The 103,677-nt window shown below is 42.1% G+C and overlaps 1 protein-coding gene and 1 pseudogene across 16 annotated transcripts; one reads left to right on the forward strand and one right to left on the reverse strand.

The window, feature by feature from the left end:
* The first annotated feature begins 218 nt into the window (after nt 1-218).
* Nucleotides 219-86,067, forward strand: LARP4 (La ribonucleoprotein 4). 15 transcript variants are annotated; one of them, XM_050748665.1, is made up of 17 exons: nt 220-398; nt 12,310-12,358; nt 29,530-29,677; nt 30,834-30,989; nt 32,660-32,735; nt 37,951-38,087; nt 40,816-40,919; nt 44,152-44,262; nt 44,998-45,051; nt 56,923-57,135; nt 57,775-57,878; nt 65,307-65,519; nt 66,758-66,806; nt 71,778-71,939; nt 78,856-78,977; nt 79,395-79,563; nt 81,274-86,067. In XM_050748665.1, exons 4-17 carry the CDS (start codon nt 30,878-30,880, stop codon nt 81,610-81,612), a joined length of 1,965 nt encoding a protein of 654 aa, XP_050604622.1. In that variant the 5' UTR covers nt 220-398; nt 12,310-12,358; nt 29,530-29,677; nt 30,834-30,877; the 3' UTR covers nt 81,613-86,067. The 15 variants fall into 15 exon arrangements, with proteins under 15 accessions (XP_050604619.1, XP_050604630.1, XP_050604621.1 ...); XM_050748670.1 differs by lacking the exon at nt 220-398 and adding an exon at nt 424-667; XM_050748668.1 differs by lacking the exon at nt 220-398 and adding an exon at nt 747-844.
* A 10,771-nt stretch (nt 86,068-96,838) lies between these two features.
* Nucleotides 96,839-99,873, reverse strand: LOC126931020 (heterogeneous nuclear ribonucleoprotein A1-like; annotated as a pseudogene). Its single transcript, XR_007717766.1, has one exon. The product of XR_007717766.1 is annotated as a heterogeneous nuclear ribonucleoprotein A1-like (transcript).
* Between the last annotated feature and the right edge of the window lie 3,804 nt (nt 99,874-103,677).

The following is a 103,677-nucleotide window of genomic DNA, read 5'->3' on the forward strand; positions in this document are numbered from 1 at the left end:
TGACAAGTGATAAAATGTGTCATTAAGATTTTCACACATCCCCGTGCCCCAGAATGGCATCTCCTGCTAATCGTCCCCCCCGCGACAGATGATAGTACATCCCACACTGTTGCTAGAAAAGATGGTGCAAAAGTTGAGCGCGTCGACGACTCTTTTCTGCCGGAAACAATTTTTCCCTAGACCCGGAAGCAGTTGTTGTTTCAAGGGAGGTGGGACTGGGCGGGTCAGGCCGCAGCCGCTGACGGCGGGGGAGGAGCCGGGTCCACTGCCGGGTGGAGGGGCAAGGCGAGTGTGTGTCCTTATCCTAGCAATTGGGGCGCGGGCCTGTGAGCCAGTTGGAGTTGCGGCGGCGGGAACGATTGGGCCGAGCAGAGGACGATATGTTGCTTTTCGTGGAGGTGAGTGGATTTGCTAGTCTCGTCCTGCTCTTAGGAGAGCAGGAGTGTAGAGGCGCCGGCCGGTCCCACCGCCATGTGACTTTCCGGGCCGTACACGCCGCGGAACCGGCAGATAGGCTGACACAGCACCTGGGCCGAGCAGGCCTGCAGCTTCCCTCTGCGCGCTCACAACACTCTAGGAAGCTATGGGAGGTGATGCCCGTAATGGAGAAGAATTGAAGGAGAAGAACGGAGGGCTGGTCTGGTGTGGCGTGAGGTTCAGAGGAGGGGTAAAGTGTCCCATATGGACCTCCTAAAGGAGACGGCATTGGGGGGTTGGGGGGCGGAGTCTGAGAGGATAGGGTAATCAGGTGGGCGCGTTCCGGGGGCCGAGCGCGGCCTCGCGGGGCCCTCTGGGAGGGAGGCGAGCAACATGTGGGGCCACGGATGGAGGAAGGTGAAATGCGGTAAGTGTTTTGAAAAGAAAATTGAAAAAGTTCTTTGAGCAACCTCCACCAAATTCTGCCCGGGCCCCGTCCCTAGGTCTCTGGAACGTTCTGTGGGTGAAAGCGAGTTACTTTGAATCGAGGAGAAGCCAGTAGGGTTTGGAAGCCTTGAAAGGCACCGCTTTGACCTTTTGTAAAAGTTACTTAAGCAGCAACTGCGTGATGAAGGGTTGGTTCTATGAACCGATTAAAAGCCCTTTACAAGGAAAATTCCAAGAAGGAGAGAAACTTATTCCGGGAAAAGCCGGTGTTTGTAATGTTATTTGAACAATGAGATACTTTTATTACTTAAACTAGAACATCTGCTGTTGGCCTATTTAGTTTTCAAGATAGAGTTGGAGACCTGCCTTACAGAAATACGAAATTTAATTTCCCTTCATTCTGTCCTCTTGTGTGCAGTAAGCGTCAGCTGACTGCCTGGCTAATGCTTTGAGTAGATTCCAGATCATATTGTTCTTACATTGTGAAAACGTCAAACCAGCAAAGCTGCAACTTCGCAACTTGGCGTTTGTTAACTATGCCCATAAAAATAATCTTTTCAATGAGGGAAGGAATTTACAGGTTGTATAATGGGTCTAGGAGCCGGGGCCAGCCTATGGCAGATTTTTTTTTTTTCCGGGTTGTGGGAAAATTTTTATTATTTTATTTTTTAATTTTTCGACTTTTTTAAAAAAATTATACTTTAAGTTCTAGGGTACATGTGCACAACGTGCAGGTTTGTTACATACGTATACACATGCCATGTTGGTGTGCTGCACCCATTAACTCGTCATTTACATTAGGTATATCTCCTAATGCTATCCCTCCCCCCTCCCCCCGTGGGAAAATCTTAATCCGTAATGTTCCAGCATAAAGTAAATAAATGATTTTAGGGTTTTTTTTCTGTTTAACTGACATTGTGTCGCCGATAAGCTTGACATCTTTAGTGTTTTAAAAGACTGCTACATTAGAGTATATCTAACATTAATAATAATCATTCATTGGAACATCCGGGGAAATCATGAAAAGATTTAAAATTACTGAACTCATTCTGTTTACTGTTTTCTATCCTCATTGTTGTTTTCCTTAGGCAGAATAAGAAATCAGATAGGATTTTAAGACATTGCCGGCCACTTTGTTTTAGGAATGTTATGCTATGTAAATACCACAGGTTTTAAGTGTGTGTTTTGCTGAGCGGAAGAAAGATTGTGGAGTTTATATTGACGGGAGCTCCACAATATACTTTTGACTTCCAAATTGATTCCTTTGGCTTTATTAAAATGTAAGTTTTAATAACAGCCCCATTTATTGTTTAAATTAGGTCCTCTCCTGTCTCTAAAGCAATACTTAAAATATTCTACAGATGACAAAACCGAGCCCCAGAAGTTAAAGTAACTTTACTTAGTAAAAGTAAAGTAGTGTAATTGGGATTTAGATCCAAGTGTTGCTGATGTCAAATCATGGACGGGATGTTAGCAGTTCAGGCCTGTCCAACTCCCCAGGTTAGACAAATTCTACCATATCTCTGCCAAACTATTATTTAAAAGTTGTATCTCCATTAATCATTTTCTTTGTGAATCACTATGTCGTTCTTCGTTTTCTCATATGAGTTTTATTGAAAATTAGCTGTCTTTAAATATTTGGGGCTGAATATGTGGTTTTAAAATCAGTGAAAAACAACATATTGGTCATTTGACGTTTTGTTAACTAGTATTTGATCCCAGTAACCTCATGATAGAGGAATTATTCTCAGTGAGAGAACCAAAGCTCAGAAGTTAGATATCTAAGGTCATTCAAGTGTAAATAATGTGGGGGTTAAAGTCTGAAGTCTGGCTTCTAGAACATAAATTTCTGGCTCCAAAATTATTTTTGCACTTTCCCATAAGTCAAAGGTTCTGAATCTAGGTTTTTGGATAGAATTGAGGAAGTAAGTACCTGAGCTTGGTTGGGGAAAAAAAAATTGTTTATTTTCACTAGTTTCTAACTGAAATCTAAATGGAAAAGAAGTGAAAATTCTTTAAATGTTAATGGCAGCAACAGTGTCTGTGACCTTGTCACCAAGACAAATCACTTTTTAACATATATTACAGTTTTTGCAGATATCTTGAAATATTTATGCTCATTACTTGCTATATGTCAAAAATATTGTTATTTAACGTATTGCTATATTAGACATTTTAAAATATTTTGACAACTGCGTTTCAATATAATTAGTTTACTTTGTGATCCTATATATTTTAGAAATTTAAAAAAACTCTGAGAAGGGATCCATAGATTAATTGGACTACTGAAGAGGTCTTTGTCACAAAAGAGGTTAAGAACTGCTTTACTAACCAAGTTGCTTGTGGATCATCTTTGGCAGGATTAATCTGGGATCCCTGGGTCCTCTGCAATTGTGTTCAATACCTTTTACTAATGTGTATTTTTCTGGAGAGATTCCAGCTTAACTATCCCACTAGAATCAGTAGAATAGATAATAGCAATATAACAATAATAACAGTAGTAGTACATACTTGTATTGTACTTTGTGTCAGGAACGTTTGATGTTTTTGTATATATAGATATCTGTACATCTTAAGTCTCAATATCTCTATGAGGTGTTAGTATCCCCATTTTAGTGATAAGGAAACTAAGGCAGCCAGGCACAGTGGCTCATGCCTGTAATCCCAGCACTTTGGAAGACTGAGGTGGGCGGCGGATCACCTGAGGTCAGGAGTTTGAGACCAGCCTGGCCAACATGGTGAAACCCCATCTCTACTAAAAATACAAAAATTAGCCAGATGTGGTGGCACACACCTGTAATCCCAGCTACATGGGAGGCTAAGGTAGGAGAATCGCTTGAACCTGGGAGGCAGAGGTTGCAGTGAGCTGAGATGGTGCCACTGTATTCCAGCCTGGACAACAGAGTGAGACTGTCTCAAAAAAAAGAAACTAAGGCACAGAGAATTTAAACTTGCCTAAGTTTTTACACAGTTAGTGAACGTGGAAGCTTGAACTCATCAACCACCTACTTATATTGGAGTAGAATATATTGCAGACAAGGAATCCTATGTAAATAATACTTAGATGCAAGTTTTTAAAACCTGGCCTTGGGCCCAATGTGGTGGCACGCGCCTGTAGTCCCAGCTACTCGGGAGGCTGAGGCAGGAGTTTCGGTTGAGTATGGGAGGTGAAAGCTGGAATGAGTTGTGACTCTGCCATGGCATTCCAGGCCAGGTGACAGAGCAAGACCCGCTCTACTGACTTCAGTAGATTATTGGTTGGTTTTATTTTTTTTCCGCTTGAGACTGAGTCTCTCTCTGTCACCCAGGCTAGAGAGTGGCGCAATCTCAGAAACCTCTGTGTCCTGGGATCAAGCAGGTCCTTTTTTTTTTTTTTTTTTTTTTTTTTTTTTTTTTGAGACTGAGTCTTTCTTTGTTGCCAGGCTGGAGTGCAGTGGCGCGATCTGGGCTCACTGCAACTTCCACCTCCTGGGTTCAAGCGATCCTCCTGCTTTAGCCTCCCGAGTAGCTGGTACTACAGGCGCGTGCCACCATGCCCAACTAATTTTTGTATTTTTGGTAGAGATAGGGTTTCACCATGTTGGCCAGGATGGTCTCTCTTGACCCCATGATTTGCCTACCTCGGCCTCCCCAAGTGCTGGGATTACAGGCGTGAGCGACCGTGCCCGGCGGGTTCAAGCAGTTCTTCTGCCTCAGCCTCCCTAGTAGCTGGGTCTTCAGGCATGCGCTACCATGCCTGGCTAATTTTTTATTTTTTATTTTTAGTAGACATGGGTTTTGCCATGTTGGCAGGGCTGGTCTCGAACAGCTGACCTCAAGTGATCCGCCCTCCTCGGCCTCCTAGAGTGCTGGGATTACAGGCGTGAGCTACAGCACCCAGCCGATTATTGTTTTTTCGTTGTTTGTTTTTTGTTCTTTTTTTTTAATCATCTCTGTTCTGAAGGAGAAACAAACAATGTCCCTCTCTGGAAAGAGGTAGAAGTTTGGATGATTCACAGTCATCAGACATGACCCTTCTTAAATTCTTTTACAACAAATTTTTTGTAAGTTTGAAACTGCATTGTACTACGTTCATCTGAATGCTATCAAGTTACTTAAAACTTTTGAGCCCTAAGGAGGCAGATTGTAATTAAAATTTTTTTTTCATTTCTCTTTTAAAGTTTTTTTTAATTTTTAATTTTTTCTTTTTTGAGACAGAGTCTCGTTTGCTGCAGCCTCCGCCTCTCTGGCTTAAGTGATCCTCCCACCTCAGCCTCCAAAGTAGCTGGGACCATAGGCATGTACCACCATGCCTGGCTAATTTTTTTCTTTTTTGGTATTTTTTTGTAGAGACATGGTTGTGTTTTTTTGCTCAGGCTGAAATTTTTGTTTAAATTAAAAAAATTAAAACTAGAGGCTGGGAAGGGTGGGTATGCAGTGACTACTAAAATTGTGTTTCTGTCTCTGTTTGAGTTTTTCCCTGAAAATGAAGACAGTTGTCCCTCGGTATCTGTGGGAAATTGGTTCCAGGACCCTCTTTAGATGCCAAAAACCTTGGATGCTCAAGTCTTACATAAAAAGGCGTAGTATTTGCATATAACCTATGCACATCTTCCTGTATATGTTAAATCATCTCAATTATTTATAATATCTGTTACAATGTAAATGCTTTGTAAATAGTTGCTATATTGTATTATTTATAGAGTGATAAGAAAAAAGTCTCTACATGGTCAGTACAAATGCAACGATTTTTTTTTTCTGAGTATTTTTGATCTGTGATTGATTTCTCCACTGATGTATATGGAACTCATGGATATGGAGGGCCAACTATACTTATAATTACTTACTTAGGTAGCAGTTAAGTTTCATATGCCTTTGGATGCTTTAATAACTTTTAAATAAAAGTTTTTTAGGTTGGATAACATGGCTCATGCCTGTAATCTCAACACTTTGGGAGGCTGAGGTGGGAGGATAGCTTGAGCCCAGTAGTTCAAAACCAGCCTGGGCAACAAAGTGAGACCCCCCCACCCCCAACCTCTACAAACAAATTTAAAAAATTAGCCAGGCCTGGTGGCATGTGTTGTGGTCCTAGCTACACTTGAGATGGGAGGATCACTTGAGCCAGGAGATCGAGGCCACAGTGAGCCATGTTCGTGCCACTGCACTCCAACCTGGGTGACAGAGGGAGACGCTGTCTCAAAAATTTTTTTAAATTATTATTTTATTTTATTTTTTTAGAGACAGGGTCTCACTGTGTTGTCCAGGCTGGAGTACAGTGGCTATTCACAGGTATAGTCATGGCATACCATAGCCTCAAATTCCTGGGCTCAAGCAATCTGGTTTCAGCCTCCTGAGTAGCTGGGACTACAGGCTCATGCCACCAGTTAAAAGTATTTTTAATTGTGAAATACATATAACATAAAAAGTATCATTTAACAGGTTTTTGGGTTTTTTTTGTTTGTTTTTGTTTTTTTGAGAGGGAGTCTTGCTGTGTTGCCCCAGGCTGGAGTGCAGTTGCACGATTTTGACTCACTGCAATGTCTGCCTCCTGGGTTCAAATGATTCTCTCACCTCAGCCTCCCCAGTAGCTGGGACTATGGACGTGCGCCACCATACCGGCTAATTTTTGTATTTTTAGTAGAGACAAGGTTTTGCCATGTTGGCCAGGCTGGTCTCAAACTCCTAGTTGATCCACCCGTGTCAGCCTCCCAAAGTGCTGGGATTACAGGCTTGAGCCACCGCGCCTGGCCCATCTTAACAGTTTTTTTGTTTGTTTTTTGAGACAGAGTCTTGCTGTGTTGCCCAGGCTGGAGTGCAGTGGCATGATCTCGGCTCATTGCAACCTCCGCCTCCTTGATTCAAGTGATTCTTCTGCCTCAGCCTCCGGAGTAGCTGAGACTACAGGAGCATACCACCATGCCCAGCTATTTTTTGTATTTTTAGTAGAGAAGGAGTTCCACTATATTGGCCAGGCTGGTCTCGAACTCCTGACCTTGTGATGTACCCTCCTTGGCCTCCCAAAGTACTGGAATTGCAGGCGTGAGCCACTGCGTCTGGCCAAAGCTTTGTTTTCTTTAATGTTTAATATTTGAGGTATAGGTTTCCAATTTTTAAAACATTGTAAATGTTCTGTATTATAAACCGTGATTTTCTGTAATGGTTTTAGAATCTTGAGTTCAAATGTATGACCTGAGGCAGGTGACATAGCTTCTCTGAACCTCAAGTTCTTATGTATAATTTGAGAATACTGGTGTCTTCTGATAGTTAGGTTGTGTTAACTTCTGATAGTTACGTTGTGTTAAATCATACTATGATTTAATCCTCAAAACCAACTATATTGTGATATAAATTATTGGTGGCTTCCAAACACCTCTAAAATTTGTGCTTTATATAGTAAATATTTTTGGAGAGCTTATTGAACGACATGATAGTAGCACTGATGATTGCAAAAATTACTGTGAGATAGCACTAATTTAAGAGAAGTATAACTTCTAAGTTTTTGTCTCAGCCTTGTTACTAACTTACTCTGATTTAGGGCAAGCCAAACAATTTAATTATTTAAAGTTTTTTTTATAGTTGGAGAGTATACTTTTGGTTGGGCAAATACAAGTTTTAAAAGAGGAATGAAGATGGCAGTATGTTAAAATACACATTTACATGCAGGATTTAAAGGAATACAGCTGGGTGGGCTGGCTCGCACCTGTAATCCCAGAACTTTGGGAGGCCAACGCAAGTGGATCACTTGAGGCCAGGAGTTTGAGGCCAACATGGCGAAACCCTATGTCTACTAAAAGTACAAAAATTATCTGGGCATGTGTCTATAGTCCTAGGTACTCAGGAGGCTGAGGCACACCCTGAAGCAGAGGTTATAGTGAGCCGAGATCATGTCACTGCACTCCAGCCTGGGTGACAGTGAGACTGTCTCAAAAAAATGAAAATTAAAGGAATACAAATGTTAAAATGCAAATAGGTGCTTTACATTTACTCTTTTGAAAAAAATTCTAATGTAAAAGTGTAAGTAAATGTAAGAATAAGAAACATCTAAATATGTACTCATCTTTCCTGTCTTACCTGTGTCCTTGTCCCACCACTTGAACCAATCTTTGGTTCACAGAATATGTCTACGGTTTTTAAATGACGGGCTCTAAACCAAAGAAAGAAGAGTACTTTAGATGAATATTATTAGGGGTAGGATGTGAACTGCATTCATAAATGCCAGACTCCAGGGGTGAGTTAAGTTCTATTGGGTTTGTATGTTATTGAGAGAAGAGAAAAGGATTTTCTGCCTTTTTTTTTTTTTTTTTTTTTTAGATGGAGTTTCTCTCTTGTTGCCCAGGCTGGAGTGCAATAGCTCACCACAAACTCTGCCTCCCGGGTTCAAGTGATTCTCCTGCCTCAGCCTTCCTGAGCTTTCCTGAGTAGATGGGCATTACAGACATGTGCCACCATGCCTGGCTAATTTTGTATTTTTAGTGGAGATGGGGATTCTCCATGTTGGTCAGGCTGGTCTTGAAGTCCCGACCTCAGGTGATCCGCCCTCCTCAACGGCCTTCCAAAGTGCTGGGATTACAGGCGTGAGCCACCGCACCTGGTGAGAAAAGGATTTTCTTGTCAGGGTAGAAAAGTCTGCAGTAATGCAGGGTTTGTGTAACAAATAGTTAGATAGTGTTTCATACTACTAACTAGCAGGTAAGATGATCTTACTGGCCATTTTGCCCTGGAAGGTCACAGCATATGCCTATTTTCTGGGACGGATGTTTTACCTTTTTTCCTTCTCAAAAGTATTCTGGTTTGTATAATGACTTGTGTATTTTCAGAAGAGATTAGAGGTTTACTGTGTGCTCATTGGCAAGATTTTCCTTCTATACTAATAAAGTAATATAACGCACGTAAGTGGGTACTGAAATATTTGTTATATTGGGTATGGCAGCCTGGGCGGGGTGGCTTATACCTGTAATCCCAGCACTTTGGGAGGCTGAGGTGGAAGGATAGCTTGAGTCCAGGAGTTCAAGACCAGTCTGGGCAACATAGTGACATCCCATGTCTTAAAAATTTTTTTAAAATATATATTGGCTGTGGGAAATGTAAATTTATAGGGCAGAAAGTTGCAGTTGAGCATGATAATGAAAATAGGATTATTTTTGCCTTTTGAGTTGGAGGAAGAAAAAAAATAGTAGGGCAGTGACTGAGTAAAATTAAGATACATTTATATACAAGATTGCATAAAAGATTTTTTTTATTTTTCTTTGACCAGCAGGCAAGAAGAAAACAATGTCTAGAAACATGGACTCTGGGACCAGCCTGCCTGGGTCTAAATCTCTGCTGAGACTGAGCCACTTTTTGTTTACCTTCCTTCCTTCTGTTTCCTTGAGAATGGCCAGGAGGTGGAGGTTGCAGTGAGCCGACATTGTGCGCTGCACTCCCGCCTGGACGACATAGCAAGACTCTGTCTCAAAAAAGAAAAAAAAAACAAAGAAAAAATAATAATTATTATTATTTTTTGAGATGGCGTTTCGCTCTTGTTGCCCAGGCTGGAGTGCAATGGCGTGATCTCGGCTCACCACAACCTCTGCCTCCCGGGTTCAAGCGATTCTCTTGCCTCAGCCTCCCGAGTAGCTGGGATTACAGACATGCACCACCACACCTGGCTAATTTTGTATTTTTAGTAGAGATGGGGTTTCTCCGCGTTGGTCAGGCTGGTCTCGAATTCCCGACCTCAGGTCATCTGCCTACCTCAGCCTCCCAAACTGCTGGGATTATAGGTGTAAGCCACCATGCCCAGCAAATAAAAAAAAAAAGAACTATTTTGATATTTAATATTGATGTTTGAGGTTGAGGTATATTTAAGTTCGTTTGTGTAGTTAGCCATTAGCTTTATCAGCTGACTAATTGAAGTTATGGCTCAGTATTTTCAGGATTAAATAGTAAATGTTAGGTACCTTTTTGTTGTGTTTTGTTTTTTGTTTTTTTTGAGATGGAGTCTCGCTGTGTCACCCATGCTGGAGTGCAGTGGCGTGATCTCCGCTCACTGCAAGCTCCGCCGCCTCCCGGGTTAACGCCATTCTCCTGCCTCAGCCTCCCTAGAAGCTGGGACTACAGGCGCCCGCTACCACGCCCGGGTAATTTTTTTGTATTTTCAGTAGAGATGGGGTTTCACTGTGCTCTCCAGGATGGTCTCAATCTCCTGACCTTGTGATCCGCCCGCCTCGGCCTCCCAAAGTGCTGGGATTACAGGCGTGAACCACCGCGCCCGGCCGGTACCTTTTTTAAATGGAGACAGGGTCTTGCTATGATGGTTAGGCTGGTTTCAAACTCCTGGCCTCAAACGATCCTCCCATTTTGGCCTCCCAAAGTGCTGGGATTACAGGTGTGAGCCACAACACCCAGTCTGTTAGACATCTATTAATAGATAATTCTTTATCTTTTTTTTTTTTTTTTGAGACAGTCTCACTCTGTCGCCCAGGCTGGAGTGCAGTGGTGCAATCTCGGCTCACTGCATCCTCCCCCTCCTGGGTTCACGCCATTCTCCTGCCTCAGCCTCCCAAGTAGCTGGGATTACAGGCGCCCACCACCACACCTGGTTATTTTTTGTAATTTTAGTAGAGACGGGGGTTTCACTGTGTTAGCCAGGATGGTCTTGATCTCCTGACCTTGTGATCCACCCGCCTCAGCCTCCCAGAGTGCTGGGATTACAGGGGTGAGCCACCGTACCTGTCCTAGAATTCTTAATCTTTAATGAAAGGATTCATGAATCTCATGCTGAATTTTCTAGGGAGAAATTTTTAACTTTGATTATATTTCAGAGCAATTTGTGACCCCCAAAAGTTTAAGTGTCACTAACCTATGGTGGCATCAGCTGCTTTTGATGAATGACAGATGCCGTCTGATTGAGATAGTGGGAATTTTAGGATATAAATCCTGTCTTTTCCGCTGGTACTAGAGTACCAGTAATAATACTGATGATAATATTGATGAATAAACTTCAGATTTTCTTTCACAATAGAGGGCAAGTGAATTCTGATTTTTGACAACTTGGAGAGGTTGGTGGAAACAACTTAGGGTGGTCCAGTTTCCTTGCTGTTCAAAGTATTATCTGTAGATAGCAGCAAGCTCCTTTAACCCAGGGGTTTGTTAGAGTAAGAACTCTGGTTTGTTACAGTAGAAACTCTACCCCTGAATTACTGAATCAGTCTGCATTTTATCAGAATCCCTAGTTGATTCTTTTTTTTTTTTTTTTTGAAGATAGTGACTTGTTCTGTCCTTCAGGCTGAAGTGCAGTGGCATGATCTTGGCTCACTGCAACCTCTGCCTCCCGGGTTCAAGTGATTCTCCTCTGCCTCCTGAGTAGCTGGGATTACAGGCACCCACCTCCACACCTGGCTAATTTTTGTATTTTTAAAATTTTTTATTTATTTTTTGAGATGGATTTTTGCTCTGTTGCCTAGGCTGGAGTGCAGTGGCACAATCTCAGCTCACTGCAACTCCTGCTTCCCGGGTTCAAGTGATTTTCGTGCCTCCTGAGTAGCTGTGATTACAGACGTGCACCACCAACCCCATCTAGTAGAGATGGGGTTTCACCATGTTGGCCTGGCTGGTCTTGAACTCCTAAACTCGGGTGATTCGCCTGCCTCAGCCTCCCAGAGTGCTGGGATTACAGACGTAAACCACTGAGCCCAGCCTGGGGACCCTAGTTGTCATCCGGTGGCTGTTTTCTATATTCATTTCTTTCTTTTCTTTTTAATTTTTGAAACGGAGTCTCACTCTGTTGCCCAAGCTGGAGTGCAGTGGCGTGATCTTGGCTCACTGCAGCCTCTGCTCCCCAGGTTCAAGTGATTCTCCTGCCTCAGTGTCCCAAGTAGCTGGGGCTACAGGCGCATGCCACCATGCCCACCTAATTATTATATTTTTAGTAGAAACGGGGTTTCACCATGTTGGCCAGACTGGTCTTGAACTCCTGACCTCAGGTGATCCACCCACCTTGGCCTCCCAAAGTGCTGGGATTACAGGCGTGAGCTACCCTGCCCAGCCCCTAGACTCCTTAGGATTAAATCCTGGTTTTTTCTTAATAGCTCTGTAACTTTGGGCAGATTACTTTACCTTGAAGTAAAGTAACTTTTTCCTTATCTGTAAAATGTGGATGATAATAGGCCTTAACTGAAATTGTTATGAAGATGAATTAAATGTTCCATAAATGTTATTACTATTCTCTGAATGAGTGAAGAATTCCCACTTTAATTTTCATTTTTACTTTTTGTAGAATAGCCCTAAGCATTTTCTGGTAGGATTCTGAAGTTACTTTGGAAGAAATGACAGTTGTTTTTTTTTGTTTTGTTTTTCCCCCTAAGTGCTTGTAACTTAGTAGTAGCCCTCTCAGTATTGGAGATATAAAAATTGAACCTGGATGATTGATCTGTCATGGGGCAAAATACATTTAATCAATTTATACATTTTATTTCTGTTTTACAGCATTTATGGGGTTAAGTGGCATGGGATTTCTGTTTCTGATAGTAAATAGGTAAGTAAAACAAAAGGTTATGTATGTCCAAAGGGATGGTTTTACCGTATTTATGGTGATTTTCTTCCTAACTCTTGGTTCTGTTACCTTAGTCTATAATTTCTTAGGACAGGAAGATATCATTTTCACAAGAAGTTGATGGTTCTCTTTTTTCCTTTCATTTTTCTCTCTCTGAAGGTAGAATTTAGCATTAAATGGGACAATAATCAGGACTGCCTTTGGCTTATTTGGGGATGACATATTGCTTAGAAATGAGGGTGGTGATTGAACCAGCAGTTTTACAGATAGTTTATTTTTATTTATTTATTTATTTATTTTGTTTTTGAGACAGAGTTTTGTTCTTGTTGCCCAGGCTGGAGTGCAATCTTGGCTCACTGCAACTTCTGCCTCCCTGGTTCAAGTGATTCTCCTGCCTCAGCCTCCCGAGTAACTGGGATTATAGGCATGTGCCACCACACCCAGCTAATTTTGTATTATTAGTAGAGACGGGGTTTCTCCTTGTTGGTTAGGCTGGTCTCGAACTCCTGACCTCAGTTGATCTGCCTGCCTCAGCCTCCCAAAGTGCTGGGATTACAGGCGTGAGCCACCACGCCCAGCCTACAGGTAGTTTAGATCTTTTTCTTGAATATCTATGTGCTGGCATATTATGTATGTGTTGTCAGATAGTTTAGCATGCATTTGGACAATTTACATCATTTAGTAGATATTTATACAACTGTGTAATCTCAAGGGCTTCTAATCCTGTGGAAGTGAGCAAGATTTTGATGGCAGTCTAAACTGTGGTGAGAAGATGAATAAAACTTGGCTATTGGCTGGACGTGGTGGCTCACGCCTGTAATCCCAGCACTTTGGAGGCCAAGGCAGGTGGATCACAATGTCAGGAGTTTGAGACCAGCGTGACCAACATGGTGAAACCGCGTCTCTACTGAAAATACAAAAATTAGCCGGACATGGTGGTGGGCGCCTGTGATCCCAGCTACTCAGGAGGCTGAGGCGGAGACTCGCTTGACCCCACGAGGCAGAGGTTGCAATGAGCTGAGATCATGCCACTGCACTCCAGCCTGGGCGACAAAGTGAGACTCCGTCTCAAAAAAAAAAAAAAAAAATTTTATTGGCTATCTAGAATCTAAATGAAAAGATAGATTTTATTCTAGCTAAACTGACTTAGGGGCTGCCGGCCATCAGTGAACGTATTAGCATGCAAAAAGACATCACTTTGGAGATTGTAAGAATTTTAGTTGTATATGGATGCTATCATACACAATTAAAATACACTGTAAAGTATTTATTTTACAGTATCACAGATAGTGAACATTTCCCATACTTTCTAAAAATTTTTCTCCATTTTTCAAAACTTTTTAGAGATAATTCAGTCTTGCCTTGTTCAGGGATATGTCTTGAGGGATGTGTCATGGATTTCATTATGTGAACATCAGAAAATATTTACACAAATCTAGATGGTATAGCCTACTACGCACCTAGGCTATATGGTATGGCCATTATAATCTTGTGGGACCACTGTTGTACATGCAGTTTGTGCTTGATCAAAATGTCATTAATGTAGCACATCACTGTAATTATAGATTCATGAAGTTGCAAAACAGGGTACAATGTGGTCCTGTGAAGTCGTTGCTCAGTTTCTCATTGTGGTAGCACCTTCCATAACTATACTATGGTATAATGAGCAGCAAATTAACATTGATACAGTCCACAGAACTTACTCAGATTTTAACAGTTTTCCGTACAATCTGGTTTTAAGGATCTGGTATATTCTATTTTATGGATGAACTACAGTTCACCTCTATGGTTGGATGTGTGTAAAATTAGTGTGGTAAGCATCCTTGCACTTAACATGTTTTTATATATCTCAGTTTCTTGCGAGTAAATCTGACAAGTACAATTTTTGGATCAAAATTGTGTATTTAAGGGTTTTAATAAACATTGCCGGCCGGGCGCGGTGGCTCAAGCCTGTAATCCCAGCACTTTGGGAGGCCGAGACGGGCGGATCACGAGGTCAGGAGATCGAGACCATCCTGGCTAACATGGTGAAACCCCGTCTCTACTAAAAAATACAAAAAACTAGCCGGGCGAGGTGGCGGGCGCCTATAGTCCCAGCTACTCGGGAGGCTGAGGCAGGAGAATGGCGTAAACCCGGGAGGCGGAGCTTGCAGTGAGCTGAGATCTGGCCACTGCACCCCAGCCTGGGCGACAAAGCGAGTCTCTGTCTCAACAACAAAAAAATAAAAATAAAAAAAAAATAAACATTGCCAATTCTTCAGAAGAGTTATACAAATTATAGCAATGAACTGATTTTTCCTTTTCATGCTTATCAAAATAGTATTGAATCTGGGCTATTGAATAGGGTAAAAATGATATTTTATGATAATCTATTCCAGTCTGTCCTTTGCACATTTTCCCTGTTCGGCAAACAATCTTGGTAATTTGTAATTCTGTTGTTTTAACAGTATTGTAACCTTTCAGGTCTTTTCTGTTTTTATTGTTGTTGCTGTTGTTGTGTTGTTCTGTTGAGACAGGGTCTTGCTCTGTCATTCAGGCTGGAGGGCAGTGGCATGATCTTGGCTTATTGCAACCTCCTCCCATTCTCAAGCCATCCTCTTGTCTCAGCCTTCTGGGTACCTGGAACTAGAGGTGTATGTTGCCATGCCTGGCTAATTCTTGTGATTTTGTAAAGACAGGGTTTCACTGTGTTGCCCAGGCTGATCTTGAATTCCTGGGGTTAGGCGATCCCTCAGCCTTAGCCTCCAGAAGTGCTGGGATTACAGACATGCACCACTGTGCCTAGCCTATACCTGTATATTTATCTCTACAGTGATTTTGTTTGTTAATACAAATGGTAATATAAAGTGCTTATTGTTTTGCAGCTTTACTTTTTTCACTGAACAATATGCATTGGAACAATTTCCATGTTGGTGAATGTGTCCTATTTTGGTTTTCTTAAACTTTTATGGCATTCCACATTAAGAGATAGACCATATTTAACTATTCACCTGTAGGTGGACGTTTAGGTGGTGTTCAGTTTTTCACTTGTGGGTTCAATACTGCACTATACAACCTTTAATATGTCTTCTTGTGTGCATCAGTGGCTTTTAAAATATATAGTGTTGGCCGGGTGCAATGGCTCACGCCTGTAATCCCAGCACTTTGGGAGGCTGAAGCAGGCAGATCACGGGGTCAGGAGTTCAAGACCAGTCTGACCAATGTTGTGAAACCCTGTGTCTACTAAAAGTAAAATATTAGCCGAGCGTGGTGGCGCACACCTGTAATCCGAGCTACTCAGGAGGCTGAGGCAGGAGAATTGTTGAGGCTGAGGCGGAGGTTGCAGTGAGCCAAGATCGCGCCATTGCACACCAACCTGGGCAACAGAGTGAGAGATCTGTCTCAAAAAAATAAATAAATGAATAAAATAAAATGTGTAGTCTTAACTAGGCTGGTGAAAGATATAAATATGCCCGGAGAAGTACGGCTTGTCTTTATGCCGTAGACCTTACACTTTGAGTATTCTTGGCACCATTCATTATCAGGGAGACATCAGATTTTGAGGTAGCGTACTGCTGAATGGAATATATTTATTAATTATTTTGATCAGTTATTAAATATTTAATGAAATAGTGTACCCCATCAGGAGAAAATGTTTTTGAGCATAGTCCTCCAATATTTGGATATTTGTAAATTAATTATATATGGCATACTTTGTGTGTTAAATATTAGCCTTAGTCTCTTATTGTGAATATTTGTCACGTCAGAAGCCTTCCAATTTTTTTTTTTTTTTTTTTTTTTTGAGACGGAGTCTCACTCTGTCCCCCTTGCTGGAGTGCAGTGGCCGGATCTCAGCTCACTGCAAGCTCCGCCTCCCGGGTTCAGGCCATTCTCCTGCCTCAGCCTCCCGAGTAGCTGGGACTACAGGCGCCCGCCACCTCGCCCGGCTATTTTTTGGATTTCTTAGTAGAGACGGGGTTTCACTGTGTTAGCCAGGATGGTCTCGATCTCCTGACCTCGTGATCCACCCGTCTCGGCCTCCCAAAGTGCTGGGATTACAGGCTTGAGCCACCGCGCCCGGCCAGCCTTCCAATTTTTGGTTGTATGTCTACATTTGCAGAATTGCCCATGTTATGGGTCAGGCCTCCTCAGTATGTGTACTAGTGAAAACTTCAATTCCCAGCTTCTCCCTTTTTTTTTTTTTTTTTTTTTTTTTGAGACGGGCTCAGTTTGTCACCCCGGCTGGAGTGCAGTGTCACCATCTTGGCTCACTGTAACCTCCACCTCCCAGGTGCAAGTGATCCTCCTGTCTCAGCTCTCCAACTGGCTGGGACTACAGGTGTGTGCCACCATGCCCAGCTAATTCTTGTGGGTTTTTTTGTAGTAATGGGGTTTTGCCATATGGCCCATGGTGGTCTCAAACTAAGCTCAAGTGATCCACTTGCCTTGGACTCCCAAAGTGTTAGGATTATAGGCGTGAGCCACCGCCCCCACCCTCCATGTTTTCTTGGATGCAGGTATGTGATCTGCAGACACACTCGGATGACTTCTCTTTGAAAGTACACAATGTAAGGAAGTGAAGGTTCTATTTATAACTTCCATTTTGCAGTTAGGAATGGCAGCAGGGTTGGTCAGCTTTAAGTGGAGGTAATAGTTGCAGATTGAGTTCTTAATAGAGATGTGGCTTTGGTGCTGGCAGTAGTAAAGGTTATAATGGATTTGAATCTTGTTATTTAATGCCTGGTGGTGACAGGGATAGTGGTTTTCTCACCAGATCTTGTGCAACATTATTTTGGGTGATATTATCTTTGCATCTGTTTTTTCACCCCTCCTAGTGACAATTGGAGTACTGACACTCTCCTTTAAAAAGGAGAGTGTCCTTTAATAAGGACAGTGTCCACTGCACCTTTCAGATGACCTGGTGCAGTGGCTCAACACCTGTAATCCCAGCACTTTGGTTTGGAGGCTAAGGTGGGTAAATCACTTAAGCTTGTGAGATTGAGACCAGCCTGGGCAACATGGTGAAATCCCATCTCTACTAAAAAAAAAAAAAAAAACACCAAAGAAATTAGCTGGGCATGGTGTCACGTGCCTGTGGTCCTAGCTACTCAATAGGCTGAGGTTGGAGGATCCCTAGAACCTGGGAGGCAGAGGCTGCAGTGGGCCAAGATCACACCACTGCACTCCAGCCTAGGCCCTAGAGTGAGACCCCATCTCAAAAAATAACTACCTTTCAGTCTGGGCATGGTGGTGCATGCCTGTAATCCCAGCACTTTGGGAGGCCAAGGCTGGCTGAGAGATTGAAATCAGGAATTCAAGGCCAGCCTGTACAACATGATGAAATCCTGTCTACAAAAAGTACAAAAATTTACCAGATGTGGTGGCATGTGGCTGTAGCTTAGGAGGCTGAGGTGGGAGTATTGGTTGATCCTGGGAGGTTAAAGCTGCAGTGAGCTGAAGTGCCACTGTACTCCAGCCTGGGCAAAAGAGTGAGACCCTGTTTCAAAAATAAAACAAAACCGGCCAGGCGCGGTGGCTCAAGCCTGTAATCCCAGCACTTTGGGAGGCCGAGATGGGCGGATCACGAGGTCAGGAGATCGAGACCATCCTGGCTAACACGGTGAAACCCCGTCTCTACTAAGAAATCCAAAAAATATCTGGGCGAGGTGGCAGCGCCTGTAGTCCCAGCTACTCGGGAGGCTGAGGTCGGAGAATGGCGTGAACCCGGGAGGCGGAGCTTGCAGTGAGCTGAGATCCGGCCACTGCACTCCAGCCTGGGCTACAGAGCGAGACTTCGTCTCAAAAAAAAAAAAAAAAAAATAATAAAACAAAACCCTCTGCTTAATTTAGCCAGAGTGGATTTGAATAATGATTGATTGTTTAAAAACTTTGATGAGATACTTTTGGTACAGCAAGCACTTTTTGCATGTATTTATAGTGGCAAATATGAAAGTGTCTTGCTTTTGAAAATTGCTAGTTATGCCGGGTGTGGTGGCTCACGCCTATAATCCCAGCACTTTGGGAGGCCGAGGTGGGTGGATCACGAGGTCAGGAGTTCAAAATCAGCCTGGCCAAGATGGTGAAACTCCATCTCTACTAAAAATACAAAAAATTAGCTGGGCATGGTGGTGGGCGCTTGTAATCCCAGCTACTTGGGAGGCTGAGGCAGAGAATTGCTTGAATCCGGGAGGTGGAGGATGCAGTGAGCTGAGATCGCGTCACTGCACTCCAGCCTGGGCTACACAGCAAAACTCTTGTCTGAAAAAAAAAAAAGAAAGAAAAAAGAAAATTGTTACTTGTAAGTTCTTAAGTAGTACTTTGATACTTCTCCTGGTGGGGCTGTTTGAAAACTAGTTGGTTTCTCCCTGAGCTACTTACGATATGAGGAAGTTGTGAATTAACATCTCTAATCCAAGATGTTGCTATAGTTATTCATGGTGCTACTTCAAAGATGCTTTAGCTCCCCACGTAAGGGGGGTTATCTTGTTACTGGTTTTGCTGTTGTAAAAGCTTCTAGCAGCCATGAAACCGAAAGCCAGGAAGCACTACAAAGCAAAAGACTTCTGTTTTAATTAATTAATTGATTAATATTTTGAGATGGAGTCTCACTCTGTTACCCAGGCTGGAGTGCAGTGGCACAGTCTTGGGTCAGTGTAGCATCTGCCTCCAGGTTTAAGTGATTCTTCTGCCTCAGCCTCCCAAGTGGCTGGGACTACAGCCACACGCTAACATGCCTGGATCATTTTTTTCTTCTCTTTTTGAGATGGAGTTTCAATCCTGTTGCCTAGGCTGGAGTGTAATGGTGTGATCTTGGTTCACTGCAACCTCTGCCTCCTGGACTCAAGTGATTCGCCTGCCTCAGCCCCCCAAGTAGCTGGGATTACAGGCACCCACCACCACGCCTGGCTAATTTTTGTATTTTTAGTAGAGATGGGGTTTCACCACATTGGCCAGGCTGGCTTGAACTCCTGACCTCAGGTGATCCACCTGCCTTGGTCTCCCAAAGTGTTGGGGATTACAGGTGTGAGCCACCACGCCCGACCTAATTTTTGTTTTTTGTTTTTTTGGTTTTTTTTTGTTTTTTTTTTTTTGAGACGGAGTCTCGCTCTGTCGCCCAGGCTGGAGTGCAGTGGCCGGATCTCAGCTCACTGCAAGCTCCGCCCCCCAGGTTCATGCCATTCTCCTGCCTCAGCCTCCCGAGTAGCTGGGACTATAGGCGCCCGCCACCTCGCCCGGCTAGTTTTTTGTATTTTTTAGTAGAGATGGGGTTTCACCGTGTTAGCCAGGATGGTCTCGATCTCCTGACCTCGTGATCCGCCCGTCTCGGCCTCCCAAAGTGCTGGGATTACAGGCGTGAGCCACCGCGCCCGGCCAATTTTTGTATTTTTATTGAAAAGTGTCAGTGTTTCACCATGTTGGCCAGGCTGGTCTCGAACTCCTGACCTCAAGTGGGTCCATCAACCTTCGCCTCCCAAAGTGCTGGGATTACAGGCGTGAGCCACTGTGCCTGGCCTAGGCGTTATATTCTTAAAGATAGAGAAGCAGAATGATTACATAATGATTGGGTGGCAGAATGAGGTTAATTTTTTTTTCCTGTTATACCATAATTGTCTCAGTTTTTGGAATTACTCTTTAATTTAGCTTTAAGAAAAAATACTGGTATTACTTTCTTGAAATATAATGAACGAGCTATTCTGAGAATACCTCATGGCTCTTTTCAGTCTTTACCTCCTGGACTCAAGTGATCCTCTTGCCTCAGGCTCTCAAGTAGCTGGGACTGTAGGCATGTGCCACCACGTCTGGCTAATTTTTTAAGTATTTTGTAGAGACAGGGTTTTGCCATGTTGCCCAGGCTGGTCTTGAACTCCTGAGCTCAAGCAATTTGCCTGCCTCAGCCTCCCATAGTGTTGGGATTAAAGGCATGAGTCACCATGCCTGGCCCTTTTTGTTTTGTTTTTTGAGACAGTCGCGCTTTGTCATCCAGGCTGTAGTACAATGGTGTGATCTTGGCTCACTAGCCTCAGTCTCCCAGACTCAAGCAATCCTCCAGCCTTAGCCTCCCAAGTAACTGGAACTATAGATGTGTACCACCACCGGCTAAGTTTTTAACCTTTTTTGTAGAGATGGGGTCTTCTTATGTTGCTAAACTGGACTTGAACTTCTGGTTTCAAGCAGTCCTCCCGTCTTGGCCCCTGAAAGTGCTGGGATTACAAGTGTCAGCCATTGCGAATTCAACACATGTAAAGTTTTTTTAAAGCAGAGATTTAAGCTGGTAGAAAAGCAAATGAGGCTGGACATGGTGGTTTATGCCTGTAGCCCCAGCACTTTGGGAAGCTGATGCATGAGGATCACTGTAGCCCAGGCATTCAAGACCAGCCTAGGCAACATGACAAAACCCCGTCTCTGTAAAAAATACAAAAAAATTAGCTGGGCATGGTGTCATGCACCTGTAATCCCAGGTACTTGGAAGGTTGAGAAGTTAGAGGATTGCTTCAGCTTGGAGGTTGAGGCTGCAGTGAGCCTTGATGGTGCCACTGTACTCCAGCCTGGGCAACAGAGTGAGACCCTGTCTTAAAAAAGGTAGGGGAAAAAAACCCAAACTTTCCCAGAGAAAAGCACACTTGACAGTTTTAGCCTTGGCTCTGGGTTGATGCAGGAAAGGTCTTTGATGATTCTAACCACAGATCCTCTTTGATACCAGAGTATTGCTAGATTTTGCACTACCTATTATTTCCAAAAAACTCCAATTGAAAATTTAAATCTAGTCCAGATTGGTAGTCTTCCTTGCAGACGTCTAGCAGAAGTAAAATCATCTCCTTAAGAGCCAGTTTAGGCCTGTTGTGGTGGGTCATACCTATAATCCCAGCACTTCCGGAGGCCAAGGTGAGATGATCCTTTGAGACCAGGAGTTCAAGACTGGCTAGACAACATAGCCACACCCCATCTCAACAAAAACAAAAACAACGTATCCACGTGGTGGCTCAAACCTGTAGTCCTAGCTGGTCACCAGGCTGAGGTGGGATGATTGCTTGAGCCCAGGAGTTTGAGACTGCAGTGAGCTGTGATCATGCCCCTGCGCTCCAGCCTGGGCAACAGAGTGAGACCCTGTCTAAAAAAAGCCCATGTAAACGTAATCTTTGATAAAATTATTACAAAGTTCTAAGAAAAATGGCCTTACAGTGTAAAATTATGAAGCATGTAAGTCATTAGGATCGTGATTTAGCAGAAAAAACAAGTCACAAAATTAAGCCCTCAAAATTACAAATACTGGAATTATCATCAAGTGTAGACTACACAATTAAAATGTTTGATATGCTTAAAAGAAGAAAAAAGATGGGCCAGAAACAAAAAAGTTGATCAGATAGATTTGAGGAAAGAGCCAAAAGGAACTTTAAGAAATGAAAAATATAAAAAGGGAGCTTAGAAACTTCACAAGTTGAACAGCAAGTTAGAAACTTGGGAAAATTGGCGAACTGGAAGAAAGATCGTAAGAAATTGTTCAGAATGCAACTAGAGAGACAACAAAATGGAAAATAGGAAAGAACCTGATACATGGAACAAGATGACAAGGTAGCATATATTTTATTGGAGTTTCAGAAGGAAATAATAGAGCAGTTGGTGAAGAGTGAATATTTTAGGAGAGAATGGCTGAGAATTTTACAGAATTGATGAAATTTTTCAGGAGTTCTGCGGATCCCAGTTATATCAAATAAAAAACAATTTCGCACTTTTAATGATTGTAAAGCCTCATTAATAAATCAGAGAGTAGAGAGAGATTAAGAATGGCAGTTAACCTGATGGCCGATTGCTTATTAGCCATCGTATAAACCAGAAAGTACAGGATGTCTTTTAGGTGCCTGAAAGGGGTTATATGCCTATTGAGAATTCTGTGTATGGCAAGGATGGTTAAAAATGTATTTTCAGAGAAAGCACAACTTGAGAGAATTTACTAAGAAGTTCTGAATGATATCCTTTGGGTAGGTGGTAAATGTTTTCAAAGAAAACTCCGAGATGCAAGAAAGAATAATGAACAAAGAAAATGGTCAGCATTCATGTAAATTTAAGTAAATGTTGACTGGTATAAAACTAAAATAATAGTATGTATTTAATATATTTGAAGGTACAGAATAATCTTTGCTTTTTTTTTTTTTTTTTTTTTGGAGAGATGGAGTCTCTCTCTGTCGCCCAGGCTGGAGTGCAGTGGTGTGATCTTGGCTCACTGCAACCTCCACCTCCCAGGTTCAAGCGATTCTACTGCCTCAGCTTACCAAGTGATTGCGACTACAGGTGCACACCACCACGTCCAGCTAATTTTTGTATTTTTTTTAAGCAGAGACGGGGTTTCACTGTATGTTGGCCAAGCTGGTCTCGAACTCCTGACCTCATGATCCGCCCGCCTCGGCCTCTCAAAGTACTTTGATTACAGGCGTGAGCCACCGTACCCAGCCTGCTTTTAATGTACTTTAATATGCTCTGTTTTGAAAAAAATCAGTAACAGAAGCAATAATCTTAAATTTTGTATTTTTTTTATGACTCAAAACAGCATTTTAATAGAATGTTTTAGGCTGGGTTCGGTGGCTCACACCTGTAATCCCAGCACTTTGGGAGGCTGGGGCAGTAGGATCAAGAAGTCAGGAGTTCGAGACCAGCCTTGACAATATGGTGAAATCCCGTCTCTACTAAAAATACAAAAATTAGCTGGGCGTGGTGGCACACACCTATAATCCCAGTTTCTCGGAAGGCTGAGGCAGGAGAATCGCTTGAGATTGCAGTGAGCCAAGATCTTGCTGCTGCATTCCAGCCTGGGCAACAGAGCAAGACTCCATCACAAAAAAAAAAAAAAAAAAAAAAAAAAAGACTGTTTTGTAAGTGGGGAGAAAACCAATCTGGTCTAGTTACTGTGGCAGATCATGTTTTCTTCCAGCCTATAACCACATGCTTAGGTACTTCTTGCAATTGTAATCATTGTGTGGTTAATCCTTTGTTTCTGGAGTCAGGCTGCCTTGGGTTTGAATCCTTCCTTCGTATTTCATCTTTCTATGTCTTTAATTGGGTTTGTTATTACTCCGTACCTCTCATAATGGGATAATCTATAAAAGAGAGATACTAGGCCGGGCGCGGTGGCTCAAGCCTGTAATCCCAGCACTTTGGGAGGCCGAGACGGGCGGATCACGAGGTCAGGAGATCGAGACCATCCTGGCTAACACGGTGAAACCCCGTCTCTACTAAAAAATACAAAAAACTAGCCGGGCGAGGTGGCGGGTGCCTGTAGTCCCAACTACTCGGGAGGCTGAGGCAGGAGAATGGCGTGAACCCGGGAGGCGGAGCTTGCAGTGAGGTGAGATCCGGCCACAGCACTCCAGCCTGGGTGACAGAGCGAGACTCCGTCTCAAAAAAAAAAAAAAGAGAGATACTAATACTTACATTGGTTGTTTTTGTTTTGTTTTTGAGACGGAGTCTTGTTTTGTCACCCAGGTTGGAGTGCAGTGGCATGACCACCGCTTACTGCAACCTCCGCCGCCCGGGTTCAAGTGATTCTCCTGCCTCAGCCTCCTGAGTAGCTGGGACTACAGGCACCCGCCACCACGACTGGCTAATTTTTTTGTTTTTGGTAGAGACAAGGTTTCATCATGTTGGACAGGTTGGTCTCACACTCCTGACCTCAAGTGATCTGCCTGCCTTGGCCTCACAAAGTGCTAGGATTACAGGCTTGAGCCACCGCAGGCGGCCTACATTGTTTTAAAAAGTAGGGGAGATGACACATAAAAAGCATTCTGTACAGTGCCTAGCCCACAGAATTGTTTTAACACTTTTGCTTTTGTTGTTATGGCAGTTACAGCTGTTTTTTCCACTCTTGTGTGTGAAAGCATTTTCCAGTTTTTGTACATTTTCATATGTAATCAACCCTAAGATGCATATTTTTGCACATTTTAACTTTGAAAATTGGGATACATCTTAAAATATTTGGTGTGTGATAGCTGAATAAACAGCAGTTTTTTCTTTGTGATATTAGTATCCCATCCGATTTATAAAATGCGTTAATGTGATATCTTTATAATTTTGGATTGCTGTGTAATACTTAGTATATCGTTTCCTGTATTCCTCATCTGTTTAAACAGGGTTATTTGCATTTCTTAGCATTCAAAAATAATGCTAATATATGTAGAAATATGAGTTGAATCATTTTATGTAGTCTCCATAAAAGGATTTTCGCCAACTCTGTGCCAGTTGGGAAATTATTATATTATCATCATTATTATTATTATTTTTTTTGAGATGGAGTCCCCCTCTGTCGCCCAGGCTGGAGTGCCATGGGGCAGTCTTGGCTCACTGCAACCTCTGACTCCTGGGTTCAAGCGATTCTCTCGCCTCAGTCTCCCGAGGAGGAATCCCGCCACCATGCTTGGCTAATTTTTTTATGTGTTTAGTAGTGATGGGGTTTCGTCATGTTGGCCAGGCTGGTCTTGAACTCCTGACATCAGGTCATCCGCCCGCCTCAGCCTCCCAAAGTGTTGGGATTACAGGCGTGAGCCATGGCGCCTGGCTGGGAAATTATTCTTAGGGGCTTTGCCAAACTAGTAAATATAAATAGTACTTTATTTTCCTATTTATGTCCATGCATTTATACTTTTTAAAAATTTTTATTTTCTTAGTCTTTTTAGGTTTTTTAGGTTTCAGTTTTATAGCATGCTATAGTCATCTTTTGTAATTTTATGTTTCTTCAAAGCTAATTTTCTATGACATCATAGTTTACATTTAACTTCACTTATGCAGTGATTTTGATAGAATGCATCGGTGTTTGTGTAGTATACTTTTGAGGGTGAGACAGCAGAATTGCCTTCCATTCAAAACTGACATGCTTTATAAAAAAGTATATGCAGTGTTTTCTTTTTTGAGATGGAGTCTTGCTCTGTCACCCAGGCTGGAGTGCAGTGGCATAATCTTGGCTCACCACAACCTCCGCCTACAAGGTTCAGGCGATTCTCCTGCCTCAGCCTCCAGAGTAGCTGAGATTACAGGTGCACACCACCACGCCTGGCTAATGTTTGTATTTTTGGTAGAGATGGGATTTTTGCCATATTGGCCAGGCTGATATTGATCTCCTGACCTCATGATCCGCCTGCCTCAGCCTCCCAAAGTGCTAGAGTTAACAGGTATGAGCCAGTGTCCCTGGCCTGTAATTTTTTTTTGTTTTTTTAAGACGGAGTCTTGCTCTTGTCACCCAGGCTGGGGTGCAATGACGTGATTTTTGGCTTACTGCAATCTTCAGCTCCTGGGTTCAAGCGATTCTCCTGCCTCAGCCTCCTGAGTAGTAGCTGGGATTACAGGTGCCCGCCACCACACCCAGCTAATTTTTGTATTGTTTAGCAGAGACAGGGTTTTACCATGTTGGTCAGGCTCATCTCGAACTCCTGACCTCAGGTGATCCACCTGCCTTGGCCTCCCAAAATTCTGGAATTACAGGCATGAGCCACTGCACCCAGCCATGTAATTTTTAAAATAAGGACTTCTTGACCCAGTGTAGTATCTCATGCCTGTAATCCCAGTGATTTGGGAGGCTGAGTTTGAGAGGATCTGTTGAGGCCAGGAGTTTGAGACTAGCCTGGGCAACATAATGAAAACCCAATTTTGCCAAAATTTTTTTTTAATTAGTGGGGCATGGTGTTCCAGGCCTGTAGTCCTAGCTACTTAGGAGGTTGAGGCAAGAGCATCATTTGAACCCCGGAGTTTGAGGCTACACTGAGCTATGAGCACACCACTGTACTCCAGCCTGGATGACAGAGTAGACCCTGTCTATAAAAGTAGTAAAAATAAAAATAAAAATGTTTTACCTCGGGCCGGGCATGGTGGCTCAAGCCTGTAATCCCAGCACTTTGGGAGGCCGAGACGGGCGGATCACGACGTCAGGAGATTGAGACCAGCCTGGCTAACACGGTGAAACCCCGTCTCTACTAAAAAAATACAAAAAACTAGCCGGGCGAGGTGGCGGGCACCTGTAGTCCCAGCTACTTGGGAGGCTGAGGCAGGAGAATGGCGTAGACCAGGGAGGCGGAGCTTGCAGTGAGCTGAGATCCGGCCACTGCACTCCAGCCTGGGCGACAGGGCGAGACTCCGTCTCTCAAAAAAAAAAAAATTGTTTTACTTCAATTTACAGTTAACAAAATTGAGGCTCAGAAGAGTTAAGAAATTTTGCCAAGATCACACAATAATAAAAAGTTCATATTAGAGCTGTTTTTGGATTCAGGAGTGACTCCAGCATCTCAATCATTGTGTGTTTAGATGAAGATTATTAAACTACCTTGAGGCCGGGTGCGGTGGCTCCCGCCTGTAATCCCAGCACTTTGGGAGGCCGAGGAGGGTGGATCACCTGAGGTCAGGGGTTTGAGGCCAACTTGACTAACATGGTGAAACCTTGTCTCTACTAAAAACACAAAAATTTGCCCACCGTGGTGCCGGGCCCTTGTAATCCCAGCTACTCAGGAGGCTGAGGCAGAATAGCTTGAACCCAGGACAGGGAGGTTGCAGTGAGCCAAGATTGCACCACTGCACTCCAGGCTGGGCAACAGAGCGAGACACTGTCTCAAAAAAAAAAAAAGCTACTTTGAAATGATGATCTTGTCACATAACTACTCTACATAGCAACTCTTTGAGTAAGGGGTATTTCTAATAGGTATATGGCCCTTTCACTGTATCCTTTTCAAGTAAGTAAATGAATGTTGTACTCCTTGTATTTATTGGGATTTAATGTCTGATCATTTGTTTCTGAGAGCTGTACCTTTAACATTTGCCATCTTTTTGGGTAGGCGTGTATCTGGTATTCTCAGAATGGAGGAAAGAGAGGGAGAGAATAAGTGTGTAAATACATGCGTTTTCTCCTATTGAAAAATGCTTAATGTCAAATACTGTTGACATGGCAGGAGAGCTTGGCTATCACAAGCTACTCAGAGTTCTATTCTGCTATCAGTCAGAAATTATGTTGTACCCAAAAAGCTTGAGTTTATCACCCTTAGAGTTGGGCTTCGGCATCTTCATCATCTCTCTTATTGTCACCTACGGCATCAGTGCCAAAGCTCTCTAGGAGCCAGGAGCTGAGTCTTACTGAGGTGGACCCTAGCTTTGCCTGCCAGCTCTGCAATTTACTTCCTAGATCATTTGTGCCCCGGGACACAAACTACTAGTTTGTCACTGGAACCTCTCTGGGCCTGTCTCAGAATGGGATTAACATAAAGGAGTGGAACTGTTCAGCAGAGGCAGGGAGAAATAAGTGAGTTGCCTTCTCCTCAGCTTCTCTTTACCACCTTCCCTTGCCCATTTCCTCCTCCTTCCCCTGCCGGATTCCAGGGTTACAAATAGAGGCTTCTTTCTTCTGTTTAATTCCATTGTTACCCACCCTCGTTTGCCCTTCTCTAGAATCTCTCTACTCGCATATTGCGTCCCCTTCTGTACCTCCTTCTCCTCACCTCCACCCACTGTACCCAACCATCTTCCTGACCAAGGAGGACATGAAGGGTTGAATGTCAGGATCAAATGTCAGGATCCCCCTCCCCTGAGGGAGGAGGATAGGGAGATCTCTGGGCTGAGGCTGCTGTCTCCTTCCCACTGTCCTTTCTGCAGGTCCTCAGATGGCACATGAGGGTGGGCTTGCTGCTGGGTAGGCATCCCACCTCCACTCCACAGTGCTTAGTTGTACCTTTTATTATGCTATAATGTTTATTTGTTAGGGCATACACATGAATAGCAAGTTTCGTTAAAATAGATTATCCCCCTCCCCAACACACAAATTATGCGATACGTAAATGCCCACATCACATTCACCAGTCAACTCAGCTTCAAATCAGTGGCTACCAAAGGCAGAGCAGTGGGAGAGTACTACTCTCCTGTGGGTACAAAACAGATGTATTTTCTGTAGAGAATTTTGAAATAATAATAAAAATGACTGAAAGGTATACGCTTGTTATCCTACACTTGGAAATTCTAAAGCGTGTAAGTGATAAAATACTTCTCACTACTACCACCATTTCAAGGCGCAGACCCTGCTCTCAAGATATGGATGAACCTAGGCATGGAACAGGGCATTATGTTTGGTGTGTATGTGTGAGCGAGTGAGTGTGTGTGTGTGTGTTTTCTTTTTTGAGACGGAGTCTCACTCTGTCTCCCAGGCTGAAGTGCAGTGGTGCAAACTCAGCTACTCAGCTCACTGCAACCTCTCTCCCAGGCTCAAGCCATTCTCCCACCTCAGCATCCCGAGTAGCTGGGACTACAGGTGCCCACCAACACGCCTGGCTAATTTTGTATTTTTTGTAGAGATAGCATTTCTCCGTGTTTGTTGCCCTGGCTGGTCTCGAACTCATGCGCTGAAGCGATCTGCCTGCCTTGGCCTCCCAAAGTGCTGGGATTATAGGAATGAGCCATCGTGCCCTGCCTCAAGAGATTACCTTAAATGGCACTATTTAAAATAGTCATGCTGTGGACATTAAGAACATACACTTGCAGGACAGATGGAAAAAAAATTCCAATATAAAGCATATCACTACTTTTAACTCGGGATAAAATTTCTAGTTATAGAATTGTTCAGACTCTAAAGTCTCTGTCACAGCTTAGATGGCAATAAAATATTTATATTTTATAATATTATAAATATATATAATATTCTGGAAAATTAGATAACTAAGAAATTTGCTGTAGATGCAAAAATACACAAGTGTCTCAAAAGTTACGTAAATATTTTAAATTTTGTGACATTTGCAAGTAGGTTGGGGTAAAGCAATATTTCTCTTTTATTTATTTTTCTGAGACAGGGTCTCCTCTGTCACCTAGGCTGGAGTGTGATGGTGTGTTTACAGCTCACTGTAGCCTCGAACTTCCTGGGCTCATGTGATTCTCCTGCCTCAGCCTCCCAAAGTGCTGGGATTATAGGTGTGAGCCATTGCACCTGGGCAGTATTTGTTTTAATATTTAGAAATACCTATTTTTTATTATATAGGAAGCTAACTTTTACATAGATATTTCAAATTTTCAAGTTGATCACAAACTTTAGTATTATTTATTATTTGTTAAATGTAATTATTGGGTTTCTCTCCCGCTTTTAAGTAATGGAAAAGCGATTTTATCTAAATCTGTAATTTTCATGCTCTGATTTTAAAAATTTACAAATAGATCTTTCAATTATTTAGCAGGTAACATCTAAAGGAACTGGTTTAAATCCTAATGCCAAAGTATGGCAAGAAATTGCTCCTGGAAATACTGATGCCACCCCAGTAACTCATGGAACTGAAAGCTCTTGGCATGAAACAGCAGCTACATCAGGTGCTCATCCTGAGGGTAAGTCTTAAATATTTGGTCATAAAAATCACAGTTTGGTTAAATGTACGGCCAAGCAAGTTTACCGAACTTGAGATACATCCCCCGGCCTTTTTTTTTTTTGAGACAGAGTCTCACTCTGTCACCCAGGCTGGAGTACAGTGGCACGATCTTTGCTCACTGCAACCTCCACCTCACCAGGTTCAAGCAATTCTCCTGCCTCAGCCTCCTGAGTAGCTGGGATTACAGGCACCCGGCTTTGTCTCATGCCTGTAATCCCACATCTGGTTACCACACCCGGCTAATTTTTGTATTTTTAGTAGAGGCGGAGTTTTACCATGTTGTCCAGGCCAGTCTCGAACTCCTGACCTCAGGTGATCCGCCTACCTCGGCCTCCCAAAGTGCTGGGATTAAAGGCGTGAGCCACCGTGCCCGGCTGAACTTTTGTATTTTTAGTAGAGATGGAGTTTCACCATGTTGGCCAGGCTGGTCTCGAACTCCTGACCTCAAGTGATCCACCCACCTCGGCCTCCCAAAGTGCTGGGATTACAGGTGTGGGCCACCATTCCTGGCCAGGATATATCCTTTGTTTATTTGATTAAGTATATTTATCAATTTGTTTTTCCTTTAAACATACTGCATCCAGGATTTATGTTTAACATGTGGTTTGTGTATAATTCTCATTTATACCTAACATGAATAGATTGCCATTGATTTCAAGTAGTAGCTGTGTCTTTGGGTCCAGCATGCAACCTGTCTATAATAATGATATTTATAAATTAGTTTTTATCTACCATCATTGACTCTGCTATTTACTCACTGTTCGACCTTGGGCGAATAACTTAATTTCTCTATGCTTTTTTCCTCCATCTGTAAAACAGAAGCAATCTTAATTACAGCACAGGATTTTCTGATAATTAAATGAATAAAGTGAATTGGAGTAGTCTGATACATAGATAATGCTATATACGTTTTAGCAATTGTTAATCATTTTAGTTTATCCGTAATTGTCAAAACTTTCTCCCTTGGAATGATAACTCTTGCTTAAAACCATGTGGACATACTCCGAACTGGTAGAATACCTTAAAATCTTTTTATAGGTGACATACTGACCAGGGTTCCTGAAAATAGAATTTAAATAATTCCCATTTATTTTCAGTGTCTCTCTTTAATACAGGTAATGCAGAGCTCTCAGAAGATACATGTAAAGAATATGAAGTAATGTATTCTTCGTCTTGTGAAACCACCAGAAATACTACAGGCATTGAAGAATCAACTGATGGGATGATTTTAGGACCAGAAGATCTGAGTTACCAAATATATGATGTTTCCGGTAAAGTTTATGGTTTTATTGTTAAAATGGGAATTCAGTACAGGACACCCCCCCACCCATGGTCTCTTTATCCTTGTTCTGATAAACCTTTGGCATTATTTTCTTATTTGAAAAGAAGGTTATGTTAATGAAATGTTAGTTGATTGTTACATTGTTTTCACATAACATGACATTTGTAATGTTAAAAGATTGTTTATGAGGGTTCTATTAAAGGAAAGCGTGAAATTAAAGATAACAGGAAAAAAGGCAGGGTGGCTCACACCTGTAATCCCAGCACTTTAGGAGGCAGAGGCGGGCAGATCTCTTGAGGTCGGGGGTTCGAAACTAGCCTGGTCAACATGGTGAAACATTGTCTTATACTGAAAAAAGAAAAAAAAAAAAAAATTAGCTGGGCGTGGTGGCATGCACCTGTAATCCCAAGATCATGCCACTGTACTCCAGCCTGGGTGACAGAGTGAAACTGTGTCAGAAAATAATTTTTACGTATCTATATAGAAACAACTGCCGACTTTGAACATAGAGTTAAAATGATATGGCAAGCAGTTGGTGTTTTTTTTGTTGTTGTTTTTTGAGACGGAGTCGCGCTCCGTCACCTAGGCTGGAGTACGGTGGGGCGATCTCGGCTCACTGCAAGCTCTGCCTCCCGGGTTCACGCCATTCTTCTGCCTCAGCCTCCTGAGTAGCTGAGACTACAAACGCGCACCGCCATGCCCGGCTGATTTTTTGTATTTTTTTTTTTAGTAGAGACAGGGTTTCACCATGTTAGCCAGGATGGTCTCGATCTCCTGACCTCGTGATCCACCCACCTTGGCCTCCCAAAGTGCTGGGATTACAGGCGTCAGCCACTGCGCCCAGCCGTGGTGGTGTGGTGGTGGTGTTTTTTATTGTTACTGAGAGGGAGTCTCGCTCTGTCGCCCAGGCCGGAGTGCAGTGGCGTGATCTCGGCTCACTGGGATTGCAGGCACGCACCACCACACCCGGCTAATTTTGTATTTTTAGTAATGATGGGGTTCCACCACATTGGTCAGGCCGGTCTCAATCCCTGACCTCAAGTAATCCACCTTCCTTGGCCTCCCAAAGTGCTGGGATTACAGGCGTGAGCCACCATGCCCAGCCTTTAAGTGCTTTTAGTATTGTGCTTTGTTAATTTTTTGATAAAAATAACTCTTAAACTAATATGAAATGTATCTGATGAAAGAATATCTAAGTTGAGAGAAATTAGTTAGACTTTGAACTATCCAAGTTATAAAAATAATAAAAAATACAGTTTGGGCCAGGCACAGTGGCTTATGCCTGTGGCCAAGGTAGGAGGATTGCTTGAGCCCAGGAGTTTGAGAACAGTCCGGGCAACATAATGAGAGCCTGTCTCTACAAAAAAATAAAAATAAAAAATTAGCTGGGTATCGTGGCACAAGTTTGTGGTCCTAGCTACTCAAGAAGCTGTAGTGGGAGGATCATTTGAGCCCAGGAGGTTGAGGCTGTACTAAGCTGTGATCGCACCACTGTACTCTAGCCTTGGCAACAAAGGGAGACCCTGGTTCTCTCAAACAATAGCTTTGTGGTGAATTTTGATTGTAGATACTTTGTGGCTTCTGAGTACAACAGTATGTCAGATTTATCACGTCTGCTAACATGCTATTAACTTTTTTTCCCTCCTTTTCTACCATCAGGAGAAAGCAATTCAGCAATTTCTACAGAAGACCTAAAAGAATGTCTGAAGAAACAATTAGAATTCTGTTTTTCACGGTATTGCTATTTCCCCTTTATTGAATTTGATTAGTAGATGTAAAATATGTGTGAAATAGAGTACGAGGATGGTGATTATTATTTAACTAGTTTTTTTTATTTTTTATTTTCTTGAGACAGAGTCTCATGCTGTCGCTAGACTGGAGTGCAGTGGTGTGATCTTGGCTCACTGCAGCCTCCACCTCCCGGGTTCAAGAGATTCTCGTGCGTCAGCCTCCAGAGTAGCTGGGATTACGGACGTGTGGCCACCATGCCCAGCTAATATTTGTATTTTTAGTAGAGACGAGGTTTCACCATCTTGGCCAGGCTGGTCTCAAACTTGCAACTTCATGTGACCCGCCCTCCTCTGCCTCCCAAAGTGTTGGGATTACAGGCGTGTGGCACCACGCTCGGCCCTTTATCTAGATTTAAAAGTGTAGGGCCGGGCACCATGGCTCACTCCTGTACTCCCAGCACTTTGGGAGACTTCGGTGGCTGGATCACCTGAAGCCGGGAGTTAGAGACCTGCCTGACCAACATGGAGAAACCCTGTCTCTACTAAAAATGCAAAAATTAGCCGGACATGGTGGCACATGCCTGTAATCCCAGCTACTCAGGATGCTGAGGCAGGAGAATCACCTGACCCCAGAGGCGAAAGTTGCAGTGAGCCGAGATCGCACCATTGCACTCCAGCCTGGACAATAAGAGCGAAACTCCATCTCAAGGACAAAAAAAAAACGTGTCGTCTCCAATCTGATATGCAAAGGATCTATTCTTAATATAAAGATAATGAGGTTTCCATTGGATGTTTTTTCTGTGAACATACTCAATTTTGGAATTGACAAAAAGTTATTTCTTAATGCTTGTTTTAATAGTTGATTCTTATAACATTAATCATAGTCATTTTTGGCAAAATAGTAAGGAGTTGGATACATAATTTATATTGCCAGTGTCTTCTATTAAATAAGGAATCCTTTCAGGCAAACATTTAGAGAAGTCTTATTTACAGATAAGAATTATGGGCTGGGCGCAGTGGCTCATGCCTGTAATCCCAGCACTTTGGGAGGCCAAGGTGCGTGGATCACGAGGTCAGGGGTTCGAGACCAGCCTGGCCAACATGGTGAAACCCTGTCTCTAATAAAAATTAAAAATTAGCCGGGTGTGGTGGTGGGTGCCTGTAATCCCAACTACTTGAGAGGCGGCAGCAGGAGAATTGCTTGAACCTGGGAGGTGGAGGTTACAGTGAGCTGAAATTATTCCTGGGCTCCAGCATGGGCAACAAGAGCGAGACTCCACTTCAAAAACAAAGAAACAAAAACATTCACGTAATATTTACTTTAGCCTGCACTTTGGGAGGCCGAAGTAGGTGGATCACCTGAGGTCAGGAGTTCAAGACCAGCCTGGCCAGTATGGCAAAACCCCGTCTCTACTGAAAATACAAAAATTAGCGGAGTGTGGTAGCTTGCCCCTGTAGTCCCAGCTACTGGAGGCTGAGGCAGGAGAATTGCTTGAACCCAGGAGGTGGAGTTTGCAGTAAGCTGAGATTGCACCACTGCACTTCAGCCTGGGTGAATTTTACCTACTAACTAGATCATTTATGGGTCTGTTTCTATTGTCTGGGTTTCTACTCTTGAATTATCTGTCATAATTTACTGCCTTTTTGTATGTCTTGTAAATGTTGATTTTATGCTGTACATTACATACAACAGAACCATGGAAGATGCAGGTAATACAACTCTAGACAGAGTTTGAGCTTTTCTTCTGTTAGGCAGAGAGTGAAATGTTGATTGCTTCAATCCAATCAGAAATTGAGCTAGGTCGGGGCTGAGCAACAATTTTAATTAGACTCAGTTCACCTTTGATTTAGCTCTATTCCTTCTACATGGCCCTTTCAGGCTTTTGATTCAGAGCTTGGCAGTTTTGTGTCACCCTAATCTTACAAAACCAAGGAGATTTAGATCTGTAATGCAGAGGTTTGAGATTTAGCTCTTTTAACTTCCTACCCCATAGTGCTTGAAAATCTGGCAGTGTCTTGGCTGGGCACGGTGGTGCACGCCTGTAATCCCAGCACTTTGGGAGGCCACGGCGGGCGGATCACCGGAGGTCAGGAGTTCAGGATCAGCCTGGCCAACAAGATGAAACTCCATCTCTACTTAAAATACAAAAAATTAGCTGGGCATGTTGGTACGCACCTATAATCCCAGCTACTCAGGAGGCTGAGGCAGGAGAATCGCTTGAACCCAGGAGGTGGAGGTTGCAGTGAGCCAAGATCACGTCATTGCACTCCAGACTGGGGGACAAGAGCAAGACTTCGTCTCAAAAAAAAAAAAAAAGAAAATCTGGCAGTGTCTTATGGGGGCGACCTGCGTTTTCAGCATTTTTGCTTGCACTCAGACTTACTCACGAGACCACGTAGATTTTACTGTCTTTTCAGCCTGACTTCCAATCTCCCATCTTCCTCCTTAAAACTCAGGAACCATCTTATGGGGAAAATCAGCTGTATTGGTGGCTCCCATAATTTCCATTCATAATTCTAGTTCTATGCCCATTACACATACCACATACTTATACACAACTGCCTAGAGATCTGCTGGTTTCTCTATCGTCCAGTAGAATCTGAGTCAAGATCTGCAAATGCTCTCAGGAAGGAAAGATCTTCTTTGGGGCATTTTAGTTATTTTGTGCTTGAAGCTTCTACAACTTTCCCAGATCTCCAAAAACATGATCTTTTTTTTTTTTTTTTTTTTGTAGTTTATCCCAGCTTTTTTAACTAAAAATGTTTTAAAAAGTGGGAGCTTTTGCAGTGGGAGCTCCTACTTGTCATGATCCATCACATTCCTACTCAGGACTGTGATATAGTTCCAGCCAGCTGGGTAATTGACATTTGTGGCTCAGCACAATTGCCGTTAATACATATCAGGTATTACTCGTGAATAATCAAATCGTAGATGTTATATCTATTTACTTCTGACAAGGTACAGTTTCTTTAAGAATTTTGAGTCATTGTTTAAGAATAGACCCGCTAAATTTCAGAGTTCATTTAGGCTACAGCTTTTTAGTTTTGCAAAGATCATGTTTATGGTTGTCTTATTTTCAGATTCTTAAGGAATTTTTTTGTTTTTTTGGAGATGGAGTCTCACTCTGTCGCCCAGGCTGGAGTGCAGTGGCACGATCTCGGCTCACTGCAACCTCTACCTCCCGGGGCGATTTTTCTGCCTCAGCCTCCCAAATAGCTGGGAATACAGGCACGCACCACCGTACCTGGCTACGTTTTGTATTTTTAATAGAGATGGGGTTTTATCATGTTGGCCAGGCTAGTCTCAAACTGATATCAGGTGATCCACCCACCTTGGCCTCCCAAAGTGCTGGGTTTACAGGCGTGAGCCCCCTCCCCTGGCCTTTATTTTAATAGAATTTGAATGTAAGCGCCTTTGAGCCTGCTCCTTGCCAGGCACTAGGCAGTTGAAATACATTATTGATTGAACAACAAAAGATCCTTCGCTTATAGGTTCTTGCAGTCAGAACCTATATTCTGACTGCAAGAGCACAAAACAAACATAATAAATAAGCAACTCAGAAGTATGTTAGGAGATAAGTGCTGTGGGAAGAAAATTGAATGCAAGGAGAGGAATCAGGAATGCTGGGGTGGTTGCAGTTTTAAATAGGGTGATCAGTACAGTACTTTTTGAGAAGAGGGCTTATAAGCAAAAACTTCCAGCTATTTATAGCCAGACTGCTTCAAAGAATATTTGATGTGAATAGCAAAGTGTGAATTTGATTTTACCTAAGTTTATTAAACAAGATTTTATGTGTAAGATGCAAGTGTTTGCATCTTTTTCATTTTGTTTGTTTATGTTTTGAGATGGAGTTTCACTCTTGTTGACCCGACTGAAGTGCAATGGTGCGATCTCAGCTCACTACCACCTCTGCCTCCCAGGTTCAAGTGATTCTCCTGCCCCAGCCCTCCGAGTAGCACCCACCACCAAGCGCAGCTAATTTTTTGTATTTTTAGTGGAGACGGAGTTTCACTATGTTGGCCAGGTTGGTCTTGAGCTCTTGACCTCTAATCATCCACCCGCCTCGGCATCCCAAAGTGCTAGGATTACAGGCATGAGCCACTGTGCCCAGCCAAGGTGTGCATTTATATAAGCGTGTTTGACTTGCATAATTTAAAATACATATTTTGGCCAGGGTGCAGTGGCTCACGCCTGTAATCCCAGCACTTTGGGAGGCCGAGGCGGGTGGATCACCTGAGGTTAGGAGTTTGAGACCAGCCTGGCCAACATGGGAAACACAATCTCTCCTAAATACAAAAAATTAGCCGGGCGTGGTGATTTATGCTTGTAATCCCAGCTATTTGCGAGGCCGAGGCGGGAAAATTGCTTGACTCCAGGTGGCAGAGGTTGCAGCGTGCCGAGATCGCGCCATTGCACTCCAGCCTGGGCAACAAGAACAAAACTCCCCCTCAACAACAACAACAACAAAATGCACACATTAAGAAATGGAAAATCCGGCCGGGCGCAGTGGCTCACGCCTGTAATGCCAGCACTTTGGGAGGCTGAGGCAGACAGATCACGAGGTCAGGCGATCAAGACCATCCTGGCTAACACAGTGGAACCCTGTCTCTACTAAAAATACAAAAAATTAACCGGGCAAGATGACGGGCGCCTTTAGTCCCAGCTACTCGGGAGGCTGAGGCAGGAGAATGGCATGAACCCGGGAGGCGGAGCTTGCAGTGAGCCGAGATCGCCACCGCACTCCAGCCTGGGCGACAGAGTGAGACTCTGTCTCAGAAAAAAAAAAAAAGAAAAAAGAAAATCCTTCTTGAGTCAATTCACAGTTCAGCTACAGTTTTTATCATCCATATTCTAATATCACTGAAGTATTTATAAGATGGAACTCTGCTATATGTAATGTTTTGTTAAAATGCTACTTGTAATATTAAACCTCTTTATATATCAGTATAATTGTCCAATATTGTGCTGGATGTGTTTGGGAATTGAGATACTGTAAAAGTTATATTAACTAATGTGTATATATATTACACTAATATGTTTTGAATTGAACACTTTTAACAACTTTTTAGAGTTCATTGAAAAGTTTAGTGTTATTTCTGATAAAATAATCTTATTTCCATGCATTTAAAAAGTAGAGAAAAGGAGTAAGATACCTCTTCTCGTTAGGTGCTTTTTAATAATTGCTTGTTTTATAGGACTATTTTGTTTGTTCTTTTCAGAGAAAATTTGTCAAAGGATCTTTACTTGATATCTCAAATGGATAGTGATCAGTTCATCCCAATTTGGACAGTTGCCAACATGGAAGAAATAAAAAAGTTGACTACAGACCATGATCTAATTCTTGAAGTGTTAAGATGTATGTAAAAATACCTTTTAGCTTTTTTGTTTTAATTTTAAACGTTAAATGTTATTTTGACTTCTGGTCATATAGATAATTATATTTTACTGCCCCCACCACCACCTTATTTTGTTGTTTTGTTCCAAATTATCTCTCTTTGTTTTTTGTTTTCAGGGGTAGTGGTGAAGGACAGGGTCTCACTCTGTCACTCAAGCGGGAGTGTTGTGGTGCAAATCGCAGCTCACTGCAACTTCAAACTCCTGGGCTCAAGCCATCCTTCTACCTCTTAGCCCTCCAAGTTACTGGGACCCCAGGCACACGCCACCACATCTGGCTAATCTTTAAATTTTTTTTATAGAGGTGGGGTCTTGGTGTGTTCCCCAGGCTGGTCTTAAGTTCATTGGCTGAGTCAGTCCTCCCACCTTGGCCTCCCAAGCCTTGTCTTTGTTTTTACTGACGTGTGTGTGTGTGTGTGTGTGTGTGTATGCGTGTGTGTGTGTATGCGTGTGTGTGTGTACATGTATACCCCGCTCAGCCTCCCAAAATGTTGGGATTACAGGCGTGAGCCACCACGCCCAGCCTATATACAGCTTCTGTAACAATTCTGCACCTTGGTTGTTTATCATCATGCCCACTTAAGAAGTATAAGCAATGAAGTACATTTTTCATCACAGTTCAGTACACACCATGTACCTCCACCCAACTGAAATATTTGTAACAAACTTGTTTCTAATTTTACAACCTACTAATGAGTTGCTATGGGCAGTTTGACAAATACTGCTCTGAAATTTGGTAATGAATTTTTATTTCTTTTTTTTTTTTTTTGAGATGGAGTCTCGCCCTGTTGCCCAGGCAGGAGTGCAGTGGTGCGATCTGGGCTCACTGCAAGCTCCGCCTCCTGGGTTCATGCCATTCTCCTGCCTCAGCCTCCCAGTGGCTGGGATTACAGGCGCTCGCCACCATGCCCGGCTAATTTTTTGTATTTTTAGTAGAGACGGGGTTTCACCGTGTTAGCCAGGATGGTCTCGATCTCCTGACTTCGTGATCCGCCCGCCTCGGCCTCCCAAAGTGCTGGGATTACAGGCGTGAGCCACCGCGCCCGGCCGAATTTTTATTTCTTGATTGAAGCTTTAAGAATTTTTGGCCGTGCGTGGTGGCTCAAGCCTGTAATCCTAGCACTTTGGGAGGCCGAGGCGGGCGGATCACCAAGTCAGGAGATCGAGACCATCCTGGCTAACACTGTGAAACCCCGCCTCTACTAAAAATAGAAAAAAAAGAAATTAGCCGGGCGTGGTGGCGGTCGCCTGTAGTCCCAGCTACTCCGGAGGCTGAGGCGGGAGAATGGCCTGAACCTGGGAAGCGGAGCTTGCAGTGAGCCGAGATCGCGCCACTGGGGGCAACAGAGCGAGACTCCGTCTCAAAAAAAAAATTTTTTTTTTGCTGGATTTTATGTCTTGTATGTATTTCTTGGTTCAGTATTTGGTAACCTCTTTTTTTTTTTTTTTTTTTGAGACGGAGTCTGGCTCTGTCGCCCAGGCTGGAGTGCAGTGGCGCGATCTCGGCTCACTGCAAGCTCCGCCTCCCGGGTTCACGCCATTCTCCGACCTCAGCCTCCCGAGTAGCTGGGACTACAGGCGCCCACAACCGCGCCCGGCTAATTTTTTGCATTTTTAGTAGAGACGGGGTTTCACCGTGGTCTCGATCTCCTGACCTTGTGATCTGCCCGCCTCGGCCTCCCAAAGTGATGGGATTACAGGCGTGAGCCACCGCGCCCGGCTTGGTAACCTCTTAAGAGTGGGTTTTGTTAACTATTTCACTGAATAAGGCAGATCTTCACTTTTATGAGAGATGTGTTTCTGAAAATGTTTAGAAGTTAAATATAGCAAGTCTGATAATAGACTTACATTGGAATAGATTTCCATTTCCAGAGGATTACAAACATTTATGGAATCTCTGATTGGTTTGTAGGTACATCGTTTCTTAAAATGACCCAGTCTTGTCTACATTAAAAGTTGGCAAAGAGAGGCAGAATCTCCCACCTGTTTAGGTTGGAACTTGGCATGCCATCACCCTTAACTGCTTGTTTTATTCTGTCTACTTGCCTGCTTATGGAGATCTGGTATATTAACTCCATGAAGGGACTAGAAATAAAAGTTTTGGCTATTTGCTACTATATTTAGTATAATATTTCCTCCTAATCAGCGTTTAAAAGATGGCTTTTGGGACTCTGTAGTAGTATGCAAGATTAAGTAAGTTGACATCCTGGATAGCTTATAATTTGAGTATAGTTCTTGGTTTAAGGGCTTCTTGAACTTTAATCTTAGGAAGAATTTCTTCACGTACCAGATTTCATTACATTCCTCAGCATAGTGTTTTGCCAATGAAAGTACACTAATTTCTGTTAACATTCATTTGTTATCTCCTCAATGAAGAATTTGGTTATTATATACAAGAAATTTGCCTTACTAGATATATGTTGTATGCTCCCTGAAGGCAGTGCCAAAGTTAGAGTAAGTACTCTGAATATTTTTTTCAGTGAATAACATTTGACAGTGGTCTTCACATATAAATCTCCAAAAAAATTGTCATACCTATAATCTTTGATTCTACAACTTAGTTTCTTTAAGATATTAACCCAGCCTCTGCAAATTTACTCAGCTGGAAATTAAAATGAATAGTTTTTTAATAACATTAATAATATCATTATTTGTCACTTTTGAATGATACCCTTTCTTTTAAATTTCAGCTTCTCCCATGGTGCAAGTTGATGAGAAGGGTGAGAAAGTGAGACCAAGTCATAAGCGTTGTATTGTAATTCTTAGAGAGATTCCTGAAACAACACCAATAGAGGTAAATTATTAATAATTGTTAACGCTAAATGTTCTCTGTTTAAATTGAAAGAGGTTCTTCTGCTTTCCGTGGCAAAGAAAAGAAATTGAAAGAGGTACACAAGCAAAGCGTAAGCCAGTGCCTTCATCAGTTACTGTGAAAAGGTTAAATATTAATTTGTTTCATTAATTCTGAAGTACTAGTATGGTATAGGGGAAGGAAAAGATATAATTCTGTTTTCTTAGAAGGGTAGACAAAGTGTTGCAGTGAAACATTCTGAATTTACTAGATTGATTCAGTGGCAACTAATATATAAATAGGCTATTTTGGGAACTTGAGAATTCATCTGTAAGAATGAATAACTAGATTTTGATTAAGGATTCAGGAGGCAAGGCTGGGTGCAGTGGCTCACACCTGTAATCAGAGCACTTTGGGAGGCTGAGGCGGGTGGATCACGAGGTTGGGAGATCGAGACCATCCTGGCTAACATGGTGAAACCCCGTCTCTACTAAAAATCGAAAAATTAGCTGGGCGTGGTGGTGGGCCCCTATAGTTCCAGCTACTTGGGAGGCCGAGGCTGGAGAATGGTGTGAACCTGGGAGCTTGTAGTGAGCTGAGATCGCGCCACTGCACTCCAGCCTGGGCTACAGAACGAGACTCTGTCTCAAAAAAAAAAAAAAAAGGGATTAAGGCGGCAGGACTAACCCTATTGTTCAGCAAAATATTATATAAAGCAAAGTTGCAGTCATAAAGATGGTATGGTACACATACCAGAATAAAATAATATTTTTTTTTTTTTTTTTTTTTTTGAGACGGAGTCTCGCTCTGTCGCCCAGGCTGGAGTGCAGTGGCCGGGTCTCAGCTCACTGCAAGCTCCGCCTCCCGGGTTCACACCATTCTCCTGCCTCAGCCTCCGGAGTAGCTGGGACTACAGGCGCCCACCACCTCGCCCGGCTAGTTTTTTGTATTTTTAGTAGAGACGGGGTTTCACCATGTTAGCCAGGATGGTCTCGATCTCCTGACCTTGTGATCCGCCCGTCTCGGCCTCCCAAAGTGCTGGGATTACAGGCTTGAGCCACCGCGCCCGGCCTAAAATAATATTTTAATGAAACATTGTAATCAATTTGACAGTTAGATTCTACCAGTTATTACTTTGCTGTTATTTAAAGCCAAAGGTTTTATTATCTGTTTTACTGATGAAGTAACTGATAGTTAGGCTGGTTGCATAGTTTGCTCAAGGACATAAGGGCTCTTAAATGACAGGAGTTTGGGTTTGAACATAATCTCTCTGATTCTAAAGTCCATGTTTCATAATCACTGTGTCACAGAGCTTCATATTAAGTTGCCATGATAAGGTGATATATATTAAAGAAGATGAGGATTAGTTAGTAACTGACGTTGTAATTGATTAGCTATTTAGAATAGAATTTTATTTTATTTTATTTTTTGAGACAGGGTTTCAGTCTGTCACCCAGGGTGAAGTGCAGTGGCACAGTCACAGCTTACTGTAGCCTTGACCTCATGGGCTCAAGCAATCCTCTCACCTCAGCCTCCTGAGTGGTTGGGACTACTGGCGCATGCCGCCATTCCTGGCTAATTTTTGTACTTTTTTGTAGAGATGGGGTTTTGCCATGTTACCCAGGCTGTTCTCAAGGCCCTGGGCTCAAGCAGTCTGTGCACCTTGGCCTCCCAAACTGTTGGCATTACAGCCGTGAGCCATTGTGTCCTATTTCATTATCTTTTTTACGGTTATTATAATTCATATTCTGAATACATAAGGAGTTCATACACATGAAAAACAGTAAAACAAGGCACCAAATGTTTTGTTGGGTTTTCAAGTTTTTTGTTTTTTGCTTTTAAATTTTTTTTTCATGTTAAAAAAGAAGTTTTTCCTCAATCAATGGTTTTCTGTGACAGGGTCTTGCCGTGTCACTAAGGGTGTAGTACAAGTGGTATGATCGTAGTTCATTGCAGCCTCAAACTCCTTGGCTCAAGCAGTCCTCCTACCTCAGCCTCCCAAGTAGCTGTGACTACAGGAGCCAGCCACCATGCCCAGCCAATTTTTACTTTTTTTTTGGTAAAGACAGTGTCTGGCTATGTTGTCTAGGCTCGTCCTGAACTCAAGCAATTCTCCTGCCTCAGTCTCCCAAAGTGCTGAGATTACAGAAGTGAGCCACTGAGCTCTCGGGCTGCATTTGACCTTTGCTATTTCAGTAGATATTTTCTTTCCTTCTGTTACCTTTTTTTTTTTTTTTTTTTTTTTTTTTGAGACAGAGTCTTGCTCTGTCGCCCAGGCTGGAGTGCAGTGGCGTGATCTTGGCTCACTGCAAGCTCTGCCTCCCGGGTTCACACCATTCTCCTGCCTCAGCCTCCCGAGTAGCTGGGACTACAGGCGCCCGCCACCACGCCTGGCTAATTTTTTGTATTTTTAGTAGAGACGGGGGTTTTACCGTGTTAGCCAGGATGGTCTCGATCTCCTGACCTCGTGATCCGCCCGCCTCGGCCTCCCAAAGTGCTGGGATGACAGGCCTGAGCCATCGCGCCTGGCCTGTTACTTCTTAAGTATACTTAATGTTCACTTAACTTTTTTTTTAATCTTCTTTCAATCCATTAACAGTTTTACCATTTTAAGTTTTGTAGTCACCCTTTTTCTGAATCCATGTAGCTGTCAGAGTTTCTGTTTACATTTATACTAATTATGGAAAAAGGAAGATATGTTTGCACATTAACTCACATGTATGTTGTAAGCAAAGCATCTGGATTAAATGAGAATGCATGAAAATTTTTATTGCCTAGAAAATGTTAATGAAGGATATCACTTGTCCTGTGGCAGGCCAGACAGGAAAAGGACAGGGGAGATTTCACTATAAGGAGCGTTTAGCTTGCCAGTGGAAGTGAAATACTTATGCTTTGCTGATCGTAAAATAAATCATCCCAAAATCATGTACAAAATACATCTCCTGGCCAAATGGAGTGGCTCGTGCCTATAATCTCACCACTTTGGGGTGCTCAGGTGGAAGGATCGCTTGCATCCAGGAGTTTGAGACCAGACTCAAATATATCTCCTATTAACTCTATTTGTTTTGGAACACAGCCTATCCTCAGTAGAAAAATGGGCAAAAGTTAACAAGTGAAGTGATAGAAAGGACCAAAAACATGAAGATATGCTTAACATTACTAGTAAATAAACAAGCAAAAAATGCCATTTATTGATGTATTTTTTAGAGTTAACTAATTTTCTTTTTCTTTTTAGGAAGTGAAAGCTTTGTTCAAAAGTGAAAACTGCCCCAAAGTGATAAGCTGTGAATTTGCACACAATAGCAACTGGTATATCACTTTCCAGTCAGACACAGATGCACAACAGGTAAGAAGAAAACAGTTTTCTGATACAGGTCCATCCTAGTGGCAAAATAAGTAGTGGTATATTTTAATTGAGAAAATGTGTGTTTACACTGATGTTTATCAAGATTAGTGAGTACCTTGATTTACCTTTTTGCTTTTGCTCAATTGATGTCCTTTTTGATCATCTTCCTAAAGTTTTTCAGTTTTGATTTAGGAAGTTTTCTGGTCGACAAGAATGTTAACGTAACAGTTTTAAAATTAACATAGGGATTGAGAACTATGTACCCAGTGGTATTTTTAGTACATAATAGGTCTGCAATAAATAAAATTCTTGGAATTTTGACTTGATGATTTTATTCTTAATTGTTAACATGTCTTAAAGAGAAATAATCCTTTAAAACACAAATATATCTATGATAAGAGTGTTTAAAAATCACTCACAGATTTTTGTTTTTTAAAACAATTTAGTAGAAAGTTGTCTGATCATTTTTAAATTGGTTTCTGGGGATATTTTGGGTCTGTTTTCAATCTTAAGGCATTTTTTCTGCAGTAATCCATGGTGGCTTTTCTACAATAAATATGAACTGTGGTTGAGAAGGCCTTATATTTTTACTTTTTCATTCCCTGTCCACCTGCACAGTGGAATCACCTACATAATTTTGTTTTTATAGTTTAATACTAAACTCTCAACATAATAAAGATGACTTTACTGAAATGTTTGGATGCTAATGAAAGTTTTCTTGTGCTTTGTTAACAGGCTTTTAAATACTTAAGAGAAGAAGTTAAAACATTTCAGGGCAAGCCAATTATGGTAAGAAATAGAGGAGATCAGTGTGAAACCAGAACAGGTTTTGGTTTCTCTGTATGAGAATTTTAAAAATACAGACAGATAATGTTTTATAAAAACCCATAGTGACTTTTAAAAAGTATCTGACTTGGGCTGGGCGTGGTGGCTCACGCCTGTAATCCCAGCACTTTGTGAGTCCAAGGCAGGCAGATTGTTTGATGCCAGGAGTTTGAGACCAGCCTTGCCAATATGATGAAACCTTGTCTCTACTAAAAATAGAAAAAAATAGCCGGGTGTGGTGGCACATGCCTGTAATTCCAGCTACTTGAGAGGCTGAGGCAGGAGAATTGCTTCAACCCGGGAGGCATAGGTTGCAGTGAGCAGAGATTGTACCTCTCCAGTCCAGCCTGGGCGACAGAGCAAGACCTTGTCTCAAAAACAACAGCAGCAACAACAAAAACAAATTTCTGGCTTCTATTATGTGCTACTTCAGAAAATTCTTTGATAAATCTTAAAAATACTTTGTCTACAGCAATTCTTTACAAAGGGGTAACTTCAAATAGCGTGAATTTTAATTAGATGCTGATTTACAACATATGAGATAATTCCAGATCTCAAAATGAGCAATAGGAATAATTTTCAGTAACAGAGATGAAAAATATTCACAGTACTTTCAACCTTATCTCAATTAACTGCATCACTACATTAACATACAACCATTTGGGAACCTAGGCATTGTCACTGATGACACTTGATCACTGTCTTTATATGTCTGGTCTGTTCTTAGGTCCTGTGAAAATGCTTTCCAAAAATCTCCCATTGTTTAGGCTTGAACACTTGGAGTAGCCTCTTAACTGCTGTGTTAACAACTTTTTCCCCCCTTAACGATCTGTTCTTCACATTGCTACCAGAGCTAGTGTTCTAAACTATAATCCAGTAACATACACTTAGTTTGACTTGATCCTCATTCCCTGTGTGCTGTAGTTATTCTTATTTGTAAATGTAATACATTATTCTTACTAATTCCTCTGTGTTGAACTCTTACTGTGTGTCACTTTCTGTTTTAAGCACTTTACATGTATTGACTCACTTAATCCTTACAAGAACCTGATGAAGAAAACCTAATGTTTTCTTCAGTTTACTAGTGAGGATAATAAGACACGAGGGTAACCTCCCCAGTTTCACATAACTAGTAAGTGGAAGAACTAGGATAACAGTGACTTAGATTTATTAAGAGGTTCTAAGAACTTATCATATTTAAATCTCATTATTGCTGTGAAATAGGTGGGATTATTAGTTTCCATATTACAGATGAGGCTATTTTCTAGTTGTCATTCTACTTCCTCTGTCTAAGATGTTCTTCTCCCTTTTATCTTTCCCTGCTTTGAGGCTTTTATAAAGATACTCTCCTGAGTCATCTTAATAGCTTTAAAGTTTTAAAGTATTTCAGAAGTGGGTCTTTGGTATATCTGGAATTAATTTTATATATAGTATAAGATAAGATAAGAATCTAGTTCTATCTTTTTCCCATATATGGACAGACTTTTATCTCAACACTTAATTTTTTGTCATTTCTAGTCTTCTGCAACTTGTGTGTAATGGCACAGCTATGAGATTTGTTTCAGATTCTTTGTTTTCTTTGAGTTCTGCTTCCCTGAACCAATATGGCTGTTTTGTTTTGTTTTTGAGACTGGGGTTTCTTTCTCTCTGTCACCTAGGCTCAAGTGCAGTGGCATATGATCACAGCTCACTGCTGCCTCAACCCCTCAGGCTCAAGTGATAGTCCCACCTCAGCCTCCCAAGTAGCTGGGACCACAGGTGCACACCATCTTGCCTGGCTAATTTTTAAATTTTTGGTAGAGTTGGGGTCTCACTATGTTGCCCAGGCTGGTCTCAAACTGAACAATCCTTCCATCTCAGCCTCCCAAAGTGCTGGGATTACAGATGTGAGCCACCACACTGTGATTGCATTCCTGGATATTACTGTTCTATGTTATTTATTTTTATTTTCTTTATTTATTTTTGAGATGGCGTTTCACTCTTACCGCCCAGGCTGGAGTGCAGTGGCACGATCTCAGCTCACTGCAACCTCCTCCTCCTGGGTTCAAGTGATTCTCCTGCCTCACCCTCCGGCGTAGCTGGGATTACGGGCGCCTGATACCACGCCCAGCTAATTTTTGTATTTTTAGTAGAGACGGGGTTTCGCCATGTTTACCAAGCTGCTCTCGAACTCCTGACCTCAAGTGATCCACCCACCTCGGCCTCCCAAAGTGCTGGGATTACAGGTGTGAGCCACCTTGCCTGGCCAGATACCACTGTTTTAATTATCATCATTTTACAATATCCTTATTTACTTCTGCTAGTTCTTTGTCCTTGACCTTATTTTTCAGGATTGTCTTGGCTCTTCTTAGATCATTACATTTTCACACAACTTTAGAATATTTGTCTAGTTCCAACAAACAACCAAACAAAATCTATAATGGACTTAATGAAATTCTATTCAATTTGTTGGTTAAATTGGGGACAGTTGGCTGTTTTAGTCTGCGTTATTCATTATTATGGTAACTATTATGTATTTCAGTGTTAAGTCATTTTTACTGCTTTAAAATCATGTTGGTTGCTTTTTCTTGATATCTTACTGATTTTTTAAAATGTTTTAATGTCTGCAGGTAATCACTATTTTGATTATTCCTTATACCTTCATTTCTTATTTCTATTGCTTGTGCTGGGGGTCTCAGGTATAGTAGTAAAAACACAAATATTTTATTTTAAGTAATGTTTTTCTCTGCCATTTTAGTTTTTCTTTATGCTTCTTTTGATGCGCCATCCCATAGCAACGTAAGTTGCAAGAAAATTCACATTAACTTTTATACCATTTATTAAAATCAAATGACCTAACACCTGGAAAGACAGGTGCAGAAGCAAGGAATGCTATACTCCAATCCTGGTGGTGCTTTCTGCCATCAGCGGTTGTATCTTGAGTATGTCAGGCCAACCTGTAAGGTTCTGGTTTGTTTCTTTGTAGTGTCCATGCTGTTCATTTCTAAAGTTCTGTAACTTAGAAGTGATTACGTTGCAGGAAAGAGGCCTTAAGTGGATAATGTTTATCCACCTGTTTCCTAATTTATTGATGATTTCATTAAGAGGCAGTGATTCATTCTGTTTCAATTGTGATTTCTATGCCTGACAATAACTGGTATCAGTTCCCTTCAGCCTAAGGGACTTCCATTAGTGTTTGTTACACTACCAACCAGCAAAGAATTCTCTTAGTTTTTCCTTAACTAAAAATGTCTGATATTTCACACTCTTTTTTGTTTGTTTGTTTTTTTGAGACAGGGTCTTGCTGTATCACCCAGGCTGGAGTGCAGTGGTACAGTCTCAATTCACTGCAGCCTCCTCCGCCTCAGCACCCACCCCCTGCCCCAATTAGCTGCAACTATAGGTGCATGCCACCACGCCCAGCTAATTTTTCTATTTTTCAGTAGAGAAGGAGTTTTGCTGTGTCATCCAGGTTGGTCTCTTAACTCCTGAGGGCAAGCGATCCCCCCACTAAGGCCTCTCAAAGTGTTGAGACTACAGACATGAGCCACTCTGCTCAGCATTTGTGATGGGTATTTTCCATGGATACAGAATGCAGGGATGACAGCTAAAATTATTTTCCATTCTTTTAAGATACGTTCTGGACTCTTATTTCTGATGAGATGTTCACCTTCATATGGTTGTTCTCCTATGTATGTGTCCTTTTTCTTTGCCTGCTGTCAAGATGTTTTATTTTTGGTTTCCAGTAGGTTGGCTATGGTGTGTCTAGTATGGTTTTACTTATCAAACATGGGAAATACTAAACTTCTTGGCTCTGTATGTTGATATTCTTCACTGCATTTGGGGAATTTCCAGATGCTTGCCAAAAATTTTTTCTGCCCTCTTTTCTCCTTTCTTTTTTTGATATTCCAATTTTGTATGTTGGACTGATTGATGTCACTGAGATTCTGTTCATTTTTCTTCAACCTGTTTTTGTTGCTTTTGTTCTCCAGATAGGATAGTTTCTGTGGATTTGGGTTCATCTTTAAGTTCACCTTACTTTTCTTTTGCTGTCCCCAGTGTGATAGGACTGTCTAGTGAATATTTTAGATGCTGTATTCTAGAGTTTCCATTTTAAAAAACATTTCTTCTCTCTCTGTTGTGATTTCTCCTTAATTTCAATTTATTAGAAACATAAATGTTATCCATGAATACATGTACTTGAAAGAGCTGTATTAAAATCTTTGTCTGCAGTTTAACATCTGAGTCATCTTGGAGTCCTTATTTTCACTCCCATTTTTTGATTCTTTTTCACCTGCAGTTCCATGCCCTGAAATAGTTCTTTCATTGCTGTTTTCTTCTTTTTTTTTTTTTTTGAGATGGAGTCTGGCTCTGTCACCCAGGCTGGAGTGCAGTGGCACGAACTCGGCTGACTGCAAGCTCCACCTCCCAGGTTCACGCCATTCTCCTGCATCAGCCTCCTGAGTAGCTGGGACTACAGGTGCCCGCCATCATGGTTGGCTAATTTTTTTGTGTGTGTTTTTTAGTAGGGATGGGGTTTCACCGTGTTAGCCAGGATGGTCTCGATCTCCTGACCTCATGATCTGCCCTCGGCCTTCCAAAGTGCTAGGATTACAGGCGTGAGGCACTGCGCTCGGCCAAGTGCTGTTTTCTTGACTAGTGGAGAGAGAGAGAGAGAGTGTGTGTGTGTGTGTGTGTGTGTGTGTGTGTGTGTGTGTGTTTAGACGGAGTCTCGCTCTGTTGTCCAGGCCGGAGTGCAGTGGAGTGATCTCGGCTCACCACAACCTCTGCCTCCTGGGTTTGAAGCGATTCTCCTGCCTCAGCTCAGCTAATTTTTGTATTTTTAGTAGAGACGGGGTTTCACTATGTTGGCCAGGCTGGTCTTGAACTCCTGACCTTGTGATCCGCCCGCCTCGGCCTCCCAAAGTACTGGGATTGGAGGCGTGAGCTACCACACCCGGTCTAGTGGAGTATGTTTTTAAAATAATGCTGTTTACTTGATTTTAGTTCCTTAGGGGACATTTTAACATAGTGTACTATAATGTATGACATTACTTAGGTAAAAGCAATAGCCATAGTTATTATTTAGGTCTTGTTAAAGTCAGTTTGTCAAGGTTGGCCATAATTGATTTCTTATTGTTTGACTGGTTGCAATTTTAGGAGTGGAGGAGGGTTCCTGGCCTATGATTGTAAGAATCATAGAATGTATCTTTCATACATTCATGGAAGTGGTAATTTTATGCTTTCACATGTGTTATATCATTTGATATTCCCAGCAACTTGGTGTGCCTTTGGTTTCTAATCTAACCTTCCTACGTCTTCATATTATATAGCTTGAGCATCCCAAATCCTAAATTTGAATTGCTCCAAAATCAAAAAGGTTTTGAGTACTAACATGCTGCTCAATGGAAATCCTCATTAGAGCCTTTTGGATTTTCGGATTTGGGGTGCTCAACTGGAAAATACAATGCGAATATTCCTAAATACAAAAAAAAAAGCTAGTACCAAGCATTTTGGGTAAGGCGTACTCAGCCTGTGGTTTTATTAAAAGGGTCAGCAAACATTTTCTTTAAAGAGCTAAACAGTGAATATTATAGATGTTGATGGGCATGTAATTCCTGTTGCAGCAACTTGTAGGGTAAAAGCAGCCACAAGCAATGCATAAAATGGTCTGCTTTATAAATTTACCAAGTGTTAAAGCATTTTTTTTTTTTTTTTTTTTTTTTTTTTTTTTTTTTTGAGACGGAGTCTCGCTCTGTCGCCCAGGCTGGAGTGCAGTGGCTGGATCTCAGCTCACTGTGCAAGCTCCGCCTCCCGGGTTTACGCTATTCTCCTGCCTCAGCCTCCCGAGTAGCTGGGACTACAGGCGCCAGCCACCTTGCCCGGCTAGTTTTTTGTATTTTTTTTAGTAGAGACGGGGTTTCACCATGTTAGCCAGGATGGTCTCGATCTCCTGACCTCGTGATCCGCCCGTCTTGGCCTCCCAAAGTGCTGATATTACAGGCTTGAGCCACCGCGCCCGGCCATTTTTTTCCTTTTTAATCTTAATATAGGAATTTGAAGCATATGAAGATAAAATGGTATAATTAGTTACCGTTTACCCATTATCCATCCAATTTTTTCCCCCAATTTTATTTATTTTATTTTATTTTGTACAGACAGGGTCTCACTTTGTTGCGCAGGCTGGAGTACGGTGTGCGTGATCATAGCACACTGCCACCTTGAACTCCTGGGCTCAAGGCATCCTTCTGCCTTCAGAGTAGCTAATTATTGTTTGTTTGTTTGTTTGTTTTTGTGGAGACAGGGTCTTACTATCTTCCCTGGCTGGTCTCAAACGCCTGTCTCAAGTGATTTCCCACATTGACCTCCCAAAGTGTTGTGATTACAGGCGTGAGCCACTGCGCCCAGCTCTGCACCCCCGCACCCTTTTCTTCCTTTTTTTTTTTTTTTGAGACGGAGTGTTGCTCTGTCACCCCGTCTGGAGTGCAGTGGCACAATCTCAGTGCACTGCAGCCTCTTCCTCCCAGGTTCAAACAGTTCTCTGCCTCAGCCTCCCTAGTAGCTGGGATTACAGGCACCCACCACCATACCTGGCTAATTTTTGTATTTTTAGTAGAGATGGGGTTTCACCATCTTGGACAGGTTGGTCTTGAATTCTTGACCTTATGATCCTCCCGCCTTGGCCTCCCAAAATGCTGGGATTACAGGCGTGAGCCACCATGCCTGGCCCCAGCCTCCACTTTTTAAATTTTGGCAAAATACACATAAAATTTACTATCTTAACTGTTCTTATTTTTGTTTGTTTTCTTTTCTTTCCCCCCATCTTAACTGTTTTTGAGTGTATGGTTTAGTGCTATTAAATACATTCACAATGATTTGCAGCCATCACTGCCATCTATCTCCAGAACTCTTCTTATAAGACTGGAACGCTATAGATGTTACCCAATTTTAACAGTTAGTGGAAAATGGCCATTCTTATTTCCTCTATATTCCCACTCATTTCTCCACAACCCCAGTCATCTTGAAGCAAATTTCAACCTTAATTTCAGATTTCATCCATAAATAAATTAAAATTTGTATCTCTAACAAGAGGGATTCTTTCCCTTTTTTTGAGACGGAGTCTTGCTCTTTCGCCCAGGCTGGAGTAAAGTGATGTGGTCTCAGCTCAGTGCAACCTCTGTTCCCCTGGGTTCAAGCAGTTCTCCTGCTTCAGCCTCCTGAGTAGCTGGGATTACAGGCACCCACCACCACGCCTGGCTAATTTTTGTATTTTTAGTAGAGACGGGGTTTCATCATGTTGGCCAGCTGGTCTCAAACTTCTAACCTCAGGAGATCTGCCTGCCTCGGCCTCCCGAAGTGCTAGGATTACAGGCGTGAGCCACTGCACCCGGCTGGGATTCTTTAATACCTGGTGACAATATCATCATTAGACTTTAAAAAATGAACAATGTCTTGAACATCATCAAATACCTAGTCACTTTTCATATTTTCCCGACTCCCCTTCTTTCTTTTTCTTTTTTCCTATTTAAAAATCTGGGCCGGGCACTGTGGCTCATGCCTGTAATTCCAGCACTTTGGCTGGGCTGATGCAGGCAGATCACATGAGGCCAGGAGTCCAGACCAGCATGGCCAACATGGTGAAACCCTGTCTCTGCTAAAAAAACAAAAATATTTAGCCAGGCTTTGTGACTTAGGCCTGTAGTCCTAGCTACTCAGGAGGCTGAGGCCCGAGAATCACTTGATCCTTGGAGAAGGAGGTTTCAGTGAGCCAAGATCACACCACTGCACCCCATCTTCGGTGGCAGAGTGAGACTGTCTCAAAAAAAAAAGTAAAATTTAAAAAATCTGTAGTTTTTTCCTGTAACTTTGTATTTTTTTCTTTTGGAAATTTATAGGTAAGATAATCATTATCTGTCTTGCAGAGTTTCTTGGAATATACATTTTGCTGCCTTTATTCTTGAGTGCAGTTTAACATGATTCTCTCTCCCCTCTCCTGTTTTTCATGCAAATTGGTAGCTAGATCTTTTTTTCTTTTTCTGTTTTTTAAAGACATGGCTGTCATGGAAAGTAGATAAATAGTGATCTGTCTCCTATATTTCATGCATATTGGTAGCAAGAGGCATGATCAGAACTGGGTTTGATTTTTGGGGCAACAGGGAGGATACAAAAGCTAGCTGGTATGCTCATTGGTCTGTTAATTCATTAGAGATTGCTAAAATTGTGGTATTTATCTATTTTTCGTTTATTAGAAACTCATACTCATCTTCATTACCCTGAGTTACAGGTTCTATGTGAAATCCATGTTACATGCTTGATTCTAGCTTTTATTACCAGTTTTTAAAAGTGTTGATTTTTTAGCCGATTTTTAACTGTTTTTGGTTTTGAATATTTAAATATATTTAAGGTATTTACTGTTCATGTTGATTTTGGCCTCTTTGAATTGACTCCTGAGACCTTTTGCTACGCAGCCATAGCAATCTTTTTTTTCTTTTTTTTTTTTTTTTGAGATGGAGTTTTGCTCTCTTGCCAGACTGAAGTGCAGTGGCACGATCTCAGCTCACTGCAACCTTCGTCTCCCGGGCACAAGCGATTCCCCTGCCTCAGCCTCCCGAGTAGCTGGGACTACAGGTGCACACCACCACACCCAGCTAATTTTTTGTATTTTTAGTAGAGAAGTGGTTTCACTATGTTGGCCAGGATGGTCTTGATCTGACTTTGTAATCAGCCCGCCTCAGCCTCCCAAAGTGCTAGGATTACAGGCGTGAGCCACTGCGCCCAGCCAGCCATAGCAGTCTTTACTGGTTACCTTGCTGTGCAGTTTGTCAAGATGTTCCAGGCTCTTGCACATTTCATGCCAAATGCCTGGAGTCAACCAGTTCTTTTAAGTCCTTAGGCCACTTTATGGGGAAATGGTATTTTGTGGACCACTACCTAGACACAAGTAGTGTTTGTGTTGACTGGTTTTGTCATTGTTTTTAAGCTTTTTTAGACAGAGCTGTTTAGTTTTTATGTTTTAAGACAAAATATAGGTTTGTACTGATGCTTACAATTTAAATTCAGGCTGTATGATTTTCCTTTCTTCTACTTCCTGTCTCCTTTCTCCCATATGAAAATCTCTGAAAAAAATCTGCCTCCTGGGTTCAAGCACCTGTCCTGCTTCAACCTCATGAGTAGCTGGGATTACAGGTGCGCACCACCACACCCAGCTAATTTTTTGTATTTTTTTAGTAGAGATGGGATTTCACCATGTTGGCCAGGTTGGTCTCGACTCCTGACCTCAGGTGATCCACCTGTCTTGGCCTCCCAAAGTGCTAGGATTACAGGCATGAGGCAGTGCGCCTGGCTGCCTTTTCTCCTGTTAATTTTTTTTGACTTAATAGTGTGTTCTGGAAGTCACTTCATAATGGTGTCTAGATCATTCTTTCATTTCTTTTTTATGTTTATGATACTCAGTTGTTTGGATGTACATGTTGTATTCAACCGTTGATGGACTGTTGAGTTGTATCTGGGGCCCATAGGTTTCCTCACCTTTTACAATTAGTCAGTAGTCATGTGGGTATATTTTTTTCCCATAGCTTTATTAAGTTATTCTATAATTGGCAAATAAAATTGCATACATGCTTTTTGGGTATTGTGAACATTTAAAGTAAGCAGTTTTGAATTATATAATACATTATTATTAACTGTCATCACCCTGCTCTCCAGAACTTACTTCTACTAACAGAAACTTTATACCCTGTGAAACATTTCCCCAGTCCCTCCCTTCCCCCAGTCCCTCCCTTCCCCCATCCCTGGCTTATGGTAACCACTATTATACTGTCTCTATGAGTTCCACCTTGTTAGATTTCAAATACAAGTGAGATCAGGCAGTGTTTGTTTTTATGTGCCTGCCCTATTTCACTTAGCATTATGTCTTCTAGGTTCATTCAGGTTGTGACAAATGACAGGATTTCCTTCTTTAAGACTGAATGCGTCTGGGCACAGTGGCTGATGCCTGTAATCCCAGCACTTTGGGAGGCCAAGGTAGGCCAAGGCAGGCGGATCACCTGAGGTCAGGAATTCAAGACCAGCCTGGCCAACATGGTGAAACCCCATCTCTAGTAAAAATATGAAAATCGAGGCTGGGCACAGTGGCTCATGCCTGTAATCCTAGCACTTTGGGAGGCTGAGGCAGGTGGATTGCCTGAGCTCAGGAGTTCCAGACCAGCCTGGGCAACACGACGAAACCCTGTCTCTACTAACAATACAAAAAAATTTGCCGGGCATGGCCGCATGCACCTGTAATTCCGGCTACTCAGGAGGCTGAGGCAGGAGAATTGCTAGAACCTGGGAGGTGGAGGTTGCAATGAGCCAAGATCACATCACTGCACTCCAGCCTGGGCGACAGAGCAAGACTGTCTAAAACAAAACAAAACAAAACTGAATGGTATTCCAGTGAGTGTGTACACCATGTTTTCTCCATCCGTTCATTTGCTGTGGACACTGGGTTGTTTCCATGTGTTAGCCACTATAAGTAATGCTGCAACACAGACAGTAGTGCAGATACCCTTCAGCATACTAATTTCACTTCCTTTGGATATACATAGGATTGAGGGATCATATGGTACTTCTATTTTCAACTTTTTTTGACCCAGAGTCTCGCTCTATTGCCTAGGCTGGAGTGCAGTGGCACAATTTCAGCTCACTGCAATCTCATCCTCCCAAGTAGCTGGGATTACAGGCGTATGCCACCATGCCCAGCTGATTTTTGTGTTTTTAGTAGAGACGGGGTTTCACCATGTTGGCCAGGCTGGTCTGCAACTCCCAACCTCAAGTGCTTCGCCTGCCTCGGCCTCTCAAAGTGCTGGGATTACAGGCGCGAGCCACCGTGCCTGGCCTATTTTTAACTTTTTGAGGAACCTCCATACTAGTTTCCATAATGGCTATATGAATTTACCTTCCCAGCAACAGTGTACAAAAGTTCCCTTTCTCCACATCTTCTCTAACACTTATTTTTTTTGTTACACCCATTTTAATAGATGTGAGATGCTATCTTGTGAGTTCAGCTTACATTTCTTTGATGATTAGTGATTTTTGAACATTTTTACATATGCCTGCATTTCTTTTATGAGTGAGTTTAGCATCTCTTTCATATGTTTAAGAGCCATTTGCCTTTTTTTGTTCTGTGAACGCTGTTCATTTCTCTAACCCTTTTTTCTATAGCATTGTTGGGCCTTTTCATGTCTGTTTTTACAATTCGTATATTAGAGATACTAGTGCCCTTGCCTGTGATGAGCTCCGGTTTACTATTTTGACTTAGTTTTTTGGGAGGTTTTTACTCTGCTTGTTGTTGTTTAGAGACAGGGTCTCATTCTGTTGCCCTGGCTGGAGTGTGGTGGTGTGATTGTAGCTCACTGCAACCTCCAACTCCTTGGCTCAAGCAGTCCTCCCCACTCTGCCTCCCAAGCAGCTAGGACTACAGGTTGCACACCACCATGCCCAGCTTTTTTTTTTTTTTTTCTTGTAAGAGATGGGTCTCGCTGTGGTACCCAGGGTGGCCTTGAACTCCTGGGCTCATGCAATCCTACCCCCTTGGCCTCTGAAAGTGCTCGGGTTACAGGTGTGAGGCAGCACACCTGGTTATTTTGACATGTGTTTGTGGCAGGGGGGTTTTACCTTGTTTACTATGGTTTTTATACCATGAAAACATTTTATTAATGATTAATTAAAGCTGTCATTTTCTTTTCTTTTGTTCTACTGATTCTACCATAGGCAGAAATAGTATAGTCATGTAAAATATATGTTAAAATGTAAATTAAATGTATTTTTAAAAATATACACTTAATTCTTTGTTGCTATAATGTGTTCCTCTTCTAGGCAAGGATAAAAGCCATCAATACATTTTTTGCTAAGAATGGTTATCGATTAATGGATTCTAGTATCTATAGTCAGCCCATTCAAACTCAAGCACAGTATGCCTCCCCAGTCTTTATGCAGCCTGTATATAATCCTCACCAACAGTACTCGGTCTATAGTATTGTGCCTCAGTCTTGGTCTCCAAATCCTACACCTTACTTTGAAACACCACTGGTAAGTGAGATCCTTATAATAAAATATAATAATATTTTAAATTTGAGCTGAAATTTGAAGAAATCAGTTGGAGTGGGAACTCATGTTGATATTGATGACTTTTTGGCTTTTATTTTATTTTTATATTTTTTGTAGAGATGGAGTTTTGCTGTGTTGCTCAGGCTGGTCTTGAACTCCTGTGCTCAGGCAGTCCACCCGCCTTGGCCTCCCAAAATGCTAGGATTACAAGCGTGAGCCACTATGCCCGGCCACTTTTTGGCTTTTAAACAGTGATACAGATATCTAATTTTCCATACCAAATAAATGCATATGACTAAGAGTTGAGCTATTAGAGTGCATAATTTTATTCCATAAAATTTGCTGAGTGAATTGAAAGAAGAGACTGAAAAAGTTGCGTGGTTTTAAATGCATTTTAATGTTGCGAAATGTCAGACCAGAACATTCTTTATTAAGTTATGAATTATTGTTCATAAATCCAGTGGCATTTGAAGTGAATATTGCAGAAGTGAATCAGTAAAATATTTTAAGATATTTTTGGCTTGCAAAAGATAAATTCATAAGCTCATTAAGGTTCTTGTGACCCTCACACCAGGTTTTACCTTTACCATTAATATTGTTTAAACATACATTTTCTTCTAGGCTCCCTTTCCCAATGGTAGTTTTGTGAATGGCTTTAATTCGCCAGGATCTTATAAAACAAATGCTGCTGCTATGAATATGGGTCGACCATTCCAAAAAAATCGGTAAGATAAAAACCATAGCTATAATGTATTTTAAACAATTCCTAATGGATCTTAAGGCATTAATAGCAATGCTTATTGTCAGGCTCAGTAAAAAGGTTTGGTGGCTTTTTTGTTTTGTTTTTACTAAATGTATGTGAACAGTTTAATCTAGAATTCATAAAAACAGTTTGACCTTTGAGTTGGTAATGCTACTAACAGACTTGGGACTCAGATTTTTTTTTTAATAAAGAGAATAGAAAACTTACTTCATGACAGCAGTCTCTGACAAATCTGGTGACTAATTTCCATTTAGTATGTTAAATTGGTAGCATTTTAGAGAATTCTTTGAAGAATAAATGTTGGGATGTATGTTATTTAGGTTTTTAAAGGATTTTTGAAATGACATCCAAGAACTACAGTGCACAGCAGACAGTAGCTAACATTTATTGCACATTTAATATCACAAACTCTGTTCCTAAGGATTTTACATATTTTATCAGTTACTTTTTTCAGAACCCTTTATAGGTGTGCTTATGTCTACTTTACAGATAAGGAAATTGAGATATAAAATATTATGTCTGAGAACACACAGCTCATAATTGGTAGAGCTAAGATTTGAACCTAGGCAGTTCAACTCCAAAGCCCGCACTTAAAGCACTATGTTCAGGATAAATTTTTTTTTTTTTTTTTTTTTTTTTTTGAGACGGAGTCTCGCTCTGTCGCCCAGGCTGGAGTGCAGTGGCTGGATCTCAGCTCACTGCAAGCTCCGCCTCCCGGGTTCACGCCATTCTCCTGCCTCAGCCTCCCGAGTAGCTGGGACTACAGGCGCCCGCCACCTCACCCGGCTAGTTTTTTTTTTGTATTTTTTAGTAGAGACGGGGTTTCACCGTGTTAGCCAGGATGGTCTCGATCTCCTGACCTCGTGATCCACCCGTTTCGGCCTCCCAAAGTGCTGGGATTACAGGCTTGAGCCACGGCGCCCGGCCCGTTCAGTATAAATTATTAAGAATCATAGAAACTATATGGTATCGTAACAAAGATTGACATGTACGTCTGAGGTATTTTATGTAGACATCAACAGATAATCTCAATATTTCGTGTATGTTATGGCTTCTTGTTGTTGTTTTGGGGGTAGAGACGGGGTCTGCTTATGTTGCCTGGGACTGGTCTTGAACTCCTGGGCTCAAAGCAGTCGTCCCACCTTGACCTCCCAAATTGCTAGGATTACAGGCATGATACTATGTCTTTTAACAGAATATAAGTAACCAAAGAATAAAGGACTGATATATAGTCATTTTGATTTATTTAATAGTTTCACATTTGTTATTTCTCATTTGCTGTTTTGTGAGACTCTTGGTTTTTGAGGGTTTTTCCTAATAGTTTATATTCAGTGCCACTCAGTCTTTTGCCAGATTTGATCCTCCTAATTATTTCTTTTTGGAAAGGAGACCATCTGGAGTATGTTTTTCCAAGATGACTTCTAGGAACTTAGTCCTTTTTTGACAGGCTTTTCTGAAACTTGTTTTACTGGAGAAATGAGCCCCAACAGAATGAAAAAATATTCTTCTCACTGGAAACATTATGTACTACCCTTTAATAGTCAGAGTTTTTGGACTGCTCTTGACAGACACAATTGGTTAAAGCAATTGAAGATCATTTTCAAGTGTTAGAAAAATTTTACTACTAAGAATAAACACAGGCCGAGGTCCGTGGATCACCTGAGCTCAGGAGTTCAAGAGCAGCCTAGGCAACATGATGAAACACCACCTCTAACAAAAATACAAAAATTAGCTGGGCGTGGTGGTATAGTGCACGCCTGAAGTCCCAACTACTCAGGAGGCTGAGGAATGAGAATTGCTTGAGCCTGAGAAGCGGAGGTTGCAGTGAACTGAGATTACACCACTGCACTCCAGCCTGGGCGACAGTGAGACTCTGTTATTCTCTGCCGCCATCCGCTCTCACCCTTCCCTGCTCCCCCCGTCTGAAAAATAAAGGTACTGATATTTGCAGTTGCTTGACTCTGAAATACTTTAGATAGCTCCATGGTTATTTCTTTATTGTTACCTTTTATCCGTTGTACCTTTTTGGTGACAGGGATGAAATTATAGTAAGAAAACCAGGAATGACAGTCAAGTTATCTTTACTTATAAGGAAGTATACCTATGGTTTTGAAAATACATGGTGTGTGGTACATTTTTGCATGTTACTTAAAACTACTTGTGCACAGTTCTTTGCCATATATTTGACCAATACAGGTTAGTAATTTTTAATTACAGAAATAATAAGTGAATACTTTTTCTAAAAAAGCAAATAAAGACCTTCTGAACCAGCAACCCGAATCCTTGTTTCCTTCTTGCTTCTAAAAAGTGACTACTGCCAGGCCTTTATTATTATTAATATTAACAGCCAAGGACAAAGTCATTTTTAGAGAGCCTTTTGCAATTTTTGTATTAACTTGTGACAGCCCAGTGATGATCACTATTCCTACTTAGAGAGAATAGGACTAACTTTCAGAAATCCAGGCATTTTTCTACCTTTCATACTTTATCTTTCTTTCACTTTACCTCTCTTTTCTGTCTTTTATCACTTCTTTCTTTCTTCATTCTTTCTCTCTTTTGCCTGGATTGAGATTGTAAGTCCCTCTCAGTGAAGGGTAAGATTATGAGATCTGAGGGCTATATAAATGTAGTAAGTTGTTCGTTAAGCATATTGAAATGTGTGAAAGTTGGATGAAGGACATTTTCTAAACACATGCAAATAGCATATCTATCGTATCAGTTCATTTTCAGATGTAATGGGTAATATACTTTTTTTGTTTGTTTGTTTGTTTGTTTTTGGAGACAGAGTCTCGCTGTGTCACCAGGCTGTAGTGTAGTGGTGAGATCTTGGCTCACTGCAACCTCTGCTTCCTGAGTTCAAGCGATTCTCCGGCCTCAGCCTTCCGAGTAGCTGGGACTACAGGCATGTGCCAGCTAATTTTTGTATTTTTAGTAAAGATGGGGTTTTATCATGTTGGCCAGGATGGTCTCAATCTCTTGACCTCGTGATCCACCCACCTTGGCCTTCCAAAGTGCTGTACAGGCATGAGCCAGCACACCTGGCGTTTTTGTTGTTGTTGTTGTTTTTATAAATAAGACGGAGTTTTGCTCTCTTTGTCCAGGTTGAAGTGCAATGGCGCGATCTCGGCTCACTGTAACCTCCGCATCCTGTGTTCAAGCGATGCTTCTGCCTTAGCCTTCCAAGTAGCTGGGATTACAGGCACATGCCACCACGCCCAGCTAGTTTTTTGTATTTTAGTAGAAACTGGGTTTCACCATGTTAGCCAGGCTGGTCTTGAACCTCAGATGATCCACTCACCTTGGTCTCCCAGGTGATCCACTCACCTGACCTCAGGTGATCCACTCACCTTGGTCTCCCAGAGTGCTGGCATTATAGGCGTAAGCCACCGCACCCGGCCTAAGTATTTTTAAAATTACTTTTTGTGGCCGGTGGGGTGGCACATGCCTATATTCCCCACACATTGAGAAGCCAAGGCAGGCAGATCACTTGAGCTCATGAGTTGGAGACCAACCTAGGCAACAGAGTGAAACCCCGTCTCTACTGACAATATAAAAATTAGCCATGCATACTAGTGTGCACCTGTAGTCCCTGCTACTCAGGAAACTGAGGTAGGAGGATAGCTTCAGCCCAGGAGGTAGAGGTTGTAATGAGCCGAGATCGCACCACCTCGCTCCAGCCTGGGTGTCACAGCTAGACCTTTCTCAAAAAAAAAAAAAAAAAATTTTTTTTTTGTTAGGTGACATACTATTTTTATTGCTATTTAAGAAATCTAGTTTGTAATATAAAGTAATTCTATGGAAAAGTGTCACTTTATGTGAAACTCAACCCAACTTCTTTTTTTTTTTTTTTTTTTTTTTTTTTTTTTTTTTTTTTTTTTTTTTTTTGAGACGGAGTCTCGCTCTGTTACCCAGGCTGGAGTGCAGTGGCCGGATCTCAGCTCACTGCAAGCTCCGCCTCCCGGGTTCACGCCGTTCTCCTGCCTCAGCCTCACGAGTAGCTGGGACTACAGGCGCCCACCACCACGCCCGGCTAGTTTTTTGTATTTTTTAGTAGAGACGGGGTTTCACCGTGTTAGCTAGGATGGTCTCGATCTCCTGACCTTGTGATCCGCCCATCTTGGCCTCCCAAAGTGCTGGGATTACAGGCTTGAGCCACCGCGCCCAGCCTTTTTTTTTTTTTTTTTTTTTTTTTAAAGACAGTGTTTTGCCCTGTCACCCAGGCTGTAGTACAGTAACATGATCATGGCTCACTGTAGTTTTGACTTCCCAGGCTCAATCAATTCTCCACCTCAGCCTTCCTAGTAGCTGGGACTACAGGTGCGTACCACCATGCCTAGCTAAGTTTTATATTTTTTTTTGGTAGAGATAGGATTTTGCCATGTTGCACAGGCTGGTCTCAAACTCCTAGGCTCAAATGATCCTCTCACCTCAGCCTCTTCAAGTGCTGGGGTTACAGATATGAGCCACTGAGCCCACTGTGCCCAGCCTGATAATTTTATCTTGTTTGTTTTTGTTTTTGTTTGTTTTTGTATTTTTAGTTAGAGACAAGGTTTCACCACGTTGGCCAGGATGGTCTCGATCTCTTAACCTCATGATCTACCCGCCTTGGCCTCCCAAAGTGCTGAGATTAGAGGCGTGAGCCACCACACCCAACTACTTTAAGTGTTAATAGTGGTAATTTTTTATGGTCCGTCAAGAATAAAGCAGGACAGCTAGAGATGCTGTGGGAATTTACATTTACTTGGTGGGGTTATAATTATTCAAGAAGTTTTCAATCCCTATTCCTAGAGTCAGGAATTGGCAACATGTGATTAATGTTGTTGGTTTATAACTATGAAAATAGATTACAAAAACTGGGATATATAAACTGCAAATAATGGGCCAAACATAAATCTCACTCTTCTTAATCTGTAGAGCCAGGATACTCAGTTGCTTGAGTTTTTAGGTGTTTTTGCTACTGTAGGTGTTTTGGCTACTGATTAAACTGCATTATTTTTCTATTAGTCGACCTTAGCTTCATCTGCTTGTAAGCTTTTAGGAAGTTGGATGCTTATACCCATCATCCAAGATAAAAACTCCCTTTGTTAGAAGCAAGTTGGTTTGTTTAACCACATTGCATACCTTAATTCATGCAGTCATGCCATGCTATTGGGTGCATTGCTGTATTTTCCTAGTTTGCTGTCCTACATATGGGTCTTTCGACAAATCTCATTTGGTGATGCATGCTTAGTAAGATGCTAGGTTTTGTTTGTTTGTTTTGTTTTTTGAGGCAGAGTTTTGCTCTTGTTGCCCAGGCTGGAGTGCAATGGTGTGATCTTGGCTCACTGCAACCTCCGCCTCCTGGGTTCAAAAGATTCTCCTGCCTCAGCCTCCTGAGTAGCTGGGATTTCAGGTGTGTGCCACCACGCCTGGCTAATTTTTGTATTTTTAGTAGAGATGGGTTTTCACCATGTTAGCCAGGCTGGTCTCAAACTCCTGACCTCAGGTGATCCACCCGCTTCCACCTCCTAAACTTCTAGGATTATAGGTGTGAGCCACTGTGCCCGGCTGAGGCTAGGACTTTTTAATTGTATTCCAGTATTTCTTACTGTCTTCATTATTACTCCCCTAAACAGCCTTTTTAGGCATGTTCCTCCTTTGAAAATTGAATACTACAGATGATTGTATATCTGTATGTATGTAATGTATGTATCTGTGCTTTATACATAAAATGATTACTTTTGCCCTTCCCCCACCCCCCATTTTTACTCCCATTTAGCATGGTTTTGCTTCCATTAAGAATGCATAGCGGGCTGGGCGTGATGGCTCACACCTGTAATCCCAGCACTGTGGGAGGCTGAACTGGGTGGATCATGAGGTCAGGAGATGGAGACCATTCTGGCCAACATGGTGAAACCCCATCTCTACTAAAAATACAAAAATTATCTAGGTGTGGAGACGCATGCCTGTAGTCCCAGCTACTCGGGAGGCTGAGGAAGGAGAATGGCGTGAACCCGGGAGGCAGAGCTTGCAGTGACCTGAGATTGCACCACTACACTCCAGCCTGGCGACAGAGCGAGACTCCGTCTCAAAAAAAAAAGAAAAAAAATGCATGTTATAGGCCAGATGTGATGGTTCATGCCTGTAATCTCGACACTTTGGGAGGCCATGGTGGGTGGATCACGAGGTCAGGAGTTCAAGACCAGCCTGGCCAAGGTGGCAAAACCCTGTCTCTACTGAAAATACAAAATTAGCCGGGTGTGGTGGCGCATGCCTATAGTCTAGCTGCTTGGGAGGCTGAGGCAAGAGAATAGCTTGCACCTGGAAGGCGGAGGTTGCAGTGAGCTGAGATTGCACCACTGCACTCCATCCCAGGCAACAGACAGACTCCATCTCACCAAAAAAAAAAAAAGGAGAAGAATGTATTGCGTATACTCATAAGCTTAAACCTGGCTGATTTAAACATGTCGAGAGTGCATCCGATGACATTAGCTAAAATCCTAATTCTGAGTATTGAAGTAACAGTAAGTTTCTTTCAAAGAACTTTGGATTTTCCCCCGTCTCTCCAAACACAACTTTAAAAATATATATATTATCTTAGAGATAAGGTTTTCTCTGATGACTGTGCATGAATTCAGTTGTGCATGAATTCAGTTGTGCAATCATAGCTTGTTGCAGCCTCAAACTCCTGGGCCCAAGCAGTCTTCTGCCTCAGCCTTCCAAGTAGCTGGGAATAGTATAGGTATATATGGCTGCACATTTTAATTTTTTTTGCAGTGATAGGGTCTTGCTGTGTTGTCCCAGCTGGTGTCAAACCCCAGAGCTCAAGCAGTCCTCCTGCCTCAGCCTCCCAGAGTGCTGAGATTACAGGCGTGAGCCACTGCGTCCAGCCCACAACATTTTTTAATGTAAAATTTACTTCACTTTGGCCTGGCGTGGTGGCTCACGCCTGTAATCCCAGCATGTTGGGAGGCCGAGGCGGACGTATTACAAGGTCGGGAGATCGAGACCATCCTGGCTAACATGGTGAATCCCCGTCTATACTAAACAAAATACAAAAAATTAGCTGGATGTAGTGGCCAGCACCTGTAGTCCCATCTACTCGGGAGGCTGAGGCAGGATAATGGCATGAACTCAGGAGGCGGAGCTTGCAGTAAGCCGAGATGCGCCACTGCACTCCAGCCTGGGTGACAGAGCGAGACTCTGTCTCAAAAAAAAAAAAAAAAAATTTTACTTCACTTTTTAAAATAACGTCTGGAATGTAGAAGGGACTACGCTTTTACAACATAATGCTTTTCAAGTTAAATTTTTTGAAAACCCCAGTACAACAGGAGCCAGTTTTTTACCTGAGGAAAGTTGTTTTTCTGTCTTGATTTACTGCTTTATGTATATTATTTTATATTTCCTATAGTGTGAAGCCTCATTTTAGGTCATCCAGTGGTTCAGAACACTCAACAGAGGGCTCTGTATCCTTGGGGGATGGACAGTTGAACAGATCTAGTTCAAGAAACCTTCCAACTGAACGGCATAACCCTACAGTAACTGGGCATCAGGAGCAAACTTACCTTCAAAAGGAGACTTCCACTTTGCAGATGGAACAGAACGGGGACTATGGTAGGGGCAGGTAAGGAAATAAGGTACCTGAAAATCTTTGATAATAGTGTAATCATCCTGAATAATTGAAGAACATGATCTGGCAGTTGGTTTGGTTTGGTGTTAATTTAGTTATTGGTATATGGTTATATTAAATAAATGTTATTTTCAGAACATGAGTTGGTTGCTTTTTATAAAGAAATAGAGTACTCATATAGAAAATGTCTCTGAATCAGAGGTTTATAAAGTTATTCTGAAGTTCCTTATAGTTCATATAGGAAAGAATAGCTTAGAAAATTAACATATCCATCTGCCTTATGGTTTTATTTCTTCCAGCTTTTAAACTATAGAAGTGGCTGGGTGCGGTGCCTCACGCCTGTAATCCCAACACTTTGGGAGGCTGAGGTGGGAGGATCATCTGAGGTCAGGAGTTCAAGACCAGCCTGGCCAACATGGTGAAACCCAGTCTCTATGAAGAAATACAAAAATTAGCAGGGCATGGTGGCAGGCACCTGTAATCCCAGCTACTCAGGAGGCTGAGGCAGGAGAATCACTTGAACCCGAACCCAGGAGGCAGAGGTTGCAGTGGGGCAAGGTTGCGCCACTGCATTCCAGCCTGGGTGACAGAGCGAGACTGTCTCTCAAAAATATAAATAAACTATAGGGGTGAGGTTATATATTGCCAACTTGCCTAATTAAATAATAGTATGGTTCTGGTTTGAAGGGATCGCTACTAACAAATGGACTCATCTTACTTTATGGTGTGGTAGTAGGTAAAGTTTTTGGTAAATTGGCTCAAGATACCTCGGAATAATACATTATCTTTTAGTAATAGAGAAAACTAGCCCGAAATGTAGAAAGATGTTTAAATTGAAATGTATACAGCTGACCGGGCGTGGTGGCTCACGCCTGTAATCCCAGCACTTTCGGAGGTGGGGCAGGCGGATCATGAGGTCAGGAGATCGAGACCATCCTGGCCAACATGGTGAAACCCTGTCTCTACTACAAATACAGAAATTAGCTGGGCGTGGCAGCGTGTGCCTGTAATTCCAGCTACTCAAGAGTCTGAGCAGGAGAATTGCTTGAACCTGGGAGGCAGAGTTTGTAGTGAGCCGAGATAGCGAGATAGCGCCACTGCACTCCAGCCTGGCGACAGAGTGAGACTCTGTCTCAAAAAAAAAAAAAGTATACGACTTTGATAGAATGTATCTATCTGAAGAAACTTATGACTTGTCCCTTCTCCTCCCCCAAACTTTTTCTTATTAAAAGGAGAACTCTCTTCAGAGGTCGAAGACGACGAGAAGATGACAGGATCTCAGTAAGTTTTTAAAAACTTTTATTCAGACTTTTTTCTCTTCTGTGATTTACTATGGCATTGACTTTTGGTCTTTCCTTTCTGGGTTTTTGTTTTATTGATTGTAGTCTTCAGCAAAGGTAAATGGAGCCTCAATTTAACCCTGAAATTTTTACCACCACTACCCATATACCCACCCTCTAGCACACATGTAGTATGGAGTTTCACTTGTGTTGCTTGCTTTAAAAAATTATTTGAAGATTAATGTATTCACGTGATTTTTAAATAAAATCACGAAGTCTTTCTAACTTTCCTTACCTTTTCTTTCTTCTTTCTTTTCCAAGACACGGGATATTACTCTTTCCCAGGGCACTGGAATTACAGGCCTGAGCCACCGTGCTTGATGCAAGATAAGGACTTCTAGGGAGAGGCAGAGGAGGAAGGGTCTTGCTATGTTGCCCAGGCTGAAGTGCAGTGGTACAATCATGGCTCACTGCAGCCTTGACATCCTAGGCTTAAGTGATCCTCCTCTAGAGATGGGGTCGGGCACTGTGGCTCATGCTTGTTATCCCAGCTCTTTGGGAGGCTGAGTCAGTTGGATCACTTGAGGCTACAGGCCCCACGCAAGTGCAAAACCAAGCAGAATGGTCAGGACATCTTAAAGCTCCAAAATACTCGCCTTTGGCCAGGCATGCCGACTCAAGTCTGTAATGTCAGCACTTTGTGAGGCTGAGATGTACAGATCACTTGAGCTCAGGAGTTGGATACCAGCCTGGGCAGCATGGTGAAACCCCATCTCTACAAAATTAAAAAAATAAGCCAGGCACCACGGTACACGCCTGTGGTCCCAGCTACTTGGGAGGCTGAAGCAGGCTGATCCCTTGAGCCCAGGAGGTGGAGGTTGCAGTGAGCCAAGATTGTGCCACTGCACTGCAGCCTGAGCAACCAAGTGAGACTTTGTCTCAAAAAATAATAAAATAATATCCTTTGACTCCATGGCCACTCCTAGGTTACACTGATACAAGGGTTGGGCTCCCAAGGCCTTAGGCAGCTCCACCCCTTTGGCTTTGCAGGGATCAACCCTGGAGGCTGCTCTTATGGGCCCACGTTGAATGCCTGTGGCTTTTCCATGCCTGTTTTGGAGTCTGGAGGACGGTGACCTTCTTCTGCCACTATGCAGTGCCCTAGTGGAGGCGTGTTGTGAGGGCCTCAGCCCCATATTTCCCCTCTGCACTGTGCCCCTGGAGCAGGTTTCTGGACTTATACCAGACTGGTAGAAGTTTCTTTCAGAGGATGCCGTACATCCTCTGAAATCGAGTCAGAGGCTCCCAAGCCAGTCTAGGAAGTTCCTCATCTTCTGTCCTTTTGAGCCCTCCAGACTCTTCCACCCTCTACCTGTTAGCCAGTTCCAGTACTGCTTCCACATTTTCAGTTATCTTTTAGCAGTGCTCCACTCCTCAATACCAATTTTCTTTAAGCCATTCTCACATTGCTAGAAAGAAATACTTGAAACTGGATAATTCATAAAGAAAAGAAGTTTAATTGGCTCACAGTTCTGCAGGCTGTACAGGAAGCATGATGCAGGCATCTGCCCAGCTTCTGGGGAGGCCTTGGTAAACTTACAATCATGGCTGAAGGCAAATGGGGACCACGCAGTGAATACATGGCAGGAGGAAGAGAGAAGAAAACCGTTTTCAAAGAAGAAAATGTGTTCCATTATAACTTAGAATTGTTTTTAGGCCATACTGAACCTCTTAAATCAGTGTTGTAACTTTATTATACACAACCATGAAACTTCAGGCAACTTTTTTTTTTTTTTTTTTTGAGGGGGAGACCAAGTTTCACTTTTGTTACCCAGGCTGGAGTACAAATGGCACGATCTCAGCTCACTGCAACCTCTGACTCCCGGGTTCAAGCGGTTCTCCTGCCTCAGCCTCCCGAGTAGCTGCGACTACAGTCACCTGCTACCACGTCTGGCTCATTTTCTGTATTTTTAGTAGAGATGGAGTTTCACCATGTTGGCCAGGCTGGTCTCAAACTCCTGACCTCAGGTGATCCACCTGCCTTGGCCTCCCAAAGTGCTGGGATTACAGGCGTGAGCCACCGTGCCTGACCAACAATTCTTTTTTTTTTTTTTTTTTTTTTGAGACAGAGTTTTGCTCTTGTTGCCCAGGCTGGAGTACAGTGGTATGATCTCGGTTCACTGCAACCTCTGCCTCCTGGATTCAAGTGATTCTCCTGCCTCAGTCTCCCAAGTAGCTGGAATTACAGGTGCTCGCCACCATGCCTGGCTAATTTTTATATTTTAGTAGAGACATGTTTCACCATGTTGGTCAGGCTGGTCTTGAACTCTTGACCTCAGGTGATCCACCTGCCTCGGCCTCCCAAAGTGCTGGGATTATAGGCATGAACCACTACACCCAGCCCAACAGTTCTTTTTTGGCATTCCATTGCAGCAGTCCACATGACTTCTCACATGGCCCTCAACAATTTGGAATAAGAGATTAGACCCTGCATGGTGGCTCAGGCCAGGCATGGTGTCTCACGCCTGTAATCCCAGTACTTTGGGAGGCTCAGGTGGGTGGATTGCCTGAGGGTAGGATTTCAAGACCATCCTGGCCAACATGGCGAAACCCCGTCTCTACTAAAAATACAAAAATTAGCCAAGTGTGGTGGTGGGTGCCTGTAGTCCTAGCTACTTAGGAGGCTGAGTCAGGAGAATCACTTGAATCCAGGAGGCAGAGGTTGCAGTGAGCTGAGATCGTGCCACTGCACTCCAGCCTGGGCGACAGAGCAAGACTCCGTCTCAAAAAAAAAAAATAGAGATTAGATTTGGGGTTTATTCAGTATGTTGTAAATGTTATGATGGAGGACTAAACATTGGGGTAAAAGAAACAGGCATGACTTCCAGTAGGTAGGTCTTGGTAGAGGAGCTCTTAGGCAGGAGGGAGATCTTAGCTGGGAATAAAATTTTGGATTTGTAGGCCGGGCGCAGTGGCTCAAGCCTGTAATCCCAGCACTTTGGGAGGCCGAGATGGGCGGATCACGAGGTCAGGAGATCGAGACCATGCTGGCTAACACGGTGAAACCCCGTCTCTACTAAAAAATACAAAAAATTGGCCGGGCGCGGTGGCTCAAGCCTGTAATCCCAGCACTTTGGGAGGCCGAGGCGGGTGGATCACGAGGTCAGGAGATCGAGACTATCCTGGCTAACACGGTGAAACCCCGTCTCTACTAAAAATACAAAAAAAAAAAAAAACTAGCCGGGCGTGGTGGCGGGCGCCTGTAGTCTCAGCTACTCGGGAGGCTGAGGCGGGAGAATGGCATGAACCCGGGAGGCGGAGCTTGCAGTGAGCCGAGATCACGCCACTGCACTCCAGCCTGGGAGACACAGCGAGACTCCGTCTCAAAAAAAAAAAAAAAAAAAAAAAAAAAAAAAAAATACAAAAAATTAGCCGGGCGAGGTGGCGGGCGCCTGTGGTCCCAGCTACTCGGGAGGCTGAGGCAGGAGAATGGCGTGAACCCAGGAGGCGGAGCTTGCAGTGAGCTGAGATCCGGCCACTGCACTCCAGCCTGGGCGACAGAGCGAGACTCCGTCTCAAAAAAAAAAAAAAATTTTTTGGATTTGTAAGCCTTCACATAGTAATTGGAGTGATAAGCTCCTGCAGAGTACTCTCCATAGAGTGATGAAAGTGGTCTGATATGGAACTTTGGGGAATAAAGCAGCAGTGTTGGGTTGAAAAATGAGATTTTTCAGCATACTGTTTAAAGTATTCAAGCAAAATCTGAATGGACATGGCTAATGGACAAGTGTTATCTGGGTTGTAGGCAAAGGCCTAGGCTGAAAATATTTAAAACCTACAGTTCAATATTTTGGTAAATTTACAGAGATATACAACCATCAAAAAGCGAAAAAGATTGTTTTAACAGTCACTTGCATAAAGGTAGTAGTTGAAGCCATGGATAGTGGACATCACTCAAGGAGAATATGAGAAGTAAAGAGTAGTAACCAAATGGAAACCATCAAAATTTTAGAGATGATCAGGGGAAAAAGAGCACATGTCTGTCAAATCTAAAAAACAAAAAAGGTATCACAGAAACTAAGAGGAAAATGCGTTCCCAAGGAAAGGATGGTTAACACACCAAATGCTGTAGGTCAGGAAATATGAGGTCAGGAAAAAGGGTCTGTCAGGTTTTGCATTGTTTAAGGCATTGGTGACATCTAAAATAATTTTAGTGGAGTGATGACAAAGTGGAGGAGATAAGTAAGAGGTAAGAGGCTTGTCAGAGGATATATAGGGTGTTAGGAGGGAAGCATGAGATTTTTCATATATGTTATATAGAGGAGGGATATTGTTCTCTCGAGATAGATAGATGGAGAAAGATGGTGATGGTCGGGCACAATTGCTTAAGCCTGTAATCCCAGCACTTTGAGAGGCCAAGGGGAGAGGATCACTTAAGCTCAAGTGATCAACTTTGTCACTGCTAAAAAACAAAACATAAAAATTTAGCCAGGTGTGGTGTGCACAGCTACTCTAGAGGCAAAAAAGGCAGGAGGATTGCTTGAGTCTAGGAAGTCATGGTTGTAGTGAGCTATGATTGTGTCACTGCATTTCAGCCTTGGTGACAGACCAAGACCCTGTCTCACAAAAAAGAAAAATAGTTGATAGCAAATTTAGGTAAAGTGGGTGTTTTTGTTGAGAAGGCATAGTAAATTATGAAATGAATAGTGGAGACTGGTTAAAAGGCTTAAGGAGTATGGCAAAGTTTACAAAAGAAACAGGTGAGAGAACTGACTAAAGAAAAGTAGAATTGATAAAGACTGATGAGAGCTCAAGTGAGATGTCAAACCAAGAATTTATGTAGGGATACAGTTCTGTGCATTATAGAGGTTTTATTTGCTGCTTTTTCTTTTCTGGCAGCTTTCAGCTTCAGTAACACAGGATTAGAGAATGAGATAGCCATGTGACCTATTTTGTTATTTGTTCATTTTAGAGATCTCATCCTTCAACAGCTGAATCAAAGGCTCCAACACCAAAGTTTGACTTGTTAGCCTCAAATTTTCCACCTTTACCTGGAAGTTCATCAAGAATGCCAGGTGAACTCATTTTGGAGAATAGGATGTCTGATGTTGTTAAAGGTGTCTACAAAGAAAAGGTAAACACCCAGCATCTAATATGAGTCTTACCTTACGAGACCATATTTAGGGTTTATTTGCAGTGTTATTATTTAAAATTTTACTTGCACTTAGTGTACATTTCTATCATAGTTTTTATTTATGGCATTTTCAGCATACTTAGAGTGTTTTTTAAAAGATTCATGATAAAGCTGCACAAAGGCAATAACATGTTTCTTGGCTTTTGCATGTCTTTTTTTTTTTTTTTTTTTTTTTTTTTAAAAGACATGATCTCAGCTGACTGCAGCCTCTACCTCCTAGATTCAAGTGATTCTCCAGCCTCAACCTCCCAAGTAGCTGGGAGTACAGTGTACGCCGCCACGCCTAGCTAACTTTCGTATTTTTTTTTAAGTAGAGACAGGGTTTCGCCACGTTGGCCAGACTGGTCTCCAACTCCTGACCTCAAGCTATCTGCCCATCTTGGCCTCCCAAAGTGCTGGGATTATAAGCGTGAGCCACCACGCCCAGCCTTGCATGTCTTTCTGTCATTCAACTCAGCCTGGTAGAACTGATAACTGATTAATGCAAGATAAATGGAAGGTATCATTTCCATTTATGTGCCTATAATTCACTAGTGATGTAAATGAATTCTTTCAAATAATGGAAAGTAGATGTCTAGAGGCTGAGATACATCATCCTATGATTATTTGGTGTGTAGACCTCTCCATATCAGAAATCCTCATGTCTCACAAGTTTTTCTCATTTTCTACTTTATTCTAATTCATTTTTTTTTTTTTTTTTAAATTATAACAGTACATGTCTATAGTATATCTAGGCTTTTAATGAAAAGCCTGCAACTACTTTCAGCTCCTTAGCTTTTTCTGTATTTTTTTTTTCCTTTTGAGCGGAGTCTTGCTCTATAACCTAGGCTGGAATGCAGTGGCGGATCTCTACTCACTACAACCTCTGCCTCCCGGGTTCAAGCGATTCTCCTGCCTCAGCCTCTTGAGTAGCTGGGATTATAGGCATGAGACACCACACCTAGCTAATTTTTGTATTTTTAGTAGAGACGGGGTTTCTCCATGTTGGCCAGGCTGGTCTCAAACTCCTGACCTCGCAATCCGCCCTCCTTGGTCTCCTAAAGTGCTGGGATTACAGGCGTGAGCCACTGTACCCAGCCCTGTATTTCTAATTAACATCTTTTTTTTTTTTTTTTTTTTTTGAGACGAGTCTTGCTCTGTAGCCCAGGTTGGAGTACAGTGGTGTGATACCTGCTCACTGCAAGCTCCGCCTCCTGGGTTCACGCCATTCTCTCGCCTCAGCCTCCCAAGTAGCTGGGACTACAGGTGCCTGCTGCCACACCCGGCTAATTTTGTTTTTGTATTTTTAGTAGAGATGGGGTTTCACAGTGTTAGCCAGGATGGTCTTGATCTCCTGAACTTGTGATCCACCCGTCTCGGCCTCCCAGAGTGCTGGGATTACAGGCGTGAGTCACTGCGCCCTGCCTAATTAACATCTTTTTATTGTAACCTCTTGGCTTTTCCATTTTCAGCAGTGTCTGTTAGCTTCACATTCTGAAGCTAAAGATTTAGGTCTCTTAAACCAACGTACTCACACTTTTCCTATCCTCCTGATACATTGTACTTCATTATATATAAGATATCATCAATTATAAGGCACCCATTATTTTAGTGTCTCTAAGAAAGTAAAAAATGTTGCTAGTTATGCTAGAACACCCATCCTTTGTAAGTCACATTTCAGTATTACATATTTTTTTCATGGCTGAGACTCAAACATAATATACTATGATTGTTTCTCCTTTTGTGTGCACTCTCAGTGTCCTACTGCATAGCTGTGTTCTTGGGCCTTCTCTTTACCATCACCCTGGCAATTTTCCTTACTCTCCTTTATCTATCCCCTTTTTTTCCTCACTCTTTTTTCACTTTTCCATGTTAGAGTGGTTCATATCTTCCATGGTCATGAAGTATAAATTTCTTGCATTCTGAAAATGTTTTTCTGCTCTCACATTGATCAGTAGATTATTTCTGTATTGGATTCTCTATTAGAAATCATTTAACCTTGGGATTTTGAAGATACTATTCCACTGTCTTGTTTCTTTAAAAAAAAATTGTAACATGTAGTAGTTATTTCATAATAACTAAGATACACTTTTTTCCCCCATGTTTTATCACCTTCCAAAATCAGACTAAAAATTATTTTTTAAAAAATGTAAAGGCTGGGCACAGTGGCTCATGCCTGTAATCCCCGCACTTTGGGAGGCCGAGGCAAGCGGATCACGAGGTCAGGAGTTTGAAACCAACCTGGCCAACATGGTGAAACCCCGTCTCTACTAAAATTAGAAAAATTAGCTGGGCGTAGTGGCACGCTCCTGTAGTCCCAGCTACTCAGGAGGCTGAGGCAGGAGAATCGCTTGAACCTAGGAGATGGAGGTTGCAGTGAGCCGAGATCACACCGTTGCACGCTAGCCTGGGTGACAAGAGCAAGACTCTGTCTCAAAAAAAAGAAAAAAATTAAATATCCAGTCACATTGGTTCATACCTGTAATTCCAGCACTTTGGGGGTCCAAGGTGAACGGATTGCTTGAGCCCAGGAGTTCAGGACCAACCTGGGCAACATAGAGAGGTCCCGTCTGTACATAAAGTGTAAAAAAAAAAACATAGCTGGGCATGGTGACGCATGCCTGTAGTCCTTGCTACTTGGGAAGCTGAGACAAGAGGATTACTTTAGCCCAGGAGATCAAAGCTACGATGAGCTTAAGTGCAGTATTTTTATTTTCTTCTCATCTTAAGGTCTGCTTCTATCCAGTGGTTTTATTTTTATTTTTATTTTTTCTTATTGGTACATAAAATAATGGTGTGGTTTACCAATAATGGCGTCTCAGATTTCAGAAGATGATACACAAACATACATATATACTTTTTTTTTGTTTTTTGAGTCGGAGTTTCACTCTTGTTGCCCAGCCTGGAGTGCAGTGGCGCGATCTCGGCTCACTGCAACCTCCACCTCCCGGGTTCAAGCGATTCTCCTGCTTCAGCCTCCCAAGTAGCTGGGATTACAGGCACTTGCCACCGTGCCCAGCTAATTTTTGTGTTTTTAATAGAGATGGGGTTTCACCATGTTGGCCAGGCTGGTCTTAAACTCCTGACCTCAGGTGAGCCACTGCTCCCGGCCATATATACATTTTTAAAGAATAATCATGAAGTGTACGTCTGCTTATAACCCCAACACACAATTGTAGCCGATAAACATCCCTAGTATCTTAGCAGTGACATGTGTGTCTCCTCCCTATTTATAGTCATTCTGCCCCACTCTTCCCCTTTAGATATAAACATTATTCTGACTTTGTGATAGCAATTTTCTTGCCTTCATAGTTTTGTCATTCTGCATTGACAGAATTTTTCTGTGAAGGGCCAGATACTCATAGTAAATATTTTTGGCTTTGTAGGCCATGTATTGTCACATATTCTTTGTTTTTACAACCCTTTAATAACTTAAAAACCAAAGGCATGGTGGCTCATGCCTGTAATCCCAGCACTTCAGGAGGATCACTTGAGGCCAAGAGTTTGAGACCAGCCTAGTCAACATAGGGAGACCCCCATCTCTAAAAAATAATAATAATAATATAAAAATAATAATTATAATTTACAAACCATTCTTAGCTTGTAAGCCATACCAAAACAAGTTATAGGGTGGGTTTGGCCTTGCAGATCTTAGTTTACCAACCCCTGCCCTAGGTGATAAAACGGGGTGCCTGTTTTTGAAAAGGTTACAAAGAATTGCACAGTATATATTCTTCTTTTCTTTCATTCTGTATGGTTTGAGATTGATCACTGTTAATACAGATGACTGTTGTTCATTTTGAACTATTATGTGATATTCTATTGTAGGAAGTAAAATATTTATTCATTGTACTGTTAATGGACATTTTGCCATTATAAATCTTCATGTGAGCAAGAACTTTTCTAGGATTTATACATCAGCTTGTGTTCTTTTCAAATTTTAAAGTCTTTCAAGTGTTTTTTTGAGATGGAGTCTCTCTCTGTCACCCAGGCTGGAGTGTAGTGGCATGATCTCGGCTTATGTAACCTCCACTGCCAGGGTTCAAGCGATTCTTGTGCCTCAGCCTCCCGAGTGGTGAATACAGGCATGCACCACCATGCCCGGCTAATTTTTGTATTTTCAGTAGAGATGGGGTTTCTGCCTTGTTGGCCAGGCTGGTCTCGAACTTCTGACCTCAGATGATCCACCCACCTCATCCTCCCAATGTGCTGGGTTTACAGGCGTGAGCCACTGCGCATGGTCAGTCTTTCAGGTTTTTAAGAAATAGATTCATATATTTTTTTTACATATTCTGCATACTAATCCTTTGTCAGTTACATGTAGTACAAATAATCTTTCACTTCTGTGGTTTCTTTTCCATCTTCAGTGCCTATAGGTTGAAACAAGTTCTTAATTTTAATATGGTCCTATTAGTCTTTTCTTTATAATTTGCTGTTTTTATTTCATGCTTAGGAAATGATCTAGCTTCCAGAGATTCTTTTGAGAACCCTAAGGGTGCTGATTCCTGATATCTGACATGATTTTTTCCCCCTTATCTGGAGGTTTTTAGGGTCTTTTATTGATCCTTGGTATTCTGCGAAATTTCGTGATGTGCTTTGGTATGGCTCTTTTTTTGGTCACAATTCTTTTTGTTTGTTTTTTGTGGAGATAGAGTCTGCCTCCATTGCTTAAGCTGGAGTACAGTGGTGTGATCTTGGCCTACTGCAGCTTCCACCTCCTGGGTTCAGTCGATTCTCCTGCCTCAACCTCCCCAGAAGCTGGGATTACAGGCATGCGCCACCATGCCCGGCTAAGTTTTGTATTTTTAGTAGAGACCATGTTTCTCCATGTCGGTGAGGCTGGTCTCGAACTCCCGACCTCAGGTGATCAGCCCACCTCGCCAGCCTCCCAAAGTGTTGGGATTACAGGTGTGAGCCACTGCAACCAGCCTTTACTTAAACCTCTTTTTGAGACAGGGTCTCACTTTATCACCCAGGGTAGAGGACAGTGCCGTGATCTTGGCTCATTGCAGGCTTCATCTCTCAATGTTCAAGGAGTCCTTCTGCCTCAGCACCCCCAAGTAGCTTGGGTTACAGTTGCAGGCCGCCATGCTTGGCTAGTTTTTGTAGAGATAGGGCTTTGCCATGTTGCTGAGGCTGCTCTTGAACTCCTGGGCTCAAGTGCTCTGCCCACCTTGGCCTCCCAAAGTGCTAGGATTACAGGGGCCAGCCACTGTACCCGGCCTTTAAACCTCTTTTTTTTTTTTTTTTTTTTTAAAGTCTTGCTCTGTCACCCAGGCTAGAGTGAGTGCAGTGGCACGATCTCGGCTTACTGCAACCTCTGCCCCCTGGGTTCAAACGATTCTCTTGCCTCAACCTCCCGAGGAGCTTTGACTATAGGCGTGGCGGCACACGCCCGGCTAATTTTTTTGTGTTTTTAGTAGAGATGGGGTTTTACCATTTTGGCCAGGCAGGTGTCAAACTCCTTTCCTCAGTGATCCGCCTGCCTTGGTTTCACAAAGTACTGGGATTACAGGCCTGAGCCACCGTGTCTGGACTAAACCTCGTTTTTTATCTTTGTTGTTACTATGTTTTCTACCAAGTTTTTCTGAATGTTACTTTCTAAATCTATTGAAAGTTTTATTTCACCCATCAGTTTTAATTTCTAGGGCTCTTTTCTAAATTCTATGCCAGCGGTATAAACACACATAACAGCATTTACCATCTTAACCATTTTAAATGTGTACAGTTTTGTAGTGTTAAGTACCTTCACACGGTTGTGCAGCTAAGCTCCAGAACTTACTATCTTTCAGAACTAAAACTATACCTATTAAACCATTCCCTCTTCCTCCCTTCTCTTATCCTTCGGCAGCCACTATTCTACTTTCTGTCTCTAAATTGACTACTCTTAGAAATTCATATAAGTAGAATCATACAGTATTTGTCTATTTGTCTGTGATTTTACTTAGCATCCTCAACGTTCACTCATGTTGAGCATGAGTCAAGATTTCATTAATTTTTTAGTGCAGCCTACAAACACTTTTTTTTTGAGACATGGTCTTGCTCTTTTCCCAGGAGGGAGTGCAGTGGCACTATCATGGTTCACTGTAGCAGCTTCAACCTCCCAGACTCATGTAATCTTCTCAAGTGGGAGGGACAACAGGTGGACACCCCCCTACCCTAGCTAAATATTTTACTTTATTTTGTAGAGACAAGATCTTGCTATGTTGCCCAAGGTTGGTCTTGAACTCCTGGACTCCCAAAGTGCTGGGATTATAGTCGTGAGCCCCTGCACCCACCCCTATATTTAACTTTTTTTTTGTCGGGGGACGGAGTCTCGCTCTGTAGCCCAGGCTGGAGTGCAGTGCTGCAATCTCGGCTCACTGCAATCTCCGCCTCCCAGGTCCCAGTTCAAGCAATTCTCTTGCCTCAGCCTCCCAAGTAGCTGGGATTACAGGCATGCACCACTATGCCCAGCTAATTTTTGTATTTTTAGTAGAGACAGGGTTTCACCATGTTTGCCAGGCTGGCCTTGAACTCCTGACCTTGTGATCCACCCGCCTCAGCCTCCGAAAGTGCTGGGATTACAGGCATGAGCCACTGCGCCTGGCCTATTTAACTTTTTAAGGATCTGCCACATTGCTTTCTAAAGCAGTGCATCATTTTACATTGCCATCCTCTATGTTTGAGTTTTAATGTTTCCATATCATCACCATTTGTTAATGTTTGTCTTTTTTTTTATTATAACCATCCTTGTGGGTATGAAGTGATTTTTCACCATTGTTTAGCTTTGCATTTTATGATGACTAATGATGTTGACTATCTTCTCTTGTGCTTATTAGCCATCTTCTTTGGAAAAAGGTCTAAGTGTAATTTTGAAAAATCTTTTTACTTTAAGGATAATGAAGAGCTGAGAGTTAGTTGCCCAGTGCCTGCAGATGAGCAGACAGAATGCACTTCTGCCCAACAACTCAATATGAGTTCCAGTTCTCCATGTGCTGCTGAGCTTACTGCATTAAGGTACAAGTTACAGTATAGAAGATCTTCAACATTAAATTACTTTTTCTGGTCGGGCGCGGTGGCTCTCGCCTGTAATCCCAGCACTTTGGGAGGCCGAGGCAGGTGGATCACCTGAGGTCAGGAGTTCAAGACCAGTCTGGCCAACATGGTGAAACCCCGTCTCTACTAAAACAAAAATCAGCCGGGCGTGGTGGCAGGCGCTTGTAATCCCAGCTACTCGGGAGGCTGAGGTTGGAGAATTGCTTGAACCCAGGAGGCAGAGAGGTTGCAGTAAGCCAAGAGTATGCCACTGCACTCCAGCCTGGGTGACAGAGTGAGACTCCGTCTCAAAAAAAAAAAAATTACTTTTTCTTCTGATTAGTTGCTAAACTGTTCCATAGCTATTCTGAGTCTAATTGCAAGCTCTTTTTTCCTTAGCACAACTCAGCAAGAAAAGGATCTAATAGAGGATTCCTCTGTTCAGAAGGATGGTCTCAACCAGACAACTATGCCAGTTTCTCCTCCAAGTACTACAAAGCCATCGAGGGCAAGTACTGCTTCACCATGTAATAATAACATAAATGCAGCTATAGCTGTGGCTCTACAGGTAACTTGAAGATTTTAGTTTATGTTAAAAAAAAAAATACAATAGATTAGATAATTTTTTTTTTCACGTAACACTTTGTTAGAACAGAGTCATTTGGAAGTAGCCCAAGTTGGGGCTGACTATCAGAAAGAAGCTTAAGGAGTTTTAAGGTCACTGCAAAGAGATGGAAAGGTTTAGGTGGGTTTTTTTTTTGTTTTTTTTTTTTTTTGTTTTTTTCTTTTTTGAGACGGAGTCTGTGCTCTGTCACCCAGGCTGGAGTGCAGTGGCAGCATCTCGGCTCACTGCAGGCTCCGCCTCCTGGGTTCATGCCATTCTCCTGCCTCAGCCTTCCAAGTAGCTGGGACTACAGGCACCCACCACCATGCCTGGCTAATTTTTTGTGTTTTCAGTAGAGACGGGGTTTCACATTGTTAGCCAGGATGGTCTCAATCTCCTGACCTCGTGATCTCCCTGTCTCAGCCTCCCAAAGTGCTGGGATTACAGGCATGAGCCACTGCGCCTGGCCCATTCTGTTTCTTTTGATTGCTTTTTTTCTGTTCATATGGTTAAGTGAATCTTCTTCCTTACCCACATTAGGATGAATTTATCATTTGGGGGCTAACATAAAGTGGCCTTGTGCCTCTTGATGTTCTTTTGGTTGTATATGTGATACTTAACAGTCTATAAGTGGCCATTGAGAGGCCACTCCCACTTATTCAAGTTCCAGGATTGTTTTATAGTTAAATAATTGGGAAAATACAGAAAAGCAGAATAAAACAAAATTTATCTATAATCCCTAGCATTTTAGTACAGCACTTTTAAAAATAGATTTACAGGCCGGGCGCGGTGGCTCAAGCCTGTAATCCCAGCACTTTGGGAGGCCGAGATGGGCGGATCACGAGGTCAGGAGATCGAGACCATCCTGGCTAACACGGTGAAACCCCGTCTCTACTAAAAAAAATACAAAAAACTAGCCGGGCGAGGTGGCGGGCGCCTGTAGTCCCAGCTACTCGGGAGGCTGAGGCAGGAGAATGGCGTGAACCCAGGAGGCGGAGCTTGCAGTGAGCTGAGATCCGGCCACTGCACTCCAGCCTGGGCGACAGAGCGAGACTCCGTCTCAAAAAAAAAAAAAAAAAAAAAAAAAAAACAAATAAAAATAGATTTACAAGACTATCTTATTTAATGATAGCAATAATACTAAAATGATAGCTACCATTTGAATGCTTACTGTATATTATTAGGACTAGTGCTGAAGACTTTACATGCTTTGTTCTGTTCTCAAAATACCTCTATTCCACCTTTTTCAGTTGAGGTAATTAAGACATTTAATGAATCTTTTTATACCATTGGTTTCTAATTGCTCTGCTGGGATTCTTTTGGAATCTTTCTTGGGGTTCTTTGTAGCAAGGAAAAGGAACAGAAAGAACCATTTTATTTCATCATATGGCTATACCATATTAATCTAATCTGTCCTTTCTTGTTAGGCATTTAGGTCATTTCCATCATTATAAACAATGCTGACGTGAACATCCCTCAGTTAAATTCCTCAAGCAAAATTATTGTATAATAAATAAAGATTGTACCAGTGTACTCTAGGCAGTGTATATGAGAGTGCTTGTTACCCTTTTCTGGAAGATAATTTGTGGTTTTCTTGTGGTTAACACAATCATTTTTGTACTTTATAATTTAGAGAATGTGTACCATAAATGTTCTTTTTTTATCACTTCAAAGGAGCCCCGAAAGTTAAGTTATGCTGAAGTGTGCCAGAAGCCCCCTAAAGAGCCATCTTCAGTTCTTGTGCAGCCACTACGGGAACTTCGCTCTAATGTGGTGTCTCCCACCAAAAATGAAGACAGTGGAGCTCCTGAGAACTCCGTTGAGAAACCACATGAGAAGCCAGAAGCAAGGGCTAGTAAGGATTATTCTGGCTTCCGAGGCAATACAATCCCCAGGGGAGCAGCTGGAAAAATCAGGGAACAGAGACGCCAGTTTAGCCATAGGGCTATACCTCAGGGAGTGACTCGACGTAATGGCAAAGAGCAATATGTGCCACCCAGATCACCAAAGTAAAAAACAACAAAACTATTCAAAAACTTCTCTCTCTTCCCATTAAACTTGAGCTGTGGCTATATTGAACTGTTTTGGAGGGGAGGGGGTAGCCAGGAAGGGAACAGGAGAAAGTACATCCTTAAATCATTATGGATTTTGGAGTTGTGAGTGATAGGATCCCAAAATTCATCTCTAATGTGACTTTTAAATGCTGGAGGATTCCAATCAATATAAATATATATATATATACACACACATATATAAAATATAATTTTTCTATTTTTGTTTTTGGTTTTAATTTGCAGAGATTTGCTGCCAGGAATCAATTTTGAGGGTTCAGATTTAGCTTGGAGGAAAAAAAAAATTATACATCCTTCAGCATAGGAGATGAGGGAATGAGAGAAAATATTTTTTGAAGAAGCATTTCTGTAAAATTAGAAAATACTTTTTTTAATCTATTTAAAGTTTGGCTTGAAGAATGCCATTTCTAACTATATGGCCTTGTATTGCAAAGCAGATCAGTGGCTGGGGTGCCTGTTGTGGGTGTGAGTGTGTACAAGAGCGATTGAAGCCAAATCTGTTGTCATGTTAGTAAATGATTTGAAAACTGAATGTAATACTTGAGTAGGTTTTTTTTTTTTTCTAGTTTGAAATTTAGTCTCTGTCTTTTTGACCTTACTAATACTTCATTCAACAAGTTGTAAAATGATTGTACCTGGAGATGTGACTACCAATCAGTTTAATACTCAAGGAAAGGGGGTTATTAAAAAAATTGAAAATTTCATCTTGGACCTCAGTGCATAGGCCAAATGGATTTCAGAGGTTTAAACTTCCCTGTGATTCCCCCCCAACACCCCCAAAATGAGAAACAAACATTTTTTTCTTACTCCATATGTTACTCTCTGTTCTTTGACTGCCCACTCACAAAAGCAGAATAACCAACTACCTACTGAAGTGTATGTTTGTAATTGCTTTGACCAGTCTAGTCAAATCATATAAATTGTTCTAAATTTCAGAATTGAACGTTGAAGTATTTACTCTTCTGTTCACACATTTAGAATTTTAGCTCCCAAGATGGTAGGGCAGACTGACCCTACAGTAATTTATTTGTTGTTAATGTTAAAGATGAAACATAGTAACTGACTCTTAAGTGTTAAATAATGTAGACGTAAAATATTTTTTTAAAAAAGGCTTAATTTAGAGGGGTACTTATTTCTGTTTACAGTGTATTTGTCACCTTCCTTTCCTCTTCTCCCCCACACCCAAAAAGTACAGTTTGGAATTCACTGAAACAATACCAACAAGTCATGAGATTTTTTAGTAAAGATGAGAAAGATGGTTGAAGAAAATTAATGCATAATTTCTCAGTGAATAAAGTTGTAGCTCTCATATACTAAATAGACAAGTTTACATGGTGTTATTTAGAAAATGGCTAAAATATTAAAAACTGTGTTGTGTTAATCTGTTTTAAGTCATACCATGTTCAGAGTTCTATGTAAGGTGGGTTTTATTTTTCTTTTTATTTTTCTTTTTTTTTTTTTTTTTTTTTGAGACGGAGTCTCGCTGTGTCTCCCAGGCTGGAGTGCAGTGGCGCGATCTCGGCTCACTGCAAGCTCTGCCTCCCGGGTTCACGCCATTCTCCCGCGTCAGCCTCCGAGTAGCTGGGACTACAGGCGCCCACCACCACGCCCGGCTAATTTTTGGTATTTTTAGTAGAGACGGGGTTTCACCGTGTTAGCCAGGATGGTCTTGATCTCCTGACCTCGTGATCCGCCCGTCTCGGCCTCCCAAAGTGCTGGGATTACAGGCTTGAGCCACCGCGCCCGGCCCTATTTTTCTTTTAAGGATAGTTTGTAATAGTAAGAACTGTCCCATATGTTAGTAAATTACATATGTACAAATTGAAACTGTAAATTGTGAACACTGGAAAGCACCATTGTGACATAGAGTAAACATCTTAGTAATATATTAAAGTGAATGTAAATGGTGGTTAAAATTACATTACTGTGAAATTCATCTTCCAACTCTAAGTTAAGCTTTGGAGATATATATTAGTGGTTAACTGTTAAGAGCTTTGAAAACACTGCACATATCTGTACAAGCCAGAATTATTATTTCTTTGACTTATTATTAGCTTGGCAGTTGCTTTTGATTTGGTTGTTTTATGACATGGTATACTGTATTTACTCAGTTTGAAACTATTCATTTCTACACACTATTTTTAAAAATTGCCTACTAGGTGAAACATAACAATAAAACTACCTGTGCTGAAATTTGGGGGAAGTTTAGGTCCTTTAAAAAAATATATTAATCATTGATTACATCTATGATAAAAGTGCTTATTTTGGTTTACTAAGATAATGCAGTTGGTGGAAATGATAAACATTTTAAGTGTTAACATCCTTTAACTGCATTGGATTTCAGAGAATAAACATTTTGTAAAAATCACTTGGCAAGGATTATAAACTTAATTACTGCACTTAAAATGAAACATTACTTTTTTTAAACAATGTGTCACAAATGTAGGCCTGTATTACTTGTATGCTTGTGTGACTTACTGTTAGTCCACCAACTTCTAAAAATTTAAAGGCTGTAATTGAAATACAAGAAAAGAGCCTTCTTTTAGAAGAAAGCAGGTGTATTTTTGCTTTTTCTTAACGTTATTGAAAGTAGAAATTTAATTTGAAGATATAACCTTTAAAAATTTCTTAAGACAATGTTTTTAATTTAATTTGCCTCATTACATCTAGTAGTTCCCATTTGATGGGATGTATAGGGAAGAGTGAGAGAGAGTGAGTGTGTATGTATGTGTGTGTAATATTTATATATATTCACAGTATGTATTTAGCATTTATTTTATTACAGCAGATTTAAAATTTGTATCTAAATAATGCCTGTGAGTTGTGTGAAGCTGTTGGCTTTTTTCCAACATTACTTTGTAACTAATGAGGGTGGATGTTCATTGTAGTTTATTTATTTGGTTCTTTAGATGGAGGAATTTAAATAATCAAATTTTTCTCTTCACCCTTATGACTTGACATTTCCTTGGTCTGTTGGAGGCTAAAAGTAGGTATAAATGATACTGAATGTTTGGTATAGTGATACTCTGCTATAGTTCTTACTGCATGAGGAGAACAAGAGTCACAAAAGTTCACCACCTTGCACTTCATAGAGAAGGTACATAGAGACATTGCAAAACCTGTCTCCATTTGCTGTCCTGATAATTAAGGTTTTCATAATACCTGGGGCCTGTCTCTGAGTAATTTTAATTTTGCCAAATACACTGATATTTTAAAAAGTGATCCATCTAAATTTTTTTCAACTGGATTTTGAGGAAGGTAAGAGCTTTCGATAATAAGGGTTTGTTGTGGTAGTTGTCTTATGTGCTGAATTTGCAGATGATCAGATGCTATGCAGAATTATGATTTATTTTTGTTTTCTAAAATTAAGATAGCTTGAATATTATTTCACATTCCTTTTTCTTTTTTAAATAAACAGGTTTGCTTTGGAAAGGCTTAATGATGGAATGTTAGCATCTTCACTATGGTAAAGGAGAACAAAAAGAATGTTGCTGGAACATAAAATAGTATTTAAAAGTTAATGAACACTTCTAGTTTTGTTAGTTATGGCCTTAATAATTAGTCTCTTGGCTTAAATGTCCACTGGTTTTACTTTGACACAGTTGAACAACACTGGGGTTAAGTCTCTGGTATTTAGGCTGGCAATATATTAACCATATTTTTAAAGTACCAATTTTTTTTTTTTTTTTTTTACAGAAAAGATAAAACTCAAAAGAGAACAGTGTATTCCTTTTGAGGGACTTTTATAAATTATTAACTATAATATATGATGGATTTTTTCCTAATTTTTTTATATTTCCTTACAATTTTGGTGGCCATTAATTTAACTTTAGGCTTTTGGTCATATGCTAGTCTGAGCTTCCAAAAAGATACATACATGTTTCACTTTTCATTAGCTGAATGAGGGTATTTTAAGAAGTTGAAAGAGAATTTATTTTCAAGTTGTGAGTAAATTCTCTTTTGAAATTCACCTGATTATTAAATAACTTAAAGTTTATTTTTAAAAGCTGACAACTTTTTATGAATCTTTGAGCTAACAGTTCCTAAAAGCGTAATTCAGATATTAATGGGCTGTGTATTAAATGGTTTTATTTCCAGTTTTGCAGCATAGAACACTGTTGAAATATCCACGTCAACTTGATTTTTTTAACCTAATTCGGGTGTCTTTGACATCTCTTAAATGTTGGGGGTGGGGGTCAGAGCCAGTTATCCGGCTTCTGTTTTGTCAATTGCTTAGATTTGTTCCTGTTGTCAAAACTGTTGCCCCCAAAATTGGTGTGACACATGCTCATGCATAAAATGTTAAAATGTATTTGTATTTGTTTTCAACATCGCCAAGGTGCTATGGGAAATTAAAGTAACAAAATTAGAAAAAAAATAAAGTTATTAAAAAGCAGGACTGGTTTCCTTTTCTCTAGGTGGTGTATGTCTAATGACTACTTCTGTCTGCCTTTCAATATTATATGTTGCCCTCGCTAATGCTATTATTACTGTCTAAGCTGTTTTTTGGATGATGAGGGCAGTGGGAAGTAATGATGTTTCACGTAAAACAAGGGCAGAGAGACAAGATACAGCTTTATGATCCTGGAGTTTTAGTATCAGAAGCAGTGATTAAAGGGGGAAAAAACTCTGGGCACGGTGGCTCTCGCCTGAAATCCCAGCACTTTGGGAGGTCAAGGTGGGCGGATCACCTGGGGCCAGGAGTTCAAGACCAGACTGGCCAACATGGTGAAACCCCGTCTTTATTAAACATACAAAAATTAGCTGGAGGTGGTGGTGGGCACCTGTAATCCCAGCTACTCGGGAAGCTTAGGCAGGAGAATCGCTTGAACCTGGAAGGTGGACATTGCAGTGAGCCAAGATCACGCCATTGCACTCTATCCTGGGTGATTAATGAAAGTCCATCTCAAAGGGGAAAAAAGACTGGGTGCAGTGGCCATGTAATCCCAGGGCATTTCGGGGGCCGAGGTGCATGGATCGCCAGAGACTGAGTTCAAGACCAGCCTGGGCAATATAACAACCTAGAGGGTGAGGCAGGAGGGGTGCCCGAGCCCAGGAGTTCAAGGCTGCAGTGAGCTGATAGTGTCAGTGCACTGAACTCTGGGAAAAAGAGTAAGACTCCATCTCCAAAAATATATATATATATATAGTGGTTGGGGGACAGGAATCATGGTAGTGTGTAGCTTAAAAACTACCTTCATGGACCAGGTTGTGGCTTGATTTGAGTATGTGCATGTCAAGCCCAGCTAGAGGGTATTTGGGGCTTTTCAGAGGGAAAATTGACCAGGAAGTTTAAATAAGGGGGTTTTTTTTGTTTGTTTCGTTTGAGACTGAGTCTTGCTCTTGTTGCCCAGGCTGGAGTGCAACCTCAGCTTCGTGGCCCGAGTTTTGATTTTTTTAAAATGCTTCATTTTAAAGCAAAATGGAAAAGCTGAGTCAATCTCTGGCTTTTTAACAGGTATCTGTAAATTATTGTGACACCTTTTACTGAACATATATTGCTAAAAAATAGTGGAGTGGCCAGGCGTGGTGGCTGACGCCTGTAATCCTAGCACCTTGGGAAGCCGAGACGGGTGGATCAACTGAGGTCAGGAGTTCGAGACTAGCCTGACCAACATGGTGAAATCCCGTCTCTACTAAAAATACAAAAATGAGCCCAGCATGGTGGCTCATGTCTGTAATCCCAGCTACTCTGGAGTCTCAGGCACGAGAATCGCCAGGAGGTGGAGATTGCAGTGAGCAGAGATCGAGCCACTGCACTCCAGCCTGGGCGACAGAGTGACTGTCTCAAAAAACAAAAAAAAACATGGAGGGGTGTTTCATGGCTATTATGCCACAGTTTATTCTTGAATTAAGTGAATCTTTTTTTAATGGTAGAACTTCTTTGTGGGTTTTTTTTTTTTTTTTTTTTTTTTTTAGATAGAGTCACTCTCGCCCAGTCTGGAGTACAGAGGTGGGATCCCAGCTTGCTGCAACCTCCGCCTCCCAGGTGCAAGCGATTCCCTTGCCTCAGCCTCCCAAGTAGCTGGGATTACAGGCACATGCCACCATGCCCGGCTAATTTTTGTCTTTTTAGTAGAGATGGGGTTTCGCCATGTTGTCCAGGCTGGTCTCAACTCCTGCCCTCAAGTGATTCGCCTGCCTCGGCCTCCCAAAGTGCTGGGATTACTGGCGTGAGCCACTATGCCTAAGTCTATGAATGTGGCCTAATTTCAAATTATATTCTCAGAAATATTTACTATTCTGCCAAGTTATGCAATTTGGATATATATGTAGATATACCTTAAGGTAACATTTAATATGAGCATTCAGTTTAATAATTACTTAGCTCTTTGGCATTGCCTTTAGCTAAACCTTTAATTTGCAAATGAGCAATTATTTATCTTAACAAAGATGGCTAATGTCAGTGAGCAAAGTGGTGCTGGTAATGACAGGTTTACGGGGATAAGTGTTAACGAAGCCTTAGGGGGCTGATGTCAGTGTTTTAATATGTTTATTTGGCCAAGATATGAGGGGTGCATAACTTAAATTTTATATAAAGAGCACAGTATTCTTTATAGTGGACCCAAAACTAAATTGGTAAACTCAGGTAGGCTCTCGTGTTGTATTTAAAATGAGTGATTTTGCAAAGTTTCATTACAGATACCTTATATTTAACTACACTTCTTGTTAGAAAATATTAATCTAAATATTATGCCTTCAAGTTTTAATTATATACCTGGAAGTTTTTTTATTTCCTTTTTTTGTTGATGTTGCTCATTCACCATCATGCTCTGATATACCTGGAATTTTTTAAATGAAAAGTTCTTAACAGTTACTATTAAAGAATTATGCATTTTCTTAAAACCATAGTGTTTTTAGTTTGTACGAGAATTTTAAGGAATTGGAATGTTTTCACTTTTTTAATATTGTTCCCAAATAAACACCCCCAGTTTCTTAACTTTTTATTTAAAAGAAGGTCTCACTCTGTCACCCAGGCTTGAGTGCAGTGGCACAGTTGTGGCTCACTGTTCCCTCGAACCCCTGGGTTCAAGCAGTCCTCCCACCTCAGCCTCCCCGGTAGCTGGGGCACGTGCCACCATGCCCGGCTAGTTTTAAATTTTTTTTATTTAATTTTTTACTTATTTTGAGACAGTCTTGCTCTGTTGCACAGGCTGGAGTACAGTGACACAGTCATGGCTCACTGCAGCCTCGAACTCCTGGATTCAAGTAATTCTCCCACCTCAGCCTCCCAAGTAGCTGGGACTACAGGTGTGCGTCACATCAGCTGATATTTATTTACTTATTTTTGTTGTTTGTTTGTAGAAATTGTCTCACTCTGTTGCCCAGGCTGGTCTCAAACTCCTGGGCTCAAGCGATCCTACTGCTTTGGCTTCCCAAAGTGCTGGTATTACAGGTTGAGCCACTGCACCTGGCCCTAGTTTATCTTTTAAAATGCATTTTTTAGGCAGCCGTTCTGCAGGTCTTTAAGTTCTAATTCGCTATTTTGCATTCTAAATTATGCCTAAAATAACTATCATCCTGTCAAAACTGAGGATATTGACAGCATTGGAGTTAACCATGATGGAGTGTTCATTTAATTAGTGTTTATTGTATGCTATGTTCCAGACAGTGCTAGGCAGCAAAAATAGATAGGATTCCTGCCCTTATGGTGCTTAGCATGAAAAAGTCAGTCATAAATAATTGCCAATTTTAGAACAATAGTAAATATGACAGATGCAGTCTGACAGTCTATGAGATTGAAGTAGAGGACGGTGCAAGAAGGAATGCTTGGAGAAACTGAGAGGACATACACCTGAAAGAGTAGGAGTCAATTATATGAGCAGGTAGAGGGTGCCCTTAGATGTGAGGGAACAACCTATATCACTTTATGGAAGAATTATAAGCCCCGCAGCCATAGCATGGGGAATCTTGTTCCATCTTCTAAGATAAGGCTGGAGAAGTAGGTAAGAGCCAAACTACTGGGATCTGCAGTGTGTATTTTGGTATTGATACAGGGTGTCACTCTGTCACCCCGGCTGGAATGCAGTGGTGCCACCACGGCTCACTGGAGCCTCTACCTCCTGGACTCAGGCAATCCTCCTGTCTCAGCCTCCTGAGTAGCTGGGACCACAAGTGCACACTGTCACCAGCCCTGGGTTTTTTGTTTTGTTTTGGTTTTGTGGAGATACGCTCTTGTTTTGTTGTTAGGGCTAGAGCGATCCACCCGCCTCAGCCTCCCAAAGTGCCGGGATTAGAGGCATACACCACCCTGCCCATCCTTCAAAACCAATCCTTTAAAACCCAGTCATTAATCTGTAGTATAGGGTGGTTTTAATTAAATAAAAATTTCAAGGCCGGGCGCGGTGGCTCAAGCCTGTAATCCCAGCACTTTGGGAGGCCGAGATGGGCGGATCACGAGGTCAGGAGATCGAGACCATCCTGGCTAACACGGTGAAACCCCGTCTCTACTAAAAAATACAAAAAACTAGCCGGGCGAGGTGGCGGGTGCCTGTAGTCCCAGCTACTCGGGAGGCTGAGGCAGGAGAATGGCGTAAACCTGGGAGGCGGAGCTTGCAGTGAGCTGAGATCCGGCCACTGCATTCCAGCCTGGGCGACAGAGAGAGACTCCGTCTCCAAAAAAAAAAAATTAAATAAATAAAAATAAAAATTTCAGCCAGTTTTAAATGTGACTGTTAGGGACAGGGCTAAACGTTATATCCACCACTTTTTTTCTATCTTGATTCTTGTGTCCTTAACCCTATTCATCATTCTCTTTCCCACCTGGACAGTCTCCCAAGTCACCACTATTGTGCTAAGCATATGATATCATTCAAGACTTAATGTTTCCAGTCCTCACCAATAAGGTCTCCCACCTACTGTAGATGAATAAAAGCATTATGTTTGTCATGACTGTTTATTACCTCTTAAAATTTTTTTTCTTATCGATTTGCCATTTTTCCATGGATCCAAAAAAGACTGATAATTCATGCCTGCTTAAGCAAACCAGTTGTGTCCAGAAGTAATAAACCCATCCCATAAATATGTCTTGAAAGTTGTGGAATTTGCATGTCCATCAAGCCTTTTCCTATCCCTGGCCGGTCAAGGTGTCTCACACCTGTAATCCCAACACTTTGGGAATCCAAGGTGGGTGGATCACTTAAGACCAGGAGTTCAAGACCAGCCTGGCCAATACGATGAAACCCTGTCTCTAAAAAATTTGCTGGGCATGGTGGCATGTGTCTCAATCCCAGCTAGTCGATACATTACTCTTGATACACTGAGGCATGAGAATCACTTGAACCCGGGAGACAGGTTGCAGTGAGCCGAGATCATGTCACTGCACTCCAGCCTGGGTGACAGAGTAAGACTCTGTCTCAAAGGCCTTTTTGCCCACCTTGAAGGAAATTATAGGTGTACCATAGCCAGCTCTGCAACTGGTCCTGGTGTATTCAGGCAGCTAATTTTTGTTTGTTTTTGTTTTGTTGTTGAGACGGAGTTTCACTCTTGTCACCCAGGCTGGAGTGCAATGGTGCGATCTTGGCTCACTGCAATCTCTGCCTCCTGGGTTCAAGCGATTCTCCTGCCTCAGCCTCCTGAGTAGTTGGGATTACAGGCGCCTGCCACCACACCTGGCTAATTTTTTGTCTTTTTAGTAGAGACAGGGTTTTGCCGGGTTGCTCAGGCTGGTCTTGAACTCCTGACCTCAGGTGATCTGCCTGCCTCCGCCTCCCAAAGTGCTAGGATTACAGGCGTGAGCCACCACACCCAGCCACTAGTTGTTAAATCTAGATGATGAGATGTGTACGCAGGTTTAATTATCTGTTTGGAAATAGTTTCAAATAAAAAGAAATTTTAAAAGTTTAAAGGGGCCTTTGGTTTCCAGTCTGGCATGTAAGAATCTTGGAGGTTGGCACTTCATCCTAACAAGTCAAAAACTGAATTAACTGGCCAGGCACAGTGGCTCATGTCTATAATCCCAGCACTTTAGAAGGCCGAGGCGGGTGGATCACAAGCTCAGGAGATCGAGACCATCCTGGCCAACATGGTGAAACCCCGTCTCTACTAAAAATACAAAAAAATTAGCTGGGCATGGTGGCGCACACCTGTAATCCCAGCTATTTGGGAGGCTGACGCAGGAGAACTGCTTGAACCCGGGAGGCAGAGGTTGCAGTGAGCGGAGATCGCGCCACTGCACTACAGTCTGGTGACAGAGCGAGACTCCTCATCAAAAAAAAAAAAAAAGCTGGATGTGGTGGTGCGCACTTGTAATCCCAACTACTCTGGAGTCCCAACTACTCTGGAGCCTGGAAGGATCACTTGAGCCTGGAAGATGGAGATTGCAGTGAGCCAAGATCCCACCACTGCACTCCAGCCTGGGGGATACAGCAAGACTGGCTCAAAACAACAACAACAAAAACTCTGCTCTGCAAAAGAGACTGTTGAGAGAAAAATACAAGCCACAGACTGGGGGGAAAATTGCAAAAGATGTATCTGATAAGCAACTGTTACCTAGTATATACAAAGAACTTAAAAAAAATTTTTTTTTAATTAGCTGGGTGTGGTAGTGTGTACCTGTAGTCCCAGCTACTTGGGAGAGTGAGGTGAGAGGATCACTTAAGCCTGGGAGTTTGAGGCTATAGTCCACTACAGCCTAGGTGACAGAGCTAGACCCTGTCTCAAAAAAAAATTAAAAAGTGAACCAAAGACTTCAACAAACACCTTGCCAAAAAAGACATATGTATGGAAAATAAGGATCTGAAAAAGTGCTCCATACTATATGTCATCAGGAAAAATGCAAATTAAAACAAGATACTGCTACATCTAATGAAATCGCTAAACTTCAGAACACTGACACCACCAAATGCTAGCAGAATGTGGAGCAGCACGACTTCTCATTTATTGCTGGTGGGAATGCAAAATGGTGCAGCCACTTTGGAAGACCATTTGACAGTTCTCCACAAAACTAAACATAACACTATATGGGATCTAACAATCATATTCCTTAGTATTTACCCAAAGGAGTTGAAAATATGTTCACACAAAAACCTGTACATGGATGTTTATAGCAGCTTTATTCAAAATTATCAAAACTGAGAAGCAACATTCAGCGGGTGAATGGATCAATAAACTGTGGTACATCCAGTTAGTGTTATTCAGCACTCACAAGGAATGAGCCATCAAGCCATGAAGACATGGAAAAAATGTAAATGCATGTTATGAAATGAATGAGGCCAATCTAAAAAGGCTACATGCTGTAAAATTCCAACTTATGACATTCTGGAACATGTCTGTAGGTAAAACTACAGAGACAGCGAAAAGAGCAGGGATTGCCAAAGGTGAAGAGCGAGGGATGGATGAATGGGTGGAACATAGAGGATTTCCAGAGCAGTGAAACTATATATGATACTATAATGGTGGATTCATGTTGGACCATTAGACATTGGTCCAAACCCATAGAATGTCCCCAGCACCAAACGTGAAGGCTAATGTAAACTATATTATTTGAATGATAATGATATGTCAGTGTAGGTTCATCAGGCAGGCAAGGTGGCTCATGCCTGCAATCACGCCTGACCAGCCAGGGCAACATGGGGAAACCCTGTCTCTACAAAAAATACAAAAAAATTAGCCAGGGCGTGGTGCAGTGGCTCACATCTGTAATCCCAGCACTTTGGGAGGCCAAGGTGAGGGGATCACTTGAGGCCAGGAGTTCGAGACCAGCCTGGCCAATATGGCAAAACCCTGTCTCTGCTAAAAATACAAAAATTGGCCCTGCGCAGTGGCTCACACCTGTAATCCTAGCACTTTAGGAGGCCAAGGCAGGTGGATCACTTGAGGTCAGGAGTTCAAGACCAGCCTGGCCAACATGGTGAAACCCTGTCACTACTAAAAATACAAAAATTAGCTGGGCATGGTGGTGGGCGCTTGTAATTCCAGCTGCTCAGGAGGCTGAGGCAGGAGAATCACCTGAGCCTGGGAGGCAGAGGTTGCAGTGAGCTGAGATTGAGCCACTGCACTCCAGCCTGTGCAACAGGGAGAGACTCGGTCTCAAACAACAACAACAACAACAACAACAAAAACCAACAAACAAACAAAAAAAACATTAACTGGGCATGGTGGTTTGTGCCTATAGTCTCCGCTACTTGGAAGGCTGAGGCAGGAGGATTGCTTGAGCCAGGGAGGTGGAGGCTGCAGCGAACCCTGATCATGCCACTGCACTCCAGCCTGGGTGAGGGAGAGACCCTGTCTTAAAAAAAAAAAAAAAAAAATTGGGCGGGCGCGGTGGCTCAAGCCTGTAATCCCAGCACTTTGGGAGGCCAAGACGGGCGGACCACGAGGTCAGGAGATCGAGACCATCCTGGCTAACACGGTGAAACCCCATCTCTACTAAAAATACAAAAAAATTAGCCGTGAGTAGTGGCGGGCGCCTGTAGTCCCAGCTACTCAGGAGGCTGAGGCAGGAGAATGGCGTGAATCCAGGAGGCGGAACTTGCAGTGAGCCGAGATCGGGCCACCGCACTCCAGCCTGGGGGATTGAGCAAGACTCCGTCTCAAAAAAAAAAAAAAAAAAAAAGGAGGTCCATCATTTGTAACAAATGTACCACTCTGCTGCTGGAGGATGTTCAAGAGAAATGTCACATAGGTGAGAAGTCTGATAAGTCCACTGGATTTCACAATTAGGTGGTTAACCATTACCAAACCGATTCACTAGAGTGTGAGTGGAAGCCTGATTATATAGGGTTGAAAAGAGGTTAGAAAATAAGCAGAAGGAAGCCAGAGGCCTACTTTAAATGTTCAGCGATAGAGCTGGAGCTGGATTCAACTGTGTAATCAATTTTCTTTTTTCGTTTTGTTTGTTTTTTTCAAGTGTTAGCTATTTCAGTGCTCCAGGTGCTCAGAGAAACTTCTCTATTAACAAACTATGGAAATGATCCCTGAAAGTATAGTCTTTTTGTGCTTTTCTTTCTTCCTTCCTTTCTTTCTTTTTTTTTTTTTTTGAGATAGGGTCTCACTCTCACCCAGGCTGCAGTGCAGTGGTGCTATCACGACTCACTGCAGCCTGAACCTCCTCGCTTGGGCTCAGGTGATCCTCCCACCTCAAACTGCGTTTTTTTAGAGTCGGGGTTTAGCCATGTTGGTCAGGCTGGTCTGAAACTCCTGGGCTCAAGTGATCCACCAGCCTCAGCCTCCCAAAGTGCTGGGATTACAGACATAAGCCACCGCACCTGTCTTTATAATCCATGTTCTTACCCTACTAACCCTGTCTCTCCATCTCTCCTCTTCTCTCCAACTTACCCCTCTTATGCCCAGTCTGTTAGCTGTGTGTTGGCTTGTTCCTTAAGTGGGATCTCTCCATGTGACAGGAAAGACTGGCCAGTAGCAGTTACATGTTTACACAGTCCTTGCAGACACTTCCAGATAAGGAAATAATTCTCTTCCCCAGTGTCCATATAGCAAATCTCTTCACAGGACAGATTATCTTCAGCCGTTTCAGGCTTTCATGATGATCATAGCTGCGAGCCCCAGAGATTAAGAGACATGATACTCCTAGCATCTATATATCAAAATTTAGGGATCCTGTACCTGTTATTGGTAAAATCATATTTCCTTGATTTCTGATGAGGCTTTTTTTTTTTGAGACAGAGTCTCGCTCTGTCACCCAGGCTGGAGTGGAGTGGCAGGATCTCGGCTCACCGCAACCTCCACATCCCAGGTTCACACCATTCTCCTGCCTAAGCCTCCCAAGTAGCTGGGATTACAGGCGCCTGCCACTGTGCCTGGCTAACTTTTTGTATTTTTTTAGTACAGACGGGGTTTCACCATGTTAACCAGGATGATCTCGATCTCCTGACGTCGTGATCTGCCCGCCTCAGCCTCCCAAAGTGCTGGGATTACAAGCTTGAGACATCGCGCCTGGCCGGTTTTTTTTTTTTTTTTTTTTACTTTATTTATTTATTTTTGAGACAGTTTTGCTCTGTCACCCAGGCTGGAGTGCACTGGCGCAATCTTGACTCACTACAACCTTCGCCTCCCGGATTCAAACAATTCTCCTGCCTCAGCCTCCCAAGTAGCTGGGACTACAGGCATGTGCCGCCACGCCTGGCTAATTTTTCTTTGTATTTTTTAGTAGAGACGAGTTTTCATTATGTTGACCAGGCTGGTCAGGAACTCCTGACTTTGTGATCCACCTGCCTCGGCCTCCCACAGTGCTGGGATTACAGGCATGAGCCACCGCGCCAGGCCTCTGATGAGTTTTTAAATCTTTTTATGTATGTTTGTTAGCCATGTATTATTTCTTACTTATTTTTCCATGAGGTTGTCAGTTTTTGTTTTTTGGCAAGCCTCTATATATTCTGAATATTTTGCTCTCTGCTAAATATACTAAAAAAAATTATTGCCTGTAATTTTTTTACTTTAACTTGTATATAGGGTTTTGTATTTTCTTCTAATACTATAATAATTTTGGTTTTTAAATTTTAGCTTTTTTTTTTTTTTTTTTTTGAGATGGTGTCTTACTCTGTCGCTCAGGCTGGAGTGCAGTGGCGTGATCTCGGCTCACTACAACCTCTGCCTCCTGGGTTCAAGTGGTTCTCCTGCCTCAGTCTCCCGAGCAGCTGGGATTACAGGTGCCTGCCACTGTGCCTGGCTAATTTTTGTACTTTTAGTAGAGATGACCATGCTGGTCAGGCTGGTCTCGAACTCCTGACCTCAAGTGATCAGCCCGCCTCCGCCTCCCAGAGTGCTGGGATTATAGGCTTGATTCACCATGCCTAGCCTGAATTTTAGCTTTTAAATATATTCACAGTTTATTTTGGTGCATTATTTTTTTCTGAATAGTCATTTGTTCCAAAACCATTATTGAAAACTCTATCCTTTCTCTCTGATTTGAGGTGCCACCTTTATCACAAAGGAAACTCCCAGTTATTCCTGCATTATTGTTTCTTTACTGTTTACCCAATTCTTTATCAATTCTATGTCTATCCTAATAGCTTTCTGCCTTAAATTCTACATCTTTTTGTGTGTGGATTTTGATGTTTAAACAAGCAAGTTGCTCCTATGACTATTCTTGTTTAGCATGCCTGGCCACTCCTGTGAATTATTTTATTCAATGTGGATTTTAGAATCACCTACTGAATTTTGTTAAAAAGTATTCTGTTAGGATTTTTATGAATATTGCATTACACTTTTTTTCAAGAGAATTAAATCATTTATTGATTATACATGATAATGGATGATACACAAGCTTCATTCCCATCTATAATTTTATCTGGTACCATTATTCAATTTAGATATATTGCATAGGATGTGCCAACAATCACTTTTGTAACCAATAATTCCATGATTTTGCTTAGGTAATCCCTTTTAATGGTGAACTTCAGGTCACAACAGTAACTATCAGTTCAACTACACCAAGGTTTCCGAAGACAATGGCTTCTCCACCCAAGCAGGTTATATATAAATTCCAAATAGAACCTGGCATCACCCTGAAGGAATTCTAACTTCACACTGTTGGGGAAGTTTACCAAGATGGCTTCAGAGTAGACTAACTTTACACAGCACATTAAAAAACAGACATTTATTCAGCGTCACGATCAGACTATTACATTTAGCAATCAACAGCATGGGTGCAAAAAAAAAAAATCTACATTAAAACTCTTTGCTGGAATGCTTTACACTTTCCACAGAACAGAAACTAAAATAACCTGTTACACAATTAGTCACAAATACAGTCCTCGAGTTTTTTGCCCATACACATGAGTATTTGTCTAAAACATGTCTTCTTTGTAGCAGCTAGGCCCTGCCACCACTGTGCTTGGCTGAGTTCACAAATCTGTTGTAACCTGTAGCTTCCCTGTCACTTCTCTGGCTCTCCTCTCCTGCTAAGATTTGTTTCCTAATTGAAATCTTCTGCCATTGCCATAGCTACTGCTGCTCCTGGAACCGCCATAGCCACCTTGGTTTCGTGGTTTTGCAAAGTATTGGCCTCCACTGCCATAGGGGCCAGAGCTTCTGCCTCCAAAATTTCCTCCCTTCTTGGGTCCAAATCTGAAGACTGATTGTTGTAATTGCCAAAATCATTGTAGCTTCCACCACCTCCAAAATTGCTTATTATGGCCATCCCCACTGCCACCATATCCACCACCACCACGGCTGCCACCAAAGCCACCACGACCACTGAAGTTTCCTCCACGACTGAAGGTGTCATTCCCACCAAAACCACCTCCACAACCACCACCAAAGTTTCCAGAACCACTTCATCCTCTTTGGCTGGATGAAGCACTGGCCATCTCTTGCTTTGACAGGGCTTTCCTAACTTCACAGTTGTGGCCATTCACAGTATCGTATTTCTGAATGACAATCTTATCCACAGAGTCATGGTCGTCAAAGGTTACAAAGGCAAAGCCCCTTTTCTTGCCACTGCCTCGGTCAGTCATGATTTCAATCACTTCCGTTTTCCCACACTGTTCAAAATAATCTCTTAGGTGATGTTCTTCAGTGTCTTCTTTAATGTCACCAATAAATATCTTTTTCACAGTTAAGTGGGCACCTGGTCTGAATCTTCTCTTGAGACAGCGCTCTTCGGTTCCACAACTCTTCCATCCACCTTGTGTGGCCTTGCATTCATAGCTGCATCCACCTCCTCCACAGTGGCATATGTGACAAACCCAAAGTCCCTGGAACGCTTGGTGTTTGGATCTCTCATGAGCATACAGTCCGTGAGCATTCCCCATTGCTCAAAATGGCTCCTCAGGCTCTCATCGGTTGTTTCAAAGCTCAACCTCCAATGAAGAGCTTCCTCAGCTGTTTGGGCTCTTTAGGAGACTCTGACTTAGACATGACGGCAGGGAGAAGAGAGACTGGAACGATGCTTCTTCGGCAGCGTCCACGGGCAGAAAGTCACTTTTTTTTTTTTTTTTTTTTAGATGGAGTCTCACTCTCTTGCCCAGGCTGGAGTACAGTGGCACGATCTCAGCTGGCTGCAACCTCCGCATCTCAGGTTCCAGTTATTCTCCTGCCTCAGCCTCTAGAGTAGCTGAGATCACAGGTGTGCACCACTATACCTGGCTAATTTTTGTATTTTTAGTAGAGATAGGGTTTTGCCATGTTGGCCAGGCTGATCTTGAACTCCTGACCTCAGGTGATCCACCTACCTCAGCCTCCCAAAGTGCTGGGATTACAGGCGTGAGCCACTGTGCCCAACCTGCATTGCACTTACAGGAAGTTTTTTTTTTTTTCCTTTTGAGACAAAGTTTCATGCTTGTTGCCCAGGCTGGAGTGCAATGGCATTATCTTGGCTCACCGCAACCTCTGCCTCCTGGGTTCAAGTGATTCTTCTGTCTCAGCCTCCTGAGTACTCCTGAGTAGCTGGAATTACAGGCATGTGCCACCATGCCCGGCTAATTTTGTATTTTTAGTAGAGACAGAGTTTCTCCATGTTGGTCAGGCTGGTCTGGAACTCCCAGCGTCAGGTGATCCACCAGCCTCGGCTTCCCACTGTGCCTGGCCATGGAAATTTTAGGACGACAACTGACTTGATAAAATATTGAGCCTTGCCACTACAAAACATGCACGTTTATATTACTATTTATCATTCAGACTTAATTTTTGTGTACATTAATCAGCCTTCCCTTCTGATTTCTTGGTTTTTAGACTTGTAGCTTTTTAGTATGTCTTGATATCAGGTCAGGCAAAGTCCCCTTTTCTATCTCTTATTTTTTGACTTTCTTTGAACATTTCATCTTCTGTTTGAACTTCAGAATCAGCTTGTCAAGTTACGATTTTTAAAAATTACAATGAGCCAGGCGTGGTGGCTCATACCTGTAATCCCAGCACTTTGGGAGGCCGAGGCTGGTGGATCACCAGGAGTTCAAGATCAGTCTGGCCAACATAGTGAAACCCCATCTCTACTAAAAATACAAAAATTAGCCAGGAATGGTGGTGCAAGTCTGTAGTCCCAGCTACTTGGGAGGCTGAGGTGGGAGAATTACTTGAACCTGGGACACAGAGGTTGCAGTGAGCTGAGATTGCACCACTGCACTCCAGCCTGGGTGACAGAGCGAGGCTGTGTCTCAAAAAAAAAAAAAAAAAATTAGCTGGGTGCGGTGGTGGTGCCTGCAGTCCCAGCTACTACAGAGGCTGAGGCAGGAGAATCGCTTGAACCTAACCTGGGAGCCAGAGGTTGCAGTGAGCCGAGATCACGCCACTGCACTCCAGCCTGATTGAGGCCTTGTTTCAAAAAAAAAAAAAAAAAAAAAAAAAGAGATTTGATAAATATTGCATTGATTTTTACTGATTAAGTTTTAAAGTACTGATACCTTCATGATGTTGAGTCTTCTAGAAATGGGTATTCATTTAGGTATTCTTTTTCTGTTTGTTTTTCAGCTAGGTCTTCTTTTAGATTAGTTGGTGTTACAGGTTATTTTTTTTTTTTCATATAGGTCTATACATTTCTTGCTAGGGATAGTTCTATTTATGTTATATTTTGTTATAACTATGAATGCATTTTGCCTTTCAATGGCAATTAGTATAAGACAAGAAAGTTACTTATTTTTGGGCCCGGGTGCGGTGGCTCACGCCTGTAATCCCAGCACTTTGGGAGGCCGAGGCAGGCAGATCACGAGGTCAGGAGATCGAGACGATCCTGGCTAACACGGTGAAACCCCGTCTCTACTAAAAATACAAAGAAATTAGTCGGGCGAGGTGGCGGGCACCTGTAGTCCCAGCTACTTGGGAGGCTGAGGCAGGAGAATGGCATGAACCTGGGGGGGCGGAGCTTGCAGTGAGCCGAAATCGTGCCACTGCACTCCAGCCTGGGTGACAAAGCGAGACTCTATCTCAAAAAAAAAAAGACAAGAAAGTTACTTATTTTTATATATTGACCTAATTTTAAGCTACCTTATACAACTCTCATTAATATTCTGTAGAACTAGAATTTAAACTCTATATGAATGTGGACCTTATTCAAACACTGTATCCCTAGCACCTAGGCAATGCCTAACATGTTACTTTAAGATATATTTTATTTATTAATTTTTTTTGAGACAGACTCTCGCTCTGTCACCCAGGCTGGAGTGTAGTGGTGCGATCTTGGCTCACTGCAACCTCTGCCTCCCAGGTTCAAGCAATTCTCTGTCCCAGCCTCCCAAGTAGCTGGGATTACAGGCGCCCGCCACCATGCCCAGCTAATTTTTGTATTTTTAGTAGAGACAGGGTTTTTACCATGTTGGGCAGGCTGGTCTTGAACTCCTGACCTTGTGATCTGCCTACCTGGGCCTCCCAAAGTGCTGGGATTACAGGTGTGAGCCACTGAGCCCGGCCATTAATATATATTTTAATGAATGAATGATGGCATTTTAGTTGATTCTGTTGCATTTTCTGGGTAGACAATTTTTCCAATTTTTCAACTATTGTAATCATGGGACTTGGTAGATTGCTCTGAAATTCATGTTCTGAAGTACCCTTTCTTCTATGTATACATCAATATTAGATAAAACAGGAAAAGGTAAAGTTACACAGCTATGACATGCAGAAACAAGAACTATTTCTTTGTACTTAAAACAGTGTTTAGAGGCTGGGTAGGGTGGTTTGTGTTTGTAATCTCAGCACTTTGAGAGGCCAAGATGGGAGGACTGCTTAAGCCCAAGAGTTTGAGAACAGCCTGGGCAACATAGGGAGAACCCTGTCTCCACAAAACGTAAAAAAATTAGCCAGGCTTGAGTCTGGGAGTTTGAGGCTGCAGTGAGCTATGATCGTGCCACTGCACTGAAGACTGGCTGACAGTAAGACTCTGTCTCTAAAGGAAAAAAAAAAAAAATGCTTATTTGGAGAAATAATCCCTGAAAACTTTTCAAATTTGATAAAGAATATTAATGTACACATTCAAGGTCAATTAACTCCAAGAAGAATAAACTCAAAGAGATCCACACCTAGGAACATTATGGTCAAACTGCCAAAAGACAAAAACAAAGACAGAATATTGAATACAGCAAAAAAAAAAAAAAAAAAAAAAAAAAAAAAAAAAAAAAAAAAAAAAAAGCAACTCATCATGTGTAAGGGATCCTCAACAAAATTAATAACTGACTTCTCATCAGAAACCATGGAGCTCAGCTGGGCGCGGTGGCTCATGCCTATAATCCCAGCACTTTGGGAGGCTGAGGCAGGTGGATCACCTGAGGTCAGGAGTTCGAGACCAGCCTGGCCAACATGGCGAAACCAAATCTCTACTAAAAATACTAAAAATATAAAAATTAGCCGAGCATGGTGGCAGGTGCCTGTAATCACAGCTACTGCTGAGGCAGGAAAATCGCTTGAACCTGGGAGGCAGAGGTTGTAGTAAGCTGAGATCAAGTCACTGCACTCTAGCCCAGCTAACAGAGCGAGACTCTGTCTAAAAAAAAAAAAAAAAAAAAGTAACACAGTACAAACATAGTATATTTTTGTTTGTTAATTTAAAAAATTTTTTCTCCAAAAGCATGAGGCACCACACCTGGCCTAGGAGAAAAATTTAATGTTAAACTTTTAAAATAGCCACAGAAAGAATAGCAGTATAATCTGTACCTTCTAAACCAGAAGAATAAAGAAGTACTATCTAACACTTTACTAATTCAACAATAGGAAAAAAAGCAAAGACAGAGATTGATACACAGAAAACATTTAACAAGAACGAAGAAATAAGTCCTAATATATCAATAATTATGTTAAATGATCATAAATGGATTTAATTAATTTGTTACACACAGAGTCACAGACAAAAGTTGAAAATAAAAGAATAAAAAAAGTCAGCAAGTAGTAATTAAAAAGGCTGGTACAACAATAATATCTAGACAAAAAGATTAAGGTAAAGAATAAACCATTAGAAATAAAGACAATATATAAGGAATAATCTAGCAAAAAGGTAGAATAATTTGGTGGAAGAATGCAGTAAAGGTTGGATGAGGCTTATGCCTGTAATCCCAGCACTTTGGGAGGCTGAGGTAGGAGGAGCTCTCAAGTTTGTTCTAAGCTTCTTTAATTTTAAACAAACGTTGTACTTTAGAATGGTTTTAAATTTACTGAAAAGTTGCAAAGGTAGTACAGAGAATTCCGGTGTATGCTTCATCCAGTTTTTACTTTTTTTTTTTTTTTTTTTTTTGAGACGGAGTTTCACTCTTGTTGCCCAGGCTGGAGTGCAATGACACCATCTGGGTTCACTGCAACCTCCATCTCCCGGGGTTCAAGCGATTCTCCTGTCTCAGCCTCCTAAGTAGCTGGGATTACAGGCACACGCCACCACGTCCAGCTAATTTTTGCATTTTTAGTAGAGAGGGGGTTTCACCATACTGGTCAGGCTGATCTCGAACTCCTAACCTCCCGTGATCTGCCTGCCTCTGCCTCCCAAAGTGCTGGGATTACAGATGTGAGCCACCACCGCCCTACCGTCACTTTTTTTTTTTTTTTTTGAGACACTTTCACTGTGTTGCCCAGGCTGGAGTACAGTGGCCGTGATCTCAGCTCACTGCAACCTTCGCCTCCCAGGTTCAAGCTATTTTCCTACCTCAGCTTCCCCAAGTAGCCGGGATTACAGGCATGTGCCACTACTCCCGGCTAATTTTTGTGTTTTTAGTAGAGACGGGGTTTCGCCATGTTGGCCAGGCTGGTCTTGAACTCTTGACCTCAGGTGATCCGTCCACCTTGGCCTCCCAAAGTGCTGGGATCGTAGGTGTGAGCCACTGCACCCAGCCTTGGACCCTCTTCATATTAAATTAAAATTAGTGTTTTTGGAACACCTATTTGGCCATATACTGAGGAGGATGAGATAAAGTAAGTTCCCTCCTTGTAAGTCGTTAGAATTATAGAAAGAAAGAAGTGGAGCTCCTCTCCATTGTCTTTTTTTTTTTTTCCTTTTTCGTTTTTTTTTTGAGACGGAGTTTCGCTCTTGTTGCCCAGGCTGGAGTGCAAGGGCGCGATCTCTGCTCACTGCAACCTCTGCCTCCCGGGTTCAAGGGATTCTTCTGCCTCAGCCTCCTGAGTAGCTGGGATTACA

The sequence above is a fragment of the Macaca thibetana genome, chromosome 11 (genome assembly GCF_024542745.1).
Source record: "Macaca thibetana thibetana isolate TM-01 chromosome 11, ASM2454274v1, whole genome shotgun sequence".
Classification (NCBI taxonomy): Eukaryota; Metazoa; Chordata; class Mammalia; order Primates; family Cercopithecidae; genus Macaca; species Macaca thibetana.

Coding starts and splice junctions, on each gene's coding strand:
- LARP4 (XM_050748658.1), top strand. Junction 66,807..71,777: donor GAGAAGATGACAGGATCTCA/GTAAGTTTTTAA, acceptor TGTTCATTTTAG/AGATCTCATCCTTCAACAGC. Junction 71,940..78,855: donor AAGGTGTCTACAAAGAAAAG/GTAAACACCCAG, acceptor TTTTACTTTAAG/GATAATGAAGAGCTGAGAGT.